A 144,179-nucleotide genomic window follows, 5' to 3' on the forward strand; every position below is an offset into this window, starting at 1 on the left:
AGAAATAGGGCTACAACTTTTGTTCAGGAACTGTCCTCAAATTATGAATTTAAGAATCTCAAAAAGTGACCTGCAATCACTGTCCTGAACTGAGCCCCTGTTGGCACAGGGTACATGAACCCAGGTCAGTTAATTGGCCATAAATAATTCCACAAAACTTGAAAAATTGTGATACAAATTTCTTAATGATCATAAGAAATAGGGCAACAATTTTTATGAAGATCACCATGCCTAAAAGTGACTGCAACCTGTTCCATTAATTAGGTAAAATTTAAGTCCAAAAGCTGCCTAGTTAAGGAACCAGAATCTGGGAATGAGTTAGTTATGGTTATCCAACCATAACTTGAGTTCTAAAACTCAAATTGATATGATTCAAAAGGGAAAATAAAGATAAGACATAGAGGAACAACTTTCGTGAAGAAAGTGTAGCCAAACAGTGGCTACAAACTGATCATATGGATAGGTAAAAGTAAGACACAAAAACTGAAACCAAAGAAAGGTCCATGAGATAAATTATCTTATGGTAGGAATTTAACCCTAACAAGCTATTAAACACTAAACCATATGAAAGGGCATGTGGGACCTATTTTCCCACTATAAAGTGATATGTACATTTCAAAAAATAAGTAATAATGTGTAATTGCTCAACGTGATATGTAAAGTCAAAACAGTGAAACTGAACCTAAAAAAAGGTTCTTGAATTAAATTATTTTTAGTAAGAACTAATCCCTAATAAGTCTCTACATGCTAAATTACATGAAATAGGTATATGGGACCTACTTTTCTACTATAAGGTGACATGAAATTAGTTGATACATAAAATATAATTTTACCTAAATGGTTTGCTAAGCACATAAGTCATAGGAAAATACACTTGGAAATTATGTTTCCATCATATATGAAATAACAATACTATAAATATGTATAGTACATGACATAAAATAATGAGAGTGATAAATACATAAGTTATATGAATAAGTGCTTAGGACCTATGTTCCCATTATAATAACATGGAAATGGTATAAAGCATAGGCAGTACATGAAGTGAAATAAAAATATATTATGAACCCTTAATAGTACATAGCATAAAATAATAAAACTATAAATGCTTAATAGTACTAATTTGCCCAAAGTATGCCTAGGCATATATGTATATAGTTGGATCGATTGGTATACCAATTAGGGACCAGATATAGCAGTACTGCTTACAGAGCAAATCATGAACTGACAATATATGTCTGATATGATTATTCTACAGGCTATATGCCTACCCATTGGCCATTGTGCCTAACCTTATTTCTAGCTTTTCAAGCCTGACAGCAGGCCTCGTGCCTAACAGATGTATACAGGGTAGACATATGGCTGTCTAACCTGTATACTCCCATGTATTTAGCAGTATAGTTTGTTATAGGTTACTTGGGCACAAATATGCAGATATGACATGAAATACACCGATATGACATAAAATACACTGATACAATTCCAAGACTCTAATATGAGTTTAAAAAGCCAGAGAATGAAATTAATACTCAGAAAAGATACTGATAATTAATTTATTTTCAAAGTATAGAAAAGTTATAAATAACTTAGATTGTATAAGTAATTAACATAAAAGATACCGTTAAATTTAACTGTTCCCAAAGTGTCAGAAATTTATAAATGTCTTAGAATTGATGACAAATTCACTGATATGAGTTTAAGGAGCCTGAAATGAAATATATGCATAGATAAGATCCTGATAAATATATTAATTCTAAAGTGTTATAAAATATGCCATTGACCTAGAATTATGAAATTACACATATTATTGTCATTTTAAATTATTTAGTTATTCTGTTTTAAGATTATGCACCACTAAGCAAATTGCTTAGCGCGTTGGATTTTCTATCACGTAGGTACTGGAGATCAGTAGCTGCCACAGTAGTGTTTTGACTGCAGTTGACCAGATCTGCATATAGTCCAGAGTCACCTCACCAGTCTTTTGTATTTTGTTAAAGCCTATGTATATAGACTAGTATTTTGGTTCATTGTGTATAATTATGATGTAATTACTAGTTTGTGATATAAATAAAAATTGTAATTACATATTTTGGATTGTAAATAAAGTTATGAATTTACGCATATGAATTTCTAGATGAATGAATGAACTTGAAATTGTATGAGCATAAATGACATGATATAACATGTAGAGATATGAAATTATTGTTAACAGGTAACTAGTGGAACCCGCCAGATGCCAATTAAACAGAGGAAGCTTTGCCCGGGTATCCACAGAAATAAATTGTTATAAAAAAAAATCCACATATGAAATACCTATTTTTAAATAATATCAAAAATTTACAATGAATATGATAAGACAAGATAGGGTGCTCCGGCACCGAATGTGGCACTCCTCGCTCGGCTGCACTGTAGAACGGTGAGGGGCATCACATTTAGTGGTAGTAGAGTAGAGGTTTAGGCGGTCCTAGACCTAGATAGATAGAAGGAAAGATTTGCATCACATGCATGGGCCTTTAGATAGAGTCGAGGTGACATTAATGCAGATCTGTTTTTTATCTGTTTTATAGGATCGATGGCGTCCGATCCATCAGAGCACGAGTCTCCAAAATTGATAGAGGAAGAGGTAGAGAGTCACACATCTGCACCTACGTCTAGTTAGGGGTGCAGTAGCAGTAGAGCAGAACCATCGTTGGGCACTTTAGCAAGGACACAGCAGGCCTTCCTAGAGCAAATGACTCAATTGCTCCATCAGGTCACCGGAGCTATGCCACCACCTCCCCAACCAGTATATAGGACCCCAGTAGAGAGAGTTAGAAATGATGAGCAGTTCAGGAGGGACAGGCAGCGCAAGAGAGGGTCTGGACCTAGCCAGTCCAGCGCAGCTGCTATAGAGAGCAAGAGACCCAGAGGGTCTCAGGGTTAGATTCAGAGCAGAGAACAGAGGCAGAGGTTCCGATTTGCCTCGAGGAGAGGAGGTCAAACAGGTGTATCAATTGGTAATTCTGCGAGTCCTATAGCATGGAGATCAACCCCGATGCCAATTTGTACACTTTGTGGAAAGAACCACAGAGGAAAGTGTAGATTGCTAATGAGTGGATGCTTTAGATGTGGGTCCATAGAGCATTTTTTGAGAGATTGCCCACAAAGGAGTGCTCCCACAGCTCCACCACAGACTCAGAAGTTTGCCCCAACAGTACAGAGGGGTAGAAGAACGATGAGACCAGAGATAGCTGGTACATCACAGAGAGCTTCTGAGACTATAGAACAACCTGAGGCTGAAGTAGTACCCCGCATGTATGCTATGGCTCGAGAGGAGCCAGACCTGGTAGACATTGTCAGAAGTACATTTTCTAATTATAACACCTTTAAATATGTATTGATAGACCCTAATTATGTTCACCCCTATATATGCATTGTACCTCCTGTTGAAAAAGGATACCGATAGATGGGTCAGAAGATGACATACTTGGGATATACCGTGGTAACTATGCAATATTCTCAATGTTTGTGCTAACTTGGGTCAATTTTATAGAGCTATGTATTTTCGATAGTAAATCGAGATAGGGATAAGATTATAGAGCTAGATTTAGTAAGACAGACTAAGGATTAGTAGAGATCTACATAGCTGAGATAGTACGATTACATGGAGTGTCGATATCACTCATAACTGACTGAGACCTGAGAATTTCTTCTACAGAAGTTATAGGGATCATTGGGCACTCAACTGCACTTGAGTATGGCTTTTCATCCCTAGATGAATGGACAGTCCAAAAGGGTGATATAGGTAACCCTTAGAACTTATTAAAATTGTTATAGATGTTAAAGACATGATAGTAATGATATGACATGAATTATATGATATGTATTGGAAAAATATGTTAAGAAGCTATGTCATCGATTTTGAAGGGAATTGGGAGAATTATCTTCCTTTGGTAGAATTCGCTTACAACAACAGCTACCAAGCCAGCATAAAAAAAATGGCTACATATGAAACATTGTATGGGAGAAGATGCAGGACTCCCTTAGGTTGGACAGAAATGGGGGAAGAAAAAGTAGTGGGCCCAGACTTAGTGAGACAGACTAAAAAAAAGTGAAACTCATCAGAGACAATTTGAAAGCTGCTTCAGACAGACAGAAGTCATATGCCGACCTGAGGAGAAAGGATATAGAGTATGAGATTGGCGATAAGGTGTTTCTCAAGGTATCACCTTGGAAGAAAGTGCTAAGATTTGGTAAGAAGGGTAAGTTAAGCCCTAGGTTTATTGGTCCATATGATGTCATTGAACGTGTGGGTCCAGTATTCTACAGGCTAGCTTTACCCCCTAAACTGAATATGATTCACAATGTATTCCATGTGTCGATACTTAAGAGATACAGATAAGATCCTTCACTTATCATTTCAGCGGAGGAGATAATTGTACAACCTGATTTGACATATGAAGAAGAACCAGTCAGAATCTAGGCATGGGAAGTGAAAGAACTCAAAAACAAGAGGATCACATTAGTGAAAGTCTTGTGAAGACACCACAACACGGAAGAAGATACATGAGAGAACGAGGAGACGATGAGGCAATAGTTCCCTCAGCTCTTCAAATCAGGTAAATTTCGAGGATGAAATTTCTATTTAAAGGGGAAGAATTATAATGCCCTCACCGTAGGTAGTCTGTACATTCTACTGTTCTAACAACTTATGTTTGTTCGGACAGTCAAAATGTCTAAAACTACACTTAAACTATAGTGAAAAGACCTAAATTAATGAAATAAATGTAAAGAAAAATTTAATAAATATAGGAAATAATTTTGGGACCCAATTTTAAGGTTTATTTAGGTAAAAATGACATTAAAGATGTTAAAAAAAAAGTTAGAGAAAATAAAATAAATTTAGAGAATTTATTAATTGATACAAAAATAATAAAAATAACTCGATATACACCCTGAAGGGCATTTTGGTCATTTCACCTCTCAAAGGTGAATTTTGACCTAAATTTCAAATTAAAAATTGAAAGAATAAAATAATTAACATAAATTAAAAATTTATGAAATAAATTGAAAAATGAGAAAAGAAAAGAAGAAGAAAAGAAAAGAAAAAAAAAGGCTTATGAAATTTTAAAAAAAAAAAATTAAGCACACATAAATGTATAAATATAAATACCCACAAGAGACAAAACCCCACCAACCATCTTCTTCTTCCTCTTCTCTCTCTTTCCTTGCTGTCTCCCTTGGTCTCTCCCTCCCCACCATTGTTATCAAGCTTAAAGCTTGATTTCCTCTTCATTTACCCATCAAAACCCATAGCTCTCTTCACAAATAATTCTCCCCACTCCATAAGGAAGCTTTAAATACCCATTTGAAGAAGAGAAATTGAAGTTTGCAAGTTGGGTCACAAGGTAAGTGCAAAAATACCACTCCCTCTCTTCTTTAAATCTTGTAAGAATGATGAGATGAGTGAGTATTCCATAAAAATGAAAATAAATAAAAAAGAATTGAAGAACCCTAATTTTGGCAGCCATGGATCTTGTGAGGTTTGCTGTTTTTAAATAATGAAAAATGGTTCCATAAGGATGTTTGAATAGTTGATATGATAAGAAGTGTAAAAAAGTTGATTTTGTGTAAATTGGGTGATGAGAATTAGAGTTTATGTATATGATGTGGGGACTTTATGTAAATGCTTGAAATTAACTTGGTTGAGTTGAGATTGTTGCTTATAGAAGTGCTATGCATGCCAATTGAAGTAAGGAAGATGGAGGAAATTGAAATTGGGAGTGCTTGTTTTCTGCAGGTTTTGGGACTCCATGAGACCAGCATGAGTTTTGAACCATAAATGAAAATATGTGACTCCAATTGGTATGAGGCCAATTGGAGGTGAAACTAGACCCAAAATAGCCCATTTTCCATAAAAAAAAAGCCATGCCTAAATTCTGTCCAAAACTTGATCTAAATACTGTCCAAATCTAGATTACCCTGCACCAAACCTAAAAAATGACCAAATAAATAGTACATGTTCATTTAGTCATAACTCCCTCTACACTGGTCCAAATGACCTGAATTTGATACCATTGGAATGCTTAGATATAGGGCTACAATTTTCATGAAAACCACTAAACCCAGAAATGCCAAAAATCAAACCAAATTGCTGGCCCAATTTGGGTCACAAAACTGCACAGAATTAGGTTATTCGGAAACTGCTGGACCTAACCTCACCAGACCAGTTTTGGCAAAATGACCATAACTTGGTCTACAAGAACTCAAATGTAATGAAACCAGTGGCAAAATGTCCATAAGACATTGTCGCAAGGGGTTTTGCGGTCTCCTGGATGAGCACTCACCGAAGTGGGAAAGAGTGAGGAGTCACCACTTTAATTTTGAGGGAAATTAAAGAAAACCATTTGTGAAAATAAATTAAAATGAAACCACTTCAAAAACAGAGATTCTAGGTTCGGGGCGGGTGGGGAAGGTGTTAGGCACCCCACCTCGTCCCTCAATGAGGGTGAGCAGATTTAACTTTAAGCTCTTTATAAATTAAAATTGATAGTTAGGAGGTTCGAACGGAGATGTTAATCCTTTTGGTAAAAGAGAATAATTGATTTTTCACTAATTCGGGTTGCCCAGATACATAAATAAATGAGACGACCCTTAGTGAGTTGCTGTTGCATATCAGTTTTGTTTAAGGGGTTATTTTGCATATTTGTTGAAATTCGATTTGAGAATCGGACAAGAATTCTCCTCCGATCTGTTTTAGATGTTTATTAAAAAATTTTGGATTGAGAATCGGATAAGAACTCTCCTCCGATCTCTTTTAAATATTTATTAAAATTTTTGGTTGAGAATCGGATAAGAACTCTCCTCCAATCTCTTTTGAATATTTATTAAAAAAATTTTTGGATTGAGAATTGGATAAGAACTCTCCTCCGATCTCTTTTAAATATTTATTAAAAATTTTTTGGATTGAGAATCGGATAAGAACTCTCATCTGATCTCTTTTAAATATTTATTAAAGTTTTTGGATGAGAATCTCTCCTCCGATCTCTTTTAAATATTTATTAAAGTTTTTGGATGAGAATCGGATAAGAACTCTCCTCCGATCTCTTTTACTTGAATGGGAGTCCGATAAGGACTTTTCCAACCTCTTGAAATCTGATTACATCTACATATCATAAGAGCCTAAGACTAAGGGTTCTGGCATTCAAAGATGCCGGGGACCTGAATAAGGCTTCTTTTAACTCACTGGTACCTCGTGACAAGATAGGGGATACCAGACTGAATTTTACCGACCTCCTATGTGATCGCCTTACCAATACCTTTCGGCAGGCAACATTTACTCCATTTCATTTGCTATTCCGAAACTCAATTTTACTCCAACCTTCCCCACCTTTACCCAGTCATATTTTCGAGCTAGTCTAGTGGTTCAACTTCATAACTCTCTGATTTATTATCCGAACGTTTATTAAAAACTCTTATGTAAGATACTGCTACCAACATTTTATCAAACTACCTATACATTACCCGTAAACAGAACACCTACATTAGGAGATAATAAAAGGCCAAGAACAAATAAATAACATGAACTGATATCAAAGATAAACTCGAGAATAACCACCCACGTGGGACCTTCTAACATAAAACAAACTTTAATGAAAATTACGAGCATAAAAAGAAAATAAAAGTGAACATTGGATAAGGCAACGGTTCAGACACTCACCTGCAGGAAGTTGAACCTATTAAACTAACTGTGGAGTCACGAATGTTGCAGAGTTTCGGGCTAATAGTCTGGAGACTGATGCTTTCCTTGAAGTGATGAATGCCTAGTTAGCATGTAATCAAACCGGAATGATAATGAATGGGATTGAGCTTCAGAAAATAAAAATGGATATAAAGGTGGTGAAAACAGAACTGAAACTTAAGAAAGGGTATTACGGAGCAATGAACAAACTAAAAATCAGAAGTTCTAGTGTCCAATACTTCTTCAAAGAAAATACTTTAGAAAACTGGTTTCTAAAGTCTTTCTAGCTTAAAAATAGCAGAGTAGCAAAACTTAATCAATTTTCAGAGCCTTTCCACTATAATCACTACCCTTTTTCTTCGTCCTTCCTTCAACAGTTTTCATGCAGGTATTTATAGGGAACGGACGTTCCTAATGAAGGGTCAGGATTCCCTTTGAAGGAAATGGAAGGTTTGGATTTTAAAGGACACGATCTGATGGTTGGGAATTAAAGAGAATCAAAACGAATGACCGAGATCCTTTTCTGCATATTTGTCCTTTCTCCTTTCTAATCTGACGGCTCAGAATTTTCTTGTCAAGGGCGATCCGAAGGCTGAGAATAAAGAGCGCCGGTCTTGTCGTCTTGTTCTTTGATCCAAGGGCTCTAGACTTGTCCTTACAAGTAAGATCAACGGTGGAGATTGGGATGTACAGCACTGTCATGACATACTCTGGCACCTGTCAGTAATGTGGGTGATTCTGAGGCATGCGGTGGAGATTTCGTCTGCAACGCTTTAACTATCTCGGCTCTGATTATGACGACAGTTAGCGGAAGTTGTCTTATTCTCTTTGTTTTCTGACCTCCCCTCCCTTTCGATCTTTCTAACACGATCCTTTTTCGATCTCTCATGCCGGGCTCCCCTCTTCCGACCTCTCCTACTTCGGTCTTCTCCTTTATCCGGTCCGGTTCAGTCAAAGCATTTATTCCTTCGATTTCCAAGGCATCCGCTTCGTTTTCTGCTCGCAATAAATGCTCAGACTTTCCCTATATATATACCTTCAATGGGAAACCCCTCCGCATTTGATTTTCTCCTCTTTCCTTCTCACATTCCCTGTTCTAACCGCTCCGGCAATAATACCGGCCATGATAGTCATTTTTGATCTTTTTCCGATTGTCCTTTTTATTTCTCGACTGAAAATTTACTATCCCGGTGATCAGAGAATTATGATAACCTCATTTGATGACAGTGAGAGAACCGGACTAATTTGCCGACCTGGATCGAGGACCTCGATCGTGTCGATCTCGAATCGTTCGACCGATATAATCAGTGAACTGATTTCGGACGAGAAGACTGCTAATATTCCTCTTAACATCGGTGACTGCCCCTTGAAGTTCATTTGGCTCCTCACCACATTGGGCGTCCCGACTACAGCTCGGTTCTGGTCGATGACAGTGAAGATGACTCTCCATCCTCATGAGAATCATAATCACCCCATCTAAGCTGTACGTCTATCCGTTGTCTATGGCCGGACAAATCTTTTGACTCAGCCACGAGACTAGGCTTTGACATAGGCCTTTATTAGATAGGATGTTCCACCAATCTCTAAAGATCACCCCTATGATGTAATCAGACCTTTAATGTAATCCGATCTCTAGAGATCACCCAAATGATGTAATCCGACTTTTAATGTAATTCGATCTCTAGAGATCGCCCAAATGATGTAATCCGACTTTTCGGAAATAAAATTTTATTTTGACAACTATCATTTTATTATTATTGCGTAGATTATTTTCCGATCTCTGATGTATTTATCCGATCCGGTTCCTAACTGAACAGCCCTTAAACGATCCGCACTTCCAAACATCTGCCTTAATTTACCGATCTCTAACTAGCCGATCTCTCCTTATTATGGAATTTCTGGAATATTCGTGAGATGTGTCAGAAAAAGCTGGTGAATCCCGCGAACCGATGCGCCGCTTGGGACACCGTGAGCATTAAATGCTCAGACTAGTATAAATAGGGGATAAGTCTGCCAGTCATCCCCTTATGTCATTTTCAACCTTTCGCAAGTGATTCCAAAATCCTCTCATTTTTTGAAGTTCTTCCGACACCGATCACACTCCGGTAAGGATTTTGATCTTTCTTTCAGTTTAAATTTTCTCTTTTCTTTGAAAATGAGCGGCGCCGAGGGTCAGAGAGCGGCAAGCCCCCTTTCCATTCAGATCTCGTGGTCGTCAGATGAGGTAGAAGTAGTTAGAACAAGCGGGCAATCTGAACCTCTTAGGACCTCTATTCCAGCCCGCAGTCAAGCAGTACCCTCGAGGCAAACACATTCTTCAGGGAAAGAAAACCTCCCCATGGACGAGCTGCCATCAATTCTTCAAGAAATCGACCTGCAGTCGTTCAGCCAAGAGTATAACATTCAGCCCGATTCATACGAACTCATTAAGTATCACAGCGATCTTCGAGCCGATCACTTCTTCGAAGAGAATGACATGATCATGGTATACGAAGAGCAATTAAAAGCAGGGCTGCGATTCCCTCTTGACGACTTCTTCAAGGAAGTTTTAAAATTTCACCAAGTGTGCATAGCCCAAGTTCACCCAAACTCATGGAGGATCCTAGTAGCCTTCAGAGGCCTTTGCCGAGCCAAAGGACTCAGTCCTACAGCTAAGGTGTTCACCGAACTGCATAGGCTAACTTATCGAAAGACGATGAGTATTGGTTTTTCCAGGCGAAGCCACACTGTGGGCTTTTTACCGATCTGCCCTCCCCCTTGAAGAATTGGAAGAATCACTTTTTTATTCTGAGGAGAAAAATTCCGAACGGCTTTGAGGGTTTCCCACGCAGCTGGCTGCATCAGGGCCCGTTAATTCCGAAACGCATCACCCTGAATAGGGAAGAAGGCCTAATGGTGATGGAACTGAAAGATCAGGCGGCCCGGCAGAAGTTTTCTTATTTAGATGCAGTGATGGCCGAACTGCATCATTGGACAATGGAGTTGATTACTGGTGAAGAACGCGGGCTTCAGCTCTCTGACCTCGGCCTCGGTACTTTTTATATCTCTGATCTTTGGGCCTTAGCGATCTCACTGACCTTTTCTTTGTGCAGGTATGGCGAGTGACGAGGATTCTAAGGAGAGCCGAAAGCGAAAAAGAGAGGTCTCCCGGAAAGTGAGGGAGATGAAGCGGGCCGAGGCCCTTCAGACGCCCAGGCATGATCCCAGGGAAATGCAAGGAGGCTCGCCTCAACCCTCGGGACCGCCGATCCCTGACATAGAAGTGGTCCGGTCCCATCCTCGTTAAGAAGAGCCACCACCACCTCCTCCGGTTGCTTCAATCACGAAAGGGGGTCCTTCCCAACCACCTGTGAGGACCCTTTCCCACGGCGCTCAAATCCTAATCCACTCGCTGGAGAAGAACCGTACGGTTCGAGAGAATTCGGGCTTTGCTAAGGTCTTAGGGTCCTCCATCTACCTTTGGGAGGATCGGGATAGGCTAACCCCAAACAACCTCGATGATATCCTGACCCAAACTATGAGCCTGAGCATGGAGAGTTTGGTGAACCAACACATTGTCCGGGAGAAGGCTCACCGCTTGAGGCAGGAGATCGATAAGGTGGGTCAGGAAGCTGTTTCCCTCCGATCTCAACTTTCGTCCGCTCAAAACTACATATTTGAAATTGAGGGGCAGATGAAATTCTACGAGGATAAGCTGGCCGAGTAGGCTCATGTTCATGAAGAGGTTCGGGCACTCCGAGCGGCTGAAGTCGCTCACCTCACTGAGGAGCTCAAAGCAAAAGAAGAAGAGGCAGTGACCAGGGAGGCCGGTGCTTATGTGAACGCTCATGGGGATCTCTTGGCTGAGCTCAGGAAGCGGTATCCCGAGGAGGACTTCTCCTGGATGGTGGATCTGGCTCCCCAGGACGAAGAGGATAGTGAGGAGGAGGCCGAAGGTGATAGAGGGGGTGAACAAAATGTAGAACATCACCTCCAGCCGAATGACTTGTATATATTTGAAATGAAATGAAATTCCTTTTTTTGTTCAATGCTTGGATGAGATCGGAAAGTATCTAAGTTGCATAAGCACTTGATTGTCTGAACATATTAGAACAACAGCTAAAAGTGATTATTAATCTAAGTGTAAGAGGTCGGAAAACATTGTAAGCAAGTGATCGGCAAATGCTAAATGGGACTTGATTAAAATTGGAAACTTGATTTAAACACTTAAGATCGGAATCATCCTTAAACCGGATTGGAACCTTAACTTTATTAGACGATTATCCCCAAACTTTTAAAAGGGAGATCGGCAATAAGACTAGTGGCATGAAGACTTGACGTTGGTTTGGTTTCGCTAGACAAGAGATCAAAAATGTAATTGACTGGTCAAGAGACTTGACAATTGGTTTGAGAGATCGGTGAGGCTTTAAATGATATGGGGACTTTGTATTGATTCGATTCCTTTTGAGGAGAGATCGGAAATGTGATTGGCTAGCAAAGGGAGATTCAGTGCTGGGGATCGATTTCAAAGTTTATTGATTTCGGGGATTGGCCAAAATATGGTGTCGACAGACATAGACCTACAAAATTGGTGTTTTGACCAAAACTTAGAAAACAAGAAAACTAGGTCAAATAGTTAGAATAAACCACTGCATCAAAACCTGCAATCTGACCATACTTCACTTGACCCCAGAACAGTCTTTTAGTCATAACTCCCACTAGGAATATCCAATTGAGATGAGCCATACCTTTGTAAAAACCTAAGAAATAGGGCTACAACTTTGTTTTCGGAATTGTCCTCAAATTATGAATTTAAGAATCTCAAAAAGTGACCTGTAATCGTTGTCCTGAACTCAGCCCCTGTTGGCACAGGGTACATGAACCCAAGTCAATTAATTGGCCATAAATAATTTCACAAAACTTGAAAAATTGTGATACAAATTTCTCAATGATCATAAGAAATAGGGCAACAATTTTTATAAAGATCACCATGCCTAAAAGTGACTGCAACCTGTTCCATTAATTAGGTAAAATTTAAGTCCGAAAGCTGCCTAGTTAAGGAACCAGAATCTGGGAATGAATCAGTTATGGTTATCTGACCATAACTTGAGTTCTAAAACTCAAATTGATATGATTCAAAAGGGAAAATAAAGATAACACACAGAGGAACAACTTCCGTGAAGGAAGTGTGGCCAAACAGTGGCTACAAACTGATCATATGGATAGGTAAAAGTAAGACACAAAAAATGAAACCAAAGAAAGGTCCATGAGATAAATTATCTTACGGTAGGAATTTAACCCTAACAAGCCATTAAACACTAAACCACATGAAAGAGTATATGAGACCTATTTTCCCACTATAAAGTGATATGTACATTTCAAAAAATAAGTAATAATGTGTAATTGCTCAACGTGATATGTAAAGTTAAAACAGTGAAACTGAACCTAAAGAAAGGTTTTTGAATTAAATTATTTTTAGTAAGAACTTAACCCTAATAAGTCTCTACATGCTAAATTACATGAAATAGGTATGTGGGACCTACTTTCCCACTACAAGGTGACATGAAATTAGTTGATACATAAAAAGTAAATTTACCTAAATGGTTTGCTAAACACATAAGCCATAAGAAAATACACTTGGAAACTATGTTTCCATCATATATGAAATAACAATACTATAAATATGTATAGTACATGACATAAAATAATGAGAGTGATAAATATATAAGTTATACGAATAAGTGCTTGGGACCTATGTTCCCATTATAATAACATGGAAATGGTATAAAGCATAGGTAGTACATGAAGTGAAATAAAAATATGTTATGAACCCTTACTAGTACATTGCATGAAATAATAAAACTATAAGTGCTTAATAGTACTAATTTGCCCAAAGTATGCTTAGTCTTATATGTATATAATTGGATCAATTGGTATACCAATTAGGGACCATAGATAGCACTATTGCTTACAGAGCAAATCATGAACTGACAATATATATCTGATATGATTGTTCTACAGGCTATATGCCTACCCATTGGCCATTGTGCCTAACCTTATTTCCGGCTTTACAAGCTCCGACAAAGCCTCGTGCTCGACAAAGCCTCGTGTGTCGATAAGCGGCCTCGTGCTCGATGGATATATACAGGGTAGACATATGGCTGTCTAACCTGTATACTCCTGTGTACCTAGCATTATAGTTTGTTATAGGTTACTTGGGCACAAATATATAGATATGACATGAAATACATCGATATGACATAAAATACACTCATACGATTCTAAAGACTCTAATATGAGTTTAAAAAGCCAGAGAATGAAATTAATACCCAGAAAAGATACTGATAATTAATTTATTTTCAAAGTATAGAAAAGTTATAAATAACTTAGACTATATAAGAAATGAACAGAAAAGATACAGTTAAATTTAACTATTCCCAAAGTGTAGAAAATTTGTAAATGTCTTAGAATTGATGACAAATTCACTGATATGAGTTTAAGGAGCCTAAAAATGAAATATATGCATAGATAAGATCCTGATAAATATATTGATTCCAAAGTGTTATAAAATATGCCATTGACCTAGAATTTTGAAATTACACATATTATCGTCATTTTAAATTATTTAGTTATTCTGCTTTAAGATTATGCACCACTAAGCAAACTGCTTAGCGCGTTGGATTTTTCATCGCGTAGATACTGGAGATCAGCAGTTGCCACAGTAGTGTTCTGACCGCAGTTGACCAGATCTGCATACAGTCCAGAGTCACCTCACTAGTCTTTTGTATTTTGGTAGGGCCCATGTATAGACTAGTATTTTGGTTCATTGTGAATAATCATGATGTAATTACAAGTTTGTGATGTAAATAAAAATTGTAATTACATATTTTGGATTGTAAATAAAGTTATGAATTTCTGCATATGAATTTCTAGATGAATGAATGAACTTGAAATTGTATGAGCAGAAATGACATGATATGACATGTAGAGATATGAAATTGTTGTTAATAGGTAACTAGTGGAACCCGCCAGATGCCAATTAAATAGAGGAGGCTCTGCTCGGGTATTCACAAAAATAAATTGTTATAAAAAAAAATTCTACATATGAAATACCTATTTTTAAATAATATTAAAAATTTACAATGAATATGATAAGACAAGATAGGGTGCTCCAGCACCAAATGTGGCACTCCTCGCTCGGTTACACTGTAGACAGGGGAGGGGCGTCACAACCCTTATTGATCAGCTCAGTTATTTCCCCCATATTTGATCTTGATGTCTCCCTTACTTGAGGATTGACCTTACTAGATGGAGTAGCAACATCAAACGGGTAAGTGTGATTTCTTATTAACATTTCCATCTTGTAGGTCTTGAGCTCAGCCATCCCTTTTAGCACTTTCACAAAAGTGTCTTCATCCCTACTTAGCATAAGTCTTTCCTTAAGCTTATTTGGCCTTAGCATCTAGTTAAGGGGGAATTGCCCCTAGCTTCTCTCTCTCTCTCTCTAATGTTAGCATTAGAAATATCTCCTTCCATCTCTTTAAAGATGAGGGAAGTCCTATCAATAAAGAAAAGCCACTTTTGACTATGAAGTAACAAAAGTCATTAGTCTCCCAAGTAAAGAATTTATAAAGGCTATAGAACACTTTAGCTGAACCATAAGATTCCTCTCTCGATGAAGAGAAAGGAAGACTACCAAGATCCTCTAACTATTTAGATAAAGCTGAGAGAAAATAATGTAAAATTGGAGAATGTCCACAAAATATGGGTCTAGTGGGAATCTTGTGCCTATAATAAGATGTGCCTTATAGATCATCAAAGAATCGAGGCAAGAAATGATGTTGTTTGTCCTCATCCTCTTACTCAGATGGTAGGCTACAATAAAAGGTGGAATATTGTAAATGCCCAAAATTTCTTCAATTTCCTTTGAGAATAATTTGCACTTTATTCGACCAACTTCTGGTGGACCTTCAACCACAGGTCTCCTTCGAGAAGATAAAGGGCAAGTATCTATCTCCAAGACCCAGGATTTTCTCTTTCTTCCTCCTCTCTTTGAGCACCCATAACATAAAATTCTCTAGGGGCACTTAGATCCTCAAAAACCCCCTACTTCTTCATTTGACCCTACATCGACTGCTTAAGGATTTTCTCTCACATAACAAGGTTTTCACAATAAGGGTTAGAAAGGTCAAAAGACGAGGAACGAGGAGGAAACACTTAATAGAACCACCTCCTCCCCATTATGGTTTTGAGGATCTAAGGAACTCATTTGAATTTGAAAATAATAGAAGAAAGGAAGATTGGAAAAAGAAAAGGGAAAAAAAAAGCATTTTACCTTAAAAGAAGCTTGAAAATAGAGCTCCAATGGCTTAAAAACAAAATCTTCGACAAGACTACAAAATGACAACATTGGAAATAAGGAAAATACAAAGAACTAAGAGACCTCGAAAAACCAACCTTAGTACTTTGAGCAACGTGTTAATATGATTAATGTGTGATCCCCCAAATGTTAACTTTCTTAGGACTCTTCACATTAGCTAATGATGACATGCCATGTGGACTAATGATAGCCACTTAAGCAAAAGACGAATTTAACAATCACAAACCAAGCCTAAAAGACTTGGACACTTAAGGAGGGACAATTGATATTATAGTCCTTGAAATGGTATTCATGGGTGGATATCCAAGTAACCGACTAATAGGCGGATATCGGAACGGGGTCCAAGCTACCATACATAGTTCAAGCACTTGCCTTGCTTATTCCAATTACTCAAATTAGTTGTAGCAGGGATAAGGATCCAAGATATTCGCAGTAACTAAAATCCTAGTGTATATAGAACTACCATATAAAGTGGACTCCAAGTCCTATTATGATACTAACTCCTATTTCTAATAAGAGATAAACCTCATGCCTATGTAAAGGGCTATCAAGTATGCATATCTTAACTTAATTCCATTTAATTATTCTTTATTAGTTCTCGACTTAAATATTGGAGAGGTTGCCCATTAACCTGTAAGGGAATGTCAAATTCTGTTGTTATTGGTACGGGGCCGAAGTTCCATTGCATGAGTACGGATTGGAGTGGGTTTTGAGTTGGCGAAGGGTTGGGAGTTTGATTGGGTTGGATTGTATTTGGTAAGGTCAACCAAAAGATTTAATCCAGGAGAAGATGAGGTTGGTATTTCGGAGGAGGTGGAATGATTAGGTGATGATGTAGATGAGTGAGCAGATGTGGGTGATTTGTTGGGAGGAGTTGGAGAAGGATTAGAACTCATACCAGATGTGTTGGCTGATGTAGGACCCGAATTGGAGTACACAGCAGTGGTAATGTTGAGCCAAGGAGCTGGTGTAGGCGTGGCACTTGATGAAGTAGTAACCGAATCGGCATATGGAAAAAGTTGTTCATGGAATTTGACATGACGGGCATAATAAATTCGACTGGTTTTTTTGTCAAAACATCTATAAGCAGCATGATTGGGACTAAGGCCAAGATTAACACACATAAGTGTTCGAAAAGAAAATTTATGAGCCTGATACGGTCTGAGCCATGGAAAAATTGCACAACCAAACGGTTTGAATTGTAAATAGTTCTGTTTTTTTTTTTTGTATAAAATTTGAAAAGGAGATTGATTGGATGAAACATGACTCGGCAATATATTGATCAATAAAGCACTTTGTTCTAATGCAAAATTCCAAAATTTTAAAGGTAAAGATGCATGAGCGAGTAAAGTTAACGTAGTATCAATTAGATGACGAATTTTCCGTTCAGCTGTGCCATTTTGCTCATGTGTATATGGACAAGCAATTCTATGATGAATACCAACGCGTTTAAAATATGAATTTAATTTCTAGTATTCACCTCCCCAATCAGAATGGAAGGATCGAATTTTTGCCTGAAATTGTCTTTCAACGAGTTTTTCAAATTGCAAGAAAATGTCATAAACCTCACTTTTATTTTTCAAAAAATACACCCAAGTGTATCGGGAAAAATCATCAACAAACAAAACCATATACTTGTGACCATTGAATGAAAGAATGGGAGATGGCCCCCAAACATCCGAGTGAACAATATCAAATGGAAAACGACTCTTGTGTTCAACAGCAACTAATGGAATTCTAGACATTTTTCCTAAAAGACAACTAGAACAAGGACTCAAGTTAGAAGAATTACTAAAAATGCTTTTATTGTGAACCAAGGTTTGAAGCTTCTTAATGTTAGGATGACCAAGCCTAGTATGCTACTCATCAAGTGATGACACCTCAGCTGCCAAGGCCTGCTTAACTGGTTGCAATTTGTATACTCCATCCTCACTGGGTCCTTCCATCAGCACCCTCTTGGTCACCTGGTCCTTAATAAGAAAATGAGTAGGCCAAAATTCAAAGAAGCAAGTGTTATCAGCAGTAAATTTTTGCACTGACAATAGGTTCTTAACAATTTTTGGAACACAAAGAACTTGATTTAAATGTAAGGAATCAGATTTAGAATGGAGCTGAACATTACCAGTATGAGTAATCTGTAAACCCTGACCATTACCAACATGAAGACTATCGTTCCCATTGTAACTTTGAGCTGCCGTTAGAGCCTGAACATCAGGAGTGATGTGATAGTTGGCAGCCGTGTCGGGATACCAAGCTTGCTGAAATTGAGGTGGCATTAGAGGAGCTTGATAAACAAGAGGAGAGTGAACATAATTGGCTTGCGAAAAATTGTAGCGGGGTCCAGAATTCCATGGCGAATAGCCACTAAAGGAAGGTGCATTCCGAGGTGCGTATCTGCTGCGGCAAGTGACAGCTGTGTGATTCCCTTTTCCACAGATTTGGCAGGGACCCCGAGATCGCTACTGGTTGCTGTTCCGTGACCTATTGTTGCCTCCATTGCGTGGTCTGGGTGAAGAATAGGAAGGAGGAATAGTGGCGGATTGAGTGGAACTCTTGAGAACCATATTAGCCTGTGGATTATAAAGACCTTGCACCAAAGATTCATGGGCGACTAATTGCCCATGCAACTCATGAAACGAGACAGGATCAGAACGGAGATTCAAAGTAGTGATAATTGTGTGATATTCAACACCAATATTACGATATATTATCGCATTAAACTCAGCAGGTGTAAGTGGCTTTCCTGAGGCTTTGAGTTCATCCGCCTTGGCTTTCGCCTTTTGAAGATATTCAGAAACCGACATATCATTACGCTTGAATTCTTGCAATTCAATATGTAATTGAAGCTATCGATTCTGTGACATAGAACCAAAGGTGTGTGCAAAAGCTGTCCAGACCTCTTTTGCCGTCGTGAGTCCGATAACATATGGAAAGATTTCTTCCGTTAGGGAAGAGAAAAGCCAGGAAAGGAGCATCTGGTCTTTCTTGAACCACTCCTCATATGCTGGGTTTGGTATCTCATCATTGGTTTCATTGAGAATGGTGGGAGAAGGAGAAGGATTGGAGAGAAGAAAATTAAGATTCTAATAATTGAGAATAGGCGAAAATTGAGTCTTCCATGCCAAGTAGTTTTTGGTATTCAGTTTGACAGAGAAGGAATGAGAGTGAGTAGAAGTAACGATGGAGGGAGGAGGTGGATTGGCAGTAGAGACGGCAGAGATCATTGTTGTGGCTCTGATACCATGTAAAGTTTAGGGTTTGAGAGGAATAGAAGATGAGAGAAATTGATTGTTATTATTCATATTATGAAAGGTAAATATACAGGTATTGCTGAAATTGATTACAAGCTAAATAAGGTAAATAACTAATAAAGGAATACAAAGATATGACTAAATATACACCTAATATACAGCTAATGTACACTGTATAAGTCAAGCAGGGTCGTCTCACCGTCAACTTCATCTCTAGTGCGGATCAACTAGCTGATGGTCTTACAAAACCACTGGGCACTTAGTTATTTCATCGTTTTCGAGACAAGCTTCGCCTTCATCCTACTCCGGCTTTAGCTTGAGGGGGCGTGTAAGGGAATGTCAAATTCTGTTGTTATTATTTAATATATACAGTGTACATTAGCTGTATATTAGGTGTATATTTAGTCATATCTTTGTATTCCTTTATTAGTTATTTACCTTATTTAGCTTGTAATCAATTTTAGCAATACCTGTATATTTACCTTTCATAATATGAATAATAACAATCAATTTCTCCCATCTTCTATTCCTCTCAAACCCTAAACTTTACATAACCCACTAGTGTTTCTCAGTGGGTATATTTAAAGATTACTCGTCTATAGGTGTGAGTCATCCTCTTTACATAACCAAAAAAAAATAATAGAGAAAGTATTTGAGAGAGTTTAAAGTCAAAGAAAAGGTGTTTCTTAATGGAGCTTGAATTCAACTACTAGTGCAGAGTTAGTTTGAATTATACGATGAAATTGTCAGGTTGTTGGATCATGAGGGGAGAAGTCAATAGAGAAGGAACACCCAAATTAGACATGCCAATAGCCACATTCCAAGCAGAAGCAACAATAGTAATGATTGTAGAACCATGTATAGTTTTTAATGGTTCGGCTCCCTCTGGAAAAACCTCGACATCAAGACCTTAGCCACTGACTTCAGAAAAAAGGCCCCGTGTACTGCTATCTTGGCTAAAACCACCACCAACGACTGCAGAGTCACACTAGAATCCCTCTCCTCACTCATTTTGGAAGAAAACAAAAGAAAAAGAAGATGAAGAAAAAGGAAATAAAGTTACCTGAAACAAGAAGTCCACTGGAAAAAAAGATCAAAAATCACAAAAAGCAAAGACGAAGGAGAAGTAAAAGTGAGAGAAGGAAAAGAAAGTATTTATAAGAGAAAAAGGAAAAGTTTTTGAAATAAAAACCACCAAAATACTATCGTCGAAATGCCTTTGTCACGATGTAGAGAAAAACTTAATGACGACTTATCATATCAAAGTGATGCAGCACATAAACTGGTCTTAACAGCTATCCAAAGGACGCGTTGATTTAATTCCCAATAATCAATGAAACACAGGCACCCTGCACGAGCATACAGGGTGAACGATAACGTACGAACCTAAAGATTCGTATCTGCTAAGAAGGGGGGGCTAACGAAACTAGCTGAGCAAAATAAGGTTAAAACAGGTAAATAAAATCCAACATAGCAGTTAAAGTGTCAACGCTCAATTAAAGACAAAATTGAGCGTTGACCACTCAAACCATCTAAAAACTTAACTGGTTGGAATCGAGCATTACAATAGGTCAGTCTGGTCCAAATCGTTCAATGATAAGAGAACGATAAGAGAACGAAGCAATGCTTAGGAAACAAGCCGAGCAAAACCTATGCCGAGCAGAAGTAATGGAAAACAATGGACAATTCGGATTTCTAGGAGGAAATCATGGGATGTCAACCAAGATTGGGTCTGAGAAATAAGTAACGACTACTTTCCTAAATGCTTATATATATCAAAGAAAAACTAGTGAACAGCTATGCATACATTCTTTCTAAATCGATACAAAATTGTTCTATTCTATTATTTTCTCCCACGATCAACATAAGCTAACTTGAGTGTCGGAATAACTAACCAAAGGGCCACCGACCTTACCCCTTCTTTGTTTATAGATCTACATGACAATTGGACTAGACCTGTAAAGCTCACAGCAGCATCACTTCAGCTTGATCAATCTTATTAATTTATTCTTTATATTTTAATTATTTTTTAATATATTGAAATTTCTCCAACAATATCAATATGGGAATATAGTTTTAAAATCATTTAAAAAAACTTAATTTTCGTATAAAAAATTAATGTAAATATACTATTGATTATAAGTATAAAAAAATTATATAAGTACTCGATGACATAAAATCTCATTACTAATTCACAAAAAATTTAGAAATACTAATGAGACACAAAGACCAATTAAATCAGAGTTGATGTGAATGTGATGATTTGTCCATTTTGCTTTCATTTAGTGGACTTTTAAATATTTTTTATAAACCCCACACTAGATCTCACATAAGAGAAGAATAGAGGAACAAGAACATATGCTTTCTTTCAGTTCCCTGGCCTACCTACACTGGTGATTCGAGACTATATAATAATAAATATATACATATCCAACCACTCATAGGGCACCCACTGTAAAAGGTCACTAAAACATGTCTTATATTCCCATGTATTCTTTTATGCATATACACAGTCACAAAGCAATTTTGAATATTTGAGCGCTCTCCAATCTGTTGAAGATTTCAAAGAAAACGTATATATATATATATATATCATGGAATCTAAGCTTTATACCTCCAAGATCTAATGAAAAATATAGAGATCAATCCACTTTGAAAGGTTGTGAGAGAATATCCAGATGTCAGCTGCATAAGCTATATCCTCTGCTCCAATTAAGCAGCAGATTCTCCATCTCATGATCAGTCTAATAATAAGATATCAAAGGGAATACTATTATATGGAGTGGGTTTGTTTGAATAGGATAGTGATTGTTGAGAAGATTCTCCATCGTCTTCAAAGTTAAGATGAAATTAAATTGAGTGGAGGGGGTTAGGGTTTATAATTTCTTTGTAAATTTCCAATAAATTGCTTTTTTTAGAGGATTGAGGAAGTAGGGATTTGGACTTGATATCTATCAAGTGAGTATTATACTTTTAGTCACTAATCAAACCAATTGATTTTCATTTTTCTTACTAAATGGTAGGTTTTACAATGTGTGGTAATAACCTGATTTAAAATTTTCTCCATTTAAAGCTTGTTTAGATATTCAACGGTAGAAACGATAATTTTTTTTATGGATTTTTTTATTTAACCCATTAATTAAATCTGAATCCATCCTATATGAGGCAATATATAATTAATTTAAATTTATATTTATTTAAAATAATTAAAAAATAAATAATTATTTAAAATTTATTTATACATTTAACAGTTATATTCAGTGACTATTGATTGTACATCAGTGTTCAAATAATAACATGGAACATCAGATTGCTGAGAATAACGAGCTAATTTTTTATAAACATCAAGAACTTTGGAGAAACAGACTTCATATTTATCATCAGCGGCTTTTGGGATTTCAAGAGTTAACTATGGATTTACAGAACTTCACGGGCGATTGGACAACTAATTAAATTGGATGATCTTGTCTTACAGACACTCAGATATGCCTTGGCTGTGTTAATAAAAGTTTGGAAAGTTTAAAATAGATTTGGAATGATTTAATGATGATTGAAATGAAATCGATGGGAAATAATGCTTCTTGCAATTTAGGGTTTGATAAAGATACCCAAGCTATGTAATTTTAAGCACTAAAGTTAAATGGGCAATTGGATGTAAAATGCAAAATGTTTGTGGTAATATTCACAATTATACTTAAGCATTCTAATTTTCGACCATAAATCTCAACTTTTAATATTGTGAGCTTTGGCTATAATTACACCCCATCTCAAAGGTTAAAATTTTTTATTCAAAATTAAAATGTTTGATTACGAATTATTGTAAACATTTGGCCTTTTATGCCCAATTGACCAATTTGAATCTAGATAGGTTTAGACGTCAATGAATTTGACTGATTTGTGAGTGAAAGTATAGGAAATTTAAATTTAAAAATAGCAAAATAAGACAGAATAATAAAGAAGGGATTTGGCTAGGGTTTGGGATTAAGAATGGCGTAAAAAGATAGAGAAGAAGAAGGAATTAATGTTTTTCAAAAATAAAGAGAAACTTGCACCTGTTTTTGTGATGCCCATTACCCGTCTACTGTATAGCCGAGCAAGAAATGGCACATTCGGTGTCGGAGCACCCTATCTTGTTTTATCATATCTATTGTAAACTTTTGATATCATTTAAAAGTAGTAATCCATGTATAGAAAGTTTTTTTTTTTTTTTTATAAGTTATTTCTGTGGAGACCCGAACAGAGCCTCCCCTGTTTTATTAGCATCTGGCGGGTTCCCACTAATCACCTGTTAACATGTCCATTTTCATTTTATATATTTTCATATCATATTCTCTTTTATCATATCATTCACAAGTATTTATGAGATCTCAAAATGAAATATCGTCTATTGCTTTTATATGGAAATTCATAGATAATAAATTATAAGTTTTCATTTCAATATCAAAGTTTAAATTACAAGTCCAAAATGAAATACATCATAACTAGTAATTACATCATGATTAGACATAATGACCCGAAATACTAGTCTATAAATTGGCCCTATCAAAATACAAAAGATTGGTAAGGTGATTCTGGACAGTGGTAGATCTGGTCGAAGCTCTGTCCAAACACTACTGTGGCGGCTGCTGATCTCCAGTACCTACGCGATGGAAAACCAACGCACTAAGCATAACGCTTAGTGGTGCATAATTTATAATAACAAAAACTAAACAATTTAAATAATAGTTCTATTCATATGGCAAATTTCATAATTTCTAGATATTTGACATTTTCATTTCCCTTTGGAAATAATTTAAATTATTGGGATCTTTTCTGTTTACTTATTGTATATTCAGTCTCAATTAATTATTATCAGTGCCCAAGAAACCTATAACAAATTATCCAGGGTGGATACACGGGAGTAGACAGCCATATGTCTATCCAGTATACATCTGTCAGGCACGAGGCCCGCTGTCAGGCTTGTAAAGCCAGAATAAAGTTTGGCACAATGGCCAATAAGTAGGCATATAGCCTGTAGAATAATTATACCAGACATACATTGTCAGTTCATAATTTTCTCGATAGGCAGTACTGCTATCTGTAGTCCCTAATTGGTATACCAATCGATCCAAACTAAATTAATAAGTCTAGGTATACTATGGGCAATTGCACATTATTACATATTTATTTGAATGTTCATATCACTTTACAGTGGGAAAATATGTCCCACATACCTCTTTCATATGGTTTAGTATTCAATAGCTTGTTAGGGTTAAATTCCCTATCATAAGATAATTTATCTCATGGACCTTTCTTTAGTTTCAGTTTTTGTGTCTCACATTTACCTATCCATTTGATCAGTTTGTAGCCACTTTTTGGCCACACTATCTTCATGGAAGTTGTTCCTCTATATTTAAACTTGAATTTTAGTTTTTCAATCACTCAATTTAGGATTATAGAACTCAAGTTATGATCAAAATACCATAACTGGTCTATTTGCCTCTAAGCTGTCCAGAATTGGTAATTCCTGGTCAATAAATTTTGACCAGTCATTTGATCATTTTATGGTCATTTCTAGACTTAGGTTCCTTCATAAGATTTGTTCCTCTATGTCTGAGGGACTCCCAGGTACAATTTCATAATTTTTCAAGCTTGGTGTAGTGAGTTATGATCAATGTATTGACCTGGACTCTTAATCCTATAAAGGCAATAGTCAAACTTCAGGGCAGTATGTTTGACCTCTTTTTAGGGTCTTTACACTTAGAATTTAGTAAAGGTGTCTAAATCAATGTTGTAGCCCTAAGTATTATGTTTCCAAATTATATTGGTACATCTCAAATGAAATTTCCTAGTGGGAGTTATGGCCAAATGAACACACAGGTATCAAATGGCATTCTGGGTTCAACTTAATATTTTTTAGATTCCAATTCCTAATTTTGGCTAATATTTTCCCTAGGATGCAATGGGTTTTGGAGTTTGGTCAAAACATAAAAATTGTTGAGCTATATCTTATAAAACTTTTAGCACTAGTTTCACTCAATTTGCAACTTTGAAGATCAAGTTATGGCATTTTTGCCAAAACTAGTCAAGCATACTAAAGGAATAGTGTTTTGGTCAATTTCTGGGTTAGCAGTTTTAGTAACCCAATTTGTGCTAATAATTTGACTTGGTTAAAGGCAAAACTGGGTCAAGTGGTCTTCATGAAAAGTGTAGCCCTATATCTAAGCTTTCCATTGATGTAAATTTTAGGTCATTTAGACCAGTATAGAGAGAGTTATGACCAAATGAATACGTACTGTTTATTTGGTCATTTTCTGGGTTTCAGTATTTGGTCATCCAGGTTTGGGCAGAAAATTGGTCATGATTTTGACATAATTTGAGCATAGTGTCTGCATGAAAAATGGGCTATTTTCAGTCTAATTTCACCTCCAATTGGCCTCGTACCAATTGGAGTCCCACATTTTCAGTTACGGTTAAAAAAAGGGACTGGACTCATTGAGTCGCAACCTACAGAAAATCAAACACTCCCAATATCAATTTCCTTAAACTTCCTTACTTCAATTTGACATTTATAGCACTTCTATATATCATCAACACATCTCAACAATCTCAATTGCAAGATATAATACGAAAGTACCAAAGTTAGGTCAAACCCTAACTCATAAATTTCAATCTCATGAAATTTAGATGCAAACCAATTCCAATATATAATACCTTGTTAGTTCACTTCCCTAACCTAATTTAAACCAACAAAAATTGATATATATAATACCTTGTTAGTTCACTTCCCTAACCTAATTTAAACCAACAAAAACCATCAATTTCATGTCTCCCCTAGGGAAACCAATTCCAATATATAATACCTTGTTAGTTCACTTCCCTAACCTAATTTAAACCAAGAAAAACCATCAATTTCATGTCTCCCCTAGGGCTGCCAAAAAAAACAAAGATTCTTCCCTCAAGGTTTACATTTTAATTTCATGAAATTTATTCCTAGCTAAACATGCCTTTCATGTTTAATGAAGAAGGAAAGATGGATTAGGGCACTAACCTCACTTGAGCTTCCCAAACCTCAACTTTCTTACTTCTTATGGGTATATATAGCTTCCTTATGGAGTGGGGAGTATTTTTTTGTGAAGGGTGCTAAAGGTTTTGATGGGTAGATGAAGGAATATTCAAGCTTGAAGCTTGAAAAAAAATGGCGGAGAGAAGACCAAAGTGGGCGGCACGAAGGAGAAAGAAGAGGAAGAAGAAGGTGAGTTGGTGGCTTTTGTCATCTTGTGTCTTATATATATTCTATAATTATGTGTACTTAATTTGTTTTAAATTTTCATAAACCTTTTTCTTTTCTTTTCCTTTCTTTTCTTTTCTTTTCTTTTTCTTTTCTCTTCTTCTTCTACCTAATTAAATTCATAAATTTTAATTTGTGTTAATTATTTTTATTCTATAAATTTTACTTTGACATTTAGGTCAAAATTCAACTCTGTGAATGAAATGACCAAAGTCATTTTTTTTATTTTTGTACCAATTTATAAATTCTCTAAATTTTAATATATTTTTCTCTAAATTTTTTATATATTTTCTTAATATTTATTTCTTCAATTTATGCCTCCTCACTATAGTTTAGGTGTAATTCCAGACATTTTGACTGTCCGAACAAACATTAGTCATCGGAATAGTAAAATGTACAGACTACCTATGGTGAGGGCATTACAGTTTTGATATGGTGTAATTGCCATAAACAACTACAAGGTTGAATGCCACACTTCTTGACAAGCAAGAAGGAAGAGTGATAAGTTTTTGGATACGTTTATTTGCCACTAACATAAACATGTTAGATCATAGGCTTTATAAGTTTTTGATATTGAGACGGACCTGATATCTAATAGAGTTAAATGATGAAAAATGATTCATATAGCCGATCTCAACTAATTTGGAATCAAGGCTTAATTTTTGTTATAACATAAACATGTCAAATAAGAATTGGAAGAAAATTTGATAGCAACTTATTGTTATAAATTCAATCAACTACCTCTTAAAAAGAAAAGTCTCCTCTATTTATAATGTTGACATTATTACTAAATAAGAATAAATAAGAAATCCTAATAAGAAAGAAATAGAAATATTAAATAGATAGGAAGTAAGGAATATTAATCTAGAAAGAACTAGGAAAACTAAATAAGAAATAACAAGGAAAACTAAATAGGAAGCAAACTTGGTCATCAAGTCAAAAGATGCCAAGTTTGACTCTTCACAAAAAAAAAAAAAAAGGGAATATAAAAGTCAATAAGTCAAATAAAATCACATTATTCTCTCTCGGTAAAAATGATTTACCTTCAATTCTAACTCTTTGCGAAAATGACTTAGAATAAAAGAAATTCCTTCTTCCCCTATTTGTTTAAAAGCAAAATTTCCTTCCTTGCCTTTTCAAATACAAGTTGATCCCTTTGCACTTGTTATAGACTAATAGGTTCCAACACAAAATTCTTCCTATCCTTAGCGAAAGAATACGAGTTATTGAACTGATTGCATCAAATTATATAGACATTTAAGGTTAACATCCATTGCATTTTGTTAGCATTTAGTATCCTTTTATGTTTATTTTTATGTGTCTTCATTATTATTTTAGAAAACATGTTAATCTAACTCAATTCATTGATTTTTATATTTTATCAAGTGTTTTTATGTGATTCTAGAATCAAAGACAAGTTTGGAAGAGATTTGGAGGTCAAAACGTGAAGAATACAGTGCCAAAAATATTACACGGACACGGGCCGTGTAACTTGCCCCGTGTAATTTTCTGGACCCCGTACAACCTTATGGACAAAGAAAACTTGAAAAACAAGAGTGGTAGAAAGTTACACGAGGCAGGGGCGTGTAACATTACACGGGCCATGTAAAGTACCCTATCAACAATTTTGATGCGACTTTTTTTCTTTCCAACCTGACCCGGATGGACTTGTAATGCTTCTAGGACTCTGAAATTAGGGTTTCTACACCAGATGTAAATATAACAAGTCAAGAATTGAGGAAGGAGGAGAGAATTTACATTCAAGGAGAGCCGATTTACATTCAAAGATGGACATCAACGTCAAGGGAGGCAAGGGAGAAATAAGAACTGCAAGATTGCTAGAAGATATTTTCAGCTGAAGTTCCAAAGTTCCAAGGCTGCAACTCTCTTTTTGGATTCTTTCACTCTATTTTCTTCTCATGTCTTCTCTTTATCCTTTTATAAACTTAATTGTAAAACTCACAATGGGTGAGTAGGTTCTTTATTCTAGGGTTAGGGTGTAGCACTCTCAATTTCATTATGGATCTGATTTGATTTTATTTAATACATTAGGTATTTTATTCTTTGATTCAATCTCTTGTGATCTTAATGCATGTTACGTGTTGGTACCCACTTAGTATTAATTACAGATATTAACTGAAGGACTGAAAGGTGAATATTAATATTAGAAAATCAGGATTTTAAACCTAGAAAATCTGACCTAGAGATAAGCTGATGACCTTTGTGGAGTTTTAAAATTAATCAAATATCTTAAAAGATTTTAATTAATTTAATCACCATGAAAATAGGATTTATGTTAATTAAAATACACCTTGAGTGCCTTGAGAGAGGACTTAAGATAACTTAGGATTAATTTCTATCAAGGCAAACGATTCTCAATCCAGTAAATAAATAAGATAACACCCATAGTAAGATTCAAGTGTGAAATCTTAATTCCAGAATTATTTTAAAATAGATTATTTCATTTTAAGTTTATCATTTTAGTGTTTAAAATAAACAACTTTCATTCTCTCATTATTCGATAGTCTAAACAGTCAAAATCACTGTGTAGCTTGCTAGTTACTAATTAAATTTCTCATGGGACGATACTCTACTCACTACTCTATTACTTGTTCGTGGTCCGTGCACTTGCGGGGTTGCAAAACCAGCAAACATGAACCTATCATGAGTTGCCTTCCTATTGTATTGTCAAGTTCTCCCCAGCAAGAGATGGCTTGCACTCATGGTGTTTGCCTCATAAGAACACAGTTTTGATGATTTCAAAATTTAAGGAAATCTAATCTAACCATATTTTCCAAGTATATTGGGATTCTTATAGGAATTTGTGTTGAAAGACTTTGATGCAAGGGAATACAAAATTTTAAAGTTGTGCTCAAAAAGATTCCATCCAGAGACAATACAAGATAAATCAAAGTCAGTAAAGGACACAGTCAAGCTGCACCAAGGCAACAAAAGATCAAAATTTGTGACTATGTAGAGGCACTCTTTAGGATCTTTTACACAAGAAGAAAGAAGCTTCGATTTGCCATATTTTAATCTTTTTATGCATTTTTTTTTATTGATTCATAAAACTTATATGTGTATATATATATTGGTTGGTAAAATAAAATTTTATTGATAAATTAGAATAAGGAAAAACTTAGCATGGACACACATATAATTTTCATTATTTGAAAAATACATATCATTCTTTTACATTTATATGAAATTCGTTAATCCAAATTTGCACAAATATTTGCATAAACCCAATATATTATTATTATTATTATTATTATTATTATTATTATTATTATTATTATTATTATTATTATGAAGAATTTTATGCATAAGGAATTTTAAAATTTTAATCTTTAAATTCCTATATTAGGACATATATATAGATATTCAAGCATTAGCAAATTCACTCTGCTTTGAGTCATCACAGCTGAAAAGAAGAAGAAGAAGAAGAAGAAGAAAAAAAGAAGGCGCGCACAGTTCCTAAAGCGTTGTACTTGGTAGCCTAAAAATAAATAAACAAAAGCGGCTGAATCACCGGGAGAGTGAACAGGCATAAAAGGTCAAAGAAACAAGGAAAAGATAGACGCAGTACTTAATTGCGTTGATAAAGGAAAATGGCTTGCACATGCATGAAAAAGTAATTGAATTCTTACTGCACTGTACCTGTATATGTATGTATATATATATATCCCACACAAAAACGTTCGATTCACTTAAAAAAATCTAATACAAAGTAATCATTCCTCGTGTCCTCCATGCAGTCATGTGAGGCTGAAAAGGAGCACAGGGTTTTGTTATAAAAATAAATAAATAAAAGAACGATAGAGTTTGCTCCACACCAATCACATAGAAGAAGTAGAAAAGTATAGTAGCCTCATCATGCTGCTGGATATTAAATAATATTATTGAATGCGACAAAAATACTCTAATCTTGCACGATGATTTCTCTTTAAAATTAATAATAAAACCTGAAAGGTAAAGGGAGCTACAGGCTCCACCTTTATTCTCAGGGGTTAGCTGGGAAGAAAGAAATGGATGAGAAAGAATCTGTATAGTATAGGGGACCATATATAAGTCGTGGACGCTCAGCGATCTTTAAACATCTTCTTGAGAGATCAGGGTGGATTTGCATCAGCCTCGAAGCTAGTTCAAACTAGTGGGAGGTTGTTTGCAAGGGAAAAGAAACTAGCTTGAAAATTAGGAAGAGAAAAAAAAAATCACCAAGAAAGAAGGAAAACTTAGTCCAATATAGCTGATCAATGGCTCGAGGAAAGGTTCAGATAAAGCGTATAGAGAATCTGGTGCACAGGCAAGTTACCTTCTGCAAGCGCCGAGCTGGGTTCCTTAAGAAGGCTAAGGAGCTCTCTGTGCTCTGTGATGCTGAAATTGGAGTTTTCATTTTCTCCGCCCATGGAAAGCTCTATGAACTGGCTACCAAAGGGTATCTCTCCTTTTTCTCTCTCTAAACTTATATAAACCTAATCCATTATAAATTTAAAATACAAACATTCCACATATTTTATATGATAAATTCCATCATACATATTATGTCATGCGTTAACCTTGAATCGAATCCATCATTACATCAAAGCATTCATAATTGTTTGATATAAGTGGTAAATTTTATAATAAAACAATAATTCTATATAAAATTTCTTATATGGAATCACAATTCAATAGTGAGTGAGCATATATACATTTATGAGTTCCAATGAGTGAATATATATATATATATATATATATATATATATATATATATATATATATATATATACACACGAGTGTGTCCCAAAATCTATAACCACCTTGTAGTTTTTTTATTTAAATAATATTTATACATTTACTTATGTATCTAGTTATTATTTGTTTGTCATTTAATGTCCGATGTTGATATTAAATCACAATGACACTATATAATTTCTCCCATTCTAGCAATTGAGTTTTTTTTTTTTTTTTAAAAAAACATGAAAAAAAAATTAGTAGAAAAAAAAATCTAACAGAGATAAAACTATTTGTAGAGTTCTCACCTATGTACAAATTTAAATTTTAGATTAAGTGGTTTCTTGATATAATACTAAAGCTTTTAGAGTTCGAAATCTAATCAACTTTATTTATTAGTGAAATATTTTAGTATAAGGTAAAGTGCGCCTGTTCACACTTTAAGTCTAGTGGATTTTCATGCGTGAGGTATAATAAAAATATAAAATTGTTCTTGAAATTTTGATCTATAAATCTAAGCTTTAAATTGAGTGATTCCTTGACAATAGTTTGTGTAATAGTAAAGGGGAGATTGTAATTTAGCTTTTTTACTGGACTTGAGAAACGTGGCTGCCACTGGTACAATAACTTAAAGTTGAAATTCTCTCTTTTGTATGAGTTAAACAGAAGCATGCAAGGGCTTATTGAGAGGTACATGAAGACCACCGGAGGATCTCTGCAGCCTGACCTATCCAAAGAGACGCAGCCTCTAGTACGTAATATATTTGTCATGTTCTTCTCTTTTTCCCTTAACTTTTTTGCATATTTATAGGGAAAGTTAGACAACAAATATCTGAAAAAGCAGTTTTGGCATCAGATGCTGCCTAATTAAAATGCTGGCTTCTCCAGAGAACACGCAACCTTTACTCACACTAATAGTTTTTTTGTTTTTTCTCTCGATAAATAAAAAATTACTAAATGTGATTTTATTAAATGGTTAAGGCATATTACAAATTTGTGTTAGGTTAAAAATTAATTGGTCTTGATTGTAATTTTCAAATATGTATATAGTCAAAAGAAAAGGTTTAATTTAAGGGAAATTTTTATGTAACCCAGTCCATCATAGATCTAATATGTACATATGTGAGATCCATGTATTTAGTAGATAAGTCTCACTATATATCTTATGTCCTGGGTTCATGTTAATGTTAAATTAGGTCTATACAAGAAAAGAGAAATTCTTGCCTAAACTTGGTCTATCATAAAATCAATATAAATATGTGGGACCTATGTATTTAATAGGTGGATTTCACCATACATCTTGTAACTTGAGTCCATAATGAATCAAGTTTAGACAAGAAAATTCCTTAATTTAAAGAGTAATTTAGAGGAAATGAGAAGTTACCATGAAGAGAATTAATAAGTTATCGAAAGTATTGTGTAATTTTATTTGCACAAAATATGTGGATATAGGACTATTTTATATTATAATATAAAAAATATATTTCACAATGAGTAAGAATAATTAAGTAGTGGTATTGGTAACAACCATATATCAATTTTACCATTGAAGTAGTGTGCATGTAGTTAATATATATACAAATATTTACTAGTCAAATTAAAATAATTTTTTAAAAAGAAAATTAAATACTTCATTGGGTTTTTTTACTTATTTATTTTTTCCCCCTCTTGGTGTGCATATTCCTGTTGCTTAATTACTTTATTAAGTGCAAAGTAATATTGTATGAATAGGATGCAATAGAGGAGATCAACATGCTGAAGAAAGAAATTGAGATACTCCAAAAAGGAGTCAGGTATCAATTACCAATTAATGATTCTTTTATAATATAGTTAAAAATTAATAACTAGAATTCACTAATTTTTTTTCTACATTTCTTGTGTACATCCTACAGGTACTTGCTTGGAGGGAGGTCTGAGGAAATGACAATGGATGAATTACTAATACTAGAAAAAAATCTTGAAATTTGGATTTGCCACATTCGTTCAACAAAGGTATCAAAATTTAATTAATCTTAAAACAAATTAAGTTTATTTTGGCATTTTATTTATATTAATTTAAGGTAACTATTAATTAATTTTTATAAAGCTTGACTAATTTTTTAGCTAATGGTACACAGATGGAAATACTGTTCAAAGAGATCCAGCTGCTGAGGAGAAAGGTTAGTACTCAATTTTTTTTTTAATTATTAAATTCTACAGCTGCATTGTTTTATCAATTATTTGCTTACAAATTGATGACAAATTTTCAATTTTTTGAAAAAAAAAAAAAACGTATGTATAGCATAACTGTAATATTATAATTAATTAAAGCTTAAATGGCCCATTGAGTTGGTAATTTATTGATTGGGTGTTTTATGTCAAGGTTGAAGTCATAATTAACATTTTTTTATATCAAATTTGGTAATTATTAATAAAATCAAAAGATAAGTATAGTATTATTTTCTCATTAAAGAAAAAAAAATAGATACAGATAATTATTTTTTTTTGAAATGATTTGACTAGAGCAAAATAGTCTTTTTCATTTTGGACAATTAAATAAACTTTTTGCAATACTGCCCTTTCGATAACTTATTATATCTATTGCCCGCACAAGAGATTAAACCACCAAACATCAATGGAAGAACAAATTATGCTACCAGATTCCGTTGATAGAAGATTATTACCCATACCTAAAGATTCAAAGTCTCCAACTAAAAGAATCAATAATTCATACTGTATTATGAATTGCCAAAGTCCATTGAAATATAGCAAAAATAATAATAATAAAATCCCACTAAGGAGAAAAAACAAAATCCCAAAAATGAGAGAATAGGACCCTAATATTTGGAAGAGAACCTTATATGTCTTTTAAACGAACACAAATATGAAAAAAGAAACCCAACATTTAACATGTATTTTTCTTTTAAAACATTTTCAAAATAGAAAATATAAAACTAAAACTACAATCTTGCAATTAAAAGAAAATTGATACAACAGACACACAATTAATGTATAGTAACATACATAATCACAATACAGAGAAGAGAAAAAGAATGAACATAAGATTTATGTGTTCGACTGAAAGATCTACATCTATAGACAAGACGAGAGAAAAAGTTTTACAATGATTAAAAAAAAAAAAGTAAAATACAATCACATAGAACTTTTAAACCCTAACACAATGTGCTTTCTAAATTTCTTAGAATACTATTGCAATAGGTAGAAAATACAATATTTTTCACCACTGACCTTACAAAATTTCCATTTGGGTCATAATATGGAACTTTTCGAGTTAAGTCATAATTCGAGTCCATGAGACATATCCAAAATTCAGGCCACATAAAGTAATTATTTTTTTCCCTTGGCTTAAATTCCCTTCATCATCAACAAAATTGGCTTAACACTTTGTCTTTTCAAATGCGTTTGCAAGGGCTAATAAGTACTACAAATACTAACTAGGTCTAAGTAAAGCCTAAACTTGCTTACCAGGGTAGCCTTAGTTATCATATTTGCTGAATTATCATGTGTATAGACTTTATATACAACTACAGTACTTTATGATACAATATATCGAATAAAGTGATATCTAACATCAATGTACTTTGTTTGCCCATGGTAGATCTAGTTCTTTGTGAGATGAATGGCATTCTAACTGTCACAAAACACCATTAGCTTGTTTTGTAACAACCTAAGATCACTCACCAAATCTTGCAACCATAATGCTCATCTTACTCTTTGGAATGTCAGGCTAATATTTGTTGTACATTTTAAATACCTCAAAATCAATTTCACAATCTGCCAATGCTCTTTCTCAGGACATGTCATGTATCTACTCATAACACTAATTGAATGTGAAATGTCAGGGCTGGTATAAGCAATAGTATACATGATGCCACCCACATCACTTGAATAAGGGACACTAAATATGTTCTCCTTCTCCTCATCTATTTTCTATGATATGTTTGTAGATAACTTAAAATGGACAGCTAATAAAACAGTCATAGGTTTAGCATTATTCATGTTGAAACACCGAAGCACTTTCTTAACATAGGCATGTGGAGACAAGAAAAGTTTTCCAACACTTATGTACCTAGTGATCTCCATTCCCAATATCTTCTTTGTAGCACCCAAATCCTTTATCTCAAACTGTCACGACCCAACCTATGGGTCGGACCGGCACTAGGACCTGGGCCAGCCTAAAGCCCCCGAGGCCCGTAGTAAGCCTAACTGTTCATTAACCCAACTCTAAGGCCCATTTGGGCCCAATTTCAAGAAAACAAACGAACAGAGTCCGACCATAAAATGGACTTACCAACGGGGAGTTTTCGACTCACCCGACCTGTAAACACAATATATAGTTAATTGGGGAGCTCAGCTCACCCTCCACATACTCATCAACATAATAATAAATGGGAGCTCAGCTCCCTCATCCAATCCATCAAACATGCATAGCATATTAAGTTTACAGGTCCCAAAATAATAATTTAGTTTACAGACCCAATTCAAATAATTACTGCTAACACATGCGGAAATTCTAAGAGTAAATAAAATTACACAAATATTGATAAACAACCTGCGAAGTAGAAAAGCAGGTTAACCCAGAATAAAATATCCTCCTGTGGCCTGTAAAAATTTTTGAACAGGAGTGAGCGTTCAACTCAGAGAGTAAAATATCAATTTTAACCATAATCTCTATAACTATCTAAAACTAATGCACCCTGTAGAGTGAAATGCAACATCAATAACATTTTCACATCATAACATCAAAAAGGTAATTTGGAGCACTCACACACCCTGTAGTATCAATCATAACATATGGGAGCTGATCCCTATCTGACTCTCTTAAATCCAACACAGTGCCGAATTATTCAAATTTCGGACTTCCACTTAATAATCAAATCGAGGGTCCCAATAATTACTCAAGCCGTGACTACCCCTCGAAGGATCGGGTCTCGTGAATTACTCAAGCCGTGACTTCCCGTCCTGTCCATAGTCCACACCACATCACTCGCACGCCAACGCACGCACGCTGCTGCTCCAAATTACCTCAACAACATCCATGGCACATCAACAGTTATGAATGCAACATAAATCGTGCCTAGAGTTTAACTACATAAATATATGCATATAAGTGATGCATGGGCATGCTTGAACATATAATAATATCGAAATTACAATTAAAATTAATATTCTACTCACAGACTTGACGATGGTCACTGAGGCGGCTGGGCGGAGGAAGAAGGTCATCTAGCTCACGACAATTTTATTATAATAATTTAATAAATTTGACTCAATACAAACAAAGAAAATGACCAAATACGTCCTAAGTCGTGCTGAAAATCCGGCAGAGTCTCCCCTATACCTAGGACCTACCCAACTTGCAAAATGGCTCAAAACACACTTCTATATTCACAATCCATATATCCACAACTCAATCACATCACACAGCCCCTCCTGGGCCCATCAAATCAATCATTCATCACAATATGTAAAATTTCAATTTAGTCCTTCTAATTGATCATTTTTGCAAAAACTGCTCAAATAAGCTCTAAAAATTATAAAACTCTACCCTGCGGTCCTTAGAAATATTACTAAGCTATTGCAAAAAGAATCATAATTTTCTAAGCTACCACGAATATTTTATGGATTTTTAATCCTATTTATGCACTAGAAAATTACGAAAAAGCAAGGTTCGGGTTTACCTTTGCCGATTCCGACTTTCGGAACGCGCTCGGGATGCCTGACAATGGTGGGGTAGCCAAAACCTCGATCCAATTCGGAGACTTTTCCAGTGGTAGTGCATGCCGGAAATTCACAGATCGGACAAGCGTCGAATTTTCGCGAATTGAGGATACCTACACGAAGCCCAATAATAATATATAAAAAAATCAGGGGTGTTACATTCTTCCCCCCTTACAGAAAATTCGTCCTCGAATTTTACACAAGGCAGAATAAAGTACATGATTACACATTGAACAGATAAGGGTACTTGCTACGCATGTCCCGTTCTGACTCCAAGGTGCACTCTACCATCGATTGGATCGTAAACAAAACCTTAACCATAGGGATCTGTTTTGATCTTAGCTGTCTCACTTGGTAGTCCACTATGGCTACAGGTTGCTCCTCAAATGTCAAGTTCTCCTTTAGTTCTATTACATCCGACTGTAGTACATGAGAAGGATCGGGAATGTATTTCCTGAGCATAGAGATGTGAAACACGGGATGAACGTGAGAAAGGTTGGGTGGTAGCTCCAACCGGTAGATAACTGCTCCAACTCTATCAGTAACCTCAAAAGGTCCAATATACCGAGGTGCCAACTTGCCCTTCTTTCCAAATCTCACGACTCCCTTCATTGGAGAAATCTTCAGGAATACATAGTCACCCACTGCAAACTCCACATCCCTCCGTGCAGGGTGCATAACTCTTACGCCTCTTGAAAATTTGTTTTGATCGTTCCCTGATTAAAGGAACTATCTCTAAAGTGTACTGCACTAGGTCTACATCATGCACCTTCGCTTCCCCCATTTCTGTCCAACACAGAGGAGACCTATACTTTCTTCCATAGAGTGCCTCATAGGGTGGCATCCCTATACTAGAGTGATAACTGTTGTTGTAGGCAAACTCCACCAAAGCTAGCTGCTCATCCCATTGACCTCCAAAATCCAAAACACTCATGCGAAGCATTTCTTCCAGTGTTTGGATTGTCCTTCAATTGTCCGTCAATGCGAGGGTGGAAAGCCGTCTTTGAAGTTCAACTATGTGCCAAGTGCCTCTGCAACTTTCTCCAAAACCGAAGTGAATGGGGCCCTCTGTCGGATATTATGGGCGGGAACTCCATGCAATCGACTATTTCTCGAATGTAGAGCCAGCGTCTTGTGCCACGAATATGTAGTCTTCACGGGCAAGAAGTGGTGATTTGGTTAGGCGGTCTACAATTACCCATATCGAATCATATCCTCGCGTGAGTGCGAGGCAACTTGATCACAAAATCCATAGAAATCATTTCCCACTTCCATTATGGGATAGGGAGCTCTTGCAACTTCCCTGATGGTCTCTGGTGTTCAAACTTCACCTTCTGACAAGTCAAGCACTTGGACACAAAGTCTGCTATGCCTCTCTTCATGCCATTCCACCAATAGCTATCTCTCACATCATGGTATATCTTGGTGGAACCTGGGTGGACACTGTACAGTGTATAGTGTGCCTCTCGCATGATTTCATTCCTGAGGTTGTCCACATTGGGCACACATATCCTAGAACCTTGCACTAGGGCACCATCATTGGCAAATCAAAACTCACCACCTTCACCCTGTTGTACTCTTTCTATGATCTTCATTAATTGTTGGTCTCTTTGTTGGGAAAATCTAACTCTATCTCGCAAGTCTGGCCTCACTGAAAAATGAGCCAACAATACCCCCTCATCTGAAAGATCTAGGATTAAACCTTGATCCATCAACTCATGTACTTCCTGAATCAACGGTCTCTTCTCTGCTGAAATGTGTGCCAAGCTACCAGAAGATTTTCTGCTCAAAGCATCTGCTACTACATTGACCTTCCTAGGGTGGTACTGGATGGTGCAATCATAGTCTTCCAGAAGCTCCATCCATCTCCTCTGTCTCAAGTTTAAATCCCTCTGTTGGAATATGTACTTCAAACTCTTATAGTCGGTGTATATCTCTCACACTTCACCATACAGGTAGTGTCTCCAGATTTTTAGTGCAAAGACTACAGCTGCCATTTCCAAATCATGGGTGGGATAGTTCTGCTCATGCCTCTTCAACTGCCTTGAAGCATAAGCCACTACTTTTCCATTCCGCATCAAAACACACCCTAGGCCAACTCTGAAGGCGTCACAGTACACGGTGTATCCTTCACCGCTCATAGGTAGTGTTAACACAGGGGCAGTGGTTAGACACTCCTTATCCTCATCATTATAACTGACTCTATCGAGCTCTCTTCCTGTCCTTTGGATCTTATCCACTTCCCTTTTCCTATTTTTGGTATTGTTGGTATCTTTTCAACCTGCTGTACTTATTCCTTAATTTTAGTCCTATCTCATCCTTACACCTTTTCCTTCAAAGATGTCTATCCCATCATCAACTTTAACTTTCTTTTTATTTCTTAGTCTTATCTTGATTACTAGTTTCATTACTTCGAGAATTCTAACCCTATGATTTACTCCTACCAGCACATTCTTCACCTTATGTAACACTTATAATTACCCATAGAGAATTTTTTTTTGTACCCCCTTTTTTCCAACTTAACTATCAGAACATTATCATTCCCTACCAGCCTTAGTAGGAAATTGCTTATCCTGGATGAATATGAGCCCCATAAACTATAAGTTCCATCTGAACTAACACGGCTGTAGGAAATATGTGTCATGCCTTAATTCCAAAAAAGATACTTCACGTGTTCATTCTCCTTAATGTAATCATATATACTGCCCATAGCTTTCTAAACTTCAACCTCAAATTACCCATCAGCAACAATTTCATCTATTGAAACTCATCCATAAATAGTACTTCATCTAGCTCATAGTTTAAAACAATCGCAAGCCTTAGTAGCTAACTCAATTTAACTCCTGTCATTACTCTGATCGTCCTTTCATACTTAACACTAGGTATGCACTTATTGTCATTCTCATATCAGGAAATTGTATATGAATTGGTGCCTATCAAAATCTCAAATAACTAAGTCTCCTTGCCTCAGTCTTTGCTCCTTATATAACGCTCTGGAATCAAAAACACGAGCTAAACTTGAAAAGAAAGAAAAATATCCTCTATATTCAACTACGCCCGATTGTCCATATAATAATGTTTAACCTATGTTTCTTAGTTTTTCTCTTCAAATTTCATCATCTCCTAGCACAATTGTGCTCTACCTATAAGGTATCATCTGCATAAACCCTTTACTATACCATCGTCCTTCCTGACATAATATTTTATAATTTATTAACTTTACTTATACTCGACCTATGATTCATATCTATCATCGTTTATATTGTGCCCTTAACCCTTGTTGAATCCTGAAAGATTTCTCTCGCTAATAGATTCTTCAAACACTAATTTCACCCTTATCTATGGTCATTAATTTGATCCTTAAACTTTCTAGTGATTTATTACCATCCATACTTGTCACTTTTTATTCTACCCCTCATTTGCTCTGTCATTATTGCGTCACTTGCAAAGTGATTCATTGATCACACTAAAAATGTTTGCTGACATTCATAACGAACCTCTAACTACCTTCTCACTATCTCAAAAGTCTAACCTAAAACCTATGTGTCATTATCTATCATTCTTTTCCTCTCATCATACCTATTTGATCCCTTAGATGACTTTTATTCAACTTCACGCTTACTAACTTCTCTTTCTCTACATATTTAGGTAGTCCGAAATACCATCGCACACCTTCTAACATTAACTCATTATTATTGAATTCCATACCTCCATCACTTTTCTCACTAATGTGGTCCCATTTTGGGTTTTCCATCCTTGTCATTCTCCTTGCCAAGAATAACACTTAGCCTATCATATATCTTAACTTTGTTCCTTTTATTATGCGCTCTTTAGGTTGTCCTTTCATTTATTTCCTTTGTCTTACATAAAATAGAACTTGACTATTCTATCCACTGGTTCCATTCTTCTTCCTAACATAATAGTCATCTTGCTAACTATATCTTTGAGTCTCTATCGCGTTATCATATGTACTGCTACTCAGATTTGGTCCTTTGAGCACTCTAGATAGTACTTCCACTAGCATTTAGATTATATTGCATATGCAATCAATTGTCCAAACTTTCATTCTGCACTTTCTTTATCCATTGGCCTTATGTGATTTATCTTCGCTAATTTATTACTCTTAATACTATTATAATTAGATTATACTATTGTTTTGAATAATTTGAAATTAGAAAGGAACTCGACAAATTCTGATCATACTTCTATTGTATGATCTCTATTCTTATCCTTTAGCTTACATAATACCCTTACCACCTCGAGAAGCGATTACGTAGTAATTTTATTTATTTGTTATTATTATTATTATCCAAGTTTACACAATAAGCCAAAACTTAAGGTTAGGGCACCCAAACCCGTCATCAATTCAAAGGATTTACATCCATCGTGATCGATTATATATGATTCCTATGATAGAACTTGCATCCTCATGAGATACCCGAGCCAACTTCTCTCTACCACACTCTACGGTCCCATGCAGGGTACTATTTTGTTGGTCACCATTATTAGTAATAACTTTCGATCCCTACGAAAAGATAGGACTATACCTAACTTCTTTGCAACAAAGATACTACATTTACCACCTTGCCCAAAACCATGTCAAATTAATGACTCTCCTATCATATTATAGCTCTGTGAATCATCAATTCATAGTTCCGACTTTCCCTAGGTAGTAGGGTTGTACTTTATTTCATACTGATACACACAAGGTATACTATTCTCACTAAGTTCTAACCAAATGTTTGTCATACTGCAAAAACCATCCAAAATTCCATACTGAATACTAGATAATCTCACTCTATAGGTGTCACCTTTACTTTGCAACTAATCCGAAACCTCTGGTCTGATGGCAATTCTTATTGTAACTCTAGCTCATGCTAGGGTAACTGAGTCACTGACTCTAGTTATCACCCCACTGTGACCTCTCGATATTCTAACTCTAGACCCCTAACTAGGAGTTCCCAACTCCTCTGCAGATATAGAACTCTGTTATGGTATTACTGCACCAAAACAGAGACTGCTTGCAAACATCCTCATCATAAGCACTCTGAGGAAGTACGCAGCTCTACACAATAATCTCATGTCGGTACTATAATCTGCAGCTTACAGAGCAGACATCGAGAACATTGTATAGTTACTACGATACGTCCTGACAGACTAGGTCTCCTAATTTCTTATCTCTCCTGAATCTTCTATTATCACAAACTTATTATGGTGGGTCATCTACGATGGCCGCGGAGTGATATCCTCATCCTTATCTAGGGCAACTGCACTTTTAAGACTCATTTTTATGTACTCGTGCCTTACACGAAATGGGCACGCCATTTAAACCCATACTGACAAAAATATAACATTTCTTGGAGTACGTATCCTTATGATAGACCTCACATGTCTACTAACTCTATTTCACATTTCTATGTACTCCACGAAAATCAAGACACTAACTGAGGTAATCTTATATTTCCCGAGGTATAACGTAAAATCTAGAAACAAAGAATTACAGGAAAGACGAAAGAATCCTATACTCGCATGTGACTCCTAGTAGACTCTTCCCAACACTTAGATAATTTTTCCCTATGAATCGGAGCCTAAGCTCGATGCAAATTTGTCACGACCCAACCTATGGGCGGACCGGCACTAGGACACAGGCGACCCTAAAGCCCCGAGGCCCGTAGTAAGCCTAGCTGTTCATTAACCCAACTCTAAGGCCCATTTGGGCCCAATTTCAAGAAAACAAGCGGATGAGTCGGCCATAAAATGGACTTACCAGCGGGGAGTTTCGACTCACCCGACACTGTAAACACAATATATAGTCAATTGGGAGCTCGGCTCACCCTCCACATACTCATCAACATAATAATAAATGGGAGCTCAGCTCCCTCATCCAATCCATCAAACATGCATAGCATATTAAGTTTACAGGTCCCAAAATAATAATTTAGTTTACAGACCCAATTCAAATAATTACTGCTAACACATGCGGAAATTCTAAGAGTAAATAAAATTACACAAATATTGATAAACAACCTGCGAAGTAGAAAAGCAGGTTAACCCAGAATAAAATATCCTCCTGTGGCCTGTAAAAATTTTTGAACAGGAGTGAGCGTTCAACTCAGAGAGTAAAATATCAATTTTAACCATAATCTCTATAACTATCTAAAACTAATGCACCCTGTAGAGTGAAATGCAACATCAACAACATTTTCACATCATAACATCAAAAAGGTAATTTGGAGCACTCACACACCCTGTAGTATCAATCATAACATATGGGAGTGATCCCTATCTGACTCTCTTAAATCCAACTTTGGTGCGGTGAATTACTCAGCTCGGACTTCCACTTAATAACCAAATCGAGGGCCCAGCGAATTACTCAAGCTGTGACTACCCCTCGAAGGATCGGGTCCCAGCGAATTACTCAAGCCGTGACTACCCCGTCCTATCCATAGTCCACACCACATCACACGCACGCCAACGCACGCACACTGCTCCAAATTACCACAACAACATCCATGGCACATCAACAGTTATGAATGCAACATAAATCGTGCCTAGAGTTTAACTACATAAATATATGCATATAAGTGATGCATGGGCATGCTGAACATATAATAATATCGAAATTACAATTAAAATTAAAATTTTACTCACGACTTGGCGATGGTCACTTTGAGGAGGTGGGCGGAGGAAGAAAGGCTATCGGCTCACACGACAATTTTATTACAATCATTTAATAAATTTGACTCAATACAAATAAAGAAAAGACCAATACGTCCTAAGTCGTGCGAAAATCCGTGAGTCTCCCTATACCTAGGACCTACCCAACTGCAAAAGGGCTCAAAACACACTTCTATATCCACAATCCATATATCCACAACTCAATCACATCACACAGCCCTCCTAGTCCCCTCAAATCAATCATTCATCACAATTTGTTAAATTTCAATTTAGTCCTTCTAATTGATCATTTTTGCAAAAACTGCTCAAATAAGCTCTAAAAATTATAAAACTCTGCCCCGCGGTCCTTAGAAATATTACTAAGCTATTGCAAAAAAAATCGTAATTTTCTAAGCTACCACGAATATTTTATGGATTTTTAATCCTATTTAAGCACTAGAAAATTATGAAAAAGCAAGGTTCGGGTTTACCTTTGCGATTCGACTTGAGAGCGTGCTCGGGATGCACGACAATGGTGGGGTAGCCAAAACCTCGATCCAATTCGGAGACTTTTCCGATGGTAGTGCATGCGGCGGAAATTCACAGATCCGGACAACTGTCAAATTTCCGCGAATTGAGGATACCTACACGAAGCCCAATAATAATATATAAAAAAATCAGGGGTGTTACACAAACTCATCACTTAATTACTTTTTTAGTATATTAATTTGTGACATGCTTTAGCAACAATAAGCATGTCATCCACATACAATAACAAATAAATAAATGAATTATTTGAAACCTTTCTATGATATACATAATTATCATATGAGTTATAGATAAAGCTATTAAAAACATAAATGTATCAAATCTTTTATACCACTACCTAGGTGACTGTTTTAGACCATATAAAGATTTCTTAAGTAAATAAACATGGTTTTCTATACCTGAAATGGCAAATCCCTCAAGCTAACTCATAAATTTGCTCCTCCAGCTCACTACGAAAAAATGATGTCTTCATTTCTAAACACTCAAGCACTAAATCATGAAGAGTAACCATAGCAAATAAGACCCTGATAGAATTATGCTTCATAACTGAAGAGAACACTTCATTAAAGTCAATCGCCTCTCTTTGAGTAAAGCCTTTAGCTACCAACAGTGCCTTAGAGTGAGGTGCCTCTATCCCTATAGTGCGTTCCTTTTTCTTTTACACCTATTTATAGCTTACTACTTTCTTTCTCTTAGGCAATATCACAAGCTCCCAAGTCTAATTCTTTTGAAGGGATTCAATTTCATCACTCATAACACTGACCCACTAACGTGAAACTAAATAAGAAATAGATAGTCTATAATTATTGGGTTCATGCACATTAATTATCTCAGCAACTGATAAGGCATATGCAACCAAGCCGGCATATGCATAACTCTGTGGGTTTGATCTAGCTTCTCTATTTAACAATTACTCTTGCTCAGGTGCATCCTCTTCTCGATCAGGATCTTACATCTCATCCTCTAGATCATTAGACTGAATTACTGAAGTGTCAACCTTAAGCTCCACTTATTCTCTGACACCATGATCTGATTCTACTATTGAATTCTCCCTTTAACTATCCAATGAAGAAGACTCATTAAATGTAACATCTCTGCTAATAATTAATCCTAGCAATTTTGGATCATTGCACCATAACTTATAGACTTCTCTCAGATGCATACCTGAAAAATATGCATCGACTCAAACTTATCATCCCTCACAAGAGCATAAGTAAGACAACCATATACGGACAACCAAATACTCTCAACTAAAATGACAATGAGTTGACACCAAAAAATTACCACAAGAGGTGCATCTTCAGTCAAATGAGTCATAATCCTCAATTTTATTTTCATTACCGAATAATAATTAAATGGTCGGACTTGGAGTCTAAGCCTGCTAAGAGCAATGATTATTTAAGCTGGAACTACAGAGGGCTTGGCAATCGTCATGCAATTCATGCTCTTAAAGAGCTTGGAATTTCTAAGAAGTAAGATATTATTTTTCTTTATGAGACCATTGTTTATGCTAATAAACTTGAAGAAATTTGAGTTCTTGTTGGTTATAAAGGTTACTTAATATTGACCATCTTAGTCATAATGGTGGTCTAGTTGTCCTATGAAGGTATGATTCTCTTGTCAATGTTATTGGTTTTCCCCAAAATTGTATTGACATGGTTATCTCTAGACTAAATAATGTCAATTGGAAATTCACTAGATTTTATGGTTTTCCCAGGATTCTTGGAATCTTTTGACTTACTTGGCAGGTTGTTCTTCTTTCCCTTGGGCATATATAGCATATTTCAATGACCTGCTTAATATGGATGATAAAAGAGGTGGAATTCTGCACCCTAAAAACTTTGCTGTTGGTTTAGAAATAATATGGAAGATTGTCAACTGGTAGATCCTCTACATAGTTATTCATTTACTTAGGAGTGAGGAAGAGGTATAGATAGATGGTTCAGGAATGACTTGATGGAGTTACCCAATCCTGGTTAGATCTTTTTGCAACTTGAAAACATTTTAATTTGCATGCTACTATTTTACTTCACACTCTTATCTTACTAGAAACAGATTATACTTGTTGGATGGGTTACATGAGGCACTTTTGGTTTGAAAACTTTTGGCATTCTCATTCAAATATCCATGATATTGTTAATATCTCGTGGGATGAGTCGACTAAGAATCTCATCATTAATAGAATTATTTTGTGCAGTCAAAGGCTTTAGGAGTGGGGTAAAACAATTAGGGGTGGTTTTAGGAGAGATGCTAATCATATTCATCGCGGGTTGGATACTATTCAAGGCAATAAGTATGACATTTTTATTGCTATTGAGGATCAGCTAAAAGAGGATCTTAGTATAATCCTGGCAGATGAAGAAGTCTTTTGAAAATAGAGATCTAAAACATTTTTGTGTAAAGAAAGAGACAATAATACACATTTTTTTCCTTTCCTAAGCTTTTTTCTCAAAATAAGTATAATTATATTAATGCCTTGCAAGATTCAAATGGTAATTGGTTCAAAAACAAGGAAGGAATGGGTAATCTTATTTTTCAGTAGTTTACTGACTTATTCTCTGAGTCAGTTGGAGATTACTCTAGAGTGGTTAATTTAATAGAGTGAAAAATCTCTACTTTTGATAATGCTATATTATTAGCTCCTTTTACAACATAGGATTTTAGAAAATGTATCTTTCAAATGCATCCTAACAAATTGTCAGGGCTAGATGGCATAAATCCAGTTTTTTATCAGAAAGTTCAGCGCATTATTGGTGATTATGTTATTAATAGCTGTCAAGAATAGCTTAGGAGTGGTGTGTTTCAAGCCTCCTTGAATAATACTATTATTGTTCTTATCCAGGAAAAAGAGAGTCCATAAACTCTTAAGGACCTTCGATTTGTCGCTCCCCATAATGTTTTGTATAAAATTATTGCTATAGTCCTGACAAATAAACTAAAGACTCTCTTGCCTAATTTTATTTCTTTGGCTCAACTAGATTTTATTTTGGGAAAACTCATTATAGATAGTATTATGGTTGCCTTTGAGGTCATTTATCATATGAAGAGGAAAACAAAAGGGAAAAGAAGGGAAGTAGCTCTTAAGATTGATATTAGTAAGGCGTATAAATGTGTTGATTGGGAGTATCTGTGCTTGACTATGCTTCAGATGGGTTTTATTATCAAATATGGGTAAAACTGATAACGTTATATGTCACTTTAGTTAATTATTTTGTTACTTTGAATGGTGCAAAATTTGGCATTATCACTCTTAAGAGAGGCCTTTGACAAAGGGATCCTCTCTCCCCTTATCTTTTTATTTTTTATGCTAATGGTTTATCGTCTCTATTCAGATAGGGCAACTAGGGGAGATATTCATGGTTTTGGAACCCTTATTGTGTCGCATTTGCTGTTTACAGAGGATAGTTTTTCTTCTTCAAATCTAATGCTAAGGAGTGCTCTAATATCAAAACAAATCTTTACTACATATGAGACTGCTTCGGTGCAAGCTATAAACTTTTTAAAAAATCTAGAATCTTTTTCAGCGTTAATACTTCTAATGTTGTTAAGGAAGAGGCTTCCAATATTTCGAATGCTTTTAACCCTCTAGATCATTGGAGATACTTGGGTTTCCTATCTCTTATTAGTAAAGAATAAACAATAGGCATTTGCCTATCTAAAGGAAAGGTTACGAAAAAGGCTTTGTAGCTGGAAGGGTCAATTTCTTTCTCATGTTGGAAAAGAAATTTCGTTGAAATCTATGGGCCAAGCAATCGCCACCTACTGTATGAGTGTCTTTTCTATCCCAATTTCTTTATGTGAGGATTTACAAAGAATGATGAATTCTTTTTGGTGGGGTGGGAATGGTCACAAAACTATTCACTGACTATCATGGGATATGATATGTTTGAAGAAGGAGTTAGGTTATATGGGGTTCCGAAACCTCCACTATTTTAATTTAGCTTTACTTGGCTAGCAAGGTTAAAGGATTATTTCTAGCCCAAATGCTTTTCTTAGCAGGATTCTCAAAACTAAATATTTCCCTCATAGGGACTTTCTTGAAGCAGAAGAAGGTTATAACCTTGGCTTTGTTTGGAAAAGTTTATTATTAGCCAAGGATGTGCTATCAAAAGAAATCAAGTGGAGAGTTGGTGATGGCAATAAAATTAATGTGTGGGAGGATCCTTGGATTAATAGAATCAATAATTCTTGTGTTGATACTCCTCAATAAATGGACTAGAAGATCCCAAGGTGTTAGGTTTGAATAATAAGGATGGGTTTAGCTAGAATATTAATTTATTGTCTGAATTATTTTTTCCCAATGATGTTGAAGATATCTCTCATATTCCCTTTAGCATGACTAGGCAAAAGGAGATGGAAATCTAGCAGGTCACTAAATTAGGCAGGTATAATGTGAAAACTAGGCACCATTTGATTTTTAATTCCAGTGAGAATTTGTCTCACTTATCTGCCCCTGGAGATTAGAGAAGAGTGTGGAAACTACAAGTTCCTCCTAAAATAAAAAAATTTCTTCTGAAGAGCAATGATGGATATTCTTCAAACAAAATTAAATTTGTGAAATAAAGGTATCAATGTTGACTCAAGTTGTGTTGTTTGCAAAGATGGGGAGGATGACCTGTATGTGTTCCCCTATTGCCCAAGAGAACAAGATTGCTGGAGATTTCTCGGCATTTCCACAGGGTCCCATTCTTACTCTTATTTTGGTGATTTGTTTAAATATCTTTTTAGGATCTTGGATTCATGTATCATGGGGAAAATATGCACTATATTATGAAACCTTTGGTACCATCAAAATCACTTTGTTTGGCAAGATAGGAGAGGTTCTAGGAAATTATAAGCTCAACTATTAAACTTTTGGATGAATGAGAGCAGACAAATGCTAAGCAAGTTGACGCCTAGAATCCCAACAACCAACTGCAACACATCTGCTGGCTAAACCCACATTGGGCCCCAAATGTAACCTGAATGCAGGTATCTTTCATGAGTCTTGCAAGACTAGTTATGATGATGTTCTAAGGGATTCGACTGGGTCCTTTGTTTTGAGAATTTACGGTTTCATACTACAGTTTTCCAACAAAAAATTAGTGAGGTAATTAGATTAGGCAGACACTTATTTGGCTTCACAATTGTAATATGAGAGATATATAGAAGGAGGTTGTTGTTGTTGTCCACTCTTTAGAAATTGATTTGTCAGAATTTGGATAGTTTGTTAATGATTATAGGAATTAACCTTTTAATAAATGGGTTTAATTGAATTTTGGATTCAGCGACAAGCTAATTTTGCAGCTCATACTCTAGTTAGGGCAACTGTATTAAATGCTAGTCCCACCATTTTGTCTAAATCTCTAAATTCTTTATGCAGTATTCTTTCTTCTAATATTGCTCTAGCTTCTTTTACTTAAGATTTTGGATCATGGATTTGAATGTATTGTGGAGACCTGTTTTCTTTGGTTTAGTTTGGACCTAATTTGTTAATTTTTTTTTTAAATATTGATAAAATGATTATTTTCCAATAAAAAATGTAGATAATTAAAGAAAACTTATATTACGAGTTAAAGTAGGGTCTTATAATTTTAAATTTCTCTATAGGATTTGTGAATTTACAAGACAAAATCTAAAAATGTAGTTATACCAAACTATTTTTGTATAAACTATTTTAAATTTCGAATAATAAAAATTCAGAGACCTAAGGAAGATTTTTTTCTGCTAACTTTTCTATGGTTCACCTTGCAATTTGTTATCATGTTAACATATTTTTTTTATAAAATATTTTATCTAATTTTTTTCATATATATTTTTTGTACAGGAAGAAATATTGAAAGATGCAAATCAATATCTCAAAGATAAGGTATTAAAGAATGTTAACTATTATACAAAATTTCTGCTGAAATATATAAATCTTACCTCTTTTTTCCTTGTTTCAATTATTTTTGGCAGATAGAGGATACTGTTGAGATTAGTAACTTTGCACCAATGACCACTAATACTCCATATCCACTAACTATACAAAATGAAATATTTGAGTTTTAATTAGGAATAGTGTGTGATGGGCATGCAGCAGTTCTTTCTGAGATGTTTTGGCTCAGCATTTGAGCTTCATGAATTGTTATAATTAATATCAAATTATATATATGTCTAGGTTGCCCATTACATGGAAAATTGGCAATAATGTTCTCCTCAAACAAAATACTGTTACAGACAGTTTCAATATAATTAATTATGAGGTTTGATATTAATCAACTTATTTGTTTTTTTTTTTTTTTCGTTATTTTAATTGTTTCACAAATAGCATGTGTAGTTAGAATTTAAAAACAACTGGAAATTCTTTTCCACACATCCTATATCTTAAGTTCACAGTGAATTAGATTTAGGCAAAGGAAATTCCACAACATATGCCAATATAGGCTTCCACTTGCAAACACTGAGGTAAAGTCCACACTAAACTCACTGTCTGTATACAAACATGTAGCTAATTTTTGCATTAGAATGCTGATATCTTGAACTAGTACTTGAACAAAATTATTATTATTATTATAATATGCAAAAGGTCTGTTACATCCATCCCTTATCAATTTATTAAACCACTCAGTGCATGAGAAAATATATGTACATGTGTGTATGCAAAAACAACATACGTTAAAGAGGAATTTATTTGTCCCTGAGGTATATCCTTCCATCATCTATCAGAAAGAAGAATTTTTTTGATACAAGAGCAAGGATTGGACAATATAAACAGCAATGCGCCTGCCAGAAACTTAATCTTCAAGAAATGGATAATCAGTATAACCAATCACAGGATCAGGTGTATAGAATGTTTCTCTGTTGTACTTGTTGAGAGGAGCATTAAGCTCAAATCTCCTTGGCAAATCAGGATTGGCTAGGAAAAGACGACCATAAGCAACAAGATCAGCACGGTTTTCTGCTATAGCTTGATTTCCATCTTCCCTGCCATAGCCACCAGCAACAAGAAAAGTCCCCTTGAAAGCCTTTCTCATGGGCAGAAGACTGTCTGGACTTTCAGACTTCTCTCCGGGTTTTTTCATTCTTGGCTCAACCATGTGACAATAAAGAATTCCATATTTATTCAGGGATTTGGCCATGTAAAGTCCCAAAGCATTAGGATTTGAGTCTCCAGATTCCATATAGTTTGCAAATGGAGATAATCTGATTCCAACTTTGTCTGCTCCTATCTCGTTAGCTACAGCTTCAACTATTTCCAAAGCGAAACGGCAGCGGTTCTCCAGAGATCCACCGTATTGATCTGCACGATCATTCACCTGATCTTTCATAAACTGATCAATTAGGTAACCATGAGCCCCATGAATCTCAACTCCATCAAAACCTGTAAAGCAAACAAGAAAATGAAAAGCAAAAAAGGATTAATTCAATAACTCTGAAAACAGAAACACTTGTGTGCTCCAATGTTACTTAAAAAGCCTACCAGCTTCCATAGCATTCCTTGCTGCAATTCTAAAATCATTCACGACTTGTGGAATTTCATCTGTTCTTAGTCGCCTTGGAGGCGTGAACTGGACAACATCAGTGTCATCAAATCGAATTTTTGGGGTCAAAGGCTTGTCAGTAGAAGAGATTGGAGCTTGCCCATTGGGCTGAAAACCTGTAAACACCAACAATTGATGGAAAATGAAGATGAAGACAAAGAGGAGCATTCATAAAACAGAGCACTTTTAAAACATAAAGATGTTATATGGCTACTATAGACGAGTAGCATGTACCCTCTAATTGAGGGCATAATCACCAGAGAAGCCTTTTTGGTAATATCAAGTTCATCAAAGTGCGAAATCCAGCTTAATGTTTAAGCAGTGGCAACAGATACAAACGTACAAAGCACACACCTGAATTTGAAGCTCTTCCAACATGTATAATTTGACAAAAGAATATACCGCCTTTGGCATGAACAGCATCTACAATAGGTTTCCACGCCTCAACTTGTTCTTTGGTCCAAATACCAGGAGTAAAGTTAAGCCTTTAGCAAATGGAAACAAACCAGAAAAGTTATTGCGAGACTTCAAATTTCCCCAATTACCCTTTTCAATTTGTGAACATAAAAAATACAATATCCAGCTAAACTCTTAAAAATTAGAACAGAAATTACCCTTGAGCAGTGTCAGAAATTCCCGTTGCTTCAGCTATAAGAAGAGCCCCTTTGGTGGTTCTCTGAGAGTAATACAAGATGGCATGTGGCTGAGGAACATTGTTGTAAGATCTCTGCCTGCCTAGTGGAGGTAGAACAATTCTGAAAGATAAACATTAAACGATGAATCAATACCATAAAGCTTCACAATTTCTATGCGAACGGAGCTTGCAAATAGAACTCTGCCCTTGTAGCCGTAAAACAATTGAGAGAGAGCATTTGATTGGCTTGTATAAATCATTAAGCAAGGAGTCAACTGCAAGATAATGGAATTATAAACAATGCGGGCATTAGTATTACCTATGAGAAAGGTTGAACTTCCCCATCTTGTATGGCGTGAGAAGAGGAATAGTGGGGGATTGAGCAGATATGTTAGTGTTGTTTGAGTCATGTTCTTTTTGCTGAACTTTAGTTTCCAAAGTCATTTCAAAGAACTCGAAAGATTTTAGCTAGAAATGAAAAATAAATGAAAGCAGAATGGAATGGAGAAGCCCAGCAGGGGAAGTGGGTATTTAAGGAATCCAGGAGCAGACAAGCCGGTGGCGTATATGATGGGGAACCATTGGTAAAAAGCAAATGAAGGTTCCTCCAAGCATTCAACTTTGGTGTTTGAAGAATCGCAGAGCGGCTTATCAGTCCCAATCCCACAGGCAACCATATTGGTTCAATTCTTATTCAAAATTGGATTGCTAACTGTGTATTCAAAATTTTTATAATTTAAATTTATAATCAATTTAGTAATCAATTACATTTCAATTATTAATAGTGATATATTCATGAATTAATTGTTAAATTTTTATTTTATATTATTTTATTAAAAAATTTAAAATCACAAATTAATTATAAAATTAATTACAAATAGTAATTAATTTCAGTTCATTATAAAAATCAGTTGTAAATCACCTGTTTTTTTAGTGGTTCATGCCTATTTGTCAAATCTACATCTATTAACTGAGGTTTATTTATTTGATTTCGGGGTGTGAGCTTTATGGGTTTTGGTTTTAATTATTTAGAAACATGGATTGCCAGGCTAAGATTTGTGCCACAACTCATAAGCATATTCTTTAGCTGTGGCTTTGGCATGCAATTTTTTTATTTTAATTTCAATTTTGCGCATCACGAATTGATTATTTATTACTGGGTGAAAATTTTGGAACTTGATTTTGTTTGTTGAATTGGCATTTTGAAGCTAAATGAAGCTCTTTAATTAATTTATTTTTTAAAGATCATATTAATAGACCAATGTTTTTGCTTGATCACATGACAAGTAATTATATGTTAAATTTAATATTATTTATATTTTTAATAGATTAATTCTATTGCTTTATATTAATTTTATACAATAAAGTACAATGTTTTATATAATCATTATGAGTCAAATTCTAATCTGGAATTGCTGACGTATGTGCTCACCTATGACGTTGATCAAACCAAGTGAATATACCCCACATATAGCCCACCTACACTCGATCCTTTTTCCTTCTAATAAAAACCCCGTTTGTCTTGTGTAAACTGAATCCAACGTCCAAGTTCTAGGGCCGTTAATGGGCAACTACTTCGCACTCGGTTTATAAAAATCTGATTTGCGAGTCAAATTTTAATTTAATTTTTAAACTTATTTTAATAAATAAATAAGTTAAAACTTATCATTTTTGATAGTTATAGAGTCAGAATTTTTAATTAGTAGAAATAAAAATTTTATATTCTTATATTCATAAAATATTTGATAAAAATTTATATTTTTTATTTATAAAATATTAACTCATTAACTAACTTTGATAGAAAAATATATATATATTGACTCGTTGGCTAATAAACAAATATACCTTTTAATAAAAAATAATATATTAAAAGTTCAATTTATTAAATTTTACCTTGAAATAAAATATTCAATATTCAATTATATTATTTATTATTATCTCATAAGAAATTATAAAAAAAAGTTATATATTTGTTTCATATATTGTCTTTAATTATTATATAAAATACAAATATTAATAATTATCAATCAATTAAAATATATATATATATATATATATATATATATATATATATATATATATATATATATATATATATTTACTTTAACTCATACATTATAATTAAACAAGTGTGATTAGAAGATTTTCAAGTTATTTCTTCAATTAATAGTTAAATAATTATAAGACTTATACATAATTTAAATCGAATTTTTAGTAGTCTCATATAACAAATTATATATATATATATATATTCTTTCTGGGAGAGTAATAGATTTTTAAAGTAAATACTTATTTGGGAGGAAAACTTTTTAAAGGAGGTTTTCGAAGGTTTTGCTATCTTACCTTTCATTACCTTATCTTATCTTATTTGAGTTATGTGAGGTCAATTCTCCCACCGATGAAATCTTAGCTCCGTACCTGATTATTGGTTTATTAAGATTTAAAAAGTAGCTTATTATTTAGACTCATGAGTTAGCTGGTTTAATAAACTTGTGAGCTGACTAGATAAATAAATTCATGAGGCATATCATTTTTAAGTTCAATTATATTAATTATTAAATTTTCCAATGTTTATAAATATATCAATTTTATTTATACTTTTCTATAAAATAATATATTAATAACAACCGTTCAAAATTAGGATATAATTACATTATGTACATAATATAAAATATAATTATTTGAAATTAAAATCTAGTTTTAAATGAAGATCAAGTTATCTTTTATATAAGAAATAAAGTTAAAATATTAGATGATTTTTTTTTAAAATTTTCAATATATGTTATACGTGCATTTTATATAGCCATTTAAGTTAGATTTCATGTAACAGCCCAATTCATCTCCAGTTAGTATTGTCCGCTTTAACCTGTGGGCCTCACAGATTTGTCCCTTGGGAGGTTTCATTCCCAAAAGCGCATTGAACAGGTGAGGAAGGCTCCCACATATATGGCCCAAATCTTTTCTTCCTGTTTCCGATGTAGGACACGAATCCACCCCAGTGTGTAGCTGGTTGAATAAGCACATCCCTACCCCATCCTTGGGTCATGACAAGCCCACCAGCTTCCACTTGGTGCGTCCTCGCACCACACACTGTACTAGAGGGAGTCCAGCTTTGATACCACAATGTAACAGCCTAATCCATCTCCAGTCAGTATTGTCCGCTTTGGCCCGTGGGCGTCACGGATTTGTCCCTTGGGAGGTTTCATTCCCAAAAGTGTGCTGACCAGGTGAGGAAGGCTCCCACATATGTGGCCCAAATCTTTCCTTCCCATTTCCGATGTGAGACATGAATCCACCCCAGTGCGTAGCTGGTTGAACAAGCACGTCCCAACCCCATTCCTGGGTCGTGACATTTCACATTCATTTTTGTAACGCCCTCACCGTAGATAGTCTGTACATGCTACTGTTCCGATGACCAATATCTGTTCGGACAGTCAAACTGTGTGGGACTACACTTAAACTACAGTGAAGAGACCAAATTAATGAAATAAATGTAAAGAAAATTTAATAACTATAGCAAATAATTTTGGGACCCAATTTTAAGGTTTATTTAGGTAAAAAAATGACATTAAAGATGTTAAATAAAATTTAGAGAAAATAAAATAAAATTTAAGAGAATTTAATTAATTAGTACAAAATTAATAAAAATAAACCAATGAGCACCCCGAAGGGCATTTTGGCCATTTCACCCCCCAGATGTGAGTTTTGACCTAAATGTCAAAATAAAAATTTAGATAATAAAATAATTAACATAAATTAAAAAAATTTATGAAATGAATTGGAAAATGAGAAAAGAAAAGAAAAGAAAAGAAAATGAAAAAAGGCTTATGACATAAAATAAAAATTAAATACAATGCAAATATATTTATATAGACACAAGATGACAAAAGCCACCAACCATCTTCTTCCGCCCTCTTCTCTCCCTCTTTTGGCCGGCACACATGCTCTCTTCTTCCACCATTTTCTTTCAAGCATTAAGCTTGAATTCCTCTCTATTCATCCACCAAAACCCATGGTCCCTTTCATTAAAAATACTCCCCACTCTATAAAGAAGCCATAGATACCCATAAGAAGCAAAGGAAGTGAAGTTTAACAAGTTACAAAAAAGGTTAGTGCACTAATCCCTCTTCTTCTCTTCATTAAACATGAAAAGCATGTTTAGGCAAGTATAAATATCATGAAAATAAAAAGAAAATCTTGAGGAAAGAACCCTTGAATTTTTGGCAGCAATGGAACCTTGAGGTTTGTTGCTTTCAAGTGATGAAAAATGGTTCCATGAGAATGTGTGATGAGTTGATATATTTGGGAGTTTGATTGTGTAGTGTTTGTGTAAATTTGAAACTTTAAAAACTAGGGTTATGTAAATGCTTGAGGACTTTGTGTAAAATGCTTGAAATTGACCTATTGAGTTGAGATTGTTACTTATAGAAGTGTCATGCATACAAATTGAAGTAAGAAAGTTGGAGGAGATTGAATTTTGGAAGTGTCAATTTTTTGCAGGTTGAGACTCAATGAGTCCAGTGGGTTTGTAGAACCATAACTGAAAATGTGTGATTCCAATTGGTATGAGGCTAATTAGAGGTAAAATTAGACTCAAAATAGCCCATTTTCATGGAGACACCATGCCCAAACTTTGTCAAATACTTGACCTAAATACTGCCCAAATCTGGATTACCCTGCACCAAACTTAAAAAATGACCAAATGAACAGTACATGTTCATTTGGTCATAACTCTCTCTATACTTGTCCAAATGACTTGAATTTGATACCATTGGAAAGCTTAGATATAGGGCTACAATTTCCATAAAGACCACTGAACCCAGAAATGCCAAAACCAAACCAAATTGTTGGCCTAAATTGGGTCACAAAACTGCCTAGAATTAGGTTGTCCAGAAACTGCTAGATATAAACTCACCCAACCAGTTTTGAAAAAATGGCCATAACTTGGTCTATAAGAACTCAAATATAATGAAACTATTAGCAAAATGTCCATAAGACACAGACCTACAAAATTGGTGTTTTTGACCAAAACCCATAAATTAAGAGAACTAGGTTAAATAGTTAGAACAATTCATTGTATCAAAACCTGCAATCTAACCAAACTTTACTTGACCCCAGAATAGTCTTTTAGTCATTACTCCTACTAGAAATATCCAATTGAGATGAGCCATACCTTTCCAGAAACCTGAGAGACAGGGCCACAACTTTTTTTCAGAGACCTTCCTCAAACTATGCTTGTAAGATCTCAAAAAGTAACCTGCAGTCACTGTCATGAACTGAGCCCTTGTTGGCATAGGGTATATAAGCCCAGGTCAGTTATTTGGCCATAAATAACTCCAAAAAACTTGAAAATTTGTGATAAAAAATTCTGAGTGATCTTAAGACATAGGGCAACCATTTTAATGAAGATCACCATGCCTAAAAGTGACTACAACATTTTCCATTAATTAGGTAATCTCTAAGTCCAAAAGCTGCCCAGTTATGGAACCAGAATCTGGAAATGGTCAGTTATGGTTATCCGACCATAACTTGAGTTCTAAAAATCAAATTGACATGATTCAAAAGGGAAAATAAAGATAAGACATAGAGGAACAACTTCCATGAATGAAGTGTGGCCAAAAAGTGGCTACAAACTGATCATATGAATAGGTAAAAGTAAGACACAAAAACTGAAACCAAAGAAAAGTCCATGAGATAAATTATCTTATGGTAGGAATTTAACCCTAACAAGCCATTAAACACTAAATTACATGAAAGGGGTATGTGGGACCTATTTTCCCACTATGAAGTGATATGTACATTTCAAAAAAATAAGTAATAATGTGTAATTGCTCAATTTGATATGTAAAGTCAAAATAGTGAAACTGAACCTAAAGAAAGGTTCTCGAATTAAATTGTTTTTAGTAAGGACTTATCCTTAAATAGTCACTACATGCTAAATTACATGAAATAGGTATGTGGGACCTACTTTTCCGCTACAAGGTGAGATGAAATTTGTTGATACATAAAATGTAAATTTACCTAAATGGTTTGCTAAACACATAAGTCATAGGAAAATACACTTAGAGCCTATGTTTCCATCAAATATGAAATAACAATACTATAAATATGTATAGTACATGACATAAAATAATGAGAGTGATAAATACATAAGTTATACAAATAAGTGCTTAGGACCTATGTTCCCATTATAATAACATGGAAATGGTGTAAAGCATAGGTAGTACATGAAGTGAAATAAAAATATGTTATGAATCCTAAATAGTACATAGAATGAAATAATAAAACTATAAGTGCTTAATAGTACTAATTTGCCCAAAGTATGCCTAGGCTTATATGTATATAGTTGGATTAATTGGTATACCAATTAGGGACCACAGATTGCAGCACTGCTTACAGAGCAAATCATGAACTGACAATATATGTCTGATATGATTGTTCTACAGGCTATATGCCTACCCATTGGCAATTGTGCATAACCTTATTTATGGATTTACAAGCCTAACAGGAGAACTCATGCCTAACAGCTAGCTTCGTGCCTGACAGATGTATAAAGGGTAGACATATGGCTGTCTAACTCCTATACTCCCGTGTATCCAGCATTATAGTTTGTTATAGGTTACTTGAGCATAAATATACATATATGATATGAAATACATCGATATGGCATAACATACACTAATATGATTCCAAAGACTCTAAAATGAGTTTAAAACTCCAGAGAAATGAACAAAAAAGATACTGTTAAATTTAACTGTTCCCAAAGTATAGGAAATTTATAAATATCTTAGAATTGATGACAAATTCATTGATATGAGTTTAAGGAGACTGAAATGAGATATGTGTATAAATAAGATCCTGATAAATATATTGATTTCAAAGTGCTATAAAATATGCAATTGACCTAGAATTATGAAATTACACCTATTATTGTCATTTTAAATCATTTAGTTATTCTGCCTTAAGATTATGCACCCCTAAGCAAATTGCTTAGCGCGTTGGATTTTCCATCACGTAGGTCTTGGAGATCGTGACCACCATAGTAATGTTCGACCGCGATTGACGGATCTGCATACGATCCGAGTTCAACTCATTAATCTTTTGTATTTTTGTAGGGCCCATGTATAGGCTAGTATTTTGGTTCATTGTGTATAATCATGATGTAATCACTAGTTTGTGATGTAAATAAAAATTATAAATATAATTTGAGTTGTAAATAAAGTTATGAATTTTTGTATATAAATTTCCATCTGAATGAATGAATGAATTTCATTTCTTGAACTGATACGATATGATATGACCATGGATATATAAGACAGATATGAAATTTTTTTTAATAGGTAACTAATGGAACCATGAGATGCTAATAAAATAGAGGAGGCTATGCCCGAGTATCCACAGGATTAAATTGTGATAAAAAAAATTTTTCACATGTTTTCTATAAAGTTTAAAATTAACAATGGACATGACAGGATAAGATAGGGTGCTCCGGCATCGAATGTGGCACTCCTCGCTCGGCTGTACAGTAGACGGGTAAGGGGCGTCACATTTAGTGGTATCAGAGCAAAGGTTTAGGCGATCCTAGACCTAGATAGATAGAAAGAAATAGTTGCATCACATGCATGGGCCTTTAGATAGAGTTGAGGTGACACTAATGTAGATATGTTCTTTGTCTGTTTTATAGGATCGATGGCATCTAACATCAGAGCACGAGTCTCCAAGACCGATAGAGGAAGAGGTAGAGAGTCACGCACATGCACCTGCGTCTAGTCGGGGGTGCAGTAGCAGTAGAGTAGAACCATTGTTGGGTACTTTAATAAGGACACAGCAGGCCTTTCTAGAACAGATGACTTAATTGCTCCATCAGGTCACCAGAGCTATGCCACCACCTCCCCAACCAGTATATAGGACCCCAGTATAGAGAGTTAGAAATGATGAGCAGTTCAGGAGGGACAGGCAGCACAAGAGAGGGTCTAGACCTGGCCAGTCTAGCGCAGCTACTATAGAGAGCAAGAGACCCAGGGGGTCTCAGGGTTAGATTCAGAGCAGAGAACTGAGGAAAAGGTTCCTGTTTGTCCCAAGAAGAGGAGGTCAGACGAGTGTATCAGTTGGCAATTCTATGGGTCCTGTAGCACGGAGATCAACCCCGGTGCTAGTTTGTACGCATTGTGGGAAGAACCACAGCGGAAAGTGTAGACTGCTGATGGGTGGATATTTTAGATATGGGTCCACATAGCATTTTTTGAGAGATTGCCCACAGAGGAATGCTACCACAGCTCCATCACAGACTCAGAGGTTTGTCCCAATAGTACAGAAGGGTAGAAGACTGATGAGGCTAGAGATAACTGGTACATCACAGAGAGCTTTTGAGATTATAGAACAACCCGAGGTTGAAGTAGCACCCCGCGTGTATGCTATGGCTCAAGAGGAGCCAGACCTGATAGACGTTGTCAGAGGTACATTTTCTAATTATAATACCTTTAAATATGTATTGATAGACCCTAATTATGTTCACCCCTATATATGCATTGTACCTCCTGTTGAAAGAGGATACCGCTAGATGGGTCAGAATATGACATACTTGTCATCAACCTTTTAGGTCATCAGGTGATTGTAGATTATCAACCGAAAAGGATCGTGTTAAAAATAATGGATGGAAATAAGAAAGAGACTATATATGAGATGAAAGAGGATGAGTGCAGAACTGATTGAGGATAAGTATAGGAAAAACGTGATCTATTGGGATATATCGTGGTAACTACGCAATGTTCTCAATATTTGTGCTGTAAGCTGCAGATTACAACACCAACTTGGGACAATTGTGTAGAGCTATATATTTTCGATAGTAAATCGAGATAGGGATAAGATTATAGAGCTAGATCTAGTAAGGCAGGACTAAGGATTAGCGAGATCTACATAAGCGAGATAGTGCGGTTACATGAAGTGTCGATATCACTCATATCTAATTGAGACCTAAGATTTACTTGACGAAAGTTACGAAGTCATTGGGCACTCAAGCGCACTTGATGCGGTTTTCATCCCAGACGGATGGGCGATGCGAAAGGGTGTTAAAGGTAACCCTTAGAACTTATTAAATTGTTATAGATGTTAAAGACATGATAGTAATGATATGACATGAATTATATGATAGGTATTGGAAAATATGTTAAGAAGTTGTGTCATCGATTGTGAAGGGAATTGGGATAAGTATCTTCCTTTGGTAGAGTTTGCTTATAACAACGATTGCCAAACCACCAAAAAAAAAAGGCTCCATACAAAGTATTGTGTGGGAGGAGATCTGAGACTCCCTTATGTTGGACAGAAATGGGAGAAGAGAAAGTAGTGGGCCTAGACCTGGTGAGACAGATAGAAGAAAAAGTGAAACTCATTAGAGACAATTTGAAAGCTGCCTCAGACAGACAGAAGTCATATGTTGACCTGAGGAGAAAGGATATACAGTATGAGGTTGGTGATAAGGTGTTTCTCAAGGTATCACTTTGGAAGAAAGTGCTGAGATTTAGTAAGAAGGGTAAGTTAAGCCTTAGGTTTATTGGTCCATACGATGTCATTGAGTGTGTGGGTCTAGTAGCCTACAGGCTAGCTTCACCACCTGAGCTGGACAAGATTCACAATGTACTCCAGGTGTCGATACTCAGGAGATACAGATCAGATCCTTCACATGTCATTTCAGCAGAAGAGATAATTGTGCAATCTGATTTGACATATGAAGAGGAACCAGTTAGAATCTTGGCACGGGAAGCCAAAGAACTCAGAAACAAGAGGATCCCATTAGTGAAAGTCTTGTGGAGACACCACAACATAGAAGAAGCAACATGGGAGAGCGAGGAAACAATGAGGCAATAGTTCCCTCAACTCTTCACATTAGGTAAATTTCAAGGACGAAATTTTTATTTAGAGGGGAAGAATTGTAACGCTCTCACCATAGGTAGTCTGTACATTCTACTATTGCGACGACAAATATCTATTCGGACTGTCAGACTGTGTGGGACTACACTTAAACTACAGTGAAGAGACCTAAATTAATGAAATAAATGTAAAGAAAATTTAATAAATATAGCAAATAATTTTGAGACCCAATTCTAAGGTTTATTTAGGTAAAAAAATGACATTAAAGATGTTAAAGAAAATTTAGAGAAAATAAAATAAAATTTAAGAGAATTTAATTAATTAGTACAAAAATAATAAAAATAAACCGATGAGCACCCCGAAGGGCATTTTGGCCATTTCACCCCCCAGAGGTGAATTTTGACCTAAATATCAAAATAAAAATTTGGATAATAAAATAATTAACATAAATTAAAAAAATTTATGAAATGAATGGGAAAATGAGAAAAGAAAAGAAAAGAAAAGAAAATGAAAAAGGCTTATGACATAAAATAAAAATTAAGTACAATGCAAATATATTTATATAGACACAAGATGACAAAAGCCACCAACCATCTTCTTCCTCCCTCTTCTCTCCCTCTTTTGGCCGGCACACATGCTCTCTTCTTCCACCATTTTCTTTCAAGCTTTAAGCTTGAATTCCTCTCTATCCATCCACCAAAACCCATGGTCCCCTTCATTAAAAATACTTCTCACTCCATAAGGAAGCCATAGATACCCATAAGAAGTAAAAAAAAAAGGTTAGTGCACTAATCCCTCTTCTTCTCTTCATTAAACATGAAAAACATGTTTAGCCAAGTATAAATATCATGAAAATAAAAAGAAAATCTTGAGGAAAGAACCCTTTAATTTTCAGCAACCATGGAACCTTGAGGTTTGTTACTTTCAAGTGATGAAAAATGGTTCCATGAGAATGTGTGATGAGTTGATATGTTTGGGAGTTTGATTTTGTAGTGTTTGTGTAAATTTAAAACTTTGAAAACTAGGGTTGTGTAAATGCTTGAGGACTTTGTGTAAAATGCTTGAAATTGACCTATTGAGTTGAGATTGCTGCTTATAGAAGGGTCATGCATGCAAATTAAAGTAAGGAAGTTTGAGGAGATTGAATTTTGGAAGTGTCAATTTTCTACAGGTTGGGACTCAATGAGTCCAGTGGGTTTGTGGAACCATGAAAATGTATAATTCCAATTGGTATGAGGCCAATTGGAAGTGAAATTAGACTCAAAATATCCCATTTTTCGTGGAGACACCATGCCTAAATTTTGTCAAAAACTTGACCTAAATACTGCCCAAATCCGGATTACCCTGCACCAAACTCAGAAAATGACCAAATATATAGTACATGTTTATTTGGTCATAACTCCCTCTATACTGGTCCAAATGACCTGAATTTGATACCATTGGAAAGCCTAGATATAGGGCTACAATTTCCATGAAGACCACTTAACCCAGAAATGCCAAAAACCAAACCAAATTGCTGGCCCAAATTGGTTCACAAAACTGCCTAGAATTAGGTTGTCCAGAAACTGCTGGATATAAACTCACCCGACCAGTTTTGGAAAAATTGCCATAACTTGGTCTACAAGAACTCAAATGTAATAAAACCAGTGAAAAATGTCCATAAGACACAGACCTACAAAATTTTTGTTTTGACCAAAACCCAGAAATCAAGATAACTAGGTCAAATAGTTAGAACAAATCATTGCATCAAAATCTGCAATCTGACCAAACTTTACTTGACCCCAGAACAGTCTTTTAGTCATAACTCCCACTAAAAAAATCCAATTGAGATGAGCCATACCTTTCCAGAAACCTAAGAGACAGAGCTACAATTTTATGTTAGAGACCTTCCTCAAACTATGCTTGTAAGAATCTCAAAAAGTGACATGTAGTCACTGTCCTGAACTGAGCCCCTGTTGGCATAGGGTATATGAGCCCAGGTCAGTTATTTGGCCATAAATAACTCCACAAAACTTGAAAAATTGTGATAAAAAATTTTGAGTGATCATAAGACATAGGAAAACAATTTTTATGAAGATCACCATGCCTAAAAGTGACTGCAACATGTTCCATTAATTAGGTAATCTCTAAGTCCAAAAGCTGCCCAGTTATGGAACTAGAATCTGGAAATGAGTCAGTTATGGTTATCCGACAATAACTTGAGTTCTAAAAATCAAATTGACATGATTCAAAAGGGAAAATAAAGATAAGACATAGAGGAACAACTTCCATGAATGAAGTGTGGCCAAATAGTGGCTACAAACTGATAATATGGATAGGTAAAAGTAAGACACAAAAACTAAAACTAAAGAACTGTCCATGAGATAAATTGTCTAATGGTAGGAATTTAACCCTAGCAAGCCATTAAACACTAAATTACATGAAAGGGGTATGTGGGATGTCACGACCTAGGGATGGGGTTGGGACGTACTTGTTCAACCAACTACGCACTGGGGTGGAAACTTCGTGTCCCACATCGGAAACGGGAAGAAAAGATTTGGGCCATATATGTGGGAGCCTTCCTCACCTGGTCAGCGAGCTTTTGGGAATGAAACCTCCCAAGGGACAAATCCGTGAGGCCCATGGGCCAAAGCGGACAATACTAACTGGAGAAGGATCGGGCTGTTACATTTGTGGTATCAGAGTCGCTCCGCGTGCAACCTTGAACGATGGTGGGGCAAACCTCAGTGAGGACGCTGAGTCCCATAAGGGGGGTGGATTGTAACACCCTAGGCAAATCCCACATCGACAAAACATGAGAGAGATGCTGGGTTTATAAGTTGTTGGTTCGTAACCCCTAGTAACGCGTTTTAAAACCGTGAGGCTTCGGCCCAGAGCGGACAATATCATTAGTGGACCGGGCCGTTGCATTTGTGGTATCAGAGCTGGACTCCCTATAGTACGGTGTGTGGTGTGAGGACGCACTAGGCGGAAGCTGGTGGGCTTGTCACGACCCAAGGATGGGGTTGGGACGTGCTTGTTCAACCAGCTACGCACTGGGGTGGAAACTTCGTGTCCCACATCGGAAACGGGAAGAAAAGATTTGGGCCATATATGTGGGAGCCTTCCTCACCTGGTCCGCGCGCTTTTGGGAATGAAACCTCCCAAGGGACAAATCCGTGAGGCCCATGGACCAAAGCGGACAATACTAACTGGAGAAGGATCGGGCTGTTACATGGGACCTTTTTTTCTACAATAAAATGATATGTACATTTCAAAGAAAAAAGTAATAATGTGTAATTGCTCAATTTGATGTGTATAGTCCAAACAGTGAAACTGAACCTAAAGAAAGGTTCTCGAATTAAATTGTTTTTAGTAAGGACTTATCCCTAATAAGTCATTACATGCTAAATTACATGAAATAGGTATGTGGGACCTACTATCTCACTACAAGGTGACATCAAATTAGTTGATACATAAAATGTAAATTTACCTAAATGGTTTGCTAAACACATAAGTTATAGGAAAATACACTTGGAACCTATGTTTTCATAATATATGAAATAACAATACTATAAATATGTATAGTACATGACATAAAATAATGAGAGTGATAAATACATAAGTTATACGAATAAGTGCTTGGGACCTATGTTCCCATTATAATAACATGGAAATGGTGTAAAGCATAGGTAGTACATGAAGTGAAATAAAAATATGTTATGAATCCTAAATAGTACATAGCATGAAATAATAAAACTATAAGTGCTTAATAGTACTAATTTGCCAAAAGTATGCCTAGGCTTATATGTGTATAGCTGGATCGATTGGTATACCAAGTAGGGACCACAGATTGCAGCACTGCTTACAGAGCAAATCATGAACTGACAATATATGTCTGATATGATTGTTCTACAGGCTATATGCCTACCCATTGGCCATTATGCCTAACCTTATTTCTGGCTTTACAAGCCTAACAAGAGCCTCGTGCTTGGACGGTGGCCTCGTGCACAGGATGTGTCTGAGGGTAGACATATGGCTGTCTAACCTGTATACTCCCATATATCCAGTATTATAGTTTGTTATAGGTTACTTGAGCATAAATATTCTAATATGACATGAAATACATCGATATGACTTAACATACACTAATATGATTCCAAAGACTCTAAAATGAGTTTAAAAAGCCAGAGAAATGAATAGAAAAGATGCTGCTAAATTTAACTGTTTCCAAAGTGTAGAAAATTTATAAATGTCTTAGAATTGATGACAAATTCACTTATATGAGTTAAATTTTACCATTGAAATAGAGTGCATGTAGTTAATATACAAATATTTACTAGTCAAATTAAAATAATTTTTTAAAAAGAAAATTAAATACTTCATTGGGTTTTTTTACTTATTATTTTTTTTCCTCTTGGCATGCATATTCCTGTTGCTTAATTACTTTATTAAGTGCAAAGTAATATTGTATGGATAGGATGCAATAGAGGAGATGAACATGCTGAAGAAAGAAATTGAGATACTCCAAAAAGGAGTCAGGTATCAATTACCAATTAATGATTCTTTTATAATATAGTTAAAAATTAATAACTAGAATTCACTAATTTTTTTTTTTCTACATTTCTTGTGTACATTCTACAGGTACTTGCTTGGAGGGAGGTCTGAGGAAATGACAATGGATGAATTACTAATACTAGAAAAAAAAATCTAGAAATTTGGATTTGCCACATTCGTTCAACAAAGGTATCAAAATTTAATTAATCTTAAAACAAATTAAGTTTATTTTGGCATTTTATTTATATTAATTTAAGGTAACTATTAATTAATTTTTATAAAGGTTGACTAATTTTTTAGCTAATGGTACACAGATGGAAATATTATTCAAAGAGATCTGGCTGCTGAGGAGCAAGGTTAGTACTCAATTTTTTTTTAATTATTAAATTCTACAGCTGTATTGTTTTATCAATTGTTTTCTTATAAATTGATGACAAATTTTCAATTTTCTGAAAAAAAAAAAACGTATGTATAGCATAACTATAATATTATAATTAATTAAAGCTTAAATGGGCCATTGAGTTGGTAATTTATTGATTGGGTGTTTTATGTCAAGGTTGAAGTCATAATTAACATTTTTTTTATATAAAATTTGGTAATTATTAATAAAATCAAAAGATAAGTAGAGTATTATTTTCTCACTTGAAGAAAAAAAACATAGATATAGATAATTATTTTTTTTTTTTTGAAATGATTTGACTAGAGCAAAATAATTGTTCGGATAATAAATAGTCTTTTTCATTTTGGACAATTAAATAAACTTGCAATACTGCCCTTTCGATAACTTATTATATCTATTGCCCGCAAAAGAGATTAAACCACCAAACATGAAAGGAAGAACAAACTATGCTACCAGATTCTGTTGATAGAAGATTATTACCCATACCTAAAGATTCAAAGTCCCCAATCAAAAGAATCAATAATTCACACTGTATTTTGAATTGCCAAAGTCCATACAAATATAGCAAAAAAAAATAAAAAATAAAATCCCACTATGGGGAAAAAACAAAGCCCCAAAAATGGGAGAAATGTTAGTAGTATGCCATAGAGCATATCATTTAGTATGTATCTTGTATATATTTTATTAATAAATGGCATTTCCACTTTTCTGTTTATATAATATATTTATATGTAATAGAAAAGGTCCATTGATATTTTGTTAGAAATATTATTCTTAAGTTGTTAAGAATATGAGTGACAATATTTCTAGCACAAAGTATCATAAATAGGTTCACAATCGAGGATACTTCATAATAAGGACATGACTTATCCAGAAAGATTGTATTCATGTTTGTTTCCAAGTTATTTATATGAGATATAAATAAGATGGAATGGTGAGTCTCATGCCATATAACAGACATGATAGGCACTTATAAATGATAAGTAGGCCGAACCAGTGACACTTATGACAAGCACATGGAGTTTATTCTTGTCAATGTTTTGTCATAAATCATATCAGCGCATATAATCTTTAGACCTGAGATAGCACAGTTATCTTGTATATAGGTAGTTTGAGTTTGATACTGCTTTCATACTTATATTGTTTATGGGTATATGGGCATGTGTTGGCTCCTACTAGTTATATATGGAGGTAGGTGTTGATCAAGATGGAATCTGTTCCTCTAAGTAAATAGAGATAAAATCCTATGTTCATTTAATTGTTCTTGATGTTTCAAGTTCTGGCAGACAGATAGATTTATTGAAAAGAGTTTACGATGAGAAAAATCTTTTTAATCAAGAACTGGAATTAAAAGAGAACATAATATTCATAGCAAATAGAGTTTGACATAAACCATGACTCCAGCTTGAGTTGGGATTTTGTAACAGAGAGATTCTAGTGCATGGTAACATATGATTATAGGTTCATTTAAGGTAAACCTTATTACTAATTGGGTGGCTATGGCATGCTATGCTAGGTGTTAACCATGGTCTATGAGATTCATAAAATGATTTAGAGAAATCATTTATGGTAAGAAAGAGTTCTGATGATATTAAGAGTTGATATCATGTCTCATTGCCAATTAGTGATGAGCCTAGTAAGTCACACACATACACAAGTTATCATCTATTTAAATATGATTTAATTAATTAATTAAAGAGTTTAATTGATTAATTAAATAGGTTTGGTTTGCAATTAGATTGCAAAGTCCCTAGCATGACTTGAAACCAAATCTAGATTATTGGATGTATAATATAAGTTAAATTTATATTTAAAGTGTTTAAATATGAATTTAATTAATGATAAATTAATTAATAGAGATTAATTAATTAATTTATATTTGATATAAATTAATTAGAAGAAGAAAATAATTATTTTGGGTTAAGAACTCAAAATTAAGACACAGGGGCATTTTGGTCATTTCACAGTGTGACACGTGGCACCATGAGATGGTGACACATGGGATTACACATAAGCTTGCCAAATGTTTTTTTTTTTTAATCATGTAAGATGATTAAAATCAAGATTAAATATAAGTTTGACACTTGGCACAATGTGATTGGGTCACTTAAACCTAGAGCTAATCAAAAGGTGACATGTGGCTAGGGTTTAATGTGTTAACCTAACTATTTAAGTGTGGTTATGAAAAAAAAAAAACAACCAGCAGCCACACTCCTTTGTCACGCCACTTTGAGGGTTTTTTTTCTCTTCATCTCTCATCAATTCAAAGAGATTAGCCATCAATCTCTTGAATTAAGAACACTAGAAATTGTTTCTAGTGTCTTGTTTACATCTCTAATCTCTTAAAAGGCAGAACTTGAATTTCTAATTAATAGAAAAAGCTTTAGAAGCTATTCAAGGGCTGCCATAGGTGTTCTTGGTGTGGACAAGCTAGAGGGACAATATCTGCCACCTGAAGACGAATCTCAAAGGCGCAGACACGCTGCAGTTCATCAAGAGGTTAGTGTAATCGTTCTTGATTTAATCTAGGGTTCTAAAATTAATCTGATTAATTTTAAAATCTTAAATGGCAAATACAGATCCAAAAACATATTAAAAGAGTTTTAATATGTTGTTAATCATTGAAATCAAATAGATAAAAATAAATCTTGCATGATGCATGTGACCCTAGGTGAAAATTTTTGAATTCAATGGTATAAACTTGTGTTTTTCACGCTTCCGTTCCTTCAGAATAGGACCACAATATTAGGAGGAGAACCTCATATGTGTTTTAAACGAACACAAATATGAAAAAAGAAACCCAATATTTAACATCTATTTTTCTTTTAAAACATTTTCAAAATAGAAAATATAAAATTAAAGCTACAATCTTGCAATTAAAAGAAAATTGATATAACAGACACACAATTAATGTATAGTAACATAATCACAATAAAGAGAAGAGAAAAAGAACGAATATAAGATTTATGTGTTTGACTGTAAGGTCTACATCTGTAGACAAGACGAGAGAAAAAGCTTTACAATGATAAAAAAAAAAAAAAAGCAAAATACAATCACATAGAACTTTCAAACCCTAACACAATGTGCTTTCCAAATTTCTTAGAATACTATCACAATAGGTAGAAAAATATAATATTCTCCACCACTGACCTTACAAAATATTCCATTCAAGTCATAATACGAAACTTTTCAAGTTAAGACATAATTCGAGTCCATGAGATATATCCAAAATTTAGGCCACATAAAATAATTATTTTTTCCCTTGGCTTAAATTCCCTTCATCATGAACAAAATTGGCCTAACACCTTGTCTTGCCAAATGCCTTTGCAAGGGCTAATAAGTAATACAAATACTAACTAGGTCTAAGTAAAGCCTAAACTTGCTTACTAGGGTAGCCTTAGTTATCATATTTGCTGGATTATCATGTGTAAAGATTTTATATACAACTACAGTACTCTATGATACAATATTCCGAATGAAGCGATATCTAACACCAATTTACTTTGTGAGATGAATGGCATTCTTGAAGGAACGGAAAGCGTGAAAAACACAAGTTTATACCATTGAATTCAAAAATTTTCACCTAGGGTCACATGCATCATGCAAGATTTATTTTTATCTATTTGATTTCAATGATAAACAACATATTAAAACTCTTTTAATATGTTTTTGGATCTGTATTTGCCATTTAAGATTTTAAAATTAATCAGATTAATTTTAGAACCCTAGATTAAATCAAGAACGATTACACTAACCTCTTGATGCACTGCAGCGTGTCTGCGCCTTTGAGATTCGTCTTCACGACACCAGATGTTGTCCCTCTAGCTTGTCCACACCAAGAACACCTATGGCAGCCCTTGAACAGCTTCTAAAGCCTTTTCTATTAATTAGAAAATTCAAGTTCTGCCTTTTAAGAGATTAAAGATGTAAACAGGACACTAAAAACAATTTCTAGTGTTCTTAATTCAAGAGATTGATGGCTAATCTCTTTGAATTGATAAGAGATGAAGAAGAAGAGATAAAAACCCTCAAAGTGGCGTGACAAAGGCGTGTGGCTGCTGGTTGTGTTTTATTTTCTCATAACAACACTTAAATAGCTAGGTTAACACATTAAACCCTTGTCACATGTCACCCTTTGATTAGCTCTAGGTTTAAGTGACCCAATCATATTGTGCCAAGTGTCAAACCTATATTTAATCTTGATTTTAATCATCTTACATGATTAAAAAACATTTGGCAAGCTTATGTGTAATCCCATGTGTCACCATCTCATGATGCCACGTGTCACACTGTGAAATGACCAAAATGCTCCTGTGTCTTAATTTTGAGTTCTTAACCCAAAATAATTATTTTCTTCTTCTAATTAATTTATATCAAATATAAATTAATTAATTAATCTCTATTAATTAATTTCTCATTAATTAAATTCATATTTAAACACTTTAAATATAAATTTAACTTATATTATACATCCAATAATCTAGATTTGGTTTCAAGTCATGCTAGGGACTTTGCAATTTAATTGCAAACCAAATCAATTTAATTAATCAATTAAACTCTTTAATTAATTAATTAAATCATATTTAAATAGGTGATAACTTGTGTATGTGTGTGACTTACTAGGCTCATCACTAATTGGCAATGAGACATGATATCAACTCTTAATATCATCAGAACTCTTTCTTACCATAAATGATTTCTCTAAATCATTTTATAAACCTCATAGACCATGGTTAACACCTAGCATAGCATGCCATAGCCACCCAATTAGTAATAAGGTTTACCTTAAATGAACCTATAATCATATGTTACCATGCACTAGGATCTCTCTGTTACAAAATCCCAACTCAAGCTAGAGTCATGGTTTATGTCAAACTCCATTTGCTATGAATATTATGTTCTCTTTTAACTCCAGTTCTTGATTAAAAGATTTTCTCATCAGAAACTTTTTTCTGAATAAATCTATCTGTCCTGGCCAGGAACTTGAAATATCAAGAACAATTAAATGAACATAGGATTTTATCTCTATTTACTTAGAGGAACAGATTCCATCTTGATCAACACCTACCTCCATATATAACTAGTAGGAGCCAACACATGCCCATATACCCATACACAGTACAAGTATGAAAGCAGTATCAAACTCAAACTACCTATATACAAGATAACTGTGCTATCTCAGGTCTAAAGATTATATGCACTGATATGATTTATGACAAAACATTGACAAGAGTAAACTCCATGTGCTTGTCATAAGTGTCACTGGTTCGGCCTACTTATCATTTATAAGTGCCTATCATGTTTGTTATATGGCATGAGACTCACCATTCCATCTTATTTATATCTCATATAAATAACTTGGGAACAAACATGAATACAATCTTTCTAGATAAGTCATGTCCTTATTATGAAGTATCCTCGATTGTGAACCTATTTATGATACTTCGTGCTAGAAATATTGTCACTCATATTCTTAACAACTTAAGAATAATATTTCTAACAAAATATCAATGGACCTTTTCTATTACACATAAATATATTATGTAAACGGAAAAGTGGAAATGCCTTTTATTAATAAAATATGTACAAGATACATACTAAATGATATGCTCTAGGGCATACTACTAACAATTCTAACTGTCACAAAACACCATTGGCTTGTTTTGTAACAACCTAAGATCACTCACCAAACGTTGCAACCATAATGCTCATCTTACTCTTTTGAATGTCAAACTAATATTTGTTGTGCATTTTAAATACCTCAAAATCAATTTCACAATCTGCCAATGCTCTTTCTCACGACATGTCATGTATCTACTCATAACACTAATTGAATGTGAAATGTCAGGTCAGGTATAAGCAATAGTATACATGATGCCAACCACATCACTTGAATAAGGGACACTAAATATGTTCTCCTTCTCCTCATCTATTTTCTATGACATGTTTATAGATAACTTAAAATGGACAGTTAATAAAACAGTCATAGGCTTAGCATTATTCATGTTGAAACACAGAAGTACTTTCTTAACATAGGCATGTGGAGATAAGAAAAGTTTTCTAACACTTATGTCCCTAGTGATCTCCATTCCCAATATCTTCTTTACAGTACCCAAATTCTTTATCTCAAACTCATCACTCAATTACTTTTTTAGTATATTAATTTGTGACATGCTTTAGCAACAATAAGCATGTCATCCACATATAACAACAAATAAATAAAGGAATTATCTGAAACCTTTCTATGATATACATAATTATCATATGAGTTATAGATAAAGCTATTAAAAACCATAAATGTATCAATCTTTTATACCACTACCTAGGTGACTGTTTTAGACCATATAAATATTTCTTAAGTAAATAAACATGGTTTTCTATACCTGGAATGGCAAATCCCTCAAGCTAACTCATAAATTTGCTCCTCCATCTCACTACGTAAAAATGATGTCTTCATTTCTAAATTCTCAAGCTCTAAATCATGAAAAGTAACCATAGTAAGTAAGACCCTGATATAATTATGCTTCATAACTGGAGAGAATACTTCATTAAAGTCAATCCCCTCTCTTTGAGTAAAGCCTTTAGCTACCAACAGTGCCTTATAGTGAGGTGCCTCTATCCCTATAGTGCATTCCTTTTTCTTTAACACCTATTTATAGCTTACTACTTTCTTTCTCTTAGGCAATATCACAAACTCCCAAGTCTAATTCTTTTAAAGAGATTCAATTTCATCACTCATAACACTGACCCACTAATGTGCATCTAAATAAGAAATAGATATCTATAATTATTGGGTTCATGCACATTAATTATCTCAGCAACTGATAAGGCATATGCAACCAAGCCTGCATATGCATAACTCTGTGGGTTTGATCTAGCTTCTCTATCTACTAATTACAATGCTATAGTTATTGTTGCTCAGGTGCATCCTCTTCTCGATCAGGATCTTACATCTCATCCTCTAGATCATTAGACTGAATTACTGAAGTATCAACCTTAAGCTCCACTTATTGTCTGACACCATGATCTGATTCTGCTATTGAATTCTCCCTTTAACTTTCTAATGTAGAAGACTTATTAAATGTAACATCCCTGCTAATAATTAATCCTAGCGATTTTGGATCATTGCACCATAACTTATAGACTTCTCTCAGATGCATACCAAAAAAATATGCATCGACTCAAGCTTATCATCCCTCACAAGAGCATAAGTAAGACAACCAAATAATCTCAACTAAAATGACAATGAGTTGACACCAAAAAATTACCACAAGAGGTGCATCTTCAGTCAAGTGAGTCATAATCCTCAATTTTATTTCCATTACCGAATAATAATCAAATGCTGGGACTTGGAGTCTAAGCTTGCTAAGAGCAATGATTATTTAAGCTGGAACTACATAGGGCTTGGCAATCCTCACACAATTCATGCACTTAAAGAGCTTTTAATTTCTAAGAAGTCAGATATTATTTTTTCTTTATGAGACTATTGTTTATGCTAATAAACTTGAAGAAATTTGAGTTCGTGTTGGTTATAAAGGTTGCTTTAATATTGACCATCTTAGTCATAATGGTGGTCTAGTTGTCTTACGGAGGTATGATTCTCTCGTAAATGTTATTGGTTTTCCCCAAAATTGTATTGATATGGTTATCTCTAGACTGAATAATGTCAATTGGAAATTCACTAGATTTTATGGTTTTCCTAAGCGTAGTAGGAGGCAGGATTCTTGGAATCTTTTGACTTACTTGGTAGGTTATTTTTCTCTCCCTTGGGCATATATAGCATATTTCAATGACCTGCTTAATATGGACGATAAGAAAGGTGGAAGTCCCCACCCTAAAAACTTTACTATTGGTTTAGAAATAATATGGAAGATTGTCAACTCGTAGATCCTCTAAATAGTTATTCGTTTACTTAGGAGTGAGGAAGAGGTATAGATAGATGGTTCAGGAATGACTTGATAGAGTTACCTAATCCTGGTTAGATCTTTTTGCAACTTGTAAACATTTTAATTTGCATACTATTGTTTTACTTCACACTCTTATCTTACTATAAACAGATTATACTCGTTGGATGGGTGACATGAGGCACTTTTGGTTTGAAAACTTTCGGCGTTCTCATTCAAATATCCATGATATTGTTAATATCTTGTGTGATGAGTCGACTTGGAATGTCATCATTAATAGAATTATTTTGTGCAGTCAAAGGCTTTAGGAGTGGGGTAAAACAATTAGGGGCAGTTTTAGGAGAGATGCTAATCATATTCATTGCGGGTTGGATGCCATTCAAGGCAATAAGTATGACATTTCTATTGCTATTGAGGATCAGCTAAAAGAGGATCTTAGTATAATCATGGTAGATGAAGAAGTCTTTTGGAAATAGAGATCTAAAACATTTTTGTGTAAAGAAAGAGACAATAATACACATTTTTTTCCTTGCCTAAGCTTTTTCTCGAAATAAGTATAATTATATTAATGCCTTGCAAGATTCAAATGGCAATTGGTTCAAAAACAAGGAAGGAATGGGTAATCTTATTTTTCCGTAATTTAATGACTTATTCTCTGAGTCAGTTGGAGATTACTCTAGAGTGGTTAATTTAATGGAGTGAAAAATCTCTACTTTTGATAATGCTATATTATTTGCTCCTTTTACAACATAAGATTTTAGAAAAGGTATCTTTCAAATGCATCCTAACAAATTGTCAAGGCTAGATGGTATAAACCCAACTTTTTATCAGAAAATTCGGCGCATTATTGGTGATTATGTTATTAATAGTTGTCAAGAATAGCTTAGGAGTGGTGTGTTTCAATACTCCTTGAATAATACTATTATCGTTCTTATCCAGGAAAAAGAGAGTCCATCAACTCTTAAGGACCTTCGATTTGTCGCTCTCCATAATGTTTTGTATAAAATTATTGCTATAGTCCTGACAAATAAGCTAAAGACTCTCTTGCCTAATTTTATTTCTTTGGCTCAACTAGAATTTGTTTTGGGAAAACTCATTATAGATAGTGTTATGGTTGCCTTTGAGGTCATTTATCATATGAAGAGGAAAACAAAAGGGAAAAAAGGGAAGTAGCTCTTAAGATTGATATTAGTAAGGCGTATAAAAGTGTTGATTGGGAGTATCTGTGCTTGACTATGCTTCAGATGGGTTTTATTATCAAATATGGGTAAAACTGATAATGTTATATGTCACTCTTAAGAGAGGCCTTTGACAAAGGGATCCTCTCTCCCCTTATCTTTTTATTTTATATGCTAAAGGTTTATCGTCTCTATTCAAATAGGGCAACTAGGGGAGATATTCATGGTTATAGAACCCTTACTGTGTCGCATTTGCTATTTACAGAGGATAGTTTTTCTTCTTCAAATCTAATGCTAAGGAGTGCTCTGATATCAAAACAAATCTTTACTACATATGAGACTGCTTTGGTGCAAGCTATAAACTTTTTAAAAAATATGGAATCTTTTTCAGCGTTAATACTTCTAATGTTGTTAAGGAAGAGGCTTCCAATATTTTGAGTGTTTTTACCCCTCTAGATCATTGGAGATACTTGGGTCTCCTATCTCTTATTAGTAAAGAAAAAGCAATAGGCATTTGCCTATCTAAAGGAAAGGTTACGAAAAAGGCTTTGTAGCTAGAAGGGTTAATTTATTTCTCATGTTGGAAAAGAAATTTCGTTGAAATCTATGGGCCAAGCAATCGCCACCTCTTTGTATGAGTTTCTTTTCTATCCTAATTTCTTTATGTGAGGATTTACAAAGAATGATGAATTCTTTTTGGTGGGGTGGGAATGGTCACAAAACTATTCACTGACTATCATGGGATATGATATGTTTGAAGAAAGAGTTTGGTTATATAGGGTTCCGAAACCTCCTCTATTTTAATTTAGCTTTGCTTGGCTAGCAAGGTTAAAGGATTATTTCTAGCCCAAATGCTTTTCTTAGCAGGATTCTCAAAACTAAATATTCCCCTCATAGGGACTTTCTTGAAGCAGAAGAAGGTTATAACCTTGGCTTTGTTTGGAAAAGTTTATTATAAGCCAAGGATGTGCTATCAAAAGAAATCAAGTGGAGAGTTGGTGATGACAATAAAATTAATGTGTGGGAGGATCCTTGGATTAACAGAATCAATAATTTTTGTGTTGATACTCCTCAATAAATGGACTAGAAGATCCCAAGGTGTTAGGTTTGAATAATAAGGATGGGTTTAGCTGGAATATTAATTTGTTGTCTGAATTATTTCTTCCCAATGATGTTGAAGATATCTCTCATATTCCCTTTAGCATGACTAGGAAAAAGGAGATGGAAATCTAGCATGTCACTAAATTAGGCAGGTATAATGTGAAATCTAGGCATCATTTGATTTTTAATTCCAGTGAGAATTTGTCTCACTTATCTGCCCCTGGAGATTAGAGAAGAGTGTGGAAACTACAAGTTCCTCCTAAAATAAAAAAATTTCATCTGAAGAGCAATGATGGATATTCTTCAAACAAAATTAAATTTGTGAAATAAAGGTATCAATGTTGACTCAAGTTGTGTTGTTTGCAAAGATGAGGAGGATGACCTGTATGTGTTCCCCTATTGCCCAAAAGAACAAGATTGCTGGAGATTTCTCGGCATTTCCACAGGGTCCCATTCTTACTCTTATTTTGGTGATTTGTTTAAGTATCTTTTTAGGATCTTGGATTCATGTATCATGGGGAAAATATGCACTACATTATGAAACTTTTGGTACCATCAAAATCACTTTGTTTGGCAAGACAGGAGAGGTCTTAGGTCAACTATTAAACTTTTGGATGAATGAGAGTAGACAAATGCTAAGCAAGTTGACGCCTAGAATGCCAACAACCAAGTGCAACACATCTACTGGCTAAACCCACATTGGGCCCCAAATGTAACCTGAATGCAGGTATCTTTCATGAGTCTTGCAAGACTAGTTATGACGATGTTCTAAGGGATTCGACTGGGTCCTTTGTTTTAAGAATTTCAAGGTTTCAAATTATTGTTTTCCAACAAAAAATTAATGAGGTAATTAGATTAGGCAGACACTTATTTGGCTTCACAATTGTAATATGAGAGATATATAGAAGGAGGTTATTGTTGTTGTCCACTCTTTAGAAATTGATTTGTCAGAATTTGGATAGTTTGTTAATGATTGTAGGAATTAACCTTTTATTACATGGGTTTAATTGAATTTTGGATTCGGCGACAAGCTAATTTAGCAGCTCATACTCTAGTTAGGGCAACTGTATTATATGCTAGTCCCACCATTTGGTCTAAGTCCCTAAATTCTTTATGCAGTATTCTTTCTTCTAATATTGCTCTAGCTTCTTTTACTCAAGATTTTGGATCATGGATTTGAATGTATTGTGGAGACCTGTTATCTTTGGTTTAGTTTGGACCTAATTTGTTATTTTTTTTTAAATATTGATAAAATGATTATTTTCCAATAAAAAATGTAGATAATTAAGGAAAACTTATATTACAAGTTAAAGTAGGGTCTTATAATTTTAAATTTCTCTATAGGATTAGTGAATTTATAAGACAAAATATAAAAATGTAGTTATACCATACTATTTTCGAATAAACCATTTTAAATTTCGAATAATAAAAATTCAGAGACCTAAGGAAGATTTTTTTCTGCTAACTTTTCTATGGTTCACCTTGCAATTTGTTATCATGTTAACATATTTTTTTTAATAAAATATTTTATCTAATTTTTTTCATATATATTTTTTGTACAGGAAGAAATATTGAAAGATGCAAATCAATATCTCAAAGATAAGGTATTAAAGAATGCTAACTATTATACAAAATTTCTGCTGAAATATATAAATCTTACCTCTTTTTTCCTTGTTTTAATTATTTTTGGCAGATAGAGGATACCGTTGAGATTAGTAACTTTGCACCAATGACCACTAATACTCCATATCCACTAACTATACAAAATGAAATATTTGAGTTTTAATTAGGAATAGTGTGTGATGGGCATGCAGCAGTTCTTTCTGAGATGTTTTGGCTCAGCATTTGAGCTTCATGAATTGTTATAATTAATATCAAATTATATATATGTCTAGGTTGCCCATTACATGGAAAATTGGCAATAATGTTCTCCTCAAACAAAATACTGTTACAGACAGTTTCAATATAATTAATGATGAGGTTTGATATTAATCAACTTATTTGTTTTTTTTTTTTTTCGTTATTTTAATTGTTTCACAAATAGCATGTGTAGTTAGAATTTAAAAACAACTGGAAATTCTTTTCCACACATCCTATATCTTGAGTTCACAGTGAATTAGATTCAGGCAAAGGAAATTCCACAACATATGCCAATATAGGCTTCCACTTGCAAACACTGACGTAAAGTCCACACTAAACTCACTGTCTGTATACAAACATGTGGCTAATTTTTGCACTAGAATGCTGATATCTTGAACTAGTACTTGAACAAAATTATTATTATTATAATATGCAAAAGGTCTGTTACATCCATCCCTTATCAATTTATTAAACCACTCAGTGCATGAGAAAATATATGTACATGTGTGTATGCAAAAACAAGATACGTTAAAGAGGAATTTATTTGTCCCTGAGGTATATCCTTCCATCATCTATCAGAAAGAAGAATTTTTTTGATACAAGAGCAAGGATTGGACAATATAAACAGCAATGCTCCTGCCAGAAACTTAATCTTCAAGAAATGGATAATCAGTATAACCAATCACAGGATCAGGTGTATAGAATGTTTCTCTGTTGTACTTGTTGAGAGGAGCATTAAGCTCAAATCTCCTTGGCAAATCAGGATTGGCTAGGAAAAAGACGACCATAAGCAACAAGATCAGCACGGTTTTCTGCTATAGCTTGATTTCCATCTTCCCTGCCATAGCCACCAGCAACAAGAAAAGTCCCCTTGAAAGCCTTTCTCATGGGCAGAAGACTGTCTGGACATTCAGACTTCTCTCCGAGTGTTTTCATTCTTGGCTCAACCATGTGACAATAAAGAATTCCATATTTATTCAGGGATTTGGCCATGTAAAGTCCCAAAGCATTAGGATTTGAGTCTCCAGATTCCATATAGTTTGCAAATGGAGATAATCTGATTCCAACTTTGTCTGCTCCTATCTCGTTAGCTACAGCTTCAACTATTTCCAAAGCGAAACGGCAGCGGTTCTCCAGAGATCCACCGTATTGATCTGCACGATCATTCACCTGATCTTTCATAAACTGATCAATTAGGTAACCATGAGCCCCATGAATCTCAACTCCATCAAAACCTGTAAAGCAAACAAGAAAATGAAAAGCAAAAAAGGATTAATTCAATAACTCTGAAAACAAAAACACTTTTGTGCTCCAATGTTACTTAAAAAGCCTACCAGCTTCCATAGCATTCCTTGCTGCAATTCTAAAATCATTCACGACTTGTGGAATTTCATCTGTTCTTAGTCGCCTTGGAGGCGTGAACTGGACAACATCAGTGTCATCACATCCAATTTGTGGGGTCAAAGACTTGTCAGTAGAAGAGATTGGAGCTTGCCCATTGGGCTGAAAACCTGTAAACACCAACAATTGATGGAAAATCAAGATGAAGACAAAGAGGAGCATTCATAAAACAGAGCACTTTTAAAACATAAAGATGTTATATGGCTACTATAGACGAGTAGCATGTACCCACTAATTGAGGGCATAATCACCAGAGAAGCCTTTTTGGTAATATCAAGTTCATCAAAGTGCGAAATCCAGCTTAATGTTTAAGCAGTGGCAACAGATACAAACGTCCAAAGCACACACCTGAATTTGAAGCTCTTCCAACATGTATAATTTGACAAAAGAATATACCGCCTTTGGCATGAACAGCATCTACAATAGGTTTCCACGCCTCAACTTGTTCTTTGGTCCAAATACCAGGGGTAAAGTTAAGCCTTTAGTAAATGGAAACAGACCAGAAAAGTTATTGCGAGACTTCAAATTTCCCCAATTATCCTTTTCAATTTGTGAACATAAAAAATACAATATCCAGCTAAACTCTTAAAAATTAGAACAGAAATTACCCTTGAGCAGTGTCAGAAATTCCCGTTGCTTCAGCTATAAGAAGACCCCCTTTTGTGGTTCTCTGAGAGTAATACAAGATGGCATGTGGTTGAGGAACATTGTTGTAAGATCTCTGCCTGGCTAGTGGAGGTAGAACAATTCTGAAAGATAAACATTAAACGATGAATCAATACCATAAAGCTTCACAATTTCTATGCCAACGGAGCTTGCAAATAGAACTCTGCCCTTGTAGCCGTAAAAACAATTGAGAGAGAGCATTTGATTGGCTTGTATAAATCATTAAGCATGGAGTCAACTGCAAGATAATGGAATTCTAAACAATGTGGGCATTAGTATTACCTATGAGAAAGGTTGAACTTCCCCATCTTGTATGGTGTGAGAAGAGGAATAGTGGGGGATTGAGCAGATATGTTAGTGTTGTTTGAGTCATGTTCTTTTTGCTGAACTTTAGTTTCCAAAGTCATTTCAAAGAACTCGAAAGATTTTAGCTAGAAATGAAAAATAAATGAAAGCAGAATGGAATGGAGAAGCCCAGCAGGGGAAGTGGGTATTTAAGGAATCCAGGAGCAGACAAGCCGGTGGCGTATATGATGGGGAACCATTGGGAAAAAGCAAATGAAGGTTCCTCCAAGCATTCAACTTTGGTGTTTGAAGAATCGAAGAGCGGCTTATCAGTCCCAATCCCACAGGCAACCATATTGGTTCAATTCTTCTCTTCCTTTGTGTTTTGACGAAATAGCCTTGACGTAAATGATGAGGGATGGTTTTTCATTGTAGGGGAAAGTACAATTTGCATACTCATAACGTGGTGGTTTGCATTCTCACGTAAAGATGGCAGCCGCAAAAATTACTCATTTCGAATTCAAACTTCAACACTAATATATTCAGTATACAAATTTATCTGGAACTTAATTAAAATTTATTTTAAATTATTTGAGTCTGTTTTGACCTGATTATTAGTAATCGAATAATAATATAATTTATTTAATTTTATATATTTTATTTTATAATTGATATAAAATATATTTTGTATTAATAATTTAGGTTTTAAAAATTTGATATTTTTATAAATATTTAAATTATATTTATTTTAAATATAATATATAAAAAATTATAAATGTATTATAAAAATATATATATTTAAAATTAATTATTCATTTATTTGAATGGATTTAGAATGGATACCCAATAAACTTTCGAAATTGATTTGAATTCAATATGAGTATTTTTTTTAAAAAATTTGTAGTAAACCTAGTTATATATCATATGAACCCATTACAATATCATTCGATCAAATTGAATACTAAAAATTATTTGACCATTATCATCAATTAAAAAATGCTCAACAATTTAGTAATCGATTGACGATCGATTGCTAAATTTAGCAATTCATTTAAAAACTAATCAATTTGTGAGTTAGTTAATAATAGTAACTAATTTAACTTATTCAAAATTGAATTGCTAATTATGTATTTAAGATTTTTATAATGTAAATTTATAATCAATTTAGTAATTAATTACATTTCAATTATTAATAGTGATCGATTCATGAATTAATTATTAAATTTTTATTTTATATTATTTTATTAAAAAATTTAAAATCACAATCGATTATAAAATTAATTATAAATAGTAATTAATTTCAGTTCATTATAAAAATCAGTTGTAAATCACCTGTTTTTTTAGTGGTTCATGCCTATTTGTCAAATCTACATCTATTGACTGAGGTTTATTTATTTGATTTCGTGGTGTCAGCTTTATGGGTTTTGTGTAATAGGTGAAAATATCCAATCTTTATATATATATAGGTTTTGGTTTTAATTATTTAGAAACATGGATTGCTAGGCTAGGATTTGCGCCACAACTCATAAGCATACTCTTTAGCTGTGGCTTTGGCATGCAATTTTTTTATTTTAATTTCAATTTTGCGCATCACGAATTGATTATTTATTACTGGGTGAAAATTTTGGAACTTGAGTAATTATATGTTAAATTTAATACTATTTATATTTTTAATAGATTAATTCTATTTCTTTATATTAATTTTATACAATAAAGTACATGTTTTATATAATCATTATGAGTCAAATTCTAATTTTCTTTTTCATTTATTGATTTTAAGGTTTTAAATTCAAATATTTATTAATTTAATAAAATTTTTTTAAATTGTTGAAAATTATATAGAATTTTTTTCAAGTAGGTTTAATGAATAATAATAATAATATTATATTATTTAAAATTAAATTCAAAAGGTGAATCGAAATAAAATAAAAGTCATTAAATAAAATTTAAATTTGTCTAATTCGATATTATTCAATAATTAAAGACATATTATTCATTTAAGGGTATTGAATTTGAGTTTCCATTTTTTTAATCTCTCTATAAAATAAATTAAATTTTAAAGTTTTTGTAACATTATTGATTTTTCTAAATGTGATATCATATTTTCAGAAATAATTTTAATATTATTAAGCCATTCGGAGTCAAATTAAGAACATGTCTTAAAAGAATATGAGTTGACATTAAATGATTTGGACAATTCAACTGGCGGCCAACCAATGGATCTGGAATTGCTGACGTATGCGCTCACCTATGACGTTGATCAAACCAAGTGAATATACCCCATATAGAGCCCACCTACACTCGATCCTTTTTCCTTCTAATAAAAACCCCGTTTGTCTTGTGTAACTGAATTCAACGTCCAAGTTCTAGGGCCGTTAATGAGCAACTACTTCGCACTCGGTTTATAAAAATCTGATTTGCGAGTCAAATTTTAATTTAATTTTTAAATTTATTTTAATAAATAAATAAGTTAAAACCTATCATTATTGATAGTTATAGAGTCAGAATTTTTAATTAGTAGAAATAAAAATTTTATATTCTTATATTCATAAAATATTTGATAAAAATTTATATTTTTTATTTATAAAATATTAACTCATTAACTAACTTTGATAGAAAAATATATATATTGACTCGTTGGCTAATAAACAAATATACCTTTTAATAAAAAAATAATATATTAAAAGTTCAATTTATTAAATTTTACCTTGAAATAAAATATTCAATATTCAATTATATTATTTATTATTATCTCGTAAGAAATTATAAAAAAAGTTATATATTTATTTTATATATTGTCTTTAATTATTATATAAAATACAAATATTAATAATAATCAATCAATTAAAATATATAAATAATGTATTCATATTAAATATATATATATATATATATATATATATATATATATATATATATATATATATATATATATATATTCTTTTTGGGAGAGAAATAGATTTTTAAAGTAAATACTTATTTGGAAGGAAAACTTTTTAAAGGAGGTTTTTGAAGGTTTAAAAACCTCCAAAACCCTTATTTTTTTAACTTACCAAATTTATGGATTGGGAAGGTTTTGTTATCTTACCTTTCATTACCTTATCTTATCTTATTTTAGTTATGTGAGGTCAATTCCCCCACTGATGAAACCTGATTATTGGTTTATTAAGATTTTAAAAGTAGCTTATTATTTAGACTCATGAGCTAGCTGGTTTAATAAACTTGTGAGCCGACTAGTTAAATAAATTCATGAGGCAGATCATTTTTAAGTTCAATTATATTAATTATTAAATTTTCTAATGTTTATAAATATATCAAATTTATTTATACTTTTCTATAAAATAATATATTAATAACGATTGTTTAAAATTAGGATATAATTACATTATGTACATAATATAAAATATAATTATTTGAAATTAAAATTTAGTTTTAAATGAAGATCAAGTTATCTTTTATATAAGAAATAAAGTTAAAATATTATACGATTTTTTTTTAAATTTTAAATATATGTGATACGTGCATTTTATATAGCCATTTAAGTTAGATTTCATATTCATTTTATTGATTTGTTAGTTATTTTTAGTTAATTTTATTAGTCATTTAGTTAATTTTTCATAATTGTCAAATTTTGGATTAATTTGTCATTTTGCTTTTGTTTTGTAGATAAAATGGTATTTTTAAGGGACTAAAAAGTAATTATGCAAGTGATGAGTGATTTCTAGGTCCAAAAGTGCTTAAATAAAGTTTAAAAATTGAAGAATGTGAAGTTGCTAAAATCTACACTACCTATTGGACAGGCTGTACAGCTTTTGCATAAAAATCAGAAGTAACTGTGAACCTGTCGAAAAGTGCATAACTTACTATACAGCTTATGCAAGCTCCTTATGTAGCTTCACGGAAGAAATCTTGCACCTATTGAAATATGCACAACGTGTCACACAGCGTATGCACTTTCATGCCTTTTCTTGTGCAGCTTTACAGAAGAAATTTTCAAATGACCAAAACTTATACAACTTACTGCATAACTTGTGCAGACTCCCTGTGCAGCTTCACGAAAAACACCTCAATTGGCCAAAGCACAACATGTTACATAGCCTGTGCAGTTTGGTTATGTACTTTCATAGAAGACTTCAAAACATGCAGAGACTTGCACAGGCAACCTACACAGCTTGTGCAACTTCACGGAAAGCCTCTGGAAACTGTCAAATTTTGCACAAGATCTTACATAACCTCTTGCATAGCTTGTGCATAATTTCATTAATGGGTTAGAAGGAATATCTTCTCACATGAATCATTACCTCACACAATCCATTTTTAAGGCTTTTGTCAGAGAATATGTTTAAGGACAATTAACTAATTTGGGCTTTAAGAAGTAAGGTGAAAGACACAGAAAAGAAAGGACAAGGAAGTAGCAGCCGACATTTTTTCATTTCTGGATAAGATTTGGAATCTTGTTCTTTTCTTCACTATATCTACATTTCTTTTACTATAGTTCTTAGTTTATTTTTTAGATATATTTCCTCAATGGCTTAAAATCCTTTGTATTAAATATGGATAGCGAGTAGTTTTTCAAAGATTCTAGAGTTTGGGTATATAATATTTAAGATATTTTGTGGATTTTAGTTGGGTAATCCATATTTTATGGCTTTTATGAGGTTTTATCTATTTTTTGTGTGCCTAATGACATGCTTAGTATAGGATTCCATAAAGTATTGTTCATAATTGTTAGTTAAAGCACCGAAAGGAGAAAATCTTGAGATAGATAATCAAGAAATTAGATTTAATTAACTTAGATCTAAAAATAGACTAAGGATTAAGAGGATTAATAGATTGACTAGGAAACCTAATGAGTTGTAGTTAATTTCAACTCCATGAAAGTAGGATTGAGTTAATTAAGGCACTTTTCGTCTCAGTCGAAAGGGTATGCAAATGATTTAAGAATTAATCTCCTTGAAACTTATAATTTCCATGAGTTTGGATGATCAATTTAAAATCTCAAAATAGCTTGAATATGAATCCCTAAACTCTAGAATCACTCTATTATTTTTGTTGATTGTTATTTGATTTTGATTGATTAATAATTTAATTCTTACCTTATTTCATTTCGTTGAATCTATTTCCTACAATTATAGGTAAATTTTCCATTTAGATAATTTTTTTTATTGAATTTCGAAACATACCCTTTAATTCCTAATCTTTTCATTTAATTACTTTTTAGTTTAAATTTAGCTAAAACTATTTTATTTTATATCAAAAAATCAATCATTAACACAACTCTTCAAGGGAACGATATCTTGTCTATACTACTTGTGCGATCCGTGCACTTGCGGTTAGGCCACATCTTATTTTTGGCGCCATTGCCGAGAAGTTATTTGTTTAAGATTGAATTTATGGTTGTTTTAGCTATTCTAGATTTTTATTTTTGTATTAGCCTTTCACTTTGTGTTTGTTTGATCTTTTTAGGTACTTTTTGATCTTTTATGAGAAGACCCAAAAGCACAAGTGGCACATCTCTATTGTTCAATCCTGAAATTGAGAAGTTTTATAGAGCCAACAAAAAAAAAGACCAGAAAAAGAAAAAAAAGCTTTGAGAGCAGCTGAAATTGAATAAAAAATGGTTGAAGAAAGAGTTAGAATTGGTGGTGTTAATGGCAGAAATAATCAGAACAATGAAAATGAAGCTTGTGGGGAAGAAGTAATCAATGCTAATGTGCCTAGGAGAAGTATGATGGATCATGTATTCCCTCATTTTGATGATTTGAGAGAGAGTATAGCAAGACTAAGAATTGATGCAAATAGCTATAAGATGGATTTTGGGGTGCTTCAGATGATTTAAAATTCTCAATTTAGAGGTCATTCTTTAGAAAATCCTCATACTCATCTTAACAAGTTTGTTATGATCTGTGATATGCAAAAGCAACCAGGAGTGTCTGATGATGCAGCAAGGCTGAAATTGTTTATATTCTCTTTAAAAGATAGAGCATTGGATTGGCTTGATTCTTTACCTCACAATTCAATCACAAATTGAAAGTAGCTCACGAATGCATTTCGTGCACGATATTTTCCACCTAGAAAAACTCAAGAACTAAGGAATCAAATGACAGCTTTTAGGCCAAGAGAAGATGAGACCCTTTATAAGTCATGAATGAGATGGAAGGAGTTGGAGAGATAATGTTTGCATGATGCCATTCCCAAATGGATGATAAATAAGAATTTTTACACAAATGTTACTCCTACTATCATAGGGATTATTGATGCTCAAACAGGTGGAGAGTTCATTATAGAGCATGAAGATCAAGCCTATGAGCTATTGCAGAAAATTGCAAAGAATACTCATCTTTGGAGTAATCCAAGAGGGCCAGCTCCAACACAAAAGAGAAAAGCTGCTGGAATGTATGATCTTGATCCATTCAACATGATTAATGTAAAATTTGATGCACTCACAAATGTGTTGGCAAAGAAGATGGAAGATTTAAGTATGTTGGTCAGTTCATCATCATCTTATGGAAATTCACAATAAGTTGCTTATGCAGAAGGGACAATGACCTATGGAGCAGATTATGGAGAGCAGGCTGCATATGTTGGTAATTATGAAAACAAGCAAATGGGGAATCCCTATTCTCAAACATATAATCCAACTTAGAGGAATCATCCTAATTTTTCATGGGAAATCAATAAAACCAAGGGCCAAATCATAGTTTTCAACCACAACAACAAGGAAATGTTTATCAACAGAACAGGCAACCACCACCTGATTTTCAGCAAAGGAATACAAATTCTGCACCTCCACCAAGACAGCATGAGCAAGGTTCTACTACAGAAGCTTTGCTATAATAAATTCTTGCCAATCAAAACAAGCATGATAAAGAGATGAGAGAGGTGAAAGCAACGTTAGAACAAATGCAAACACACAATAGAATGTTGGAAAACTAGATTGCACAGCAAGCATCCTCTTCAGGTACCAAGTCTATGAGAAAGCTTCCAAGTCAGCCAAAAAATCCAAGGGAATATTGTCAAGCTATAACATTAAGGAATGGGAAGGTAGTAAACAATGCAAGAGTGAAAAAATTGAGAAGAGAGAAAATGATAAAGAAATTGATGAGAGTGAAAACTTGGAGAATGAAAAAGAAGAGAGTATAAGAAAAAGTAAAGAGGAAGTTGAAGAGAAAGAACAGAAGTATATACCTCCAGAGCCTTATGAGCCACAGCTTCCCTTTTCTCAGAGATTTCAAAAAGCCAAACTTGATAAGCAATTTGAGAAGTTCTTGGAGGTTTTGAAGAAGTTATACATTAATGTGCCTTTTATTGATGCTCTTTCAAAAATGCCCTCTTATGCAAAATTCTTGAAAGAAATACTTTGAAACAAGAGGACACTTGAAGATTATAAGACTGTAGCCTTGACAGAAGAGTGTAGTGCCATACTTCAAAGGAAGCTCCCTCTTATGCTCAAAGACCTTGGAAGTTTTTCAATTCCATACCATATTGGAGAATCATATTCTACAAAAGCCTTATGTGATTTGGGGGGTAGTGTTAGCCTTATGCCTCTTTCTATCTATTAAAAGCTCAACATAGGAGATCTTAAGCCAATCCACATTTCTCTTTAGTTAGCTAACAGATCAATTAAGTTTCTAGAGGGCATTTTAGAGGATGTGCCTTTGAAGGTTGGAAAGTTCTACATGCCAATTGACTTTGTCATTCTGGACATGAAAGAAGATTCTAACATTACAATTATTTTAGGGAGGCCTTTTCTGGCTATAGCAAGAGCATTAATTGATATCAAATCAACTGAACTCAACTCAACTCAACTAAGCCTTTATCCCAAAAATTTTGGGTCGGCTATATGGATTCTCTTTCTCCACTCTAAACGATTTTGGGTTAAATCCTCGAAAATGTGTAATACTTCTAGGTCATATTGTATAAATCTCCTCCAAGTCAGTTTGGGTCTACCCCTTCTTTTCTTTCTATCCTCTAACCTAATGTGTTCTACTTGTCTAACTGGAGCCTTCATATGTCTACGGTTCACATGACCAAACCACCTCAATTTCCCTTTTCTCAACTTATCCTCAATTGGCACCACTCTTACCTTTTCTCAAATAATCTTATTACAAACTTTATCTACTCTAGTATGGCCACTCATCCACCTTAACATTCTCATCTCTATAACTCTTATCTTGGACACATATGACTCCTTCAGTGCCCAACACTCACTACTATATAACATGGCTGGTCGTATGACTGTATGGTAAAATTTTCCTTTCAACTTATTAAGAATCTTGTGATCACATAAAACTCCTGTGGCACGTCTCTACTTCAATTATTCGGCTTTAATCCTATGACTAACATCCTCCTCACATGCCCCATCTACTTGAAGGACTGAGCTGAGATATTTAAAGTGATTACTTTGGGACAATACCACTCCATCCAAACTAACTCCTTTCCTATCACCAGTTCGGCGTTCACTGAACTTGTAATATATGTATTCTGTCTTCATTCTACTTAATTTAAAGCCCTTTGACTCTAAAGTACTTCTCCAAAGCTCTAGTTTTCTATTGACTCCTTCTCACATCTCATCTATCAGAACTATATCATTCGCAAATATTATGTACCAAGGGATACTCTCTTGTATATGTTTCATCAATTCATCTAAAACTAATGTAAAAAGGTAAGGGCTTACAGCTGAACCTTGGTGCAATCCAACTGAGATAGGAAAATCTCTCGTATGCCCTCCCACTGTGCGCACAATAGTATTTGCTCCTTCATACATATCTTTCAACACTTGTATATACCTAATAGACACCCTCTTTTGTTCTAACACTCTCCATAAGACATAGCTTAGAACACTATCATAAGCCTTTTCTAAATCGATAAAAACCATATATAGATCTTTTTTCACATCTCTATATTTCTCCATCAAGCTTCTAATGAGAAAGATCGCTTTCATAGTTGAACGACCGGGCATGAAGCCAAATTGATTGGGAGAGATAGAAGTATCATGACGTAGTCGATGTTCCATAACTCTCACCTATAACTTCATAGTATGGCTCATGAGTTTAATTCCCCTATAGTTTGAGCAACTCTATATGTCTCCCTTATTTTTAAAAATAGGTATTAAAATACTCCTCTTCCATTCATCAGGCATTTGTTTTGAGTTTAGAATCTTATTAAATAATTTAATTAACCATGCCACTCCCATTTCTCCCAAACACTTTCACACTTTAATTGGTATTCCATCAGGTCCATGAGCTTTATCCACTTTCATTCTCTTAAGTGTTTCCTTTACTTCTAAAGATCTAATCCTTATAGTATAATTCATATTCTTTTCTATTACTCTGTAGTCTATATTCATGCTATTACCATTTTGCCTATTATTAAAGAGATCATCAAAATAATCTCTCCATCTTTCTTTAATGTCCTAATCTTTCACCAACATTTTTTTTTCTTTATCCTTAATGCACCTAACTTGATTGAGATCTTGACATTTCTTTTCTCTCCTCCTTGCTAATCTATAAATATCTTTCTCTCGTTCTTTAGTTTCAAGTTTCTCGTATAACTTTTTAAAGGCCTGCGCTCTTCTTGATTAACTACCTTTTTTGCCTCTTTATTTGCTATCTTAAACTGTTCATATACCTCATTATTATCACACTTAGGTAATTTCTTATACTATTCCCTCTTTCTCTTCACTGCCTTTTGTACTTCCTCATTCCACCACCATCTCTCTTTTGAGGATGTTCCATGTCCTCTAGACTCTCCAAGTACTTTTTTAGTCACTTCTCTAATCTTTGATGCCATCTGTATCCACATATCATTGGCCTCCATATCTAACTTCCACGCTTCGGACTCGAGAAGTTTATTTTTGAACTTCACTTGCTTTACTCTTTTGAACTCCCACCACTTTGTTTGAGCTACACTATTTCTTCTAACCTTACTTGAATTGTTCCTAAACTTGACATCCAATACCACTAACTGATGTTGACTTGTTAAAGCCTCTCCCAAAATGACCTTGCAATCCTTGCATAGAGCTCTATCTGTCTTCCTGGTTAAAAAGAAGTTAATTTGGCTTCTATGTTGCCCATTTTTGAAAGTCACTAAATGTGACTCTCTTTTTATAAAGTAGGTATTTATTAGTATTAGGTCGTATGCCATAACAAAATCCAGAATGCTTTTCTCTCCTTATTTTGGCTGCCAAAACTAAAACCTCCATAAACATTCTCATAACCTTGCCTATCACTTCCTACATGTCCATTTAAATCCACACCGATGAAAACATTCTCTTGATTCGGTATGCTTTGCATTAGATCATCTATATCTTCCTAAAACCTTTGTTTACTTTCACTATCTAGTCCTATTTACGGGGCATAAGCATTAACAACATTTATTATTTCTCCTTCTAGTACTAGCTTTACTAGTATAATTCTATCTCCTACTCTTTTCATAGCTATTACAGCATGTTTCAATGTCCTGTCTATGATTATGCCCACTCTGTTCTAGTTTCTCTCCTTTCTAGTAAATCACAGTTTGTACCTTGAATTATCCATTTCCTTGCTTTTCTCTCTTACCCATTTAGTCTCCTAAATGCAAGCAACATTCATCCTTCTCCTTTCCAAGGTATTCACAAGCTCTATTAATTTTCTTGTAAGTGATCCAACATTCCAAGTACCAACCATGATTCTCCTCCTATCATGTTCTTTCCTAATTGATCTCCTTCTATGATATATTTTATTGTTCTCTATGCCTATCTTGTGTTCTATTCCACTATCTGTTCTACTATCTGTCCTATGGACTAACTTCTTTATCCACACCCATCCATAATGTGGGAACTCTTGCTCATTTAACACCACACCCGAGCGTCGGCATTGCGCATCGCGTTTGGTGAACTCCCTACACCATTGCATATTTCTCACTACACTTGGGCTCTGATATAGCACGTCATAAGTAGAGGACGCCCCAATGTTTATATCATTTGAATCCATATCATAAGGTGTGACAAAATTTTTATGCTAGTTGTCACCTACTGCAATCCTCCTCCTTTATTCGGGTTTAGGATCGGCTAAGCGCAAACTACTTAGGCGGAGTTAGGAGCATTAATTAATATCAAGGGTGAAAATTTGACTCTTAGAGTTGGTGAAGATCAATTGGTTTTCAATATTAACAACACCATAAAGAAACATCATTTTGAAGTCGATTCTTGTTTGAGAATTGATATCATTGATGACCTTCTTGAGGAGCATTTTGAAAAGAGATATCCTAAAGATCTATTTGAAAATTGCTTAGTTCATGGAGGAAGCATAAATCATGATAATCCTAGTGTGGTCGCATTTGCTCAACACTTAGAAAGTAGTCCACCATTTATCACAGCATCAGTTTTACAACATACACAAGAGGAAAAAGTTGAAATTAAGCGACCAATATTCAAGGAAGAAGATGCACCTAAGGTAGAACTTAAGCAACTTCTTTCTCAGCTTAGGTATGAATTTCTTAGCCCCAATGAAACTTATCTGGTAATTATTAATGCAAATTTAAGCACTTTAGAGGTTGATAAGTTGTTAAGAGTGTTTAGGCAATATAAAGAGGTTTTGGGATACACAATAGATGACATTAAGGGAAAAACTCCAAATTTTTGCATGCATAGAATTATCTTGGAGGAAAATTGTAAACCATCTATTGAACATCAAAGAAGCATGAACACAAATATGAAAGAAATGGTTAAAAAGGAAATTCTAAAGTTGTTTGATGCAGGAATAATATATTCTATTTCAAACAATACATGGGTGAGTCTAGTGCATGTGGTCCCTAAAAAAGGTGAAATAACAGTGGTTAGAAATGAAAATAATGAATTAATTCCCATCAAAATAGTGTCTAGCTAGAAAATGTGCATAGATTATAGAAAATTGAATAATGCCACTAGAAAATATCATTTTCCACTTTCTTTCATTAATCAAATGTTAGAAAGACTGGCTAGGCATTCTTATGTTTACTATTTAGATGGATATTATGGTTTTTTCCAAATCCTTATCCACCCAATTAATCAAGAGTAAACCACTTTTACTTGCCCATATGGAACCTTTACCTATAGAAGAATGTCATTTGGGCTATGTAATGCACCAGCCACTTTTTAAAGGTGTATAATGGCAATATTCTCATATTTTGTTAAAGATATAATGGAGCTTTTTATAGATGACTTTTCTGTTTATGGATCTTCATTTGACAATTGCTTAGGTAATCTTTCTATAATTTTACGCATTATGCAGACATTGACTTAATTTTGAACTGGGAAAAGTATCATTTTATGGTTTAGGAAGGGATAGTGCTTGGATATTTGGTATCTAGCAGGGGAATAGAGGTTGATAAAGCCAAAGTTGAGGTGATAGAAAAGAAGCCCCCTCCAACCAATGTCAAGAGAGTCCAAAGCTTTTTAGGACATGCTGGGTTCTACAAGCACTTTATTAAAAATTTTTCTAAAATAGCTAAACATTTGTCTAACTTACTAAGTCATGATACACCATTTGTATTTGACCAAGAGTGTTTGGATGCCTTTTATAGGTTAAAGGAAGCTCTTATTACTACACCAATCATGCAACCACCTAATTGGAGTCTTCCTTTTGAAATTATGTGTTATGCTAGTGATTGTACAATTGGAGTGGTTCTTGGCCAAGAAAAAAAGAGAAGAAGGCTTATGTTATTTACTATGCTATTAGAACATTGGATGAGGCTCAAATCAATTATGCAACTACTGACAAGGAATTCCTAGCAATTGTTTTTGCATTGGAAAAGTTTAGACCTTACATCATCGATTCAAAGGTAGCTATATTTTCAGATCATGCAGCCATTAGGTATTTGCTCCATAAGAATGAGGCTAAACCTAGGCTCATTAGGTGGATTTTACTACTACAAGAGTTTGATTTAGAAATTAAAGATAAGAAGGGAGCTGGAAATGTGGTTACAGACAATCTAAGCAGGTTGAGAGTGGATAATGAAGAAATGGATTCAGTCCCTATTGATAAGTTTTTCTTGGATGAACAACTTTTCTTCCTTGTTACTAAATTGCCATGGTATGTAGATTTGGTGAATTATCTATCTTATGGAGTGTTATCTCTAAGAATGAAATGGCAGCAAAAGATGAGGTTTCTACATGAAGCAAAATTTTACACTTGGGATGAGCCCTTGCTATTCCAAAGCTGTGGGGATGGATTGATCAGAAGATGTATTCCTGAGGAAGAAATTGGAAATGTCATGCATCATTGTCATGCATCAGATTATGGAGGACACTTGAGAGTTTCTAAAACTACTAGTAAAATTTTACAAGGTAATTTCTTTTGGCCAAATCTTTTCAAGGATGTTAAAGTATTTGTGCCAAAGTGTGATAAGTGACAATGGAGTGGAAATATGTTGAAGAGAGATGAAATGCCCCTGAATGGCATACTAGAGGTTGCACTATTTGATGTATGGGAGATAGATTTTATGGGCCCATTTCCACTATCTTATGGCAATAGATACTCTAGTCGGATGACTATGTATCAAAATGGGTGGAAGCCATTACAACTCCTACCAATGATGTTAAGGTTGTAGTGAAATTCTTGAAGAAGTTTATTCTAAACAGATATAGAGCTCTAAGGGCAGTTATTAGTGATGGTAGCACTCACTTTTACAATAGGCAATTTGAAAACTTAATGAAGAAATATGGTATAGAGCATAAGATTGCTACTCCATATCATCCCCAGACTTCTGGCCAAGTCGAATTTTCTAATAGGGAGCTCAAACACATTTTGGAGAAAACAGTAAATAATTCTAGGAAAGATTGGTCCATGAAACTAGATGATGCTTTGTGGGCATACAAAACTGCTTATAAGACTCCCATAGGCACTACGGTTAGTATATGGCAAGTCTTGTCATTTGCCCATAGAGCTGGAGTATAAAGTATATTGGGCTATTCAGACCTTGAACTTTGATCTTAAACAAGCTGGTGAAAAAAGACTACCACAACTCAATGAGCTACAGAAGTTAAGAAGAGATGCCTATGAAAATACTTGCATTTATGAGGAGAGGATCAAGGTTTGGCATGATAGGCATATTAGGAAGAAAGAGTTCAAAGAAGATGATCTTGTTCTATTGTTCAATTCTAGATTAAAAATGTTTCTAGGAAAACTCAAATCTAAATGGACTGGTCCATACAGAGTTGTTAACATTTTGCTTCATGGAGCAGTGGAGCTTTGGAGCAGTGGAGCTTTAGGGTGAAAAATCAAGGAATTTTAAAGTTAATGGTCATAGGTAAAAACACTACATCACTCTAGAGCCACTTGAAGGAGCTGGCTATTGCAAACTCTCAAATCTTACACCTTCTCCTCGGCAATAGTGCATTAAGGGTCAAGTTAAAGACAATAAATTAGCACTCTTGGAAGGCAACCCAAGTTTCTTATTTTTGTTTGTTTCATTGTATTTGCATTTTTTTTTTGTTCTAAATAAAATACCCCTAATTCAATTTTGACATTGTTAAATTTTTTTATAGATGCATTTTGAAAGGGGATTGAGGCTGCTGCACTATTGGGGAGTAGTTTTGCACCTTATATTACAAATTTTTCAGTCTATTAGGACTGATTAGCTTCAAATCCCTCCTATGTAGATTCCTTTTCTAGTTTATGCAGAACAATTCTTCAACATCTGTGCAAAGGTTCAGTAGTTTGTGCTATCAACAGTTTACTTCTTCCTTATTGGCTGAGGTTGGGTGCATCATCTTTATATATCTATGTCTTTGACATTTGTATTATGGTGAGTGATTCATTTTTGTTGTTATGAACTCAATTGGGTTGTGTAATTCAATTTTATTTGATTAGCAAAACTGAGAATGAATGATTTGATTTTGTGGATAAATGCAATTTTTTTTTTTTATTATAGTGCAGTGGTGTAGGTTCTTGTTAAGTTTATGATGTGATAAAATGTTAACCTGCAGGTTTTGAATTGAAATGGTATTGTTCATAGGCTTTTATACAGAAATTATTACTATCATGAACTTGAATTGTGCATTTAATTTGGAATTGTGTATGTTGATGCATTTTTTTATGTTAATTTTTAATGATTTATGCATTTCTTGGGTTAAATTTTCTATTTTTAATGGAGTTTAAACATCAAAATTCATTTTTCCTTGCATTTTCCAAGTTTGCAATGTGATTTTATCAATTTTTGTTTTTACTAAATTGCACAAAGGCAATTTGCACAGCTTGTGCAATTTTCTGGTCTCATTTCTGCCTTTACTTTTAATATGCTAAAACCTATATAAGTTAGTGCACAGCCTGTGCACTTTTATGCTACTAATTTACTACAATTTTCATATCTGCCAAGACTTGCACAAGAACTTGCATAGCCTGTGCACTTTCATTTACCCTGTGCAAGAACCCACATGACCTATGCAAATTACAAATCACACAACCCTAACTTCCCTCTTCCCTCATTCCTACTGCCACTATTCACGACACCCACTCTCCATTCTTCTCAGCATTCCTTCTCTCCCTATCCCATTTTCTTGCAAACCCAAACCCTAATTTTTCCCCTATTTCTTTTCTTCATTTCTTCTTTTTCCCTTCCCCATTATTCTCATCGATCTTTATGGAAACCCCTCCCCCTTCACCTCAAGGCTTTCCTCTTAAAATCTTCCCTCTTGCCATTCAAGCTCCTAACCCTAACTCTCCTCCTCCATAACCCACTCCTCCCACCTCTACTCCAACCACCTACAAGAGAAAAATATGATCCAAAAGCACTCGCCCCACTCCAACCTCAGCTCCAACCACAAAAAGGAGAGACCCACCACCTACAACTCCAACCTCTGAACCTCTATCCAAAAACCCCAAATTTACTACTTCCAAATCCAAGGGTTCTAGTGCCTCTGCTCCCATCCAATAAGCCAAATCCCTTTCTTCTAGCACAAAGAGATCTTTTGAGGCGACAACACAGATAAAATCTAAATGATCATGGCCTCTAGTTGATACAACACACAAGAATAATCTTAAGCGCTTACATGATAGAATAATTACTAGCACTAGGTATATTTCTGATGAAGTGCTTAAGTCCACTGGGTTATTTGATGTAGTTTATGCTTATTTAAATGGGCTGGCTTGGATTGAATTTGTTCATAAGTAAGAATTGGTTTAGCCAGTCCTAGTCTTGGAGTTTATTTCCTCATTTTCTACCACAGTGAAGTTGCATGAAAGAGACTATAAACCCACTATGAAATTTAGATGTATGAGGTAAGGTCAAGAATTAGCACTAGATAGTTTCATGCTATATTTGGTTTTGATGTTGATGGACAGTTTAGGGTCCCATATAAGGGTATAGATGTTTTAGGCAAAGGAGTTTGGGATGATGCTTAGTTTTAGAGGGATATTACCAACCAATCTCAAGGTTTTCATGCTGGCAGGTCCAAAGCTTCTCAAATGGCTAATCCAACCCTTAGATACTTCCATAGGCTCATTACTAACACCATTTTAAGCCAAAGGACTAGTTTGGGTATTGTAGGAAAGTCTGACCTTTTTATCCTGTGGTGTGCTTATCATAAGATCACAGTAGCTCCAGGATATTTCTTCTGTGAACATTTTTTACACATTGCCTGCAAATCCATTAGTGATTTGTAATAGGTGTGCTAATAACTATGATAGCTAAGTATTTCAGTTTCAATCCAGAGGAGCATCCCTTACCTGTCATTACAGACACACTCTTTTTCGATGCACCTTATCTATTTAAAACTAGAATTAACTTGTCATCCACTCAATCTGCACAGCCAAAGATCCCTTCTGCACAACCAGTAATAAAGCCAGCATAACCACAAATTCTAGCTACACAGCCAATTCTAATAACATCTTCACAGCCAACACCTTCTACAGCTAGGCCTTCTTCCTCCATAGATCCTCCCCCATTCAACTCTAAAGCACTATCTATTTATTTAGAGAGGCTTAGTGATGACATTTATTTTGTAGATAGGAAGCTTGACTCTAGACTTGATAACCTCAAAAACCATCATGATCATCTTTTTGACATATTATGGAAACCAGGGGCAAGTAGAACCAGCTGAGAGGAATGATGAAATAGCTTATTACTTTTCTAGGCATGCCACCTCCACCTCCATCACCTCAATCACAGCCACCACCTTAATAGTAGCACCTTCCATCCAGTTCAACAGCAGATTCTTAAATAAGGGTAAAGCCACAGAAATAGATTGACTCTTGATTTGCTCTTGTCTAGCTTCCAGTAGTTTTTTTTTTTTCCTTTATATATACAATGTTTATGTTTTATAATTATTGGAACAAATTTTGTTTGCTTTGATTCTGCTTTTTTAACATTCAATTGACTGGATATTTAAATTTGGTTTTTCACTATTTCTATATGATGTTAGTATCCATTTGTGCATACTTGTGTATATTTCTTCATGAACCATAGTTATTTTCAATTATTTTTCTATTATATAACTCTGCTATAGCTTTTTAGTATATTGCATAGCTTATGCAGTTGCTTATGCAACTCATTTCAAACTCATATATTCTACACAACTTGTGCAGTCTGCTTATGCAACTATTCTATAAAGCATTAATCATGCATAGCCTATGCAATTTGGTTATGCAGTATGCATCTTCTCTTGTATTCTCATTTAAGCTGCTAAATTAATGCTCTATGCCAGGTAACTTTTCGCCATTGCTTTTCAATTCCCTAATGCCTGGTTATTCATCTTTAATTTGAGTTTCACTATGCACTACCTTAGACATTGAGGACATGTTCAATTTTGAGTTTGGGGGTGTGCATTAATGTTTTAATTTTGATTTTTGTAAAAGTTTTCACATTTTAATATAGGAAATAGTACAAAAATATTTCATCCCATTCCATTTGCATACATACATTGTAAATATATTGCACATACTATATTGCACATACATATACGTTACACATCATTTAGAAATTATACCATATAGATACTACATATAGATTTCTTACATTTAGTTAATGCATTCATTTTTAGGAAACATGCACATGCATTCATGAAATAAATTTTTGCCAAGTCCCGTGAGTAATGAGAGTTACTTAGTAAAGTAATTTATTCTACCTTTGGTTGGGTTTGTGGATTGAAAGTTTCCTAAGAGATGAAAAGTTTTGAAGTGTTTATCCTTTGCCTATATCTTCTTAGCCAAAAAGTCACCCAACTAGTCATTTGGAGATGGGAGTGTTTAGCGAGAGCTATAGGATAATAGGCAGTCAAGTGATATCTACCAAACCTAGAATAAATTTTTTAAACCTTTCGAGGTGAAATATCAACTTGTACTTGAAAAGAGAAATGATTAGGTATTATTTGATTAAAACCCTCTCATTTAGAACTTTTGAACCACCCCCACCCCTCCCCCCCTCCTTTTGATTAAAATTAACCTTGCAAACTCCTTTGAGCCTACATTATTCCTAACTTTTTTTGGAACCCTTATTCCTACCAAGCCAATGAACTAAACACTACCACCCTTTTCATGAGAATAATTATGCATAATATTTAATACACAATAAATTAAAAAAAAAAAAAAGAAAAAAGAAAAAAATATTAAAAGGGAGAAGTGATGCCTATCTTGTGCAAAAGTGCTAGTATATGTACTTTTTATTATTGTCATTCAAATTGAAAGAAATCCACCTAAAGTAATTAAAGAAAATGAGTCTAGGGGTGTTATTTTTAGGGACAATCATTAAGAGAAAATACAAGATACAAACTTAAAGTATGAAAGTATCCCTTCATTTTATGAATTTTGTAAAATATGCTAGCACTTAAAATTTTCCATTGTATATTTTCCTCCTCTAAAAAAAAAGAGAAAAAGAAAGAAAAAAATAAATAAAAAGTGTACCTTATATTTTCAAGGTTAAACATTATTCTTATGCTTTAAATCCCTTTCATCCTTTTCTTGTTAGCCTCATTTTGAGCCCTATAGCACCATTACATCCCTAAAAGACCTTTGATCTCTTGATTGTACTTACTTTATTAGTGGAGAAAGGGATAGAAAATTTGCCTATGGGACTGAAAACATATTCATTCATTTATCAAATTCCACCATTCTATGTAGGGGCACTTTGATTATTGAATGTTCTAAAGTTCTTTTTAAACATGACCTTCTCCTATGATTGGTTGGTTTGGGAATTTGAAATAATAATTGACTTGATGGCTAAGCAATGAAAGCTTGGGTAAGCATTAGATTCTTTGCATCTTGAAGGATGGGTATATGGATTGATGGTATGGCTAAAGGCATGTTAAGTTACTCTAGTATGTATGTGATTTCCATAACTCCATGGACAATACACCTCAAAATTGCATCATATTTTAAAGTTTGCTTGAGGATAAGCAAATATTTGAGTTTAGGGGTATTTGATAAATGCATTTTATATAGTTATTTAAGTTAGATTTCATAGTCATTTTATTAATTTGTTAGTTATTTTTAGTTAATTTTATTTGTCATTTAGTTAATTTTTCATAATTATCAATTTTTAGACTAGTTTGTAATTTTGCTTTTGTTTTATAGATAAAATGGTATTTTTGAGAGACTAAAAAGTAACTGTGCTAGTGAGGAGTGATTTCTAGGTCCAAAAGTGTTAAAATGAAGCTTAGAAATAAAGAATATAAAGTTGTCAAAATTTGCACAACTTGTTAAGTAGGCTATGCAGTTTTTGCATAGAAATCAGAAATAACTGTGAACTTGTTGAAAAGTGCACAACTTACTGCACAGCTTATGCAGGGTCCTTATGTAGCTTCATGGAAGAAATCTTGTGCCTGCTGAAATCTGCACAATGTGCCACACAGCTTGTGCACTTTCACTCCTTCGCTTATATTGCTTCGCTAAGGAATTTTCAAATGATCAAAACTTGCACAACTTAGTACATAGCTTATGCAGACTTCCTGTGTAGCTTCACGGAAAACACCTCAATTGGCCAAAACTTGCACAATGTGCTGCATAGCCTCTACAGTTTGGTTGAGCACTTTCATAGAAGACTTCAAAAAATGCAGAAACTTACACAGGCAACCTGCACAGCTTGTGCAACTTCACGGAAAGCCTCTGAAAACTGTCAGATTTGCACAAGATCTTGCATAACCTCTTGCACAGCTTGTGCATAATTTCATTAATGGGCTAGAAGGAAGATCTTCTCACGTGAATCATTACTTCACACATACCATTCATTACTTCACATATACCATTTTTAGGGCTTTTGTCAGAAAATATATGTAAGGACTCTTACCTCATTTTGGCTGTAAGAAGTACGGGAGAAGAGACAAAAAAGGAAGGAAAAGGAAGTAGCAATCGACATTCTTCCATTTTTGGACCAGATTTGGAATATTCTTCTTTTCTTCACCATTTTCTACATTTGTTTTACTGAGTTTCTTAGTTCTTAGTTTATTTTCCAGATTTATTTCTTAATTTGCTTAGAATCCTTTGTACTAAATATGGATAGTGAGTAGTTTTTCTAAGAATCTAGAGTTTGGGTATATAATATTTAAGATATTTTATGGATTATAGTTAGGTAATCCATATTTTATGGCTTTTATGAGGTTTTATCCATTTCTTATGTGCCTAATGACATGCTAAGTATAGGATCCCATTAAGTATTGTTTATAATCCTTGGTTGAAGCACCGAAAGAAGAAAACCTTGAGATAGATAATCAAGAAATTGGACTTAATTAACTTAGAACTAAAAATAGACTAAGGATTAATAGGATTAACAAATTGATTAGGGAACCTAATAGGTTTTAGTTAATTTTAACTTCACGAAAATAGGATTGAGTTAATTAAGGTACTTTTTATCTCACTCGAAAGAGTATTCAAAGGATTTAAGAATTAATCTTCTTGAAACCCATAATTTCTATGTGTTTGGAAGACCAATTTAAAATCTCAAAATAACTCGAATATGAACCCCTAAACTTCAAAATCTCTCTCTTATTATTGTTGATTGTTAGTTGATTTTGATTGATTAATACTTTAATTCTTGCCTTATTTCATTTCTTGAATCTATTTCCTACAATTATAGGTAAAATTTCCATTTAGATAATTTCTTTGTTAAATTTCGAAACATACCCTTTAATTCCTAATCTTTTCATTTAATTACTTTTTAGTTTAAATTTAGCTAAAACTAGTTTATTTTTATATCGAAAATTCAATTGTTAATATAACTTTTCGATGGAACGATCTTATCTATACTGCTTGTGCAACCCGTGCACTTGCGGTTAGGCTACATCAATAAATTTAGATTATAAGAAGATATATATAATAAATATTTATATATTTCTTTCTGGATTTAACCTTTAAGATTTAAGTTTATCCAATCTATATATCTATATAAAGTAAGAAGGTATTCCCAATAGCCTGCCACTCGGTATTCTCTTTTATGGTATTGTCACATGGTTAATATGTGATAAAGTCTAACACATGACATTATCTTCCATAATATTGCCACATGGCTTATATATGGTAGAGTTTGACACGTGACATTCTCTTATTATATATAAGTTATAAATTATTTAATAGTTATCCTATTAATATTATAATAAGTAATCATTATTATAAGGTAACATACATATATATATATATATATATATATATATATTGTGAAATCTTTATTCAAAAGCTTGAGAGATAAAAGTAATAAAAATACTTTGGCTTTTAATGATAGATTTACAGTTAATGATGTGGTTTGATATTTGGCATCTTAATTGCCTTTCTTTTTATTTTTTTGGGATTATATTATTTCACAATTTTCTCATATAGCTCAACAAAAAAATGTACGGACATATATGAAAAGTGAAATTTAATTGTCCCTTAGCTACATCCTTCCATCATCTATCAGAAGGTAAGAATTTCTTGATGGAAGAGCATGGATTGGACAATATAAACAATAATGCTCTAGCCAGAAAATTAAGTTATGGCTTCAAGAAATGGATAATTAGTATAACCAATTACAGGATCAGGTGTATAGAATGTTTCTCTGTTGCACTTGTTGAGAGGAGCATTAAGCTCAAATCTACTTGGTAAATTAGGATTGGCTATAGAAAGATGACCATAAACAATGAGATCTGCACTATTTTTTGCTATAGCTTTATTTCCAACTTCCCTTTCATAACCCCCAGTAGTAAGAAAAGTCCCTTTGAAAGCCTTTCTCATGGGCAGAAGACTGTCTGGACATTCAAATTTTTCTCTGACCATTTTCATTCTTGGCTTAACCATGTGGCAGTAAGGAATTCCATATTTATTCAAGGATTCAGCCATATATAGTCCCAAAGTATTAGGATTTGAGTCCCCAGATTCCTTATAGTTTGCAAATGGAGATAATCTAATTCCAACTCTATCTGCTAGGGAAATTACCTAAAGAGTGTAATTTAAAACTAAATTACCAAAAAGGGGTGAGGGAAAAATTATTTACCAAAGGGAGTATTTTTTATGACGTAGAGGAGAGAGACAGGCAGACTCAATCATGAGTAGTGACCAGGGACTAACTTGTGAAAAAAACCTTCTTTTGGATTGAAATGTAAAAAAAAAACCACAAATGCAGCTGGGTGCTACCCATAGTAGAGTCTACCTACAGTGAACAGTGCAGGCAGCTGGGTGCTACCCATAGTAAAGTCTAGCTGCAATGAACAGTCCAGATTCTCTCGCTTTTAGAAAAGAATCTCCACACTGTTTGAAAAAGAGGGCAGGCAGCTGGGTGCTACCCATGGTAGAGTCTAGCTACAGTGAACAGTAAAGAATCTACACACTTTTTAAAAAAGAAGAGACAAGCAGTTGGGTGCTATCAATGATAGTGCCTAGCTGCTGCAACATCAGCACTTAAACGCTACCAAAGTTAGCGTCCAACTTGTCCTCCCCATCACAGCGTCAGTTTGCACAGTTAAATGGCAAGTAGTCTCTAAATATAATAGTGTCTAATGGAACTATTTATACCAACCCACCTCCTCTCACTTCCTGCATTGGTTTTATGCATCGACACTATTCACTGTATAATATTTTGAGCAACCATTTGAAGCACCGGCTCTCTCCAACATTTTAAGGTATGTGTAGTGTATATATTTATGTGTTTTTTTTTTAATGATATGTAATAATAAATTTCATGTTAAAGAAAATAATTTATGTATTAGTAAAATATTTTTAAAATTTTGTAGTGAAATTAAATATTATATAATTATATAATAGTATAGTTAATAATTTGTATTAGTTAAAATAAAAAATATTAGTGATAAAATTTAAATATTATGTTGTAAAATTTAAATTTGAAAAATTATTAGGTTTAGAATATGATTTTACGTGTAAAGAAGGTAATAAAATAATAAAAAAAAGAAAAAATAATATTATTATTTTGAATATTATTCGTAAATTTTCTGAGGGAAAAAAATTAGGTGAAAATAATATAAAATGTAATTGAAAAGTGGTAAATAATGAAAAAAATATTAAAAGTATAAAAACTAAAAAAAAATGTTGAGGTAATTTTTTTTAATGTGTATTATATTTTTTTATAAAACTAATTAGGTAAAATATAGATAATATATTACGTATTTTTTTAAGAAAAATTTTATAGTGTACTTAAAATAAATATGAGGTAAATTTATATTGTTAGAAAAATTTTAATATGTACTATAAATGTCAATATATTATTAGATTTAGGAAAATAGAATAAAATCTACATATGTATTATTTTTGATGTCTAATAAAATTAGTAGTATGGTGAAAAAGTTTGTATTAGTAAAAATGTAAAAAGAAAATTTATCATTAGTGAAATTGATATATTATGTTGCAAAATTGAAATTAGGAAAAGAATTGTTTAAAGTATAATAATTTAAAAGAAATAGATTGAAATGATTTATTTTAATTTGTCTTATATTTAAAATATTTAAATTTATATTATTATGAAAAAAATTATAATTCTATAACTTATTTGTGAATAAGTTATTTGATTTACAAAAAGATGATAATTTTTTTTTTGTTATTTGCCTAGTTAATTGTAAATTTATTACAAATAATTACATTAAAATTTTATATTATTGCAATTATTGGTCCTATTGGTTTAATAGAAAAGCTAATTATATTATGTTTTGTTTTGCCCTCATAAATTAACTGGTCAAATTGTATGAAAATGTATTAAAATTTTTATGTCCAAAATTTGTATTCTATTTATGTGTTATTTTATATGTATATTATAAATTATAAGAAATGTTATTTTTTATATGTGAAGATGTCAAGTCCACGTTTTGGTACTGTGTACTGGGACGGTGAGATTATTTTAGGTGATGATAGATATGATTATTCATTATTATGTTGTTAATTTTAGGTGATGATGTGTTGTTAATTTTCTGCTTTATTCATTATTATGTTTTCTTAATTTTTAGTATGTTTAATAGTCCTATTATTTATTTATTTATTTATTTTGTAGATGGTTATTATGAAATTCACTCGAAGCATTTTAAGAGAGCAATATGCAATATAAAATACTAGATTTGGGGTGCAGAACATTAATGAACTTAAATAGAAGCCTAGAAGATGCATAACGGAGCATATTGTTGAAATTAATAATTTCTTACAAAAAATCATTAATACTGGCTATCATATACAAGAATAGAAAAAGTTAATATCCTAATTGAAACTATTCTCATTCGATATTTCCATTTGCTATCTCGAATTTGAGAACAAAAAGATGTTGACACCTATAATGAACTAGTTTTAACTTTTTTTCTAGAGGAAGTCATCCCAAATACAAAGAGTACCTTAACATGCATGGAAACTTTACCTATTCCACAGGAGATATATTGTCATAGAGAAAACAGAAAAAGATCAGGTTTATAACTATAGTGTTACTTAAAATGGATTGTAAATTTATTTATATTGTCATGTTTATATTATGTTTGAATATGTTATTGCAGTCCATGCACGAGAAGAATTTGGAAATAATTATTTCCAATTATATGAATACATGAGACAACTGAAAAGTCATTGAAGTTTTAAAGTTGCTAAGCACACAATTGAAGGTGAAATACATAGACATTGCAAGAAAATTGCCTAAAAATAATATTCATAAGTATGGACTGTATTATGGATATATGTTTTTTTTTTTTTAAACTATGTACTAGGTTGTTGATGAAATTTGTATTTCTAAGATTGAGACGATTATGTGAATTAATGTTTAGTTAAATTAATAACTACGTACTTGATGGTTAAGTTAAATTTTGAGACTTATGTTTATTATATCTATAAATACATTATTCTATAAACAGAGTTTACGTTTGCAAAATTAATGACATCACTAAAATTAATTTTAGATTTTATAATAAATGCACATTTTTTCTAGCAATGTCATTTATGACACGTATTTTATACATGTACTAAACAAATTACAAAGAAATAAAAATAAAAAATGGTCATGTGCCACATCCTGGACGCCTCCTCTGTCCTGCATGACGCAACGCACCAGCCAACCTCCCATGTCTGCTATGTTCTCCTTGATCTTCATGTTCATCAATATCCTGTGGACATCAGTTGAAGTTCTGATCCAGTTTGTTACATGCTTGAAGATGGACCTACCTCATTCTGCATTGAACTAGATTCATAATGCCCAAAGAGTCCCACCCCTGATGCAAAAGTCCTAAGCCCAAAATCATGAGGTGTAAAATACATCTTTGAAGCTTCTGCAGCATCGAATCCATATCGTGATGTTGAAGGTACATTTGTGTATGGTCAAGAGAAAGGGGCGAACATTGCATCAAATGTTATCCTCTCGTATTGAGTTGGAATGAACTCGAATGATGTCCTTTCTTGTTACGTTGTATGATGTGAGGACGAAGGCATCCACTGTCCAAAAGGGCCTGGCATGGATGGATCAGGGATCCAATCTGTGTACTGGTTTTGTAAATATTTAGTGAATGTTGGAATGGATGTTAACAGACCAGCTTCGGGAAATTGGGTAAGAGGTTGTGCCCTAGCATCAAAACTGTCAAAGGGATGGTAAAAGATAGGGTGTGGCACCGCTTCAGTTATTGGCGTTGTAGACGGATGAGATGGCTCCCGTTGTCTTATTTGTCCACCCCTATGCCTTCTCTACTGTTGCTGCGATTGCACAATTAGTGTATCTTCTAACAACTCACTAAAAACATGCACTGATGGGGCCGGATCTGGATATGGTGGTCGTTGGTTAATAAGACGCTTTTCCTCCTCCAGGGCTCGTAGCATGTTTAGGACTAATCTTTTACTATCTACAATATTCTGTGCGGACGTATCTTCCAATGTAATAAGCAATTCTTCCAGGCTATCCTTCTGTGAAACACAATGTTGAATATAATAAAATTACAAACTTAATTTATTACTTAATAACCAAATACACTATTAAATAAACAAAAGTAAAAATGATACTTTACCACAGAACCTATAGAAGCTCCTGTTATTGAGATCCATCGTCTAGACACGCGGCGATTCCACTCCATGTACTACGAATGATGGTGGAGTGGCCTCGTAGCAGCTTCACCTGGTATAATGAATTGGTGGTGTCTATTTCATCTGTTAATATATTGGGCATGAAATGTTGCCCAGTCACCATCACCTTGTCGCAGTGAAGTTTGATGTAGGTATTCTGCTTGACGAGGGGGCCGAGGAATCGGCTGTTGCAACCCAAATTGTTGTAATACCCTACCAAATTGGTGTCACTCAACAATGTGAAAGTAGATTAGTGGCACCATCGCCGGCCACACACCCTCCCCTTGCATATAATACTCAGGTAAACCATTTAGTACATCCTGGGTGTATGGTTCCCATATAAAACTGCAAATATAAACCATAGAAAAAATTGTTGTTAGATGAAAATAATGAAAATATGATTAACTCTTATATTTTATTTAATAGAAACATGTTATTATGTATCTTACATCATTATCCGCCATTCTATCAATATTATATCTCATTTGGATTAATACATGCATGGTAACCTGTGTCACCTATCGCATATTACTCCACCTGCAAAGTAACCCATTAATTTATTTCTTAATTTATAAATGTTTGAATTTTGTATTACATATAAAAAAAATCAATACTAACATGTGTACCTATTACCCAATGAAGCATTATCATGTGGTGCTGGATCTGGTAATGATGGAGCAACCATCTTAATTCTCTGCCATGCCCAAATCTGTAAGATAAAAAGTGCACTAGATATCTCCTTAGTTCCAGGATCTACTCCACAACAAAGCTCCCTATATAGATATGCAAGGCATGCTGAACCCCAACTATATTGCCCAGCCTGTCTCATATCCTCAAGCAATGGTAGGAATATCAAATTAACATGAGCGTTTGATTTGTCATTGAAAAGTGAAACTCCAATTAGACGCATTATATATGCTTATGCGTGTATAAGTAAAGTGGCATCATCAGCTCCTTCAGGAATAGCTTCAAATTTGACCTATAAGCCATGACATATATAATCCACATCCCTTAAATACATGTGGAGGTGGCCTTATGCCTAGATATTCTTCACAAACAGATGACCAATCTAATCTAGAATTGGCAGTTGTTGCATGACCATCTATAGGCAATCTAGTAATTTTACCAATATCTTCTAGAGTGATAGTACACTCTCCTGTCGGCAATATGAATGTGTGCGTCTTAGGTCTCCACCTTTCAATTAGAGCTGATATGAGATGCCAATCTAATGCAAAAAATCTCATTCAAGATACTCCAATAAAACCACTTTCCGTCAAATGAGGAACAATCAATTGTGGAGGGGGCATCCAAGTGAAGAACATCTGCATGTCTTCTGCAGGTTATCACCTCTTCCTGCATTGTACCTTCCCAGATAGACTCTGACTGATGAAGTCTCTGGTGTCTGAGTATTGAAGGAGCAGATGGACCTGGCTGCAAGTAATTTCGACTGTGCATTTATTCTCCTTCCATTCCTATCAAGGGTAATAATCAACTTATTAATCTTTCACTGCACCGTATTATTACTCTTCTATTATAAAAATAAATGAACAAACAATCACTCTAATTATTAGTCTTTTAATCTATTAATTACTATTATAACAAGTTATATAAAAAACTTAACAAATACAATATTGTATTTACATCTAATATATCAATTTTTATTTAGATTTTCATATAATAGCAATAATACAAAAATTAATGTCAAAATAAATATTACCTAAAAATTTTCCACAATAATCATAAAATGTCATACATGAAAAAAAATGTCGCATGAATAATAACAAAAATTAGGTCAAAATAAAAATTACCTCAAGATTCACAACAGTAATTTTATACAACAGTTATTTTTATTATAAAAATATTATTTAACAATAATAATTAAAAAAAATTTACTTTTACACTTACAAAAAATTGTTTTCTTAGAGTGTGCGGGAATTTTAATCAATAGTAGTTTTTTTTACAGTATTATAAAAAATTATATTATAGTAATTTTTATTATAAATTTGGTATTTAACATCAATAATTAAAAAAAATGTAATATGAATAATAAAAAAAATTAGCTCAAAATAAAATTTACCTCAAAATTCATTGCTCCTTAATTTCTCTATAGGCAGAGAGAGAGAGAGAGAGAGAGAGAGACATTGAGAGGGAGCGATTAGAGTATCATAAAAAATTGTAGTACAACAATTTGTAATATGGCATCAATAATTAAAAAAATACTTCAAAATGCACTGAAACTTACTTTCACTATAGGCTGAGTGAAAGATATATTGATAGAAAAATAGAGAGGAAGAGGGAGATTAGAGTGTTACAAAAAACTATATAACAGTAATTTTTATTATAAAATTATTATTTAACAACAATAATAAAAAAAAAAATTACTGTTAGACTTACAAAAAATTATTTCCTTTTACAATGTCTATGAATTTTAATAAATAGTAATTTTTTACAGTATTATAAATAATTATATTATACTAATTTTTCTTATAAAGTTAGTATTTAATATCAAAAATAAAAAAAAATCTCAAATTAAAAAAATTACCTCAAAATTCACTACAAAGAGAGAGAGAGAGAGAGAGAGAGAGAGAGAGAGAGAGTGCAAAATATTATTTAACAACAATAATAAAAAAAATTATACTGTTACACTTATAAAAAATTATTTTTTTTACTAGAGTGTGCAAAAATTTTATTGTTATTATATCATTATTATTTAACATTAATAATAATAATAAAACTATCTCAAAATAAAATTACCTCAAAATTCAATGGGCTTTAATTTACTTACAAATAGAGAAAGAGAGACATAGAGATAGAGATATTGTTAGCATATTAAAAAATATATCAGATATTGTTAGATAGAGATATTATTTTATTATATAATATTTATATAGCATAAATAATAAAAAATTAACTCTAAATATATTTATTCACCTTTTGTTTCCTCTATAACCAAAGAGAAATAAACAAATAAATGATCACTATATTTCTTACACAAAGTTTATCTACAGCAAACTTTCAGAGGGAGAGTAAAGTAGGGTTGAAATTTTTTTTTTTTTTTATAGCTGATGTGTTGTTGGGGGACGAGGGGGATGAGGGTTTAAATAGTGGACTCAGACGCTACTATCATTCACGTCTACTTGCAGGATGAGACCAATCTGTCACGAGTTCTAACAACACATGCAAAACAAGATGTTCACAGGTACCTGGGCGCTACCTTTGGTAGCGACTAGCTGCCGCGTCTGACAACGTGGCAGTTAGACGCTATTATGGGTAGCACCCAGCTGCCCACACTTCTTTTTTTTTTTTTAGCGTTTTTACTTTTTCATAAAACGAGACTCATTTTTTGCAAAATAAAGGAATCTGCACTGTTCATTGCAGTTAGACTCTAATATGGGTAGCACCTAACTACATCTGCCGTTTTAATTTTTTTTTTACATTTCAGTCTAAAAGAAGGTTTTTTTGTTACAAGTTGGTCCCTAATTACTACTAGGGGTGAGCAGATTTCGATTCAAACCGAAAAATCGAATCGAACTAAGCCAATTCGGTTCAATTAGTTCGGTTTTAAAATTTAATCGGTTTAGTTCGATTTTATATTATAAAAATTTCGGTTATTTCTGTTTGGTTCGGTTTTGAAGAGAAAAAAATCGGTTAAACCGAACTGAATAGTAATTTTTTATATTCAAATCGCACCAAATCGAACCGAATCAATTTTTGAATTGATTTATTTTTATAGACAATTTATGAATTATATTTAATTTTATAAATATTAATTGTTTAATTTCATTGATTAATGGTTATTAGGTTCAAACCAAAGTCAAAATTAGACCAAATAACTTAAAAATCAAGTCTAAATTAAAAAATAATCAAAAATCAAAATTGATTGGTTTGAACCGAACCGAAATAGAGCGGTTTGGTTCGATTCAATTTTTAACCCATTTCGGTTTGGTTCAGTTTCTAATATATATAATTCGTTTTTATGATTTAATTCGGTTTAGTTTGGTTCGGTTCGAACCGAATGCTCACCCCTAGTTGCTACTCATGATTGAGTCTGTTTGTCTCTCCTCCACGTCATCAAAAATACCCCTTTTGATAAATAATTTTTCTCTCATCCCCTTTTGGTAATTTAGTTTTTAAATTACACCCTCTAGGTAATTTCCCCCTATCTGCTCCTATCTCATTGGCTACAGCTTCAACTATTTCCAAAGCGAAACGGCAGCGGTTCTCCAGGGATCCACCATATTGATCTGGACGATTATTCACCTGATCTTTCACAAACTAATCAATCAGGTAGCCATGAGCCCCATGAATCTCAACTCCGTCAAAACCTGTAAAGCAAGCAACAAGAAAAATAAAAGCAAAAAAGAAATTATTATTATGGGTGATTAGCACAAATACTACTTAAATTCAAAAACTTTAAGAGCAAAGGCAGTAAGACTATGAATTACATATATTCATGACTGTGAAGATCTATGACCATCAGATGAGTAATTAACTGATTAGTGATTAATTCAGTAACTCTAAAACATAAACACTTAAGCGCTTCAATGTTACTCAAAGCCTACCAGCTTCCATAGCATTCCTTGCAGTATTCTACAATCATTCACGACATGTGGAATTTCATCTGTTCTTAGACGCCTTGGAGGTGTGAACTGTGGAACATCAATGCTAATAGCTTGAATTTGTTGGGTAAAAGGCTTGTCAGTAGAAGATATTGGAGCTTGCCCATTCGGCTGAAAACCTGTAAAGACCAACAATTGATGTAAAATCAAGATGTAGACAAAAAGGAGCATTCAAAAAGTAGAGCAATTTTAATATGTGAATTTGAAAAGAATAGTTGAGAATGATCAAAAATATGAAGAAACTAATAAAAGGAAGAGATCCTTGTAGACATTTGGAATGAAAATTCCTTCTAGGCAAAAAACAAGGCCTTCACTAAAGCAAGATCAACAAAACCATTTTCCCATAGCAAAAACCCATAAAGGAAACCATTTTTCATGCCCAACGAACGCGTGCCAATGAAACTCCTATATTATGAAATGGGGAATTCAATTGGAAGAGATACTGCCACTGTTTGGCAATTGGAACCTGATTGAAACCAATAAAGATAGCTCCAAGTCAAGCAATTGATGTCATGGACAACAAGGAAAAACGATAGAAAAGTCAGCTTCAATATACCGCACTAGTTTTTTTTTTTCTTTTTCCTTTTTTTTTTCAAAGGTCTGGAGCCTGCACATCTATTAATGGAGCCAATCCTAATTGCCTGTTGACTTAACTTCTTTCGGTACAGCAATTGGTATCACTACATTAAATTTTAAAACGTAAAAATGCTTTATACGTAATATAGACGAGTAGCATGTACCCATTAATTGAGACCAGAATCACAAGAGAAGCCTTCTTGTAAACTCAATTATCAAGTTCATCAAAAGTGACAAAACCAACATAACACGTAAGTTGTGGCAACAGATACAGACGTCCCAAGCACACACCTGAGCTTGAAACTCTTCCAAAATGCCAAATTTGCAAGAAGAATATGCCGCCTTTGGCATGAACAGGGCCAACAATGGGTTTCCATTCCACAACTTGTTCTTTGGTCAAAACACCAGGAGTAGAGAGATACCTTTTAAAAATGGAAAGAAACCAGATGCGTTATTATGAGGCTTCAAATTTTCCAAGTTAGGAAAGTAAATTCCAAAATTAGGAATAGTGGGGGATTGTGCAGGCGTGTTAGTTGTGCTTGAGTTTTGTTCTTCCTGACCTTTAATTTCCAAAGTCTACGGAACATAGCATAGAGAAGCGCATGTCACGGGGGGGAAATTTTTCGCATCCAAAAACCTCCCAAACCCGTGCGGCACTTGTTCCACCAACAAGTCAGCCTCTCAAACTGTCCCACGGATCTTCACGGCTACCACCTTTATATCAAAAGGTTCACACGGCAGCCCACACTTACACCCAAAGTGCTACCGAATGCTCACGGCAATAAATCAACACCAAGAGGTTCACACATCAACAAGGTTACCCCGGCCACCAATCTTTGGACTCCCACGGCAACAAGCTTCCCTCAAGTCACCCCAAAGATCCACGGCAACACTCCAATAACTAAGGATGCTTAAGAACCTCACGGCAATAATGACCCTCACGGCAATAACTCCACAAGGGAACTACAATGATGCTTGCGGCAACCAAATTGACAATGTCAACAAACCCAACACTTCAAAGTGTCCCACGGCAACAAGTTGACACCTAACACCAAGAGGCACACGGCAACCAACCGAACTCACCAAGGAGCTATAATGAACCTCACGGCAACCAAGTGAACAACCCAACCTTACAATGGCCAAAGTTCACTCAACACCACAAGCAACAAGCAAGTAACTTCAAGCACACCAATCTCACAACAAGGAGTATCACACGGCAATAAGCTTATAACCCAAACTTAAACAATGGCCGAATCTCTCAATCACAAGCAACAACAAGCTATCACAAGCACTTCACGCAAGCAACAACAACCACAAGTATCCTTACCTCACGGCAATAACACCAACCCCAAGTCACCCGCAAGGCAAGCAATTCTCACAAAGAATTATAATGGCCGCAACTCTTAACACCAAGCAACAAGTAAAACTCACAAGTCACCCGCAAGGTCAATAACAACCATCAATGCCCACGGCAACAAGTTTACACTAAACTCAACAATGGCCAAAACACTTGCTCAAGCAACAAACTACCATAAGTGACAAGGAACTAACCTCATGGCAAGGACACCCAAGGCAAGCAACAATCTCACGCAAGCAAAGCTCAACAATGTGCCTCAAACAACCATCACCAAATGGCCAGCCGCATCAACACAAAGACAACAATCCATGCGTATTAAACATACATCAAGAAAGGTAGAAGCAAGAGTAAGGAAGTAGAAAGCTACTTCTTTATTCCTTTACAAGCAACTATACAATTGCCATAAAGGAAAGGAAACAAAGCTCTCAAAGCTCTCCAACAATGGTGCTCCCGTCACTCTCAAGCTCACTCTCTCTAAAACGTTTTTACAAGGGAAACAAGTCCCATTTTATATTACATGCTTTGGCCGGCTGCCTCTCTCAAAAGCCATTGTGTGGCCAATTTTAAATTACAAATAGAATATTATGGGAAGGACAACAAAGCTGGCTGCACTTGACACCTAGCTCCACTTGGAGCATTTCAAATGGGCATGGAGGGAAAATTGCCGCCTCATAATTGGTCCCAAAGTGGGCTGCCACTCCATGCGCCCCACTTGGGCTGGTTCTTCACCAATTCACGCTGCATATTTGGGCCTCCACTCATGCTCATTTAAGTGGTCTTGTGCTGTCCTCATTTTGGCGCAACACTTGCCCCACTAAGCCACTTAGTGGGCTGCACCTTGGCTCTTTGGCTATTTAATTTCACGCTGCATGTCCCATGCACAAAGGGAATGGACGTCCCACTTATGCGCTGCATGTGGTCTTGGCATGCACATTCAATTTGGGCGCTACACATGGCCCATGCATGTGATGGTCACCATTTAATCTCTTGGAACCATTCCACCGCGCCACTTGGCCCACTAAGCTCATGTGATCACCACTTCACTTGGCCACTTTGGGATCTCCATTCACATTGCTATAACACACTTGCTACCCACTAAAGTGCTTCACGCTACATGGCATGGTCATTTCACATTGCATGTATTGGCCATTCATCTCATGCATGTTCCACTTAAGTGCGCCTCACATGCTCCATGTGCGCCACATTAGTATCCCTTCACATGCACAATCACATTTGGTCCCTTAGGCCCCCACGTGGTAAACTCCACTTACCACAATTACCATGCAAATGCCATTCATGTGAACTAAATCCCATGCAAAGTCCACGTAGCTTTCCCATGCAACCATCATGTAGCCACGTCCAATTTAGGGACTTCTCATGCAAGTGATCCACGTCCACTCTAGGAACTCCATGCACAAGTCCCACGTCCCACTTTCCCATACTCGGCCAACACACAATTCCGGCTTCACTTGGGCAGCCTCAAGCACAAAATATCTTGGACTTCTCGGGGCAACAAAAATGGGGTGACACTCTCCCCCACTCAACTTGGCAACGCCCCCGTTGCCTCAAGTTGTCGGCTCTTCACTGGCTCTTCACGCTGCCTCCACCTAGGCAGTGAACCTCGCCTCTTGCCCCATGAGCCCGTGGCATTTCCCGGCTGACCAATCTTCCTCAGTCGATCGGCTTGCTTTCCATCCAGCAAACTCAGCCCATTTGCCACTAAACCGGCTAACTGACTCACCCAGTCGGTCAACTGCCATGGATGACCCCCTCGGTCGAAATTCCCTCTGAATCTCCCTTGTCGCCTAGGACCTCTCTCATGTCCATGCGACCCGTTGCCTTCTGCCTTCTGCTGTGTTTCAGTGCCTTCCCTGTCCTTGTGGCTAGGTGACTCTGCCTTCCTCTCGGCCTTGCACCTATTTCTGCTCCTCCTTGAGCGTCGTTGCCTCGGCCTCTCTTGCTTTGGCAATACCACATCTCTTGGACATCCAGCTACTGGCTCACTCACACAGTCCACCTCCTCCTCGGGTGGTAGCTCCCTCGGCAACTCAGACACAATCTTGGCATCCACCATGCCACTGTCCCGCTCCCCATCACTGCTAGGAACCTCACTCGGTCTAACCAAACCCATGGCACCAAGTGAACAACACTGCAAGCTCTCCACGCCTGCTGGCTCCGATGGTGGAGTAGGTAGTTCCGGCTCTTTACCCTTGGCCAAAACCACTGCCCTCTTCGGACAATCTCTCTTCTTGTGCGGTCCCTTGCACCGAAAACACTTCAACACATGCCTTGAACCTCTTCGGTCTTCACCCCGGCTGTGGAAGTCTTTCTTCCCCGCGCTTCCTTCTCCCTTGGATGCGCCTGGCTTGGGTCTCACCACCCTTGCCATAGGGACTGAGAGTGTAGAGTGAGGACTGGTCCCATTCTCTCGGGTCACCAATCTCCTGAGCAACACCATTTCCTCTTGCAACTTCTCTACCATTTCTTTCAAAACACGGTTGTCTTCCTTCACTGTGGACATTTCTTCGGCATGAGCAATCTTCAAGGCTTCAATTTCAGGCACCAACTTGTCTCGGGTTTCCTTGAGTGCAGCTTGGAATTCACCTCGGGTCTCCTCTAACCCTTCACCAAGTCCACTTACTCGGCTCTCCAGCTCCTCAAATCTGTCATCCCCGGTTATCAAGTGGTCTTCTATCCTGTCCACTCTCGTCTCCTCATTGATCAAGTGATCCTTCATCCTGTCCAGCCTCATTTCAATGCTCCCCAACTCTTCCTTCAACTTAGAAGAGCTCACAAACATGGGCAGCACTTTGCTCTTTGCACCAACCGACTGTCCCACCAATGAAGATTTTTCTTGCCCAACTTGCGCCTTGCTACTTGTCTCTTGCATTTTGTTGCTTGCTTCAGCCATAATTTTGCCGACACTCCTCAAATCGGTGCTCTGATACCAACTGTCACGGGGGAAAATTTTTCGCATCCAAAAACCTCCCAAACCCGTGCGGCACTTGTTCCACCAACAAGTCAGCCTCTCAAACTGTCCCACGGATCTTCACGGCTACCACCCTTATATCAAAAGGTTCACACGGCAGCCCACACTTACACCCAAAGTGCTACCGAATGCTCATGGCAATAAATCAACACCAAGAGGTTCACACATCAATAAGGTTACCCCGGCCACCAATCTTTGGACTCCCACGGCAACAAGCTTCCCTCAAGTCACCCCAAAGATCCACGGCAACACTCTAATAACTAAGGATGCTTAAGAACCTCACGGCAATAATGACCCTCACGGCAATAACTCCACAAGGGAACTACAATGATGCTTGCGGCAACCAAATTGACAATGTCAACAAACCCAACACTTCAAAGTGTCCCACGACAACAAGTTGACACCTAACACCAAGAGGCACACGGCAACCAACCGAACTCACCAAGGAGCTATAATGAACCTCACGGCAACCAAGTGAACAACCCAACCTTACAATGGCCGAAGTTCACTCAACACCACAAGCAACAAGCAAGTAACTTCAAGCACACCAATCTCACAACAAGGAGTATCACACGGCAATAAGCTTATAACCCAAACTTAAACAATGGCCGAATCTCTCAATCACAAGCAACAATAAGCTATCACAAGCACTTCACGCAAGCAACAACAACCACAAGTATCCTTACCTCACGGCAATAACACCAACCCCAAGTCACCCGCAAGGCAAGCAATTCTCACAAAGAATTATAATGGCCGCAACTCTTAACACCAAGCAACAAGTAAAACTCACAAGTCACCCGCAAGGTCAATAACAACCATCAATGCCCACGGCAACAAGTTTACACTAAACTCAACAATGGCCAAAACACTTGCTCAAGCAACAAACTACCATAAGTGACAAGGAACTAACCTCACGGCAAGGACACCCAAGGCAAGCAACAATCTCATGCAAGCAAAGCTCAACAATGTGCCTCAAACAACCATCACCAAATGGCCAGCCGCATCAACACAAAGACAACAATCCATGCGTATTAAACATACATCAAGAAAGGTAGAAAAGCAAGAGACTTGGGAAGTAGAGGGCTACTTCTTTATTCCTTTACAAATAGCTATACATTTGCCAAAGGAAAAATAAAAGCTCTCAAGCTCTCAACAATGGTGCTCCCGCTCACCTCTCAAGCTCACTCTCTCTACACCCTATGTACAAGAACAAGGGAACAAACCCTTTATATTACAAGCTTTGGCCGGCTGCCTCTCACAAGAGCCATTGTGTGGCCACTTTTACATTACAAATAAAATATTTATGGGAAGTACATGATGGACCGGCTTGCATTGACACCTAGCTCCACTTGGAGCATTTCAAATGGGCAAGGAGGGAAAGTTGCCGCCAAGTGCATTGGTCCCATGGGCTGTTTCCTCTCACGCCCCACTTGGGCTGGTTCTTCACCAATTCACGCTGCGTATTTGGGCCTCCACTCATGCTCATTTAAGTGGTCTTGTGTTGTCCTCATTTTGGCACAACACTTGCCCCACTAAGCCACTTAGTGCGCTGCACCTTGGCTCTTTGGCTATTTAATTTCACGCTGCATGTCCCATGCACAAAGGGAATGGACGTCCCACTTATGCGCTGCATGTGGTCTTAGCATGCACATTCAATTTGGGCGCTACACATGGCCCATGCATGTGATGGTCACCATTTAATCTCTTGGAACCATTCCACCGCGCCACTTGGCCCACTAAGCTCATGTGATCACCACTTCACTTGGCCACTTTGGGATCTCCATTCACATTGCTATAACACACTTGCTACCCACTAAAGTGCTTCACGCTACATGGCATGGTCATTTCACATTGCATGTATTGGCCATTCATCTCATGCATGTTCCACTTAAGTGCGCCTCACATGCTCCATGTGCGCCACATTAGTATCCCTTCACATGCACAATCACATTTGGTCCCTTAGGCCCCCACGTGGTAAACTCCACTTACCACAATTACCATGCAAATGCCATTCACGTGAACTAAATCCCATGCAAAGTCCACGTAGCTTTCCCATGCAACCATCATGTAGCCACGTCCAATTTAGGGACTTCTCATGCAAGTGATCCACGTCCACTCTAGGAACTCCATGCACAAGTCCCACGTCCCACTTTCCCATACTCGGCCAACACACAATTCCGGCTTCACTTGGGCAGCTTCAAGCACAAAATATCTTGGACTTTTCGGGGCAACAAAAATGGGGTGACACGCAGCAGGGGGAGTGGGTATTTAAAGAACCTAATAACAGACAAGCCAGTGACGGCATTCTCTTGAAGTGGGTATGTTGTATGATTAGTGAACATTTAATATATAAAGAAATAATTACTGCTCTGGTATTCAAGTTTGATAAATGTTTTATCTTAAATACAAATAATGTAATTGTATATATTTTACATCCAAGGTAACTTCTCTTATGAGAATGTATGTATGAACTAATTATAATTTAGTGATGTTATGTATGCAAAATTTCAAATTTTGAGCTCATTTCATATTAAGTTATGAATGAGAAAGCTAAAATGTAATAGTTTGGAGTATGTTTGAATTATAAGATACGGGGATATATTTAGACTTGTTACGGACTCTGAATAGATCCTTCTGCAGTAGTAGGAGCTGACCCAAATTTAGGGGCACTGATGCAGTCCTTAGCAAGATGGCATTTGCCTCCACAGTTAAAGCAAGCTAGCTCCTGTTGCCCAATAGCATTCTCCCCCATGAATCTTGCCACAAGTCTCATAGGGGCGGGCAGGATATGAACCCCTGGTCGACTGCTGATCAGATCTAGGGGGTCTCTGTCCAGAGAATCTATCCCTTCCGAACCTTCCACCTCTACCTCTACTAGGTCCCCCAAATTTCTTCTTTTTTTCAAATGTACCACTGGGACTTTGTTCAACTGATTTTTCACCTTTTTCTTTCTCTGATTTTTCAGTCTTCTCAGCTTTCTCTTTCATTGGTGTTGCTTCTAATTCAATCCTTTCTAGCTCAAGTGTCTGAGAGATGAGCTCTGAGAAGTTATTGTGTTTGAATCCCACTACTTGCATCCGTAGGCTGGGCTTCAAACCGGTCTCGAATCTCTTGCACTTTTCTTTGCTGGTAGACAGGAGACTCCCAGCATAGTGGCTTAAGCGGGAGAACTCCCTCTCATATTCTGCCATTGTTCTGTTGCCTTGCTTCAAACTCATAAATTCTTATAGTTTCTGATCCACATATGCATCTGGGACGTATTTCTGTCTGAATTCTCTAATGAAGTCATCCCAAGTCAGTACTGGTGGTTCAGCCAAGCTGTGGGAGATGGTCTTCCACCAATCATACGCATCCCCTTGCAGTAGTGACATGGAGTATTCAAATTTTAACTCATCAGGGTAGTGCAGCTTCTTGAACACTTAATCCATTCTTTCCAGTCATTGCTCTGCCTCTAGTGGGTCTACTGTACCCTTAAATTTCGTAGCCCCATACTTCAATAACTTATCATACTGTCTGGCTGGAGGCTGTGGTTGTATCACAAGTGTCTAGGGTGGAGCTTAAGCAGGCATACCCCCAGCCATTTGTTGAAACATTGCCGCCATCTGCTGTGCAAACTGTGCAGGAAACTGCTGCATTTGTGGGGCTGGTGCCACTAACCCACTGACATTTTGTAGAGCTGGGGCTTCCCCTTGTGCCTCAGCTTCTACAGACTGCTCAACAGAGCGATCCCCTTCTTCTATATCAATCTGGAGTTGGATATCTCCTGAACAAATAACACAAGGAGATTTCCCTCCGTTAGTTCATATTTATGATGTAATGAACTGTATGTAACAAATAAGGACATTGAGTAGTTATACTTAGCAAAGAAAAGACACAAATTCATAAGTTAAAACATATTTCAAAATTTTGCTATGATACCACTAAAATATGTCACACCTTACCCCTCTGTAAGGCATAACATGATCCCGTAGAATACCTAATGAACTATCAAACTTCACCTACTGATAACTCATTAAGTACCCTACAAGGGATTTTAAAACAATTTTCTTACTTTTATAAACGGTGAGCATTTTCTAATAGATATTAAAATCATTTATTCAAAGTTTTAAAACTAGTAAAAATTTTTGTTCCATTTTATTTTTCCGCAAATTTTATAAAAATTTCTGCAGAGTGTCGTCTGTATTTTGAGAAAACAGTTTTTCAAATACCTGTAAAAAGCATTTCCAATGATTTATCTCAACAACTTCATCAATTCCACAACCATCCCAACCAATCTCAACATCATTCCTCAATTTGCAAAATTCAACAATCATCAAAATACTATTAATCAATTTCATTCAAATTAAAACAAAATACTTCCATTCATATTTCATTAAAGAAAAAAATTTATATACAACTTTATACAACTGCTCACGACCATTTTCTACATTTACATACATTACATACATCAAAATAATTTTTACAATCAGGGTATAAAATATACCCAATAGAACTTCAGGATAGGTCGCTCCACAATCCTCAGCAGCTCACTATGCTGCTCCTCTAGTCTCTATATCTGCGATAGCAATAACAGCCATCGCTGAGTACTAAAACTCAGTGGTGCACAACATACTAAAATAACCTTTATGCACAATTTAAATCATACTTATTCAAAAATTAAACTGAACATGAAATATAAATTCAAAACATGATTTATAAGATTTTAATCCAAACAATTTCATTGTAAAAGTCTCAAAACAAATTTCATAAAAATGCACAGTTATATCATGCCATTTGAAACAAATATAATCTCAATAGCCAAAGGCTAAGGAGAAGTTATAACACAAGGCTAGCTAACTCAAATATATGGGAACCCATTCTTTTTCTTCTTCTATTGGCACACACCTCAACACTTCAGCCAGAGAAGGAATCAAAATTCGAAACTGATTTCCCCCACTAATAATGCTAGTGAGGTGTTCAAAGATATGGTCATGACACTGTGGTTTCAAAACTTATCTTAACAATTTACTAAACATTTATTGCCATTTCAAACATATACAAATAAACTTTCAATAATTCAAAGCAAAAGCATAATACACATTTCATGCACTTTGTAAATGAATTTTAAAGCATATTGATGTTGTGCACAAACCTTAAGCGAGTCGCCTCTTGGCCTTGACTCGATCCTTCGGGTTCTTTCCCGGTATTCTTTTCAACTGAAACACACAGTTTCACAGTGTTTCAGTATCATAACTCATCATAAATCCAAAAATACATTCAAATTCACTTATACCTAACTTTAATATGTTAAACTTAGCGTTCTTTAAATTTTGTATTTCGGGGTTACTATTCACTATACTATTCAAGTCGATTTGTTGACTTTCTAAGGCTTAATAGGTATGGGAATTCTAATTTCACCCACATACCATATTTTGGTTACCTAATTTGTTGGTTTTGGTTTTCTCGAAACTTAAGTCTTTTAGGCAAAATTTCAAATTTTCGGTTTTAGTGCCTTATGTTGCACTGTTCCATTGGTCATGTTGCTGTTAGAATTTGGCTAAGTTTTCTTCATAGAAATTGTTCCTTACTGTCTTAAATTTATTATCCTTTTTAAATCACTTTTTAAATCACTCCAATTGGAGTTTTGTAGCTCAAGTTATAGCCATTTGAATCATGGTTGCCGGATTGGCCTAACCTAGATTTCTGGGCACCAAAACTGGTTCTAACAGTTTTAAGTCACCAAATTTGGGTGGCTAAATGACTTGGTTGAGGGCATAATTTGGGTTTGTATTCTTCATGAAAGTTTTAGATCTATATCTCAGCTTTCTCCTGGTAAAATTTCAGGTCATTTAGACCTACCTAGCCTAAGTTATGGCCAAATGAACAAATACTATTCATTTGGTCATTTTTGTACAGGTCAGAACACTCACATCCGGATTTGGCCAATTTGTTCACTATGCTATGGTCACTTTTGGGGCATGATTCCTAAATGAAAAATGTGTCATTTTGTGTCTAGTTTCATTCTCAATTGCCTCACACCAATTGGGCTTGTAAATTTTTATTTTTGGTCCCTAAAAGGGACCTTAGTCATGCTGCCTGCATACTGCCCACATCCAATCCGAATCTCCACTCAATTCCAACACTTCCAACATAGCCCAATTGGTCACAAATGACCATTTCTCACCTCAAACAAGGTCAAACACACCATTTGACCACTTCTTCAAATTTTTGTCTTCCAAACCCTGGGTGCCAAAACCCTAACTACACTAATTGTTACATTTAACTAAATCAAAGCATATCAACATCACTTCCACACTCATACAAGTTTATCTACACTATTAATTCAAGCAAATTCATACATTACCATGGCAAACCCTAGCTGACCGAATTTACTTCTAGTCCTCCAATAATTATTTTTGTTTTATTTTAAGCATAATCCTAAGTTCATTCAACTATAATCACCATTAATTCAACTAGAAAATTAAGTTTAGTTTACTAACCTTAGTGCAGAAAATTTCTTTCCCTTCAAACCTCTTCCTTTCTTTTTTCTTTCTTCCTCAATCTTCTTTTCTACTTGAGTTAGCAAGGCTTTATTAAGGGAACTATGGAATTTATGGCTAGAATAAGGTTTTAAGAAAGCTTGAAGGAAGCTTTCAAGGTGGAAAAGAAAACAAAGAGAGAGATGAGAGAGAGGTGAGGGATGGCAAAATGAAGAAGACCACATCTTTTTTTTTCTTTTCTTTTTATGAATTAATCCTTTATGGAAGACCACAAATTAAATTAAATAAATTTGTTAATTATAATATTTATTGCATCATGCATGATGTCATCACTTTTCACTTTTTCATTTTCTTTTTTTTTCCTATTTATTTTTCCATTAGTTCTTTAATTTAATTCCCAATTCCGAAATTTTCTTTTCTTCGATTTTATTTGACAGTTAGGTCAGGAGTCAGCTCCATGGGTCAATTGACCAAATTGCCCCTCGTCGGTTCTATCCAGTTTGTAAATAATTCAATATTTCTCTTAGATCCCTGACCTAATCATTTGACTGGCTTAACAATTCTTTTTTGTGATTTTCTATTTTTCACTGTGTTCGCAATAGTCCTAAGGATCGCAGCGTCACATTTTATGGTTCAAAATTTGAGTTTAAATCGACTTTGCAGTCTTTCCCGAGAAGGTCACCCATAGCTGTGACTCTCGGCTCATTTAACCTCTTATGTTCTGTTTTTCTTATTTATACTTAACTAATTGACAATTACTAATTATTTGTATTTAGGACTTATCTAGTTGTCTTAAGTGTGGTTCTAATCCCCTTAATTGTCCGGACCGATATCGATCACGGGAACAGTGAAATATACCAGGCTATACAAATAGGGGTGTTACAATTCCCCCCCCCCCCCCCCTTAATATAAATTTCGTCCCAAAATTTTACCTGGTATCAATCTCTGAACAGTTGTGGGTGCTGTCTCCTCATGTCCTCCTCTCGTTCCCAAGTAGCTTCTTGGCCCGAATGATGGTTCCACAGCACCTCCACCAACAGTATTTTCTTGTTCCGTAGCTGCTTCACCTCATAAGCCAGAATCTCTATGGGTTCTTCCTCATATGCGAGGTCTGGATTTACTTCAATTTCTTCTACTGGTAGTAAATGAGATTGGTCTGATCGATACCTCCTCAACATAGACACATGGAAGACATTATGTATCTTCTCCAACTCTGGAGGTAGTGCCAATCGATATGCTAAAGGACCCACTCTCTCCAGAACCTCATATGGCCTGATAAAACGAGGACTCAGTTTCCCCTTTCTGCCAAATCTCATAATTTTCTTCCAAGGGAAAATCTTGAAGAATACTTTCTCACCCACTGTATACTCAATATCTCTTCTCTTCAAATCAATGTAGGACTTCTGACGGTCTGATGCAGTCTTAAGTCGATCTCTGATCAATCTAATTTTCTCTTCAGTTTGTTGAACAATCTCTGGCCCAATCATCTTTCTTTCGCCTACCTCATCCCAACACAACGGGGTTCTACATTTTCTGCCATTCAAATCTTCATATGGAGGCATCCTAATGCTTGATTGGTAGATGTTGTTGTAAGCAAACTAAATTAAAGGCAAGTGTATGTCCCAACTGCCCTCAAATTCAATTACACAAGCCCGTAGCATGTCCTCCAAGATCTGAATTACCCTCTCAGACTGGCCATCTATCTTTGGGTGGAATGCCGTACTGAAGTTTAATTTAGTTCCTAGGGCTCTCTGCAGACTACCCCAGAATCTAGAAGTGAACCTAAGATCTTTGTCAGATACGATGGATATTGGCACTCCATACAATCTTACTATCTCATCAATGTACAACTTGGCCAATTTTTCTAAACTGTAGTCCATCCGATCTGGCAGAAAATGAGCAGACTTGGTTAGCCTGTCAACAATGACCCATACTGCATCATGACTCTTCTGTGTCTTCGGAAGTCCCATAACAAAATCCATCGTTATTCTTTCCCATTTTCATTCCGATATTGGTAGTGGATGTAACAAACCAGCGGGTACTTGATGCTCTGCCTTCACTTGCTAACAAGTTAGGCATTTGGAAACAAATTCTACCACATCTCTTTTCATGCCCATCCACCAGTAATGCTCCTTTAGCCCTCTATATATTTTTGTGCCACCAGGGTGCATAGCAAAAGGAGACTCATGTGCTTCCTTCAAAATGATCTATCTCAAGTCAACGTCATTAGGAATGCACATTCTACCCTGGTGAAGCAGTAGACTGTCATCTCTTACTGAGAATTATGGTTTCTTACCCCTTCTGACTTCTTCTAATAGCTTATAATACTTCTGATCATTTTTAACAGCCATTCTAATCTGATCAATCAACACTGGCTGTACATGCCATGCAACTGCTGTCTGCCCCTCATCATTAATCTCTAAGCTGGCATGCAATACTCTCAATTCATGCACCATAGACAAAGGAGAAACTCTGAGACTTGCCATAGCCTTGTGACTTAAGGCGTCAGCCACCACATCAGCTTTCCCTGGTTGATAGTCTATCAGACAATCATAGTCTTTTATCAACTCTAACCATCTCCTCTGTCTCTAATTCAACTCCTTCTGAGTGCCCAAATACTTCAAACTCTTATGATCTGTATAGATGTAATACTTTTCCCCATACAAATAGTGTCTCCAGATCTTAAGAGCAAACACAATAGCTACAAGCTCCAAGTCATGTGTTGGATAATTCCTCTCATGCGGTTTCAGCTGGCGTGATGCATAGGCAATGACATTTCGATCTTGCATCAATACACAGCCTAACCCATTGTGAGAAGCATCACTGTAAACTATGTATTCTTTACCCAGAGTAGGTAAAGTCAGGACTGGAGCCTCAGTCAAACATTTCTTCAATTCATCAAAACTCTGCTAGCATTTATCCGTCCACTAAAATTTCACATCTTTTCGAAGTAGCTTGGTCAATGGAGATGCCAACATGGAGAACCCCTTCACAAACCGACAGCAGTATCCAGCAAAACCCAAAAAACTGTGAATTTCAGTGATATTTCTGGTGACCTCCACTTAAGGACAGCTTCTATCTTACTTGGATCTACCTTGATGCCCTCTATTGATACTACGTGCCCCAAGAAGGATATTTCCTTCAACCAAATTCACACTTCGACAATTTGGCGTGTAGTTGTTTCTCCCTCAAAGTCTGCAGTATAATCTGTAGATGTCTATCATGCTCTTCTGCACTCCTCGAATAGACCAATATATCATCTATGAATACCACAACAAACTGGCCGAGGTATAGTCTGAAGATAGTGTTCATCAGATCCATAAAAAAGCAGCCAGAGCATTAGTTAACCCGCATAGCATGACCAAGAACTCATAATGGCCATAGCGAGTTCTGAAGGTAGTTTTAGGAATACTCTACTCTTGTACTTTCAGCTGATAATAACTTGATCTCAGGTCAATCTTGGAGAACACAGCTGCACCCCTCAGCTGATCAAACAAGTCATCAATGCGGGGTAATGGGTATCTATTCTTTATTGTCACCTTATTCAACTGCCGATAGTCAATACATAAGCAGAGAGTGCCATCTTTCTTATTAACAAACAACACTAGTGCTCCCCAAGGTGACACACTAGGGCGGATAAAGCCCTTATCAAGTAGCTCTTGCAATTGCACTTTCAACTCTTTCAATTCTGCTGGTGCCATTCTGTATGGTGTTATAGAGATTGGGTCCACACCAGGCATAACATCAATCTCAAACTGCGCCTCTCTTTCTGGAGGTAATCCTGGCAATTTATCAGGAAACACAACCGAAAAGTCACATACTGTAAGGATGTCCCTCAGTGCTGGACTCCCCACTTAGGTGTCTATCACATGTGCCAAGTATGCTTCACACCCCTTTCTGATCATCCTTCTGGCTAGTGTAGCCGAAATGATGTTTGATGGCAGTAAATGCCTCTCCCCATGTATTACCACATCACAGTATAGAGGGAGACCAAAAGTGACTCTTGATCTCTGATCCAATCATGGCGTGATGCCTGGCTAACCAATCCATGCCCAAGATGATATCATAATCTCTAAAGGGCATTTCAATCAAATCTGACAGAAAAACATGTCTTTGGATCACCAAAGGGCAGTCTCTATAGATTTTGTTGACCCGAACCTCTTGTCCTAACGGACTAGTTACTAGCACTTCAAAACCCATTTTGGCACATGGAACAGCAAGTGAACTGACTATGCTAGCACTAATATACGAGTGGGTTGAACCCAGATCAAACAACACAAATACTTTTTGATCAGAGATAGAGAATGTACCAGCTACCACATCGGAAGTCTCAAACTCTTCTCGCTGTCTCATCGTATAAACCCTGGCTGAAGCACTTCCTTGTGCTGACTGGCTAACACTACCCTGACTGCCAGAAGCATTGCCTCTTCCTCTGCCTCTTCCTCTGCTAACCGATTGTGAACCTCTGGTAGCAGGACTCTGAATAGATTCTTCTGCAGTAGTAGGAGCTGACCCAAATCTAGGGGCACTGGTGTAGTCCTTAGCAAAATGGCCTTTGCCTCCATAGTTAAAGCAAGCTCCTGTTGCCCAATAGCATTCTCCCCCATGAATCTTGCCACAAGTCTCACAGGGGCGGGCAGGATATGAACCCCTAGTCGACTGCTGACTAGATCTAAGGGGTCTCTGTCCAGAGAATCTACCCCTTCCAAACCTTCCACCTCTACCTCTACTAGGTCCCCCAAATTTCTTCTTTTTTCCAGATGTACCACTGGGACTTTGTTCAACTGATTTTTCACCTTTTTCTTTCTCTGATTTTTCAATCTTCTCAGCTTTCTCTTTCACTGGTGTTGCTTCTAATTCAATCCTTTCTAGCTCAAGTGCCTGAGAGATGAGCTTTGAGAAGTTACTGTGTCTGAATCCCACTACTTGCATTCGTAGGCTGGGCTTCAAACCGATCTCGAATCTTTTGCACTTTTCTTTGCTGGTAGACAGGAGACTCCTAGCATAGTGACTTAAGCGGGAGAACTCCCTCTCATATTCTGCCACTGTTCTGTTGCCTTGCTTCAAACTCAGAAATTCTTGTAGTTTCTGATCCACATATGCATCTGGGATGTATTTCTGTCTGAATTCTCTGATGAAGTCATCCCAGGTCAGTACAGGTGGTTCAGCCAAGCTGTGGGGGATGGTCTTCCACCAATCATACGCATCCCCTTGCAGTAGTGACACGGAATATTCAAATTTTAGCTCATCAGGGCAGTGCAGCTTCTTAAACACTCGATCCATTCTTTCCAGCCATTGCTCTACCTCCAGTGGGTCTACTGTACCTTTAAATTTCGTAGCCCCATACTTCAATAACTTGTCATACTATCTGACTGGAGGCTGTGGTTATATCACAAGTGTCTAGGGTGGAGCTTGAGCAGGCATACCCCTAGCCATTTGTTCAAACATTGCCTCCATCTACTGTGCGAACTGTGCAGGAAACTACTGCATTTGTGGGGCTGGTGCCACAGACCCACTGACATTTTGTAGAGCTGGGGCTTCCCCTTGTGCCTCAGCTTCTACAGACTGCTCAACAGAGCGATCCCCTTCTTTCATATCAGTCTAGAGTTGGATATCTCCTGAACAAATAACACGAGGAGATTTCCCTCCATTAGTTCATATTTATGATGTAATGCACTGTATGTAACGAATAAGGACATTGAGTAGTTGTACTTAGCAAAGAAAAGACACAAATTCATAAGTTAAAACATACTTCAAAATTTGCTCTGATACCACTAAAACATGTCACACCTTACCCCTTTGTAAGGCATAACATGATCCCATAGAATACCTAATGAACTACCGAACTTTACCTACCGATAACTCATTAAGTACCCTACAAGGGAATTTAAAACAATTTTCTTACTTTTATAAGCGGTGAGCATTTTCTAATAGATATTAAAATCATTTTTTCAAAGTTCTAAAACTAGTAAAAATTTTTGTTCCATTTTATTTTTCCGTAAATTTTATAAAAATTTCTGCAAAGTGCCGTCTGTATTTTGAGAAAACAGTTCTTCAAATACCTGTAAAAAGCACTTCCAATGATTTATCTCAACAACTTCATCAATTCCACAACCATCCCAACCAATCTCAAGATCATTCCTCAATTTCTAAAATTCAACAATCATCAAAATACTATTAATCAATTTCATTCAAATTAAAACAAAATACTTCCATTCATATTTCATTAAAGATAAAACAATTTATATACAACTTTATACAACTGCTCACGACCATTTTCTACATTTACATACATTACATACATCAAAATAATTTTTACAATCAGGGTATAAAATATACCCGATAGAACTTCAGGGTAAGTCGATCCACAATCCTCAGCAGCTCACTTTGCTGCTCCTCTAGTCTTTATATCTACGATAGCAATTACAGCCATCGCTGAGTACTAGAACTCAGTGGTGCACAACATTCTAAAATAACCTTTATGTAAAATTTAAATCATACTTATTCAAAAATTAAACTGAACATGAAATATAAATTCAAAACATGATTTATAAGATTTTAATCCAAACAATTTCATTGTAAAAGTCTCAAAACAAATTTCATAAAAATGCATAGTTATATCATGCCATTCAAAACAAATATAATCTCAATAGCCAGAGGCTAAGGAGAAGTCACAACACAAGGCTAGCTAGCTCAAATATACGGGAACCCATTCTTTTTCTTCTTCTACTGGCACACACCTCAACACTTCAGCCAGAGAAGGAATCAAAATTCGAAACTGATTTCCCCAACTAATCATGCTAGTGAGGTGTTCAAAGATATGGTCATGACACTGTGATTTCAAAATTTATCTTAACAATTTACTAAACATTTACTGCCATTTCAAACATACACAAATGAACTTTCAACAATTCAAAGCAAAAGCATAATACACATTTCATGCACTTTGTAAATGAATTTTAAAGCATATTGATGTTGTGCACAAACCTTAAGCGAGTCGCCTCTTGGCCTTGACTCGATCCCTCGGATTCTTTCCCAGTATTCTTTTCAACTGAAACACACAGTTTCACAGTGTTTCAGTATCATAACTCATCATAAATCCAAAAATAAATTCAAATTCACTTATACCTAGCTTTAATATGCTAAACTTGGCATTCTTTAAATTTTGTATTTCGGGATTACTATTCACTATACTATTCAAGTCGATTTGTTGACTTTCTAAGGCTTAATAGGTATGGGAATTCTAATTTCACCCACATACCACATTTTGGTTACCTAATTTGTTGGTTTTGGTTTTCTCAAAACTTAAGTCTTTTAGGTAAAATTTCAAATTTTTAGTTTTAGTGCCTTATGTTGCACTGTTCCATTGGTCATGTTGTTGTTATAATTTGGCTAAGTTTTCTTCATAAAAATTGTTCTTTATTGTCTTAAATTTATTCTCCTTTTTGAATCACTCCAATTGGAGTTTTGTAGCTCAAGTTATAGCCATTTGAATCATGGCTACCGGATTGGCCTAACCCAGATTTCTGGGCACCAAAACGGGTTCTGGCAGTTTTAAGTCACCAAATTTGGGTGGCTAAATGACTTGGTTAAGGGCATAATTTGGATTTGTGTTCTTCATGAAAGTTTTAGGTCTATATCTCAGCTTTCTCCTGGTAAAATTTTAGATCATTTAGACCTGCCTAGCCCAAGTTATGGCCAAATGAACAAACATTGTTCATTTGGTCATTTTTGTACAGGTCAGAACACTCATATCCGGATTTGGCCAATTTGTTCATTATGCTATGGTTACTTTTTGGGCATGATTCCTAAATGAAAAATGTGTCATTTTGTGTCTAGTTTCATTCCCAATTGGCTTTACATCAATTGGGCTTGTAAATTTTCAGTTTTGGTCCCTAAAAGGGACCTTGGTCATGTTGCTTGTATACTGCCCACATCCAATCCGAATCTCCACTCAATTCCAACACTTCCAAAATACCCCAATTGGTCACAAATGACCATTTCTCACCTCAAACAAGGTCAAATACACCATTTGACCACTTCTCTAAATTTTTCTCTTTCAAACACTAGGTGCCAAAACCCTAACTACACTAATTGTTACATTTAACTAAATCAAAGCATATCAACATCACTTCCACACTCATACAAGTTTATCTACACTATTAATTCAAGCAAATTCATACATTAACATGGCAAGCCCTAGCTAACCGAATTTACTTCTAGTCCTTCAACAATTATTTTTGTTTCATTTTAAGCATAATCCTAAGTTCATTCAACTATAATCACCATTAATTCAACTAGAAAATTAAGTTTAGTTTACTAACCTTAGTGCAAAAAATTTCTTTCCCTTCAAACCTCTTCCTTTCTTTTTTCTTTCTTCCTCAATCTTCTTTTCTACTTGAGTTAGCAAGGTTTTATTAAGGGAACTATGGAATTTATGGCTAGAATAAGGGTTTAAGAAAGCTTGAAGGAAGCTTTCATGGTGGAAAAGAAAACAAAGAGAGAGATGAGAGAGAGGTGAGGGACGGTAAAATGAAGAAAGACCACCTCTTTTTTTTTTCTTTTCTTTTTATGAATTAATCCTTTATGGAACACCACAAATTAAATTAAATAAATTTGTCAATTACAATATTTATTACATCATGCATTATGTCATGCATGATGTCATCACTTTTCACTTTTTCATTTTCTTTTTTTTTCTATTTATTTTTTCATTAGTTCTTTAATTTAATTTCCGATTCCGAAATTTTCTTTTCTTCGATTTTATTTGACAGTTAGGTCAAGAGTAAGCTCCAGGGGTCAATTGACCAAATTGCCCTTCGCCGATTCGATCCGATTTGTAAATAATTCAATATTTCCCCGGATCCCTGACCTAATTATTTGACTGGCTTAACAATTCTTTTTTTTTTATTTTCTCTTTTCCACTATGTTCGCAATAGTCCTAAGGACCGCAACGTCACATTTTATGGTTCGAATTTTGAGTTTAAATCGACTTTGCAGTCCTTCCCGAGAAAGTCACCCATCACTGTGACTCTCGGCTTATTTAACCTCTTATGTTCTGTTTTTCTTATTTATAATTAACTAATTGACAATTACTAATTATTTGTGTTTAGGACTTATCTAGTTGTCTTAAGTATGGTTCTAATCCCCTTAATTGTCCGAACCGACATCGATCACCGAAACAGTAAAATATACCAGGCTATACAAATAGGGGTGTTACAAGTTATTTTGATAAAAGTAACTTTAATTTGATTGTTTGTTAGTAATTATAAAAGTTTTTTATTTTAGGTTAGTTATCTTTAATTTAGTTATCCAACTAATTAAAATAACTCAATTTTTGTTAATTAATATTTTAATTATAATTTTAATAATAATAATAATAATAATAATAATAATAATAATAATAATATATTCTTTATCTTATTATTTTTATAATTTTATAATATACTAGGAGATTCGGTTTATAAAAATTTAATTTGTGAATCGAATTTTTGTTTAATTTTTAAATTTATTTAATAAATAAGTGAAGTTGAAGCTCATAATTATTGATAATGGCATAGTCAAATTTTTAATTAGTGGAAAAAAAATTTTATATTCTTATATTTATAAAATATTGGAATAAAATATATTTTTTATTTATAAAATATTGAATCTCTAGCTACCTTCGATAAAAAAAAAATATTGACCCATTGGCTAATAAATAAATTTTCTTTTTAATAAAATATATTTATGTTCAAATTTCAACTCATTAAACTTTATCTTGAAAAAAAATATAAGCAATATTTAATTATATCCTTCTTTATTATCTTGCCAAAAATTGATAAAAAAAGTTATATAGTTATTTATATATTGTCTTTAATTATATATATTAAATACAAGTAATAATAATTTTGAATCAATTGAAATACATAAAATAATATTTTATATTAAATATGAATTTTTCTTTCTTTAACTTGTACACTATAAGTAAATGCTAATTAGAGGATTTTTAAGCTATTTCTTCAATAAATAATTAAATAATCATAAGAACTTTATATAATTTAGATCAAATATTTAGTAGTTTCGTGTAACAAATTTTATGTAGACTAAGGGTAAATTTTCAATAGAGACATTATCTATAAAAAAATTAATAAAAACAAAGAAAATTTAAAAAAATTTGAGCAAATCAATTGTCCATTGATGAAGCCTTAGTTCTGCCCTTAATTATTTGTTTATTAGGATTTACAAACCATCTTGTTACATAGACTTATGATGAGCTAGCTAATTTAATAGATTTATGAGTTGGCTCGCTAAATAAGTTTATTAGCTAATTGGTTTTTAATTTTATTTATATTAATTATTATATTTTGTAATATTTATAAATATATTAAATTTTTATAATATTTTGTAAAATAATATGCTAATAACTATTATTTAAAATTAAGATATAATTACATAAGATAAAATATAATTATTTTAAATTTAAATTTAGTTTTTGATTAATATCAAGTTACTTTTTATTTAAGAAAAAAAAGTTAAAATATTATATGATAAACTTTCTATAATTTTCAATATATATTTATATTACAAGAAGATATATATTATTTGAATAAAAATATATAATCATAAAGTGAGACATAACATATATATTTATATCTATTGTATGATTATGGTAAAATATATAACTAAAAAGGGTTATCTCATTTTATTAAAGCTAGTAAACTTAAGAAATTAATGAAATTAAAAAACAAAGCTCCTTGAATTTTGCATGTGTAAACAAATAACATCCTTCCATCATCTATCACAAAGAAGAATTTCTTGATAGAAGAGCAAGGATTGGACAATATAAACAGTAATGCTCCGGCCAGAAACTTAATTAATTAAGAAGTGGCTTCAAGAAATGGATAATCAGTATAACCAATTACAGGATCAGGTATATAGAATGTGTCCCTGTTGTACTTGTTGAGAGGAGCATTAAGCTCAAATCTCTTCGGTAAATCAGGATTGGCTAGGAAATGACGACCATAAACAACGAGATCAGCATTGTTTTCTGCTATAGCTTTATTTCCATCTTCCATTTCATAACCTCCAGCAGCAAGAAAAGTCCCTTTGAAAGCCTTTCTCATAGGCAGAAGACTGTCTGGACATTCAAATTTTTCGACTGTTTTCATTCTTGGCTCAACCATATGGCAGTAAAGAATTCCATATTTATTCAAGGATTCAGCCATGTAAAGTCCCAAAGCATTAGGATTTGAGTCCCCAGATTCCATATAGTTTGCAAATGGAGATAATCTGATTCCAACTTTGTCTGCTCCTATCTCGTTGGCTACAGCTTCAACTATTTCCAAAGCAAAACGGCAGCGGTTCGCCAGTGATCCACCATATTGATCTGCACGATCATTCACCTGATCTTTCATAAACTGATCAATTAGGAAACCATGAGCCCCATGAATCTCAACTCCATCAAAACCTGTAAAGCAAGCAACAAGAAAAATAAAAGCAAAAAAGAAATTATTATTTTGGGTAATTAGCACAAATGCTACTTAAATTCAAAAACTTGAAGAGCAAAGACAGGAAGACTATGAATTACATTCATGACTATTGAGATCATATGACCATCAGATGAGTGATTAACTGATTGGTGATTAATTCAATAACCCTAAAACATAAGCACTTGAGCGCTTCAGTGTTACTCAAAAAGCCTACCAGCTTCCATAGCATTCCTTGCAGCAATTCTAAAATCATTCACGACATGTGGAATTTCATCTGTTCTTAGTCGCCTTGGAGGTGTGAACTGTGGAACATCAATGCCAATTGCTTGAATTTGTTGGGCCAAAGGCTTGTCTGTGGAAGAGATTGGAGCTTGCCCATTGGGCTGAAAACCTGTAAAGTCCAACAATTGATGTAAAGTCAAGATGTAGACAAAGAGAAGCATTCAAAAAGTAGAGCAATTTTAATATGTGAATTTGAAAAGAACAGTTGACAATGATTAAAATTATGAAGAAACTAATGAAAGGAAAAGATCCTTATAGACATTTGGAATGAAAATTCCTTATAGGAGAAAAAAAATAAATAAATAAAAAAGAAGAAGAAGAAGAAGAAGAAGAAAGCCTTCACTAAAGCAAGATCAACAAAAACCATTTTCCCATTTTTCACACCCAAAAAACATGTGCCAATGAAACTCCTATATTAAGAAACGGGGAATTCAATTAGATGAGATACTGCCAATGTTTGCAATTGGAATCATATTGAAACCAGTAAAATATTTTATACTTTGAGCAGGTTGGAAGTATCCAAGGAGTATTATAACCTCAACAGTCTGGGAAGAGAAGAAAATTTACCATGCGCATGCTGGTTTAAAGGTAGAGCCAAGTCAAGCAATTGATGCATGGACAACAAAGCAAAACTATAGAAAAGTCAGCTTCAATATACCAATTGAATGATTTCTTAACTTCTTTCGCCACAGCAATTGGTATCACTTCATTAAACTTTTAAAACATAAAAATGCTTTATAGCTAATATAGACGAGTAGCATGCACCCATTAATTGAGGCCAGAATCACAAGAGAAGCCTTCTTGTAAACTCAGTTATCAAGTTCATCCAAAGTGACAAAACAAACATAACACGTAAGTTGTGGCAACAGATACAGACGTCCCAAGCACATACCTGAATTTGAAACTCTTCCAACATGCCAAATTTGCAAAAAGAATATACCGCCTCTGGCATGAACAGCATCTACAATGGGTTTCCACGCCTCAACTTGTTCTTTGGTCCAAATACCAGGAGTAGAGGGATACCTTCAGTAAATGGAAACAAACCAGAAACTTTGTTATGAGACTTCAATTTTTCCAAATTAGGAAAGCAAATTCCAAAATTTATTTTACACCTTTCAATTTTGAACATAAAAAATAGCCAAGCTAGACTCATAAAAGTATAACAGAAATTACCCTTGAGCAGTGTCAGAAACTCCCGTTGCTTCAGCTATAAGAAGACCCCCTTTGGTTGTTCTCTGAGAGTAATACAAGATGGCATGTGGCTGAGGAACGTTGTTGTAAGATCTCATCCTGGTTAATGGTGCCAGAACAATTCTGGAAGACAAACATTAAAAGATCAAGGATCAATATCATCAAGCTTCAAACTTTCCAAGTCAACGAAGTTTTTTTTTTTTTTTGGAAGAATTCTAAGTCAACAAAATTAGCAAATAGATCTCTGCCCTTGTCGCCGCAAGAACACTTGAGAACAAAAAAAAAAAAACGGCAAAATTTTGATTTTCTATACAAGGGCATTGCAGATAATAAACGACGAAAAAGCCGGTTCCTTTTAAATAGAATAATATTCCATCTAAGACTTATCACAAACACTTGTTCCTTATAGATTGGATAAAATTACAAATGCAAAATGCGAGACACAAAAGATTCATACACCAAAAGCATCATCATCATCAAACAACACCGAAACCCAATAATGGAATTCCAAAGAATGTGGGCCTAAGTATTACCTGTGAGAAAGATTGAACTTCCCCATCTTGTATGGTATGAGAAGAGGAATAGTGGGGGATTGAGCAGACATGTTAGTTTTGCTTGAGTTCTCTTCTTCCTGAAGATGGAATATAGCATGGAGTAGCCCAGCAGGGGAAGTGGGTATTTATAGAATCCGAGAACAGACAAGCCGGTGAGTCAAAAGGAAATGAAGGTTCCTCCACGCATTTTGGACGTATATGATGACGTAAGCGCTTTAACGTCATGATAAATGTCATACTATTGTAAAAATGAATCAACAATTTTAGGCCTCGTTGGTTGAGGGAAGTAGATTAAAAAAATAAATTTTTTATAAAAAAATTATTATATTTTTATTATTATATTTATATTAAATTTATATTAAAAAAATAACTGATATAATTTTATAGTTAATAGTATGATAGCTTATTTATAAAATAATTTTATAGTTGAAATTTTTTTTATGTAATATAATTATTTATAATGTAATTTTATTAATAATAAAATTATACTAATTGAAAAATAATTTATTCTTACGTCAAATTTATGTTTTGCTATACATATTTAATAAATAAATATTTTAATTATACATACTTTAATTTAAAATTAAAAAATAACATAGTTTATAAAATTAAATCAAAATTTTGGAAAAAAAAAAGACAGAAGGAAAAAATTTTAATACTGCTTTATACTCTTTTCCACGCAATTTTGGCAAAAAATAAATAACTCAAAATACTCTTTGAGAATTTTTCATATAAGTTCTTACGAAATTGTTTTTCTTCTTTTTTTTTTTACCTTATAAAACAGGTAATTAAATTTTTAATTTTTTTCTTTTTTTTCCAATAAAATGAGGACATTATTTTTTTTTCCTTTTCTCTACCCATTTCTCTCCCTTTTTATCACTATAAATCAAATTTTAAAAAGTAAATAATAACTACTAATTAACATGTGGCAACACCTTTAACAAGAAATAAAAATATATTTACTTTATATACATAGATATAGACATAAATTAAATTCAAAAGGTACACTAAAACAAAACAAAAGTAGCTATGTGAACAAAATTTATTGTATGTTTGGATACTAATATTTGAAATAAAAAGAATTTGAATTTTATTTTATTGTAAATTATTATTATTTTAAACTACACTATTTTAGTTAATAAATTTTTAAGAATTGATTTGAAATAATATAATTTTATAAATTATTTTAAATTTATATTTAAATAATATGCTTTCTATATTTATAAGTCTAATATATATTCACAACGTTAATTAATAAAACTAAATATCTACTTTTATCAAATTATATTATAATTAAATAATGTAAAAATTAGAATTATTTATTTTTATTATATACTTAATAAATTTTTATAACATTATCATAAAAAAATTCTAACTTAATTATACTTTAATTATTAAACCATATAACATTGGTTTCTTAAAATAACAATTTTCAAATTAAGAAGACGTGAGAAAAGTGCATAAGTTGATGTGCAATTATTAGGATAATTTAACACCACATTACCATTTAGACTTACTTACATATGTGCTCACCTATGACGTTGTTACAATTAAGGGTGTGTAGTTTTGGTTTCGGTTCGATTCTTGCCAGGAGTTAGAATTGGAATCAAAGTTCGGTTTTTTTGGTTTTTTGGAATCAAAACCGAAACCGAGTTTTAATTCGATTCCAGTTTGATTCTTAGTGCATTCAGTTCTGGTTCAATTTTTTTTTTTATTCTAACTTTGATTCCAGTTTCAGTTTCAATTCCTACATTCAAATTATTATATTTGAAAACAATTATATACTTCTAACATCACAACATCAACAAAGATAATAATATTGATATTAAAATGATAATACTAATATCCAAATAAAATATCAACAAAGTAACATAAAATCAAACTAATAATTTTCACATATAAATACTTGATAATACCCAATATCTATAATAAGTTCCATTAATATTTTCACATTTCAAATTATAAAATAACAACAAATCAATATCAAAATAAAATAATTAAAAAAAAACATCAAAAAAAGTTTCACTCTCATCACATTTTGTGGGAAAATAAATAAATAAATAAATAAATAAGTAGTTTCCACATTCGTTATAGCTACGTTTTTCACATAAAAAGAACTCCTTCAAGTCTTCCTCTAATATGATGTGATGTATGTGATCCGCAAGTATACGGGTTGTATCAACTAATAAAGTGATAAGTCAAATATCGTTCCTACGAGGATTTGCCGTTTGATTACCAAACTCTGAATGAAGCAATTATTTGAGCTAATGATTAATGAAAGTAAGTGTAAATGTAAATGAGCAAAGCAAAATTGATAAATCTAACTAAAATCAGTAAAGAGCAAACAAATACATTCTAAATCTAGATACAATTGAACTAAATTAATAATGGATAACTTAAATGAAAGTCTAATTATGATAAAAATGATTTCAGAGTTGGGGTTTATGAATAAATTAATTAAGATTTGTCTTGGTTATTCCAATTTTAAGAGACAATAGAATTCGAAAATGATTGATTCTATAATCCTTTGATATCTTTGCAAGCAAATCAAAGCGTATTTTAAGATAATCAAACATACTTTTGAATGATATTTGATTAACTTAAAATTCATTAACTTCTGTAACCAATCATTAAATTTTCTTAAAACCTTAGTTTATTTCTAAATCTAAGTAATTTTAAATTCTAATTCTTGATTATCTATCAATAATCTTCACCTTTTGGTCCTTCAATAAAAGATTAACACAATACCCAATGGGTACCAACATTAGGCAAGGAAATTAGGCACACAAAGAAAGAATCCAAACTCATATTTATATAAAATATGGAAATAACCAGTTCAAATCCACACATTAATCCAAAACATGTTTCCCAACTCTAAAATCCAAATATTCTACTCACTCATATTGATATTTACAAGAGAAATTAATGGAAAAGTAAAGAAAAACATGATAAGAGACTAAAAATAAAAAAATTCAGGTAGAAAAACCAAAAACTCTGAATCCTATAGCTCCTAAAAATAGCGGCAGAAGCTCCTTTCTTCCAGAATTGATGGCGTCCTCTCCCCTTTTCTTTTTGTGATTTTCTTTCCTCCTTTTATTATTGTTACTTCTTGAGACAAAAACTAAAAAATGATGCTTTTATATGGTCTCAAAAGTTGTCCTAAAGTAGGTCTAAAAAATGGATAAGAGCTAAGAAGTAGATAAAAAATGAGGTGTAAAAATATCCGGATCAGCAAAGTTTTTCACATTTTGGACTGTCTGCTTAGGGTACCACTTACCCTAAGCAATATTTTCAGCAAATTTTGGCCTCTATATGCCCTATCTGCTTAAGGTTAAGCAAACTCTTAGCAAATCTCGACAGGTTTGTGTTAAAATGAGTTTTTTCTGCTCATGTTTGACTTCCAGCTTAACCTGAATTGTACTTAAGTACTACCGCCTACCCTAAGCAAGATTTCAAGCAAGGTCCCAAGAAAATCTTGGCAGGTTTGTGGATGAAAACTTGATTATGTTGGAATTAAGTTGTGCTTTATTTGCTGCTTGCCCCAGGTTTTAGGTTAAGCAATATGACATACCCTGAGCAATATCATAAGCAAGATCTCATGCAAATCTCGGCCAACTTAATTTTCTGATACTTAATTTCAACTTTTCAACATGCTTAAAGGGCTTCAAATTTCTTCAAATCGCTTCCTAATGCATTCATTGACCTTTAATTTGCCACAAAACTTATTAAAAATAACAAAATTACAAAAATCACATATAAGGTAACTAAAATTAATAATTTAGCTAAAATAAAGTTAAAAACATAAAATATACTTAATTATAAGGGCAAAATGGATGCAAAACTACCCTAAAATGCCTATATGAAATGAGTGCAATAAATTCCCCCAAACTCAAACCTTTACTTATCCTTAAGCAAATTAAAAATACTTAATGCAATTGGTGTACCTTCCCTTAGATTCATGAAAACTACCTATCCAAACTCTTAAGCTTATCTTTAGCCACCAATACCCACTTTCAAGGTACAAAGAATTCAATCATTGCTAAAGTTATCACCGCTTAGCTTTGGGTCAATTATCCATATCATCAAATCCAAACTAATCAATTATAAAGAGAAATTATGCTCAAATAGACTCTAGAGTAATCCATAAACTAAAGTGTCTTAAGTAATGATGCAAATAAATGAATAGATGAATGATATTTTAATCCCACAGGCAATCCTCCTATTCCAATCTCCACTAATATAGCAAAACACTATCAAAAGATCAAAATGACTTTCAAGGGTTGTAATGGGGCTAAAGAGGTAATAATGTGGCTAACAATGATAAGATAAAGGTAATAAAGCATGAGAATAATTAAATTATTAAAAGATCAAGACACATAATTTATTTTTTTTTTAAATCAAATGGAAAAAGAAACTTTGCAACTATTTGCCAATGCTAACATATAACTTTGAAGCTTTTGGAGGGACTACATAAATCACATTGACTTTAATTTATAATTGTCCCTTTTAATTCACCGCCAAACTCATTTCGTTGCGCACTTAGTTGATGAATTACTTTATATATCATAATTGAATTTGCTAGCCTTTTTACTTTAGTTACTTCTCCTAATTAATTATTAATTTTTTCTTTTTCTTTTCTTTTTTTTTCTTTCTTTTTTTTGTTTTATTTTTTTCTATAGTGTATCTATCACTCAAAGAATTATTCTGATAAAGGGTAGGTAAGTGTTTGGATTTATGACTAGGTAGTAATGTGGGTACAAAGAAATAAAAGGATAAATGTAGGATTAAAATGGTTCCAAAAGGATATTTTTCAATAAGGTTGGCTAAGGCTAAAATGTGAGTTTAAAAATCTAAAAAATGCCTAGATTATTTCTTTCTCAACTGCATGCTAGGATTTCACCTCGAAAAGTTTATAAGAATTGTTCTAGGATTGGTGAGACGTCAATTAGCTACTTCTTACCTAAGAGTTTTCTCTATGCACTCAAATTCAATGTAATTTATTGGGTAGCACTTGGCCAATAAGATATAAACTAAGGCAAAAATCTCAAAACCTTGCACCAATCCAGAACTTTCAATCCATCAAATCCTTCCAAAAGTAAGCTCAATTACTCTTTAAGTCAATTCTCAATCCTTTAAGGATAAGGTAAAAATTTATTTTTATGACATGCATGATCCTAAAATGAATGCATAAATTAAATTAAAACTAAGTGTAATTTATATGAAAACTATATGCAAATGCATGTGTATTGATATAGATATATGTGTAAGTATATGGATCAACTATGTATGAATGAATGAAATGAAATAAAGTGTATGAAAAATTTTTGCAAAAATTTTAAAATTTTTGCAAAATTTTTTCCCTCACGCCTAAAATCAAATGAAACATTGTCCTCAATGTCTAAAATGAATGCAAAGATGGGCAAAATTGAATAAACCAATTAATTCATGAACTATATACAATTGAGAATTAAGTAAATATAAGCTCAAGAATTCCAAAATTAAGCTAAAAAAGATATTAACAATGAAGTTTTAGAGAGAAAAATGTGAAAAAGTATCCCAAATTTATGAATTTACATTGCTTAAGATGTTGCTTAACCTGTTGCTTAGTGTAAGCAAGATTTGCATAGGGTACAGTTTAGGGTAAGCAATACCTTCAGCAAATTTCTATTGATCTACGTAAAAAACTGAGATTTTGCTCTCTAAAAACATTCCAAATGCTACCAAAGGGCTATCCTGACCTCCAGCATATATCCAATGCACACTTACACCAGAAAACTAAAAACTCAACCCAAAAACTTCCAAAAAAAAGTAAAACATATTTTGAAAATGCAAATTTAAGAGTTAAGCAACTCAAATTCAAGCACATTCTACAAGAAAATTATGCAGACATGAAATTCAGAACAAATTAAAGCTGAAGTTCAACAACTATATCTACAATATCAATAACTGAAATTCACATCAAGCAACAAAATCTGCATTAACAACTATATCAGCAATAAGAATTATATCAGTAATAAGAACAATAACTTTTTCAACAAAAACTCTGTATGCACCAAAAAAATTCAAATTGTAGTAGACATAACTTGGCACACTATTAAAGCTAAAATCAGTCCAAAATATTAATATCAATCCTCAATCAAGTTTAATTCAACAAAATACATAATAACATGAATATGAACATGTTCATCAATCAAATTTCCAATATCAAGAATCTGACACAAATTGGTATAAAATTACTTTTCACATAGACTGAAAAAATATAGAAGAAAAAATGTAGAATTTCTTCCCCTAACAGCTGCATTGCAATTCTTTCCCTTTTGTAACAGATTCAAATTTTCCCAATCTTTATAAATAACCTACAAAAGATAAACAGATGTCACTTTTGAGTTGAATGGGGTAAAAACTAAAATAAAACTTGAAAATTTTAAAATTTAACTAAAAGAAAAAAAAAATCAAACTCTAAAAATAAAGCTTGGAGTGCCTCTCAAGAAGTGCTAATTTAAGGTCATTAGCTTGATTCCTTCAAATATGCTAATCAAAAAGTGACTTCCTTCCATAATATTTGTCATATAACATGACATATGGGTCTTGATGTAAAGTGCCCTCAAGATTGGTCAAATTTCAAGCAAATTTGCATGTA

General features: G+C 34.4%; 3 protein-coding genes, 1 long non-coding RNA gene and 3 pseudogenes across 4 annotated transcripts; 3 read left to right on the forward strand and 4 right to left on the reverse strand.

Annotated features, from left to right (window-relative positions):
• Positions 1-26,221: 26,221 nt before the first annotated feature.
• LOC131171409 (uncharacterized) lies at positions 26,222-28,673 on the forward strand. The gene is made up of 2 exons (XR_009142102.1): positions 26,222-26,564; positions 28,006-28,673. It is a non-coding gene; the product is annotated as an uncharacterized LOC131171409 (long non-coding RNA).
• A 1,917-nt stretch (positions 28,674-30,590) lies between these two features.
• On the forward strand, positions 30,591-50,445 carry LOC110667327 (agamous-like MADS-box protein AGL12). Its single transcript, XM_058131488.1, has 7 exons — positions 30,591-31,038; positions 31,983-32,067; positions 33,048-33,109; positions 33,209-33,308; positions 33,434-33,475; positions 50,050-50,091; positions 50,181-50,445. Exons 1-7 carry the CDS (start codon positions 30,857-30,859, stop codon positions 50,271-50,273), a joined length of 606 nt encoding a protein of 201 aa, XP_057987471.1. The 5' UTR covers positions 30,591-30,856; the 3' UTR covers positions 50,274-50,445.
• Positions 50,446-50,782: 337 nt separating this feature from the next.
• LOC110667338 (putative 12-oxophytodienoate reductase 11) lies at positions 50,783-52,877 on the reverse strand. Its single transcript, XM_021828145.2, has 5 exons — positions 52,699-52,877; positions 52,360-52,500; positions 52,100-52,230; positions 51,685-51,861; positions 50,783-51,585 (listed from the first exon to the last, which is right to left on the reverse strand). The coding sequence occupies exons 1-5, from the start codon at positions 52,821-52,823 to the stop codon at positions 50,999-51,001; spliced, it is 1,161 nt and encodes a 386-aa protein (XP_021683837.2). The 5' UTR covers positions 52,824-52,877; the 3' UTR covers positions 50,783-50,998.
• A 7,831-nt stretch (positions 52,878-60,708) lies between these two features.
• On the forward strand, positions 60,709-79,357 carry LOC110667332 (agamous-like MADS-box protein AGL12; annotated as a pseudogene).
• Positions 79,358-79,629: 272 nt separating this feature from the next.
• Positions 79,630-81,766, reverse strand: LOC110656147 (putative 12-oxophytodienoate reductase 11; annotated as a pseudogene).
• A 21,719-nt stretch (positions 81,767-103,485) lies between these two features.
• Positions 103,486-116,013, reverse strand: LOC110639483 (12-oxophytodienoate reductase 1-like; annotated as a pseudogene).
• Positions 116,014-134,760: 18,747 nt separating this feature from the next.
• LOC110639473 (putative 12-oxophytodienoate reductase 11) lies at positions 134,761-137,699 on the reverse strand. Its single transcript, XM_021790453.2, has 5 exons — positions 137,519-137,699; positions 136,968-137,108; positions 136,687-136,817; positions 135,727-135,903; positions 134,761-135,490 (listed from the first exon to the last, which is right to left on the reverse strand). The coding sequence occupies exons 1-5, from the start codon at positions 137,587-137,589 to the stop codon at positions 134,901-134,903; spliced, it is 1,110 nt and encodes a 369-aa protein (XP_021646145.2). The 5' UTR covers positions 137,590-137,699; the 3' UTR covers positions 134,761-134,900.
• Between the last annotated feature and the right edge of the window lie 6,480 nt (positions 137,700-144,179).

The sequence above is a fragment of the Hevea brasiliensis genome, chromosome 12 (assembly GCF_030052815.1).
Source record: "Hevea brasiliensis isolate MT/VB/25A 57/8 chromosome 12, ASM3005281v1, whole genome shotgun sequence".
NCBI classification, from domain to species: Eukaryota; Viridiplantae; Streptophyta; class Magnoliopsida; order Malpighiales; family Euphorbiaceae; genus Hevea; species Hevea brasiliensis.

Excerpts from the sequence above, each read along its gene's own strand:
- LOC110667327 (XM_058131488.1), top strand. The coding sequence starts at position 30,857 with ATGGCTCGAGGAAAGGTTCAGATAAAGCGTATAGAGAATCTGGTGCAC. Across the intron at positions 31,039-31,982 it reads TATGAACTGGCTACCAAAGG|AAGCATGCAAGGGCTTATTG; the intron begins GTATCTCTCCTT and ends TGAGTTAAACAG. Across the intron at positions 33,476-50,049 it reads TCCAGCTGCTGAGGAGAAAG|GAAGAAATATTGAAAGATGC; the intron begins GTTAGTACTCAA and ends TTTTTTGTACAG.
- LOC110667338 (XM_021828145.2), bottom strand. The coding sequence starts at position 52,823 with ATGACTTTGGAAACTAAAGTTCAGCAAAAAGAACATGACTCAAACAAC. Across the intron at positions 52,231-52,359 it reads ATTTCTGACACTGCTCAAGG|GCTTAACTTTACTCCTGGTA; the intron begins GTAATTTCTGTT and ends CATTTGCTAAAG. Across the intron at positions 51,586-51,684 it reads AAGGAATGCTATGGAAGCTG|GTTTTGATGGAGTTGAGATT; the intron begins GTAGGCTTTTTA and ends TTTGCTTTACAG.
- LOC110639473 (XM_021790453.2), bottom strand. The coding sequence starts at position 137,589 with ATGTCTGCTCAATCCCCCACTATTCCTCTTCTCATACCATACAAGATG. Across the intron at positions 137,109-137,518 it reads AAGTTCAATCTTTCTCACAG|AATTGTTCTGGCACCATTAA; the intron begins GTAATACTTAGG and ends TTTGTCTTCCAG. Across the intron at positions 136,818-136,967 it reads GTTTCTGACACTGCTCAAGG|GTATCCCTCTACTCCTGGTA; the intron begins GTAATTTCTGTT and ends CATTTACTGAAG.